Source organism: Hyalella azteca, unplaced genomic scaffold, assembly GCF_000764305.2.
Source record: "Hyalella azteca isolate HAZT.00-mixed unplaced genomic scaffold, Hazt_2.0.2 contig6413, whole genome shotgun sequence".
In the NCBI taxonomy this organism is placed as follows: Eukaryota; Metazoa; Arthropoda; class Malacostraca; order Amphipoda; family Hyalellidae; genus Hyalella; species Hyalella azteca.
This window is the reverse complement of record NW_025936576.1, coordinates 1-108288: the sequence shown is the minus strand read 5'-3', so window position 1 is coordinate 108288 and position 108288 is coordinate 1. Positions and strand designations below refer to the sequence as shown.

General features: G+C 38.9%; 3 protein-coding genes across 3 annotated transcripts; 2 read left to right on the top strand and 1 right to left on the bottom strand.

Moving 5' to 3' along the window:
* The first annotated feature begins 24146 nt into the window (after positions 1–24146).
* LOC108665112 (leucine-rich repeat and immunoglobulin-like domain containing-NOGO receptor-interacting protein 4) lies at positions 24147–38436 on the top strand. The gene is made up of 4 exons (XM_018151835.2): positions 24147–25079; positions 25450–25604; positions 25950–26079; positions 26349–38436. Exons 1-4 carry the CDS (start codon positions 24450–24452, stop codon positions 27504–27506), a joined length of 2073 nt encoding a protein of 690 aa, XP_018007324.1. The 5' UTR covers positions 24147–24449; the 3' UTR covers positions 27507–38436.
* Positions 38437–38501: 65 nt separating this feature from the next.
* LOC108665114 (galactosylgalactosylxylosylprotein 3-beta-glucuronosyltransferase 3) lies at positions 38502–48528 on the top strand. Its single transcript, XM_018151836.2, has 7 exons — positions 38502–39554; positions 39888–40018; positions 44027–44222; positions 44632–44768; positions 44970–45137; positions 45871–45981; positions 47581–48528. The coding sequence occupies exons 1-7, from the start codon at positions 39443–39445 to the stop codon at positions 47695–47697; spliced, it is 972 nt and encodes a 323-aa protein (XP_018007325.1). The 5' UTR covers positions 38502–39442; the 3' UTR covers positions 47698–48528.
* Positions 48529–52661: 4133 nt separating this feature from the next.
* LOC108665111 (regulating synaptic membrane exocytosis protein 1) lies at positions 52662–104475 on the bottom strand. Its single transcript, XM_047880829.1, has 23 exons — positions 103623–104475; positions 98923–99127; positions 95435–95543; positions 90328–91010; positions 88504–88726; positions 87820–87999; positions 86480–86625; positions 85806–85936; positions 85196–85361; positions 80028–80117; positions 79537–79718; positions 78882–79175; positions 77414–77558; positions 76754–76771; positions 75028–75152; positions 74039–74197; positions 68899–70925; positions 67485–68006; positions 65202–65387; positions 60446–60596; positions 55540–55748; positions 54611–54750; positions 52662–54000 (listed from the first exon to the last, which is right to left on the bottom strand). The coding sequence occupies exons 1-23, from the start codon at positions 103748–103750 to the stop codon at positions 53797–53799; spliced, it is 6423 nt and encodes a 2140-aa protein (XP_047736785.1). The 5' UTR covers positions 103751–104475; the 3' UTR covers positions 52662–53796.
* Positions 104476–108288: the final 3813 nt, after the last annotated feature.

The window sequence follows — 108288 nt, the reverse complement described above, 5'->3', positions numbered from 1 at the left end:
GCTTACGGAACTCGCGAGCTTCAGTTTTCACTCTTGCACGTCTGAAAGCTGCGCAAGTTGACATTGTTTGGAGGACTTCGCGGCGACGGCGAGACCGGCCTCGTGGAGTCGAGTGTGCGGTCTTCCTCGCCGCAACGATAGATAATTTTCCGGGATACGTATTCATGTATTATTCATTAAATCCGTGCATGAGTCTGACTAGGAATACGTTTTTGGGGTCAAAGCGCGTGCAGTGTAATAGGATTTACGAATAAAAATTCTGCGTACCATAAGTGTATTTTCTTTGTAGTCCGTGCCGCATTGCCGTTTCCATGCCGATGATGCACTGATCTCAAATTTCATGTTGAAATAATTCTCACGTTCGGACAGCAGGACAGGAACTGTATACCCTTCGTATGGTCTCGTTAAAATTAGGCGCGTAAGTCGTAGTTTATTATCTCAACTAAGCTTCGATCACGTCACTCCGTTAAACTGCAAGCATACGGCCGCACATGGATCTCAGTATCTTGCACAGCAGCATCCTCTTGTTCATCCTGCATGCGCTGATGAAATGTTTGTTGCGGTTTGTTATCAGCGTTTGCTTTTTGCTTTTATTGTTTACGTGCATGTGAATTTGATAGCAGCCGTTAACTTTCGTTTGCGATAGAAAGTTAACGGCTGAACGATTGCAAACTGCGATCGTTTGTTTGCTTTTCGCTCTCTGTTGTCAACATACGTTCGTCTATTATTGTTTTTTTTTGCTGTTATCGTGAGCAGGCTGCAGATGTCGTGATGCCTCGTCATTCTAACTGAGGTTACTGTGCGTCCTAAAGCTACCGTAAAACATCCGAAAGTGTCGTAAAATCCACAAATTGACCGCATCTCGACTGCTGTTGCTAAGTCGCGGTCACAACTGGCGACCGACGCCTCGGTTGTGTCAGGCTGCGCCTTCGTAAAATAATAATAACAAATATTGCAGCAGAAAATATTGTTTAATATCTTCCTTTCTTTCTTCCCGATTAAATTTTAACATTGCTTGCGGTGCTTCGTTCTATTTATGAAATAAAGATGAGCGCCTGAACAATGTTCCCTTCGACAGCGCAACGTGCCACATGGATAAGCTGCTTGAATTGCAAGTTGGTAATTGATATAACCCAAATTATACTAAATTGGAATACAATTATTTCATATCAAAAAACATTTCTTCTCTGATATTATAAAAAAGTCTTGCAATGCATCACACAAAAGACTTGGCTTTAGTGCAAGCTTGTCGTTCTATTACCATTCCTTATGGAAGAAAATGAGCTGTGATGGCTCTTGAAACAATCAATCAATACAATTGTAAAATTATCTACAGAATGAGTTCTATTTAGCATTTTTATCCTGCCGCCTTTCATCTTAAGTTAATCTTATTTGCATTTTTGCCCACTATATGTTTGAAAATATGCCGATTCTGAAACGTTTGCGTTAGAAAGCATCCAAGACACAGCCCCGTCGTATTTTCATTTCTTGTTTTCTCCACCGCTTGCATTAATGTACACTGAAGAGCATTTTTTACTGAAAATATTTGTATAAATTTGGAAGAAGGCCTAATGAATTTTCTTCTTCCCCCTCGCCCCCTCAGCCGAGAACAGCGTCTCAAATTTCGATGTCACCGTAATGTGCGCGCGAACAATGTCAGCTCCCGACACGTTTGCTCACGCGGTGGACGCCTTTGATGAAACCAGTGGAATTATTATTTGTCTGATCATTTCCTGTTACAAATTTAGAAATATCCTTTTATGTAATTTTAGAACAATGAAGCATAAAAATTACAATAATTGATGTCCATTTGATTGACAAATGCGAGTGTAGATTTCACATTCACAAAGATACGATGTGACGAATCATAGAGATACGACGAATCATAAGGCTGTAGGATGTATTGGGATATAATACTTATATAATACTACTATATATTTTTTAATTTTATTTAATTTGAACGGTGAACGTCAAACGATTGTTCATAGTGCCGCAATCAAAACGCCGAGGAACATATCTCCACTCTCCGCACTTTTTACTCGTGCTGTACAAAATTGTAGTACAATTTAAGGATATTAGATTAAGGAAATTGCACCTTATGTAATATGTTACCTATGTTGTGAATTGGAATTCCAAATCTGAAGGAACGGGCGACGGATGATATTTGACGGGTGAAGAAATGGGCGACGGATGAAATTTGGTGGGTGAAGAAATGGGCAATGGATGATATTTGACGGGTGAAGGAACGGGCGACGGATGAAATTTGGCGGGTGAAGAAATGGGCAATGGATGATATTTGACGGGTGAAGGAACGGACGACGTCTGATATTTGACGGGTGAAGAAATGGGCTGGTTGAGATGAGAAGTGAGGAGATGAGGCTTGTAGGATTTAGCGTACGTTAATGAGAGGGCCGAAATGATGGTACAGTAGAAGAGAAGCCAACATAGAAGAAAGGGGAGTGGGAGTGAGAGGGAGTTTAGAGGCAAGAGGAGGGCAGCTAGGTGATGTGTGTCACAGCTTGGACTCAAGTAGGAAGCTGGGAAGCTAGGTAGCAAGTTTAGAGACGTTGTGTGGCTTGCAGGGCAGCTAGGAGGAAAGCAAGGGACAGCTTAGACGCAAGTAAGGAGTAGCTGGGAGTCACTCAAAAACTTTTATCAAACTTCAAGTCTGAAAACTAAGCTGCACAAAATAAGAAGAAAAAATATGAAAGAAAAATATTCGAACGAGAGTTGAACGTAAAGCCGAACTCTGAGTTGGCGCCTACGTGAGACAAAACAATCTTCATCTGATTTATTTTTGAAGAGAAGCTTGGTCCTGAATATCTATTCATTATCCTTAAGACGACTTATTCTAATTTTTATACCGTTATTTTATTTATGTACGAAACATCAATTTTAAATTTCAATTTATATTCATAATTACGCGTTCCTTGGCAAAGATAAGTCGCCGAAGTGCCGTGACATTGTCTATGTATTTTCTCTAGTGCCTTGAATGGGATTATCGGGCATAACGCAGGTCGAATCGCTAGGTATGTGGCACACATGCTGCCTCCTGTACAGCTGATAATGATATGCTTCTGCACGTGCATGCGTGGTTCCGTCTATAATTAAATGAAGTTTAATGATCTTTTCACGACGTTAAACTTTTTTATCTTTTATTAGGGAAATAGAACAGTCGTTTCTTTCCTCCTGGTTTTTCAACAGTCAACAATAATTTTGATTCATGTTGATTATAGATGCACTTATCACGCCTGCAATCTCCTGCACTGCGCATATGCATGTACCACTTACAACGCGGCCGCAGAGACTTGGGAATGAGACTGTACTATGGGTTGACAGTACACCGTAAATTGCTACGCGTCTTATTCTCCGCTATGTTGCGATACTCTGTAGTTACAGCAAAGAACGCGTGTACCGGTTATTAATTAATGGTCTTCTGCCAGTCAGACCATATTATTCATTTTTAAAGATTTTTATTCGATTATAATCAATAAGTTTATTCTTTTGCTGTTCATTTATTTCATTCAAGTTTGCCGTCATATGCAATGAAGGTGGACTATAATGTGTTGCTGCATCCAATATCTTGCTATATCACAACACTGTAAGTGCTACCGGTGACGACTACTGTTATAGAAAACTGCTATCAGGAAATACAAAACATTCAGTCACTTCAATTGCTATTTCTTAAGAAAGCTTGCTCTATCTCTCCTTCTTTTGAAGCTTATCATTCGCAATTTTGGACATGCATTTGTTTTGTAGAACTGTAAATATTAGCTGAACTTACGTAGGTAGTTCTTAGCGCCTCCAACATTATATGCGCCTCCATGAACATATAATGTTGTTCTCGGGTCTCTGTCTGCATATCATCTAAGCGGTACTCTGCTTGCCGCGGTCGCAGTAGCTTCTATGTTACGGTGGCATCACTATATCTAATTTAATGGTTGTTGCAAATTATTGAGACGACCATTTTTGTTGAATCACAATACACAGTTATTTTTAGATTTTGAGCCGCTTATTTATTCCGGAACCTTCTTTAAAATACCGGTAAATTTTTTCTGTGAAGCTTTTTTTCGTGTAGCTAAACTAGATTTATCCCCATCATTGCTTCACCATACAAGGTTTGTATCATAACTACACAGTTGAAAGTTGCTGTTCAGGAAATGTGCCAATTAGAAAGCAGACGCTTTTTACGGCGAAGTACTGTCCATAATTATGTGCATGATAGAAATTATTCCTCTATATTTATAAGGTTCTTACTTTTCCTTAATGCTGCACCTGCCATGCTCTTCTGTATAATCTGTATAAGAATACATGAAGTTAAAGTTGATGGTAAACAAGTAGACATAGACGTTACACGGAGAAGGCCTCACAAGCCGCGTGCCCATCCATCGTGTGGCCCTCCGCATTATCCCGCTAACCCGACCAAATTAACACAAATTGTCCAGTGGATCTGCGTCTGAGCCGCAGCTAAACTGCACCACACTGCCCGCGAGTCCTGTGGTGTTGCCGGGCAAATTAATGGAATCATTTATAGTGTAGTTTGTATCTTAAATACAATGAATTTGAGCCGTGCGCATCGTGGCTACCTAATTTTGAATTGTGTATTAAATTGTAAAGTTTTTTTTATCGTACTGTCATCCCGTTTGTTCTATGCATTCCGAAATTATTTCGGCGAAAATAATTTCCTGTGTAATTGAATATGCGGCTCAAATATAGTTATATATTGCATATTGGAATATAAATTGAAAGTAAACGTCATTTTCACAAGAATCTCATTTCTTTTCTGGAGTTAATACCTTCATATTTCCGCCATTAGTGCGGGCTAAATATCAGGCAGACTATACCATTTTTCTCAGCCGTCTCAGTTATTGAGCTCGTGGAAATAAAGACCGAGCCTCGCAGAGAATAGGACCAGCTTTCCTACACCCTCCAGATAAAAGCCAACTTTTGCTTCGCTAGCTCCCTATTAACAAATGAGTACCCCCCTCTCGTGCCTCCATCTTGCCTTCCGTCTCTTTTGTGTGTGAAGTCAGGCGAAGTTTGTGCGGGGACTTGTCGACTGCATCCAGTCTTTGCCTATCACATTTCCAGGGCGGGCGGAGATGAAGCGAAGCCTAGCGTCCTCTATTCAGCCTACCTCTGATTATGATGTAGTGATTCCGAGAACGCTTGCTATGTCGGCCTCAAGCGTCACGATTTTTGCCTAGTCGGCTCGCTTCAAATTTGGCTCGGGATTTGCGTTGCATTTAGCATATGAACTGCTGGATTTTTTGTCTGAGTTTTGGCCAAATTCTTAATTGGGTGACGTTTTCAAGAGAGTTCTAGTGAAGCGCCGAGGGCCGCGTGTTGTTGGCCGCAGTCGTCAACATTTTTTGTTGGGCCGTAGGCCTCGCTGCGTAATTCAATTTATTGTGATGAATCCCAGGCTACGAAACGCTGGAGGCGTGCGGTAAGAGTCAAATATACCAGCTGGTGTATCGTTAACCTTCTGTATCTCTTCATTCTTACATCTTTAGTCTGTTTGGAAACCTGCGCACTCTTGTTTATGCGTATCTACATCACCTGAATATTTATTGTATCACAACTGATTTCTAGAGGTTCATCCGTTCGATACCAATGCAAAGAACAATTATAAACAATTGTGCACATTTCTCTGCACAGTTCTCCAGTGTTGGCATGGAGGTTCAATAAGGACCTGCCATAAATAATTGTGCATTAATGACACCTAGCATTGGTAACAATACAATCGTATCAATGCGTGTAACAAGCGTAACCCATCTTACAGTGAATTTATATAGCAGTAAAACCAATGATTATTATTATTGTATTTGGGTACATGCATGAAATGCAATGGATCCACGCAATTTGCACAAATATCCTTTACGTAATCATTCAACGAAAAATAACATTGCACGCAGAAGAAAGTATAACAAGCACATAGGTAGACAAAATTTGAGAAATTCAATAGAAAAAGTAGTCACAACGAAGTATGAAACGTGTATATCAGCAGGCCGAATTCCCATGCAATCGCACGTAGGGGTCAAAAACCGAATATTGCAACTGACGTCTCGGAATGTTTCGAGCAGACAACTCAGTCACCTGGATTGAATTTGGTTTAATATCTTTGCTGAAGTTAGAGATGGTATTTTCAGAACGGCGACCTCCAAATCCTAGAGATTTAGTACGTAGAACGAATGTTTTGAAGAAAGCGAGAATCGCAGCGTATACGCGATTATCATATACTGATCAACGCATAATCGCTACACCTGCTTGTAGCTATGTTTGAGCGTAAATTCCTAATTCTTGAATGCATATGGCGCATGAATTCTTCCTTTGGAAGCGTGCGGAAAATTGATCACCAGTGTGTGTAAAATGCTGATACTGCAGTGAGCCGTGGTGTCTAGATGTAATATTTTCTCTATGTGAAATACAAATAATTTTTCATCTGTGTGTAGAAGCTGTGAGGTGCTGTGTTCTGTTCTCGAAATGCTTTTAACTCTAAGCGAAAAATGAAGCAATGTTCAGTTCATCGTTGTGTTGAAGCCCGTGAGATGACGTATTTTCCAGATATTTTTATATGTAAAATATTAGGAACTGTTTATCGTTGTGTAAATGCTGTATGGTGTTGTGTTCTCGAGATGATTTCTTGACATATAAAACACTAAAAATTGTTTATAGTTTTGTAGGCGCTGTGAGGTGTCCTCAATATGAACGTTGCGCTACACAGGATCCATGGCTTTGATGTTGAAGGAAATCTTCCCTTATATCCTGCGACCGACGTCATCTTTTTCCTGGCCCCCTGGCGAAGACTTATCGCCTGGTATGGCGTTATTAAGATCTGCCGAACCTGGGAACATCGTGGATGTTACCCGCCTCACGTGCCCGCCTCACGTGTGAGATACGGCGGAGTGTCGTGCCCGAAAGTTTCCCGCCTCACGTGCTCGTGGTGTGTGATACGCAGGAGTTGTTTCGTCCCGAGAGTTGTGTTCTAGAAGACAAGACTTGTGGTGGTAAGGATGACAAGAAATCAACTATCTTCTTGAATTGCAGCGAGAAAATTTCAACCGATGAAGAGCATCGTGCGGTGATTTTTTTTTCAGATTACATAGTTATCCTTAATTATACTTCAACAAGTTTAAGTTAATTTCAATGTGTGAATTTATCGGACTAAACTTATTTCATCCTTAGACTACCGAGACGTCTCTTATAACAGATTTTCACGCAATTTTATCTCGCTCTACATGCGTGATGTCTCTTTTATATGCCCAATCGGACCTGAGTCAATACAAGTACATGGAGTGATAATATTACATTACTGCTTGCCTTGACCACCTCATCCTTGTGCGTCAGCGCTACTGCGTCAACTTAATTAAATAATCAGATAATTATTGCGTTAAATTAACTTTTTTTTACAACCACACCGCGCACCACGCCCGATGAGAGTTAAGAAAAGTGTGCCAAATTTCGAAACGCAACGCAGGATATAACATATTTTTAGAACAGGTAACACCTTCGGAGCTTATTCAGGAGAAGTGATCGCAGCGAGTGCAGGCTAAAATATTTAAATATGCATTAAATTTGTTCCGAAAGAGTCAGGAAAAAATTATTGCTCATTGCTAATGTTCGTACTATATTGACCATAATGTGTAATTTATTGTTGATATTCAGCTCATATATAATTAAACTTGACATCAAACAGCTTCGCAGGTTAGAGCGATATTCAAAGGCCTTTATAGCCGTTGCACATGTTGCAAAAATTTCAATGAAATTATCGGCTTATGACCGCGCAAAGCTTCGTTCCGTCGATGCAGTCCTGTAAGCTCTTCAGAAATTCCACGTTGAGCCAAGTTTTATGAATTTATTTCTTCAGAATTTGTTCATGGAAAAAGTTGGAGCTGAGCATAGTCTTGATGGCGTCTCAGAATGTTTGCCAACGTTTCTGGAAAAGAATGGCAACTCCCTTGTAACTTTAGACAGTAAACGCGAGCCGTGCTTGTGCATGACAACTTCTTATCAGAGTTAAGTGCTGCTTCGGGATTTTTTTGTCTTTGCTGAATTTTTCTATACTTCTTATCCTGCAATCACTTAATGACTATACACTTGATTTATCAGTTGAATTTTTCTTATTGATTTTTTTTATTCGTAAATACCAATGAGAAGTGAAACCCTGTAGGGTGCACATGCCCCACAGATGGTGAACCCTGTAGGGTGCAGATGCCTCATAGATGGTGAACCCTGTAGGGTGCACATGCCTCACAGATGGTGAACCCTGTAGGATGCACATGCCTCACAGATGGTGAACCCTGTAGGATGCACATGCCTCACAGATTGTGAACCCTATAGGGTGCGCATGCCTCACAGATGGTGAACCCTGTAGGATGAACATGCCTCACAGATGGTGAACCCTTGTGCACATGCCTCACAGATGGTGAACCCTGTAGGGTGCACATGCCTCACAGATGGTGAACCCTGTAAGGTACGCACTGCACATTCATCTCACCGCCTCATTCATCATACGAGGTGTGAGGTCTGCTTGCCTTGTGATAACAAAACTGATTTCTGCTGGTCGAGCCTTAGCCAGCCTCATCAATTCTTGACGTCCCCAGCCTAATTTGTAGACTCGTAAGAAATTTAAGAAATTGAGGTGCCATCCTGCTTAATTTTCGCACCTATGCTCCCATGTTGGCGGGGACTATATATATTTGTTACTTTACTAGGGTGTTGGCATTTAAGAGGTTCAGTTTATAAAGGTACATCAAGTTTTCAAAATATACGGTAATATATTTATAATGTACGGTAAAGCGGGTCTGTACGGTTGCGTTGTGCTTGTCCATAATCCTCACCTGCTCGTATTGTATGCAATAATACATGAATGAATCGGTTCTGGTAAACGACCAATACCATAAGTGCCTAATCTCTCAACCTGTACGGAACAGTTATTGCTAATTACGATAATAGATGATTAAATATATTCGAAACTAATCCCTAGAAAAGGCGGTCATGCTTTTTTTAGGAGTATAAATTTTAGGTGAGAGAATATAAATCACATTCATATAGTTTTATGCTACAGTTATATTTTCCTAGTCTTCAAATTCATCTCTTGAGCCCTTCATTAGTTACTAGAATCATCATGTAGCGAGTCCAAGAAATGTTCTTTCAGCTCGCCACCTGAAATATTAGGTTATCTGGAGTTCATAACAGAATAGAGCGATTGCGAATCAGGGAACGAGGCTCGTTTGTCACGAGACTTGTTTTGAACTCGGGAGGCGTGATTGAATAGCGCGGCTGTGGCCGCAGTTTTGGCCGCATCGTCCGTAGGCGCCTCATGCATATGGAAGGCTTGCAACGTTCCCTTTGTCAGCGAGCCTCTCTCTAACCCTCTATCTACGGCCCCAAAAATGAACTGAAAGCTAACTTTTTTGTGTCATCATCGAGCTGCGAATCAATGCAAATAATTGGAATTAACGGCGGCGGCGATGCAGGAAATGCGGTTATCGCTCTTTGTTCAGGCGGCCCTCGATCACTATTGTTTATTGTTGCTTTAGTGGCATCCTCGAATATGATGATGGTTTCGACTGCCGGGCACGACAATAACTTGCCGAAATTATTCCGTATTTTTAGTAGCCTCGAACAGAATTATTGTTCTACGAAGTTTTTCGTTGCTGTGCTCACTTGAAATACTCGAGCGTGATTTTTAATGAGCATACGTACGTATGAGCATACGTACCTTTAAGAAATAGAGTTCTCGATGTCGTTTAGCTTTGATGCCTTTGAACTCTCTTTACATTTCCTCCCTCACGCCAGGTCACTGCTGCCAGCTGCAAGAGATGCCCGTCATTTTTCAGAAGTCGGCACCACTTGCCTTATTTATTTGCCATCCTGATGGTATTTTCGACAATATACACGCAATACACGCACCCTCGCCAGTTTAGAATTGGTGCAACTAGCAATCACGCAACCTAAGCCTTTACTCTGCTACCGTTAAAAAGATGAGCTGTAGCGTTTACATACGCGTACACACTCCTCCTCACTCTCACACATTTCCCAACATCCGTTTCCGCACGAGTCAAACATATGTATAAGGTTTAGATCATCTTCTTACACTATCTTAGATTATCATCTTACACTATATTAGATCATCATCTTATCTCGCATGCATTAACAAGTGGCCGTATAAATTATTTTGTCGCAACTGCGGCTCAAATCTTAATCCTTAAGAAGCGGTCGTGGTTCAAGAGTACCGGTAGAGCGTAAGAATATTTATTCCTTCAGTGACATCACTGGGTTGTGCAATCCGCACTTTTCCAGTTATGGATGTATTAAATTCTGTATAGTCGTGTCGTGATTTTTCCATTTAGAAATGCATTACCGTGTTCTAAATCATGCCGACCGCTGAAGTCATTACTATTGCTGAACCTACAGTAGCGTCGTGCGGGATAAGTTGGCTAAGGAATTTAAAAGCAAAAAAAACGCCAAGAAAATTCACCATATCGATATTGAAAACGTTTGGGAGTCCAGCTCCATCATCAGTCCGACTATGACTGGACTCCGAAACGTTTTCAATATCGATATGGTGAATTTTCTTGGCGTTTTCTTTGCTTTTAAATTCCTTGTGAACTTGCGATATAAGCAAACTAATAATATAAGTACTTATATACGATCTAAATACGGTGAAGTTGGCTAAGGTTCTTTATTGGTAATTTTATAAGGTAATAGTGCATTGTTTACGTAGGTATTGCTCATTCGAAGCTAACCAATTCTAGGTCATGTTTCACTGCAGGGTAATTATGTATATACTTCGTTTGATCCTCGACTTGTATAGGTGCCCGTGGCAACGTACGTCTAGCAATATTCTATACTGATAACCTTCCAATTAATGAAATCTTTGACAGTTGGTTGCCTACAATTTGCTGCTCCTCCGGTTTTCAGTCGGTGAATGGAGATCCTGACCTAAATTACTATCGTTTATCAATAATAAAATAGGTGACTTAACTATGATACCATCAAGCACTATACACCGATATTATGCCATGCATGTAGTCGTAGTCAAGTCCTGCTGTAGTCTTTCGTTGTTCCCAACTAAATAAAAGTTGTGCACGAGATAATACCCAGAAAAAATTAAATTCCTCCTCTCTGCGTCGCATTGAGTCCTTGATAAGTCGACGGAGATGTCAGGGTTTCTTTTTTCTGATGCCCCGTGGCCGCCATAGCTACATTTGCCCCTCATCCTTTTCTTCCCCCCGGGGTGAACTGCGGTGATCGAGTATGGCGGTCCCGGCCCCCCGGGGCCCATCCATCGTGAGGCCTTCGCATTGCCAAGAAAAATCCATTATCATCCTTCCTCAGATCCTGAATCATTTTTGTTAGCGCGCCGCCTTCGCGGAAATCTTTACTTGTACTCTCGACTGCACTGGGCGCAGCTATTCTATCTTGTGCTCTTGTGTTTTGATTGCTTACTTAACTCGTCTGGATTTATTTTCTTGCTTTTGATACTCGCTGAAGCTCATCATTACACGAACAGAGTCGCCTGCTTTCAGATGAGGATAAACTTGTGTAAGTAACCGGAAATGGACCTGTGAGCTGCGAAAAACGTGCGACTGAATCTGCCGTGTTGTATGCACGATGTAAGAATTTATTTGTTTTAAATTTGAAATTGATAGAGATTTTTCCCGAAGCTGAATGATTGGTGCATAGAGAAAAATGAAGGTGCAATTTTAGGTGTATAGAAAATAATGGATTAAAGATCTTACGATATTTTTAGATAATTGAAGATAGATATCAAACTATGGTATCACCTCGCCAATTTTGAATACCGGTATGGCTCATATAAAGTAAGACTACATTCATTTCTTCCTCTTATATTCGTGGCACATTCATATTTAATTTTTTAAGGATTTGATGTTGAGGGGGAAGATAGAATTCCTCGAAGAATCCTACTTTAATCACGACGGGACCAGCAGGAACGAGTCCTCGAAGAAGATTTTGATGTTCCAGCACAGCGCTCTTATCAGTCCCGCTTTGTCTTGCCGTCCCTGGCTATTGTCTGCGCTGAAGTCGCCCTTTTCATGCTCCGCGCGTTATGAGATTTTTGAGAGAGATACCGACAGTCGCGTGACTAGATCTTCTGAGCAGTGCTTCTGCTAAACGCTGGCCTGGCTCTACGCCTTGTCTACTGCGATCGCCCTCCGCATTAAGCCTTATTGCCTCTCTGTTCTGGGTGTTACGAGATTACAGTGATGACCTTTAGGGTGGTTTTTCTTGGACGCCGAGTAGTACTGGGCCAGACGACTGTAATGTGAGCATAAATGGCCGAGGATATCATCTTCATGTAAACTTTCTACAATTTTATGTTATGAAATCATGAAAATTATTTTATGTTATGAAATTTTATGAATGAAATTATGTTATAAGCCAAACAACGTTTTGATATATTTCTCAATTTTCAATCTAACTTATTTCTTAGTGTCATAACTCGACGTCTTCCTAAAGCTGGACACTGAACTGCCGAGCGTTTCTTTTGAAGTCAGCGGCTCTTTTTCATGTCGGCGGCTTAGAACATCTGACAGATGAGAAATTATATTGCAGAGAAGGAATACACATAATATAGAGGAAAGGCGTTTTTGAAAACGTCAAACGGAATTAGGTTCATTTTCAATTTCTTTGTTGTCCCAAAATGATTTTGAATACCTCTGTTTATACACATCATACGCGTAACTTACAGTCAAGTATTTATAATTCGTTTTAGAAATTTGCAGAGCAAACATGATGATGAACCAGATTCACGTGATTCAAAAACCAGTACGTTATGTTAGGGCAAATCCCTCTTGATGTTAAAAATATTATAATCGTAGTATGATGCAGTGCGAACTACTCAACAAATTTGTTTCCAGTGCGTTTCCAGATCTACCTGATCTTAATTTCTTTCAACTGGCAAGTAGTTGTAATACCAAAGTCGCACAATTTTTTGCGCAACAGAACAAATGAGCACCATTTTCTCTGTATTAAATAAATCCACGGTGAGAGACTAACTTGAACGGCTTATTTTTGCTCGCGTCACAATGCTGAAGCGCTGGTGATATCCTGAAACAAAGCCTCGTGGGCAATTCTTTAGAGCAGGGAACTTATCGCTTGATTGCTGCTGTCGGCGTGAGTCTTCAGACGAAGAAAACATCGTCTCGCTGAATGTTGGCTACGAGAAGTTTCTCTTCGTATATAGAGTTCCGAGGCGGAGTGAGTAGCGACTTCAACATGAGGACTTTTTTTCACGTGCGTCAGGAGTGCGCACATTTGGAAAAACGCCTTCTGCGTCAAGGTGAATAGTGTAAAGTGTTCAATTACTATTTGGAAATCACTTACTTACCTTTGGGTTGAATCGAACGGATAATCATCTCATTTTCTCGATGGCTTATAACTTAAGTTTCTTTGTGGTAGCAAGGAATATCGATGGTTATGCTAGCTGCTCGAGCTTCGGTAATTTGCCAAAACTTACAGTAGTTCTGCCTCGGATATATTATATATATTCTAATTGCAAAGCTACCAGATTACAAACAAATCAAGTTCTAGTAACTTACTAAATTTTAGTAACTTTGTTTCTAAAATTTTCTCTGAAACGTCGCCGTATTTCATTTGATACTCTGGGAAACAAAAATCGCCAAAATATATTCCAGATCATGCGTCAGCATCGTACCTTGCATTTATATCGGATGTTGTTGACAACAAATTCAGTTATCGTCAGCTTAAGCAGCAAACGTCAGCTTAAACTGCTGGTAAATTTTACGAGGGGGATTGTTTTAAATGCCCTGACCATTTTGCCCTCTAAACGCTTGCGCAATACTCTGATTTATCTCATCAATATGGCGAGCCTCTTTGTGTCGAATAATCACAAGCTCTTTTTGTGTGGAATCACGCGTTCGAAGTACATATTTAATGGATTTTGATGTGTTCAATATTGAATGTATTATTAATTTCGATGATAAATTATTACGCAAATTTCAGCAAGAACCGCCTCACCTCAAGTAACACTTCATTTCGCCCAACAACTCCTGCTAATTTGTGTCGAGCTAGCCATGCATATTGCTTGAGTTCCTCGATGTTCATGGAATTATTTCTAAGAATCACGGAATGCAGCCCCGTGTAGAATTCTGGAATTTCTCTGCATTGACTTGCCAAGGCTCGGCAGCGTAAATAGCAAAATTGCAACTTAGCCGCCATTTGCCCATGTCTTGCTGGAGCACACTAAGCTTAAGTATTCCATGTTCAACGTGATATTGATCTTGGTTTGGACATGCACTAAATTAAGCGTTGAAAAATTAATTTCTAAAAATTGCAAGCAACTAAATGAAATAATGTTGAGAATTCGGACGTTATTATGCAGTTATTTTTATTTAGGAGATAGGTTTAGTTTCATGTCTGGAAGGGTAGATAAATGATATGCTTTGCCTTGCATCACAGAAGATTAAATTCTATCTGCGCCACGGAAACTTTCGTTTCTGCTCGAAAAATGTATTTTTTTTTGGTTGTATGGTTTTTACTTAGAATAAGTGATTTGGGAGTGCGAGACCGAAGATGTATCACTTTTTATGCGCTTCTTTGCTCAGAACTTCAAAATGTTGACTGTGTTGCTAGAACATCACAATTAACGACGCCAGCTTGTCACTACGATGTTCCAAAGAACCTTCCAGCGCCCTCGCAAAAAAATACCAGAAACTCTGCCATCTTTTTCCTCCCTTTTGTCCGCTGCAGAGGATCTGGTCGGAGCGTCAGTCGGAGGAAGATGTGCTCCGTGGCTACGATTTTTTTCCGCTCCAAGAAACTTAACTTCTGGTGGAATCTTTTTGTGGTCGTTGAGAAATACGACTGTCTTTATTCAGGACGATTTCCCCCCGTCTTCCGGAGCACTCTGGTCTTTGTCTGGAAGACTTAATGTCTTCTGTTCCAGATGTTCGTATATTTTAGTGTCCCTATCTTGTGGTTTCTCCGTAGATGCGAGTTGGCTTTAGTTGTTGTTTGTTTGTTACTAATAACAAAATGTCATTCTTGATTCTTTCTTTGATTATCAATTTTACACCTTGAACGTGCAGTATGTTACAATATGTTTCACTACACGTTTGCTCATGCTATGCACTGCTGTCCAAAAAATCTGTACGAGCGTTCAGGTTTAGTTTCGTTTTTATTTCGCTAAAAAATCAAAGTTGAATCTATAGTACAAATAGTTCGACATACTAAAGTAATTGATTATACCCGTCATGTTGTTTGAATTATTACTATTTGATGTACTTCTAAAGCGTCACTGAAAAAAAGTTTTTGGAGTTTGCCAAAATTCAAATATTCTAATTTATAGGGCGCGATCATACTGGGCGAACATTATTGGCAGAAGAAAGGCAGTATTTATTGAGAAAACGAGGAATAAAGTTTTCATCTTGGTATGAAAAAGATAAATACCATATATCATTCATGGCTGCATTTTTGTTCCTGAAATCAGAAAATAATGTCGAACAGCTGTAAAAATGAACGGAAAACATTGCCGAGGTTTCGGTGGTGCAGAGAACAACGTCTTCTTGCTGCATGCAGGCCTGCGATGTTTTCCTGGACGTTTCTTCCGTGCGCAGCCGCCTGCTCGCAAGAGCCTCAGGTGGCCTCAACGGCTCTGCTGAGCCTCAGGTGGCCTCAACGGCTCCGCTGAACCTCAGGAGGCCTCAACGGCTCCGCTGAGCCTCAGGTGGCGTCAACGGCTCCGCTGAGCCTCAGGAGGCCTCAACGGCTCCGCTGAGTCCCAGGTGGCCTCAACGGCTCCGCTGAGCCTCAGGTGGCCTCAACGGCTCCGCTGAGCCTGCTGCCGGCGCACGCTCGGGGCAAAGTCTTCTCCTGCTGCCGTTATTTTCATTCAATGAGGATTTTAGTTTTTTTTTCTGTTAAGCAAGTCAATTAATCAAGTAACTTGAATGATCTCTCATGAACATCTGATTGAATGGAATCACAGCTTGATTGGAAAATATAAGGACGGTGTTGATTGCTATGTTCTTGTTGAAAGATGTGTTTTAGGAGTATGTCTTATATTAGAATCTTCTTTTCCGACATTTATAAAAATATCATAATTTTAAGTAAGTTGATTTTATATTTTTCCTGGAATGTGTGCATGCATTGCCATCTGATTAAGGGACTAAGACAGACATGTTTAAGGGAACTCAAGTGATTTAAGTGAGTGTTTTTAACCAGCAAATTTCAAACAAATTGTCAACCAGAAAATTCCCCACCAGAAAATGCTTGTGTAAAAAAACAATAAAAAATTTCAGTAAATAAACTAACTGAATTCTGCACGAGAACAAGTGTTTTTGAGCGAGCAGCAACATTTTTTTGAACGTTTCGAACGAGCTGCAACATTTTTTCGAACGTTTTGAGCAAACTGCAACATTTTCTTGAACGTTTTGAACGAGCTGCAACATTTTCTTGAACGTTTTGAGTGAGCTGCANTTTGAGCGAGCAGCAACATTTTCTTGAACGTTTTGAGCGAGGAGCAACATTTTCTTGAACTTTTTGAGCGAGTTGCAACATTTTCCTAAACTTTTTGAGCGAGTTGCAACATTTTCTTAAAATTTTTGAGCGAGCAGCAACATTTTCTTGTACGTTTTGAGCGAGGAGCAACATTTTCTTGAACGTTTTGAGCGAGGAGCAACATTTTCTTGAACTTTTTGAGCGAGTTGCAACATTTTCTTGAACTTTTTGAGCGAGTTGCAACATTTTCTTTGAACATTTTGAGCGAGCTGTAACATTTTCTTTATCGTTTTGAGCGAGTTGCAACACTTTCTTTGAACGTTTTGAGCGAGTTGCAACATTTTCTTTGAACGTTTTGAGCGAGTTGCAACATTTTCTTTGAACGTTTTGAGCGAGTTGCAACATTTTCTTTGAACGTTTTGAGCGTGCTGCTACATTCAACACGATGAAGAACGAGTTCGGAACTCATAACTTGTTGATTGATCACTCATGACTGGTTGATTAGCAGTATTTTAAGCATGGGTCCAGTTTTTATTTTATTTAATTTATCTATTTTTTTAATTAAAGCAGTATTTTTTACATTTTGCTTAGTTAATTGAGCTTGCGGTTCCTGAAGATATCAATCATATCAGCTGAAATTTTACCAAAAGTGTTTCCGGGCATCACGTCACCAAAATTTCACTGTTTGAAATTAATTTTCAGCAAAAAGTTGAAAAATAACTTTTTCGCTCCACCCTGCTGCTGTCGAGGTAGAGCTTATCCCGAGTTCTTGTTAAGTGTTCATCCATTTTATGGCCGTGTTTGCGCGGTGCACGAAGCTACTTTTTCCTGGTGTTAATAGTGTCGTAGGTGACTGCCTCAGTAGTGAAGGAAATTAATATTTAGTTGATATAATATATTGTTCGTTTATATTCAGTGTAATTTGCATTCAGTTTGATCAATAATAGTACCTGCTATATTTTGATACAGTTCATCGCTCCTGTTCACAAAAGGGAAGTAAAGAAATGTTAACATAAGCAAAATAATCTCATGGGTTGGAAATATTGGGATATAATTCCTAACGCCATTGATCAACTGCTGGAATATTGCCGCAAGAGATACTAGAATCTCCCTGTGTACTGAAGCATTGCGTGTTCTCGGCAATTGCTAATTAGAAAAAATAACTTCCTCAATTAATTTATATCTATTAATGCTTTGGGACACCGCTTAAATTATGTTAGATGCGACTTTCTGTGCATTGAGTGACGCTGAATTATGATATCTATCTTTGTACATATTTGAGATAACGGAGAAAGAACTACTTTTGAGGAAGACGTGATTTTGTGACGTGCGTGTCGGTAGCGCAGCTGTTTGGTGAACATGCGAAGTTCTTTTTCTTCATGTCATTTTGAGTGGTTCTTGTTCTCGTTGATACTAATCGATATAGGTAAAAAATATAAAGTTGCAACTATAGTTGGTGTTAAAAGTAAAAAAATACCGAAATAATTAAATAAAATTATCATCATAACTTATATTAATTATAATATTCCTCTAATATTCCGGTTTCTGCCGTTGAATTGAGCGCCATAACAACCTGACAACCGTCCTATTCTGGTCAGAATTAAGTCCATCTCATAATTGCTCGGAGTGGCAGTTTTGGCCGCCGTCTGGTCCATCACTTCTGTCCTACAGAGAAAATTGGTGCGTTCAGCTCCTCTTATGTTGATTATTACATGATCACGCGCTCTCCTGGCTTCCCAAGTATATAGAAGATTAACCGTGGATTTTTAGCATTTTTATCTCCAAGTTTTGATTTCATTGAAAAATTTGGTCATCAAAGAAAGAATAAACTGAAATTATATTTTTAATAAGGGAACCAATTCCAGGAAAAATACATTCCTAAATTAATTTCAGTCAATAGAATCTGCAATAAATTTATCGATGTATCCATAATTCACGAGAACGAGGGATGGTTGAATATCAGTTCCAGAGTCCGTAGATTTATTTTTAAAAGATGTGATTAAGTTGTATCGTTTGACCCTACATTTTTTTCGTAACTAGCTTATGATTTGCCTTCCTTAAATGCAATATGAGGAAAATCTGGAAAATTTCAATGTTTTATGAAATGATACCCAACTATGAGTTTGCTTTGTAAACTTTGTAGGTCTTTACATCATGAATTTTGAACCGTTATGCACTGGGAAAATTGCCGTAACATGCATATCTAAGTGTGCAAGTGCAAGTATTTTACTTTTTTACTTTCACTTGTCAAAAGTTGTTTCTATGCACTATTTTTGCTTCGTTTCATATTTCTTAGTATTTCATGTAACCATAGAAACTTTGTCAAACATTTTCTAAACCTTTCACTCTGATGTTATTGTTGAACATTATTTTTCTGTTTGAATTGCATCAATGCGACGGAAGGAGAAGTCTTTTGTTGGTCGCGTTTGATTTTTGCGTATTTGCATTCATCCCCCAATATGGCCGAGCTGCAGGCCGGCATTACTGCTCGGACCCCTGGGAAATAGTTGCGTCTAGTTTGCGAGCGTTAGCGTAGAGTTAGCGCTACTTCCTCTGAATAACGCTCCCTGCTTCCTACTGCCTCCTCTAACCCGGCCTTAACGGCTGCATGGGCCAGCATCAGTTGCGTACATGGAGAGAATAAGTGGGAATAACGGAACACCTTGGGGCCCTACAAGTTCCTTAGGCCACAAGATGATTTTGGAAGCAAGAAAAACTCGCAAGCCGAAAAGCGGCTCTAGGTTTGTTCAACGTTCGCGCTCTGAAATAGTTCCTTAAGCGAACCGGTGCGACGGTGAAGCTACTCATTGCACTGACAGAAATTGCATCATAAAAAGTCTAGAACAAGATTTTCGTTGATGATTCCTCGTAATATCAAGACTTTATTTGGTCTTGCGTGCGTTTCTTAAGCTCATCTTCTGCTGGCCGTAAAATTGCTTGCATTGTGTCCCCGCGACTTGCCTGGAAAGAAGACAATTTATTACTGGACGCTCTAAACTGATGATTGTGATGAAGTTCGACCTGCTACCGTATAGTATCATGCCTCACTGCCGCTGCTGCTCTATCGACGCTGTTACAGTCGCTTCGACGATCTCATGAATTCTATTCTATCACTAGAGCAATTATTTTTTCATCTTGCATGCGAGACTATATATATAGGTTGAGACGCCTTCAGGATCTCTCGTTATTTTATATACTGTTTTCTTGCGGGTCTGCGAGCTTATTATATACCAGGTTTCTGCGCACTGCTTCATAATTGGTGGAATTTTCACCTTGTGCCATGAACCTCAACTGATTCATCATACAGAGTGACTGCATTTATAATAGACTACAGTGCGATAAACTCTTTGTGGCAGCAAGACTCCAGAGATTGTTCAGTAAATTTTGAAAGAAGAAGATGTGACTGTTGGTTTCAAAGATTATCTCGCATTTCACACACATTCTTAAATACGGCCGCAGACGAAGAGAATTAGTGTCAAGGATTGGTCAGACTTCTTTTGGATTTTAGGCCTACTTTTTTCATATTTTTCCAGGGCAGATTTGTGTCGATGACAACTCGACCTGCCACCAAAAATTGCGCTCATTCTCATGTGGGCGGCGATGTGAGGAGCCGAATTCTTTCTGAGGCGCAATGCCGGGGCGTCCACAAGTCAGCGTCCTTCGAAATGTTCCTCGGAAAATCTGTTGCATTTGCCTGCCATTGCGCCGTGGCTCTCAGTTTTAGTTCCAGAATTCAAGGATGCCGTGGCTTTTGACACCCTGCATGGCTCGCCTGTACAATGAAATCCGCACAGAAAGAGACGCGTCCGCGCGCAGCTTTGGCAGGGAAGCCGAAGCTGCTCCTGTGTTCCCATCTCATTTCCCGGGGGAAATGAGCCCCAATTCTGATAGCGGGAAATTTTCTCTAGACTGCCTTCTGCTATTTCGGTCTTATTATTTCTGATATGCCAGCAAAATAAGTAACGTTTTCGACATCTGAAGAAAATCCACGAGTTCTGCATTCATAAGAGAATTCTTCTTATTCAATTGGTGACTTTGTTTCGGTTCATTTATCGCTTCATTTAAACCATAAATAATGCAGATTGTTTAATTATCGATCTATTACTTGAAAAACCTCAACTGATAGAAAGTAGTCTAAAGAGAACTTCACTGGATATAAATTTTCTTAGCACAGGCTTAAGTAACGATTATTATCAGTTGTAATTACGCTGGTACTTTTCCCAAGATCGCTATGAGGACACGAATTGAGCTTCCAATGGTTTTTCTTCAGCGTAGAAATTATTTCAAAACAGCCAGAAAAGAGGGACCTCTGCGAGAAGAGTGCGGTCGCTAACATGGTAAAGTGCTCAAGTTGGGGCGGTAAAGCGACTAACGAGATCATTGCGATAATTTTGTGGGTGCTATGAATGCTAAGCCAGCTCCTCTTCCTGATACCCACGGAGTTGAGCCAGCTTGGGCACAGACATTACGGACACTTTGTATTCTTAGCCCGAGCTTTGTCCAAGCTCTTGTTGTGTTTGGTGCCCAATTGCTCCTCGTCACGCAATGTCTCGTCCATAAAGTGCCGACATTGCTTTTAGCTTGGTCATTATTCTGGCAGTTGCAGAGAGGCTGAGGAATTGTTCTGGCATTGCTCTCGAGGGCAATGAACAAACGATGACGACAAACTATTTCGTTTCTGACTTATGCCTTTAGATTGATGGGTTGTTATTACATTTATTTATCTACGTTTTATGTCAAATATGGTGCAATAGTGTTATTAAATGTTAAATGTAAGGATATGTCATGAAAACTTTTGGAATTATTTTGGAATTTTGTAATATCGTTATCACTTCAATTTTTTTGCAACGTTAAATCGAATGAAAGAATCGGTTATTCACATAAGAATGCTTAGTTCTATTTTGTACCCATAAATTCGATACGTGTTTGAAGCCTAGCGCTGTAAATGTACAGGAACTGTTCGAGCGTTTATCTACGATGTTAACCGTGTTACAACATCACCTCTGCTGGCAGTGTTATTTTGGTGGTAAAAGGTTAATTGAGGCATTGCAAAATGAGGTTCCGGTTGCAAAACTGAAATTTTATTTAATGTAAAAATTATTATTTTTTACATTGATGAGTAATAATAGCTTCTATCCAATTCAGAAGCGATAGTTGAAAGAGTGTTTGTCATCACTTTCTTCAATTTGCATTATTCAAGTTACGTTTCTAATGCTACAGCAAAGTTGCTATTAATGACTACTGTAGATAGTCTGCATAGAGAATTCACCCACCCTGGGTTGGGTTTTTAACAAAAAAGCGCTATTATGCTCATGTCCGTCTGTCCGTCCGCCTGTCCGTCTGTCCCTGACTTCACGTTTTCGTCGACGAGAAAATACGCTCTCTGTCACTCGCTGCAGTGAGTACTGAGTTATATTTTTTTTTAACTGAGCCCCGTGATATTTTTTAACCAAGCAACCTTGTGAAATTTTGTAATAATTTTAGTCAAGATTCACGGACGCGTAGAAAATATACGGGCAGAAAAAAGCTTCAACTGTTGAGAGCGCATTTTTTCGCTCGTGAATCGAGCTTAGCAGTGATGATTAAGGTAGCACTAAATATTGTTCGCTGCGGCTCACAATAATTTTTTTGTTTCGGTACACCTGTGTTCTTGTGAATTAGAGAAGAATTGCTAATGTGTATATCGATTAGCCATCCATCCACCAAGCCGTACTAAAAAAACACTCCAGTCATCGAACAAGCGCCGCCTGCTAATATTTCTGACGAGGTAACGATGCTGTGAGGTTACTGATGAGTTGGCGCTCGTCAAGATTTAGTACCCCAAATTGGGGCTCATTGTTTTGAGTGGTGTTGCTTCCCTGATGTTGAGGAATTAACCGAGTTCAACCTTGTCGCTTGGATGAGGATATGCGTGTTGCCCTGACCTCTGTGCACTACATTACAATCGACGGCAATTACGCCAAGCACCCATGATGTCTTCCCTTCAATTTGCGCGGTGTCGACGGAAAGGCTCATTTATCTTCCTTATCGCGGTTGTTTGGGAAAATGAAGGGAGTGGTTGAAAATTGCGTTTCATTTTCACTTAACTCCCTTGGCAAGTGCGGCATTCTGTGGCCTAATGGAAAATTTGCTTAGCGTTATTTACTCTGCGCTGATGACTCCCAATTGATATCGAATTGAACAAATGCAAAACCCATTAGCAGCTCTTATATACGTTTCTTGCTGTGCTCTCATTTCTCCAGTCTATTTTGTTTGCCTATTAATGTCAAAATATTGTGTCTTATTTTTAAATAATTATTTTATCAATGAATTAATTCCAATAAATTGCTTTAATTAATTCACAATGCACGATTAATTGCGTATTCCTTGAAACGTGGTGAATGATGAATGAATTGGAGCTGCTTCGTTTGAAGTCCTCGTTTGTCTAGAGGAAAACAAGTCCATGGCCGAAAATTCTTTGCTAAGTATAATCCATCTATTGAAGTTTATGAAATATGTTATGCTATTTTGGAAAATCTGTTATTAATAACAAAAGCGCATGAATATCATGCGATCGTGAATTTATCATTTTTTAGCACATAGATCATTTGGTGCCTCTTAATTTTTGACCTGAAAATTGAAAGTAGCACCTGTCTTTTGGTACGTGTGTCTTCTCAACTATTAAAACTGCCGATTTATTAAAATTTATTTGTAGATCCAATAACATGTCATCAAAAAAAAAAAAAGTGTAAGATATACTTTACGAACTGCCTCGCATTTTCCGTCTTTTTTTCACTTTTTAAACTCGTGTTCACGTCACTGCAAGTACTGTATTTCATTCTTGCTCCGCAATATGGGCTACTTATTTCTAGAAGACTGCCGCGATGTCAACCATCATAAGCCATCACATTTGGCAGAACGTTCGGCTTCCGAGACACAAGGCCGCTCTCGAGACCATATTGCCTATTTTAAATTGCCCCCTACCCATAACCCTGGTCGTTTGTTAACCCGGGCCGGACACGGAGTGCGTCTGTAGGTTTGAGAAAGCCGTTTCGTGCGGGCATAATGAAGGTTATGGTCCTGACTAAAGCGGCTTATCTCAGGCCTTCCCTTCTTGCTGCTATGGCCCAACTTGGACACTTCTGTGCCCCAGAGATGTCTGCTGCTTCTGCTGGCATGGCTGCTCTTGCCTGATGTATCATTAGCTGCCATGCCATTACGTCATTGCATAATCTGCAAATTACTGCGTTAGCGTTTATCGCATCGAGTCGATGACACGTGAGAATATATTGTTTTACATTTCATTATTGTTTGATCTTAGGAAATAATTAATGAACATGTTTCCGTTGTATTCTTATTGCACACTTGCACGTCTGCTACAATGCCAATGGTCATATCGTTCGATTATTGGGTTATTTGCAAGCTATTCATGTCGTTGGACATCATCTGAAAACCATACTTGATTTGTAAGCGTTAGAGTTTGACAAGTTGAATAAATATTTTATTTTTGCTTCAATTAACTTACTTAACTTACTTGTCCACTATACCCTAGAGTCTAGACAATGCTAAATAATGCCCTATCGCCTCACTGTCCTTAATCTCAGAATTGTTGATCATTTGTGTAATGCAAAGAAGTAAACGGCAACTCTAATTTTAGCCTCTCATTTTTCAGATGTCGCTCGGTGGGAGCTGCATCACCAGACGAGTCTCAGGGTAGTTTGCTGAGCTCTGCAGCTTCGTGGAATATCGAATCTTCTGAAGAGCTGAAGAATCTCCTCGCACTCAGCTCACGCATCACTGCTTCCCACCCAGCTTGGAGAGGACGTACATTCTGGATCTGTTCCTACATGCTATCGATGCATTCTACATGCTATTAATACATTCTACATGCTATCAATACACATTTCTTCACTGAAGCCCAATGCCGTTTTGTGGCAGTTAATAACTCAGCATTGAAAAGTATTGCTGATCGTCATACCATGTGTGAAGCAATGCAGCGCTTGAGTGCTGTCTCCTTCCGCGGCGGTGCCACCATCAGACGACGACCGCTTCACAGCTGCCAACATCCTGTCTCGATTGACAATGATCTCAGTTTTCGTTTTTCATGTTCAACCAAAGATCAAATAAGCTCACCTCAAATTTCTACGGCTCTACATGAGACCTTCATTGCTCACAGTGACTGTCCATCGTCAAGGCACGTCACATCTTCAAAATACCCCAACATTTCCTCGATGTCTTGTAGCACAGAAAGTAACTACTTTAATGATACAAACCACGTTCCAAATGCTCAAAACTTTCAAAGGAAGTCTAAAGGTAGAATTGAACACAGTATTTATTCGAGAGCGTTAAAAACGCCTGGAAATTCTTCGTATGCTAAAACCGTCGCCTCCCGTAGATCTTACGGTGACCACAGACTCAGAAGAGCGCGGCCTCAACGTGAGGGAACTACAGACTCCATAGCTTCTTCAGAGAGGGTTTTGGTGCCGCGATGCGCAGCTTCCACCAAGATCTTGTGCCTGTTTCTACCTATGTTAATGTTCATGCTGATATTGGACTGCGCCCACGCTTCCATCTGCATCGACAGATTTCAGTGTGAGACTGGTGAAGAGGTGAGCTGTGGCAGCTATATCCGTTCAGCTTGTTTATTGCAAGTTGTCCCATTATTGAGTTTGCTTCTTCGATAACATCCTTGATTGAAAATTTAACATGGCGATTATAAACTTATAAAGACGGTCATAATAAATTTAAAATACATTGTTTATCGTTATACGGCAAGTTATTGCGTTGAATTACTTACTAACTGCGGTAAATATTTTCCTTCATATTCCATATAGGTTACATCAATTCGGTCTCGTTAATGCATCATAGTTTTTCGACCGCTCACAAAACATAGCGTAATGTATTTAATAAAGCTATTGCTGAAGGATGTTTTATCCAAGTTTTCGTATGTAGCATATTAATTTATTATGTTATTTTCAGAAACGAGTTGTAAAGTGCACTGACCCATCTATCGACCTGGTGCCAATGTGTCTGAGTCCGGGGCTACTGCAGTTGTCGCTCCACCAGACCAAGATACACGCGCTCTACCTCGTGTCCTTGAGGTTCTACACCGACCTTAGACACGTCAATTTGAGGTATTATAGGACTTGAAATATTAGTTAATTTTTTAGCAGAACTTAGATTAAATAGTCTAACTATGGTTTAATTTTTAGGTTAATGGTCGCTTTCGATTCAAGGTGCACGGGGAGTCGGAGAGTGAGAGAAGCTTTGATTTTTGTTATAAAAACTTGGAGAATTTGGTGGCGAGAGCAAAGTAGCTTTGTTAACGACGTGACTTGTTGCCAACTACCGTATTTAATTCATTAGAATGTTGGGTCAAACTTTGCCACCTGAACTTGTGTTGGGTTCGGTGTTGGCAGGCGCTGTAAACAAAATAAAATATTCGTTTAGAAGTTCTTTGAATGATCAATATTTTCCAGTGACAACGAAATAAACCACATCGACGCGAAGAGTTTCGAGTGTCAGCCTAACTTGGAGGAGTTGCACTTGGCCAACAACAAACTGGCGAGACTCAACGCCGACACTTTCCTTGGCCTGCACAACCTGACGGTGAGTTAACCGCTCACAGGGGTGGTGCTAAGTCTTCACCAGCTGTCTGCATAGATAACATTATATTTTATTCATTCGAGAGGCTGGGTAACCTCACGACTATTGGAACACGGCACAATTGCTTGGTCGTTTTGGTGTCTATCCAAAGTCAATTTAATATGTTAATTTCTGAATGATCTGAGGCTTTCTTCAAATACCTCGACTTATTTGGAAATGTGAACAATTTGTTAGTAATGATCACGCAGTTTTCAGTATTTTTTGTATTGCAGGTGCTTTCCTTGCGCGGGAATCAACTGATGGAGATACCGGACACAACATTCGAGCACCTGAGTCGCCTGGAAATGCTGGACTTGTCCCACAACAGACTTCACTCCATCGGCGACCAAGCCTTTCAGCCCCTGGGCCTGCTGCGGGTGCTGCAGCTCAGCAACAACATGCTGGACGCGGTGCCGGCACAGGCTCTGTCCCAAGTGCCGTATCTTGCCGAGCTCAGTCTCGGCACCAATAATTTCTCTACTCTGCTGGCGGAGGACCTGGCGCCGCTGTCCTACCTCACCTCGCTAGATCTTTCTGGGGCGCCTCTAAGAGATGGTCTTCATGCTGGATCTTTTTCGTCCCTCAAAGACCTTAGACTTCTTCGGCTTGATGACTGTGGTCTCAAAGCTGTCCCGACTGAAGCTTTAGGTGTCCTGGATAGGCTTGAGAGTCTGTACCTCAACAGAAACGACTTCGTCGAGTTGGGGCCTCAAATTCTGGACAAAAACAGACGTCTGCAGATCATAGAAATCGTTGGCTGTCCTGAGCTCGAGAGAATGTCCAGCGAGACTTTCAAATCTAATTTAGATCTTCGTAAAGTGATCATCGCTCGTAATCCTAAGCTTTGGATAATACCTGCCGGTACATTTCGGTTCCTCACTCAAATGACTTATCTAGACCTGCATGCGAACAACTTGATGACCTTACAGCGCGACGTGGCTGTGTGGAATGACATTCCAATTTGGTTGCTGCACGAAAATCCCTTCGAATGCAATTGTTCGATCGCTTGGCTCAGAGAACAGCTTGACATCAACAGCAGTAAGCCTGCAGTGTTGTGTGTGACGCCGCAACGACTCTCTGGCAAAGCTCTCGCCACAACAGAAATCGCGGATGTTTCGTGTGGCATGGGTCCCGCCACACAAGGCCTCATGATCGGCGCCATCGTGGTAGTGTTGCTCGCCGTCCTCATCGGCGTGATTTTGGTGCTGTTGTTCCGCCATCGCCGCCCATTGTTACGCGAGATGTTTAAGAGGCCGGAGTGGAACGCGCGCAACGAGTGGAACGGTCGGTGCTCGGGCAGCACTTGCTCCAGGGACCTGCGCGCCTACCCCCCCGACTACCCTGAGTACATCATGGCCTCGCACAAGCCCGTGCCAGTGACGGAACTCTAGCAGGCAGCTCCCTCGCCCAGCAGCGGTCAGCACTGCCTCCTATGGCTTTAGGGAGGTGGAGGAGGCTGGTGAAGGTGCGAGGGGTTACTGACACTTCTTGCCTCAACACGAACTTCTCTTTGTGTTCTCTCCTTTCGTGGCCGAGGAGTTCTTCTCATTGCGTTACCATAATCCTCTTTTAGATCCAATTCTTGCGGCTCACAACGACCGGCTGTAAACGGGTGGAACTAGCGAATCAATTTTTATTCCACCCTCTGGCTTACTACGTCAGTTAAGCTGCAAAGAAAGCGATAGTTCTTAAACGGACTTTCGAATGCCGCGCGAGTGAGCCTTCACAATATCGTGTATCAAAGTAGTCGATTTTCAATGTGTACGTTCAATTAATGAAGAATTTCTCATTGGCAAATCTCTTAAGTTAGTTCTGTTTCGTTATCCGGTTTTATCCCTATTATAAATGAAGAATTTCCTAGTCGATTACGACAAAAAATTTCCAGTTTGATGACACCCTGTCCTTACTCTCGGTCTCGGCTGTTGTAAACTGCTGCTTCTCGTTGACTTGTCCAGTCCAGAAGCCGTGTTTGCATCAGCGTAACCCTGAAGATCCCAATATTTTTTAATGCAATTGCAGGCACGTTCTTGATAGTAAAGTGGATATATCTTGTGGAAGGTGAACGATTCAAGTGTTCTGGGGCATCTAATGTTTTATTGCAGACGCTGGTTCCTTCCGGCATTCATTGTTAATCACTTGTGAATGAAACACTCGACCATTGGAGCCTTAATATTTGTTTCAACTTGTTACGTCTTGAGAACCTGTCTATGTTGCGTGCGATGTGAGAGGTGACCAAGCACCTCCAGCGCACGTTAGGTGCGTCCAAGCACCTCCTGGTGTGCACATGAGGTGCATATAAGCACCTCCTGGTGCGTGAGGTGCAGCTCTTCAGCTTAAGATTCAGCCACAACCCTGAGGTCGACGGTTACCATCTTCCTGTGATGTGGTCGGCATAACTCGTTGCTTGGACGATCAATGTAGCTCTTGAATTTATGTACGGCTTCGTAGTGTGGGGTTCAGTTTTAGATTGTTACAAGTTTTAATTTTGGTCAACAATTTCGATTACTACTTTCTTTCGATAACTATGTCATGACCTGCGAGTTCAGTTCCTACCTCACTAAGCTTGTCATTAAATATATTATGGTTCTGGAATGAATCAAAGTAACTAAATTTCTGACTTTGTTTCTCAGCTTTAAACTTACGTGGACTCTTGGCAGTTGCTGGGTCTAGAGCAGCGTGCGTTAGAGCGTCTACATTTACTAGGCGGAGTCAAAAGCAGCCAGTATTAGGCATTATGTTTCTTCTTCCCGAAGAATCGTTGGAACGGAGGACTGCCAAGCCTGAATGACTCACCAAATCTGTAGCCGAAATTTTTAGACATGAAGATACTACCACATTATGGATAGGAGTGAAGGATTCTACCGTGTGGTAAACCGCAAGCTTTGCTCTGATATTAATTAAGGTGTATTGATGCATGTTGCCATAGAGAACGTGGCGGGCTTCTCGGTGGTCCTAGTAACGATTGGTTCCTCATTCTTGACAAAATGGAAAACCTTGAAACGGTGGCTTGGTATTATTCCGATTTATTTGGTTATGCTGCTGCTCATTCTCGCGACACCGTTCATGCAATAATATTAAAAGCCATTTATGCTCCCTTATAACTTGTGTAGTTTTCTTAGCTCTGATTGATAATGATAACGATAATAATAGGTGCGTAGTACTAGTCAGCTCCTGCATTAGAGGAGCGTCTTGTAGCGGTTCATATGAAGCAATGATTTTCATTGCATCAGTTGTGGGTCTGTGATGCATTGTATTTCCGGTAGCTCGTGAGGTAATGACACGTAGCCAAGTACATGTAAACGAACTTTTAGTGTGACTTAATTTGTCGATTTCTTTTATGCAGTTGATAAAATTAATTGGTATTCTTAATAGAAGCTATGTATAAAAATTGAAATGACTTCTCATCGAGTTTTTATGTCTATATGATGAACGAGGCTGTGGGACCTCATGGACTTGAACGCTCGTTGGCATCGCCGCACTCCCAAGCCTGCTCATCTTTCTAAGTAATTTTTCAGAACAAATATGAAGTTTCAAAAACTCGATGTTGTTTCCCCATTAGTTCTTGTAGGAGAGCCGAGTTTCGAATTTATTCATTCAACTTCTTAGGTAATGCTTTTGAAAATTTAATTCCGGTGTGAAGTTGTGGCGTGGCGATTCAGAATATAGCTTTCGACTTTATCTCTAGAGAATATAATGATTAGACATCGAATACTTCCGTGATAAGTTATTGATTATAGCCTAACTGCTGGAGTGGCGGCTCGACTAACAGCTATAGTTAGTTACCTAACTGCTGTAGTGGCGGCTCGACTAACAGCTATAGTTAGTTACCTAACTGCTGTAGTGGCGGCTCGACTAACAGCTATAGTTAGTTACCTAACTACTGTAGTGGCGGCTCGACTAACAGCTATAGTTAGTTACCTAACTACTGGACGGTTGGCTCGATTGTTGTTACAGTTTGAGTCCTGACTGTGCGCGGTGGTTAAAATAATGTTGCATCGCATCTTTCAATGATCGAGTTATTATTAGGAATTTCCTAGCCATTCTAGTCGCTTCGATCTAAGATTATTAATTTTTCGACTTTATTATGAGATTTAAGGCAATATAGCAAAAAGTCGATGCGATCCGACTAATTGAGATGCAGGAGGGACTGATGGCCGTGGTTGAGGTGAACTCTGCTTTACACTAAATGCTTCCCACAAGTGTTGCACCGATGCCTGCCAAACTTATGTTTGTCCGTTTTTCTGTAGATCTTGCATAACTAGCATCTACTAATTATTTCACGCTGTTTGTGTTTCAGAAACTAGTTTCAACATACTAGTCTTATATTAATTTCTTGTACAATCTCATAAGCCTTCGATCAGCTCATTATATTGAGACTGTAATTATGAATTGTGGTTCATTGTCTGTTTTCGGATACGCATTCATCAATATCCCTTACTTTCTCCCTCAATTTTATCCGGATTTGCCTCATGCGCGTTGCCAATTAACAGTAACTCGACATGAAACTGAATTTCTCTGAAGTGCCACGCCATGGCCTGAAGAACCGCGCCGCCTCACGCCGCCCTCTCGCGGGGCCTGTGATAACTCGAATAGGACGCTAGTTAAGCTATTAGCTCGAAGCTTTACACATAATTATTCTTCAGTACTCACCTTCTTGCGTCGCTATTCCATCATTTTTGCTGGCTACGAGTTGATTTTTGTTGAAATTCTGCTAGATTCTAGTTTGTGCGTAAGTTTGCTTCTTCAGGATCTTAAAAAATAGTTTAATACTATCATTAGTCGTTTTATGAGTCAATTTCATCCAAACAACTGAAAACATGAGATGATCAAATTACATTTTTGTTAGCTTTTTTCTAATAACATGGACATAATTTTCTTCAGTAGTCTTGACTGATGTCTTTTTACAATTATGATAGAAGGGCTATTAGTTTCCATCATTCATGTTAAATTTTCAATGTAAATTTACTTGTATGTAAATTTTACTCCGTTCTTGGATAGTAATTTTATTTCGACGTTTTTTCCATATTGCATAGCGTGTTTAGTTGCTGGTGATCATAATCAGCGGGTTCTGTATAAGTGCTCTGCATCAATCGTAGTTTAGACACGCTGTGACCTGGACAGCTTGCTGCCGTCTGCAGTTTAACACAAGTATTTCTTCCAATCTTCAGAATTAGTATTACGTACGTAGTATATCACGTCGACACAGACTTAGTAAGGTTTTCCAAGATATTTTTGACGTTCCTCTCATAAGTCTTTTTCAATGTTTTCTCGTATAAGCATCATTTTTAATCCTTATTCATAGGCATAGATTTTATCCCCTATCAAAATAGTTGTATAATTACGATCTTCAACAGTTGATGGATTCATAAAATTTGCTCCATTCGATCTCGGTGTTAATTATTATAGAATTCCTGAGCCTGACAGGTGCTATGCCTGCTCTAGTTCATTGTCAATAACGGCAGGACGATGTTGAAATGCACTAGCGAATATTGTTGACAAGTTTCTGCCATTTGCTGTTAGGACTGAAGAATTGACGCGTATGTCGTTCTTTTATATGCTTTTTTGATGCCTTTGCTTCCGAGACGGTTGATCATTATCAGTCCGATGTGCTATGCATCTCTTTTGTAAAGGTTACAGTTTCACTTGATATTTGTCCCGATTAATCAAATCTACATTGTCGCACTCAAATTCTGTATTTTTTGGTTTAATTGTTTACTCCTCTTCTGCGTAACAATTTTATTCCAGTTTTGGTGTTAACGCAAACTTGCTGTGCATTATGAATAGGTCATTCAATGGAGCTTCCTTCTTGATTGGAATTATTTTCCACATGCCAAGTACATAGATTCTTTCCTAAAGCCTTTAACAAATATTCTCAATACAACGAGTGGATTTTAGATGCTAGAACATTTCACTCCCGCTTAAATGTTCTAACTTATAACTTCCATGATCTTTAACTAATCAAATTCGCTGTGATCGGTGTAACGAAGAGTGTGCTTTTATTCCAGCTTGTTAGTTTTGTAGCATTAAATTATATGCCAATGATGGTAGTGCGTTTTCGTGTAGGTATGAGACTCGATTATCTGTAAAATTTAGGTATTAGAAAAATTTAATTACCTGGGACTTTGCGTTTGTTTAATATACTTAATATTATGCACATTTATTAACTAGTTTGATAACGTATGCAAATTGAAAAATGATTTTTTATCAAAATATGATAAGTTCTCATTGTCTAAACTTTAAATTGTTTGTCACTGAATATTTATTCATCTCGGTTGAACTAAGAAAAAGTCTGCAAATGTAAACTTTTCCGCATATGCTACCTTCTCCGAATACTGTAGAGACTATTCGTTGTCCGAGCGAGACTCGTATGAGTTATTGGTTCAGTTACCCCTTACCCCAAAAATATTTTTTGCCCCAAAATTATTGGATCGATGCCCCGTTGCCCCAAAAACCTCAGCAACGGATCTTCATGTCAAATCCGTCTCATTGCTACCTACCTGCCATTGCTGTCGCGTAATTTGGAGTGCACATTGCGCTTATGCTAATATTTCTACTTTCTGTAATTATCTATGCAATTTTTGATGTGTTTTCTGCCGCCTTATGAATCTTATTGCTGTTAATGAATATTTTTGCTACACTGGCACATGGCGCGGAGCTCGCAGACAGCGAACCCGATACTCGACCTCTCCTTCTGAGTTTGAATTTGATGCACTTTTGAATGCGGGAAAATATGGTACGGGAGAATTGAGAGATACGGAAAAGTATAAAACTATCATAATGTCCTTATTTTACTTACATGGATACATTTCTTATCAATTGCTATCCATAGTTATAGCAAGCGTGACTGGATGCTCAGTGCTCAAGACCTATGGTTCCTGTTGGAAACCTTCGTTGTTTGCGGCAAGAGGCTTTTGTCCATTTGAAATTTCAGGATTCAGCATCAAATCAACCGTGTTGCTTAGATATTGGGATTGCTATTGGACTCCTTATGTTTTACGGCTCACGAGAATTAATTTTTTTTTTGATACATTGGAACTGTAAAATTTTCGATACTCGTTTACATCTTTTTCGTAAATTGCATAATGGAATTTTGATACCATTTTCGCAGGTGGACTAGTTTTCTACTATCCTAAACAGAAATTTATAGATTTTTGTGATCTTAGTTAATATACCCAATTTTCTGATGAATATGCTGATTTCCTGCAAATCAGAGTTAGGTGCGTGGTCCACTTTGAGTACTGAGCACTCAAAGTACTCAAGTACTCAAGTACTGAGACCCTCTCGATTTTCAATAGGAAATTGATAGCACTGAATCCAGGTTACGATCTTGTTGCTTCAGCGATATTTTCTCACATGTATTGTGCAAATACATTTCCGGCAAATGCACAAAATCATACATTGAATTCAAAGTTTCGCCATCGGTTCGAGAAGGCACCGAACTAAACGCTGTTGTGGTGTGCAGTCTGTATATGTTCCTTATATTCTCTCATATAAAAGCTTCCAATTGGAAATATTGAAACATTTATTCGTGTAACAGGAGGCCTCTCAATTAATCATATGCGTTCTGTTATTAATGTGTGCTCGTTGATTGCTACAGGGTATAATTAGTCTATATTTCTCGTAGTATACGTTACTTCATGTAGCAAGTGTCCTGTTGAGATTTTGTATCTCGTATTTGCCTCAATTATTGCTGTATGCGTTGAAGTCCAGGGATATAGCGAGGATATTCGAAGTTCTATTTCTATGATGTCATCGCTTTATACATCCTCCTGATTATTATATTAATTTCTTTCCAATATCTTTTGTAATTTGATTCGATTGTTCAAAATTTGTGGGGGCTTTCATCTAGATAAATTTTCTTAGCTCGTCACTACTGCTGAAGTTGATCAATATGGAACGTGAAATTTTAAGGCAATTCCGGAGTACCAAATTTGAACACTTGATTTACTTGAATTAGTAAGTGTTTCGTATACTTCCTAGTTAATCGTACCATTTGTTTCATACCAACAGAAAACGGGGAATCCTTTTATGTAGCGGTCTCATCACAACTTCAACTCAGTTTTCTTTACTAAATTTGACACAGCAAGTTTCGGTTCCTTCTATAAAATGCTGGACAGAGCGATCGATTTTTATTCCGGTGACTCTTTACTTATTTATTTAGTATTCTACTTTCATTGACTAGAATGAATGAAAAGGAAACGAAAGTGCTGCTCACAAGCGATGTTCTCTCGTTCGCCACCATCACTTAACAGTATGCAATTATCGCTACGGTGACTGTGTTGTCACGTCGCGGCTCGAGCGCAGCCCACTGCCTGGCTTACGTTCTTCACCACCCATGTCTAACTTATTATATGCATGAAAACTAAGGGGCAATGTGTAGGCAACTGCATAAGAGCTGTTCATTAGTGCAGCTTTAAATTTGATAAAAATAACCTAGTGTATTGTAGGACCATACGGGAATTAGTGCTCATTTATTATTTTTTAAATGATTATACAAAAGCGGCAGGCAATTACAAAATACGGCTTTAAGTTAACATGCCGATTGCAAATATATAACATTATCGCAATATTAACGAGGTAATTTCGTCCATTGTTTTTTTTTGTGAATTTTTTGTCGGTAATCAAGATTTCATCGTTAAATATGAACGCACGCGAATTGCAAATTTGTATCGAAATTCGCCTGAAAGTTCAAGTTTAACCAATCTGCTAATTGATCTTTTTGGGGAGGCATGTAGTCTACTTGTAATTGGACTGAATAACCTTTTTTCATTTCTTCACATATAATTTCGGCTTAATTCTACCTTGCATAGCTCACAGATTTTTATGTTTTTCAATGGAATTCGAAGGGAACTAATCAAGGACATGTGGTAGAAGAAGTGACGTATGCAGAAGTGAGCGACTCGTGCTGTGACGTGACCACATCACCACCGATATCTTGAACTATTTATACGCATATATATCATAAAAGTATATTAGCTGTAACTTGTGTGCATGGTTGAGGCGCAGGAGTTGCGAGTGCTGTCGTATTGTGAAAATTATCTGGCGTGACGTCTCATTTCACTTTCATTTTCATCGCTACGAGCAATTATCTGGTCATTAAAATCGTCATACTGCGTGCAGTATTGCAAGTTTACAAATATCTTCGTCGATTTTCCTGGTCTCTATGATGAGGTGGTGGTGAAATAAAATTTTTGGGAGAATTTATTATCCGATAAGTATTTCTCTATTTGCACCGCTGCCAAATGAGACTAATTCAAAAATTTTACAATCAAGCAATTCTGAGTTCCTTAAAAAAACTTACAATTTTAGAAAGTGTGGTTATCTTCGTAATTTTGACTTTGTTGTTCAATTTTCTAGATTTAGCTGAAATTATGGAGTTGATACTTCCGAATAAATATCCAATGTTAAATTAAAATTCAGACAGAACAAAAATGACATCGACTGATGCTGAAAGGTTATTCGAGCATATTTTAATGCTCATGCGCATGAAACCTCACTGTTTCGATGCTGTTTGTAAAGCGGATTTTCACAGTAGGAAGATCGCTCGTGTATAAAATGAATTACTTAGGCATTGTTGCTGAGCAAAGTCAAACAAAAACTTGAAAAAAAGTAACTTATAGCCGCCAACAGACACTCGCGCGTCCGCGGTTTACTCCAGTCCGTTTCGAGGGGGGCGTGTTAACTATCGTTAAAATATTCGCGAAAAATCTCTCAGTATCAATTGATTCGTGTTTTATGTTTCTTATCAGCTTGTAAGTGAATACTAAATATAGTCAAAGTTATTATCCAGGATAATGTAAAAAAATTGAACACTAGAGTCAAGATTACGTTGACAGTCACAATCAGTCTTAAAAAACTCAGAAATTAGTTTGATTTTATTTAATTCAAAAATCCCATTTAGCAGCTGTACAAATGAAAATTCCGATATTACAATATTTTTTCTAATATTTTTTCCCAGAACTAAAATACTTTTCTTTTGTGACGAAAATCTTCACCAGAGAACACTAAGTTTCTGGGATTTTGTCTATCGACATAATATTATAATCGGAATTTAGATGCCTTGTGTGAATATTACTGTAGTACTGATGCCGGGAGTCCGTTGCAGATAGAAATGATTCATTTTCAGTTTATGTTTTTCTCTCTCTCGGTGTCGCCTCTCAGTCAATGCACTTCAACGTCATCGCTGTTGTGATGCGATTCATCGCTGTTATGATGCGATTTTGATGTCTTGATGCTCCGACAAATCAAATGTGATGATTTCTAGCGCCTTTTTTGATGTCTCGATGCTCAGACAAATCAAAGGTGGTCATTTGTAACGCCTTTTTTGATGTCTTGATGTTCCGGCAAATCGAAGATGCTGATTTGTAACGCTTCTTTTGATGTTTCGATGCCTCTGAAAACCTGTGGGGATGATTTTTAACGCCTATTATATAATTTTACTTGCTTGCTGAGTTGGACGTAAATAAATTTTATCGATGCAATGTCATTCTAATTTGTGGGTGTCCGATGTTACGATGAGACATGTTGTTGTCTTTTGAATTACAAGCTTGCATTTTGTCACGACTTCTCGGATAAAACAGTACACTGGGTTAGCGCCAAATGGGACATTTCTTACTTCTTGTTGCACAGCGTATTTTTAAATTAACGGTACTAAATATTTTTTTTTCAATTTGTATCATGTTCAATCGATTTCATATAAACTAACAGGCTTCGAGATGAAATAGTATTTGTTAATTCGATGATGAACTAACTTCAAAATTTGAGCGACACACTTTCGATTAGTTCTCAAATTCATTGCTTGGGGTCATTTGTGAAATTGTCTGGCACGTTATTCCTGTTGTTTAAGTGACAATAAATCGTTCAATTTTTCTTGGAAAATATTCGACATTTTACGAATATTTTTTGTCGGAATCGGTGACTTTACCCGTGAATCCAAGAATATTTTAACTTTTAAAACTTCATATGTGAATCGAACCTGTGAATCCAAGACTATTATAACTTTTAAAACTTCATATGTGAATTGGAAACACTCGTGGTCTTTGTTGAAAAATTTACCGTTAGTTCTTTAACGCATTGCGCACCACGCCCTCACGCGTTATTCCTAGGATTTTTCACTCTGAAGCAGCCATCTTTTTTCTAGGATGTTTTTATACGATGATGTTTAATTCTCGATGTCGTTTCTTAGTGCGTTTTTAATCTTTCGTCGATACAGAAATTTTTGATGGTTCTTATTATATAGGATAGGAGTAATTTTATATAGCAACCCGAGTGTATATACTTAAAGCTTTTAAACTTTTACTGTTACTTGTTTTTATAACATAATATCTAGCTTAGGTAGGTTGTAAGAACCGTATAAATGGCCTCGTTTCTCAGAGGCTCTTGTCGCAATCGTCTATGCGTGTGAGTAATGAAGCAGGAGCATATCTGTCCGTGCGCTGTTTACATACGGGACACTGGGATCAACATTCTGTTCTTACACTCTACTTGGAATGCATTTTTTCACTCTACTTTGATTGTGTTATTTTTCACTCTATCGCTGGCGCTAATTTACAAGTACATTTGCCTACTTGGTTAGTGTTCAAAAAATTTCGAAGACATGATACTCTTTTGTTTGATTGGTGCAAACTTTGTCGTGTGTTTCAGTGATGAAACGATCGCAGAGATAGAATTAATGTGTCAATGTGAACCAAAGTAAAAGAATCCATGCATGCCAGCTGGAATGGGAAATTCTGTTATCTTCGATCAATTTGTGGCATTCATTTTGCACTTTGTAAAACTGTCGAGTAATTTAATTCTTCACTTACACGTGCTTTCTTTCCTAAATTTCATTCATGCTAATATTCACATTCTATTTTTTTAATGTTCACTTTCAATCAGGTTGAGTGTCAAAAATATGCAAATTTTATTTAAATTTTCCGCCATTGACCCTTTGGTTGGAGTAGCTGGATATGAATGGAGTATGAATATATTTCAAGTGACTCTCATAACAACTCGCTATGCATTCCGTTCTCGCTTTTGTTACGTGTGCGTGTGACGGGCATCACACGCACGTTCGTTGACGCTTGCCTCTTAGTGCGTTTCTGAATATTCAATTTAATCTTGAATCAAATAATCCAGTTGCATTCCATCGTATTGTATATAAATACTTAGGAATTTTGCCTATTACAGTTATTGTATAGTTCCCATATCGGTCCTGGGGCAGAGTTGTCTGTTTGAAGTCCGTTTCAATACAATAGTCTTAAGTTTTGCTGCCCTTTGCCAAGTCTGCAATCTTATCCATTTCTTACAGTAACGTGAATCAATCCATAAATCTTATTACTATTCAGAGTTTCATTCACCTTCCTGTTTTTCAGAAGCTGTTTATCCTCTGTTTGAGGCGGCTGTTTGTCGTTGAATGTACTTCGCTGCTGCCCATGCAATTTAGCTCAGAATAATTAAAGTAATTCCATCCAGTCCTCAATATATTCTTTTATTTCAATTATCCGTATAACACCAAGTGTTTATGTGCCCAAATGCACTTGAAAAATAAAGGAATATGGCGCGTTATTTACACTTCTGCGTGGCTCGAGTGCGATAACGCTGACTGCTGATAACGTCACGTGTCTCCTAGACTAGCCCTACAAGTGCCGATGCCGCGTAGTCAGTTCCCAGATGCTGAGTGACCGACCGTGTATTGCGTGGGCCGCTTCATAAGTTGTATTCTTGGTCGACTTTTTCTTCTTAATGTAGACTAACTCAGCTGACGGTGATTGAGTGCTATCGTGTAGATGTTAGTGAGGAATAGGCATGATGGATTCGAACAAAAACGGTTGAGACATGTTCATCCTTTTTTTGTATAAACGATAATTCCTAATGTTAGTTCATACCTCGATCTAACGAATAATTACATAGTTTATAGCTTTAACTTGAAATTTTCTTGATGGTATGTGTGAAATTGATGAGTTTCTATTATCTAACGAATAATGAAAATGAATATTCGCTTATTCTTGAAGTACACGGGACAATGGACTCCTAAGCCAACAGTGAGCTTTTGCCTTTCTCAAGCAGCATCGAGGTGGAACTGGCCGGTGAAGTTGGACGTGTTGGTTCTGAGTGCAAGTGAAAACGATAAGGTTGATTTCCGGCCATTAATTGCCCCTTACAGTGAAAAGAAAATAGGGAGATTTGAATTCTTGAGTGCCTACAGGAGTTGACCTTGTCAGTCGAAATAGAGTTTAGCCTTAGTTCTGGTGGAACCTGACGTACATTTATAAATAAACTCGTTTGAAGATGCTTCACAAAAGTTTCGGACGAATTTTAACTCACTGACTGTATTTTCCTTGATATCATGTTAGGGAAATCTAGAAAACGATGTTTACGTTTATTACTTGGCTTGGCTATTTTAATCCTTCTATTAAAATATATCATCCATGAATGTCTTCATCCTTCTTACAAACGAGGTACGTTTTTCGAAGAAGTTCCTTGAGATCGGCATTAATCTAATTATAAATTGAAGTGATTTAGCCCCTCCTCTACCATAGCACGGAAAATTATTTTTGTCTCCTACTTTTATACTCTTTTCTACTTTTTCTGATTACACTCATGTTGTCCCTGCTTTTCTTTCCAATTCCAACAATAATTTATAATAATAAACAGTTCTAGAGTTTCCTGTGTATTATAGAACCTGCCTTCCTCGTAAAATTATAGTATTTATTGAAGTGCGACGAGCAATCACATACCAATCACATATCACATATACATCCAAGCCATCACATACAACAATGTGGTTGCAGAACATCACAACAGAACGGCAGAAGATGTGGCGCAGCTGGACGCGCGCCGAGCAGCGCGAGCGGCCGCAGACCAAGCGAGTTCTCTGCCATGGCTGTACGTCATCACGCCGACCGATGCTTCGCTCTTCGCGGTAACTTGTCCGGTTTAATAAATAACCATTTACATGCGATAACTTTATACAAGTTGAAATATATGTGTAATAATTGTGGGTCTCCTAATTACTTTTGATATACCACTATCTCATGGTTCACTTGACTGCCGATTTAATATGAACACAGTTATCTTATTTATATCGCTATCAGAAAATTTCCAGCGCTGCGAGTAGTCAATTAAAAAATCATAGGTATTAAAATATTGGCTAGCTGTTGAGGTGTTCACTTACAAAGATATCGAGCAAGCTTGGTAGGAAATTTGGCAATTAGTGAGAATGCCAATAAATAACTTTGCTCCCTGCATCTATTTATCTTCCCAATTTCCTGGTCGTCTTTCTTCCCCAATTTACATTCCCTTAGCTTGAAACTTAATAATTCACAATGAACTAGGCATTTCTCAGTGTATGAAGAAATTTTATCAGATTTTTGTATAAGTGTAAATTATGCTGCAATATACATTCTATCAAAACTAAATCACTTATACGTGACTTTAGGTAAGCAAAAGTTTGACATCCTACCTTGAAACCTTCTCACATACAGTCACCAAACATTCCTGTCAAGTGTTCGTGATTCTAAAAAACAAGACGTGAATATGAAAGAGAAACTGAATGTTTCTGAGATTTTGACCTCTACCGCCGGATGTCACTCTCCGCGAACATACAATTTACGTAAACTATTGAGTGTAGCAACCTGAGGACGTTTGTACGCAACAGAGAACATTTTAAAGTTGTCGTACGTGGCGGCAAATTATACGTAAACTATTGAGTGTAGCAACCTGAGGACGTTTGTACGCAACAGAGACATTTTAACATTTTAAAGTTGTCTTACGTGGCGGCAACCATCAGTGCAAGTCATATGGCGCCCTCTAGCAACGTACATTTATGCTTTTTGGTGGAAAGTAGGTAGTGCGACAATATTGTATCAGTAAGTAGTGTGACAATATTGCTTCCGGTTACTGATGTCATGCGGTAGAGGGTTAAGTAGGAACCAATTAAAAGTTGTACAAGGGTTTCAGATGAATGCTGGAATATCCCTGAAGAAGAGTATTAATACACTTGGAATTTATGTTGAAAAGTGAACGTCCGCTATTTCCCTGGTCGAATTATAATTTACTACTATCGTGTGAATTGAAAATTTAGTACAGAAATCAACAATTTAATATCAAAATATTAAAATGAATTTTCTTACTGCTGTATATTCAGTAGGGATACAAATGACAGTAAAACACCGATAACTAGCTAAACGCGAATTTAAATTTGAATTATTAGATTATTATTTATTACTCCATCAGCCATCTACCTATTTTAATGAATGGATCACGAAGGACTGACTTTAAAGCAAACCAAACAGCATTACGCTATTATTTCTTAATATGGAAATGCTACAATCTGAAATTTTTATGAAACGTTCGAAATCTTCAGTGGATGCAAGAGCTTGAAAACCAAAACAAATTCCTGCATGGGAGTGAACATTAATTAAATATATTTTAATGGCGCGGCCAATCTGGCGGGGTGAACGATACCGGCGCAATGTATTTAATTAACCAACAATATATTAACTTCACGACAATTTTATTTCCAAGTCAAGCAGTTAACTAGTCAACTAGTGAACTTAGAAAATGTGAATAAATGTTAATTAATATTCACTTATTGCTATTTAAGTCATTGTCCTATAAGCCATCAGTATTTTTGAGACGCAACAGGCCATGGGCCTCTTTCTTCAACGCCGACACTTCTATTCTATTCTATAGAACTTTTTGTTTATCTTGCATCCTTCAAGTCCAACAAATTTTCTTAAGGGGACCGTCTACTCTCCGTAAAAACTTCTAGTTATCATCCGATCATCGTGAAACTTCACATACACACGTATAATGTAAAAAAAATATCATTTTGTTCGTATGAATTTTTTGAAAAAATTGATAGAAAACGTGAAATTCATAGAAAACGGTTAAAAACGGGTACTTTAGAAAATCTATCTCCTCCTACAAATATCATCCTACAACATTGAGACACGTATCATTCTTGTAGGAATATGTAGGGTCAAATCAGAATATTTTGTTCGATCTTCTTAAAAGCAGCATAAAGACTAAGAGCAAACCGTATTGTTCGATCTGACGCGATTAGAGCGGGTTGACGATCCCGTAGCAGATAGCGAACTTGGTGCCAACTTACCGGAAGGGGTTACGAAGGGATGTGCCCGCGTAGTTCAGCATCTGCAGAGGTATGTTCTAGTGGCGTGTACTTAATTTTACTGCGTTTCCAAGTGTTGAATATTCTGTGTGTAAATCCCAAGAATTCATTTCTATTTTTAGATAAGGTGCAATTATTTAAGTTATTAAACTTATGCTAGACTTTGTTTCTTGTAGGGAGTCGACCTGAGAAGAGGCCAGTCCCAATTATTGCCGCTCCTGAGCTCTTAGCTAGTTCACCATTAAGTTAATAATAAAACTTTCATGTGGGTAAAGCTTTTTAATTAAACCTCGGCACGAAAGATTATCACAATTCTATTCGTAAAGACCATACCTATCGACTCTAACATCACTTTTCTCATTTTCCCCATAGTCTTTTTTATGCGCATTTTCCCCATTTTTCTCATTTTTTCCCCCCTCCCCCCCCCTTCTCCCCCATATATAAGACGAACCATACACAAATTCCAAAAAATGATGTGTCTTTACGAATCGAATGGTATATGTCTCATTGCTGTAGCTTGAAAACTGTAGGAGGAGATAGGTTTTCAAAAAGACAAAAAACGAAAATTTAAATAGTTCAGGGGAGCCAAATAAAGTTAAATTAATTGAAAACAGAAGAATATGCCCAAAAAAGTCTTGATATTGTAGCCCAAGCTTTCCCATTGCCAATTATTTGCATTCAAGGTACCAGCACGCATCTTTAGACCTATTTATGTCAAATTTAATGTGAATAATAAGCTATAAATTGGACTTTTTATATATAAATACAGTATATATATGAAATATTCATTTTACATAACGTTACAACTGCATTCAGCAAAAACTATTGCACGTACATCAATGGTAGTAACTTTGTTGAACGCGTCTTGTTTGTAGCTTTCAAACGAGTGCAAACACTTTGCAATTAACCTAAATAATGACATATAAATACCATTTATTAGTAAATAATGTTATAAAATGTTCATTTTATAAAAGTTTAAGACTGCATTACACAAAAAATTTTGCATGTACAGCAATGGTAGTAGCTTTGTTGAACGCGTCTCGTTTGTAGCTTTCAAACGAGTGCAAACACTTAGTAATTAACGAAAGTAATGATCTATATATACAGATTTAATTCAAATAAATCTTTGTACATATTGTTAAAAAATGTTCATTTTATATATTTTTAAAATTGTCTTACGCAGAAACTATAGCACGCACAGACATGCGGTAAACTGCGTTAGACGCGCTTTTTCAGCAGCTACAAAATGAGTCAAGAAAACGGAAAAGCAAAAATTTCCGATTTTTAGGGTAGACGGTCCCCTTAAGCTTAAACCAACGCTGATAATCAACAAAATCCTTCCTTACAAGACCGTTTGTTCAAGAATGCATATGAGAAAATATACATGTATACATCTGACGTAGAATACACGTTGAACACATAAAATGAAGTAGACATGACGTAGAATACATTCGTCACTAAAATAATTGTATGTTTTACAGATATGAGCTCCCGTTAAAAAAATAACATAGATTAGTAAAGAAAATGTAATAATATTGATGACCAATGATTGCAAAATAAATTTAGTCTGAAAGTATTTGGATAGAGAAATAACAGCGTTTATTGAAAAACTTTACTACAAATTGGCTAGCCATCGAGTTTTAACTTGCCTTTCCTCATTTGGATTTTATTGCGATCATTTCGTTATCTCAAATCAATGGCGCTAAGTACATAATATAGAAGATATATACATATATTATTAATATTTCGGTTGATTCCTGCCATTTATCAAATCTTACAATTACGGGACATGTCCAGATTCCCGAGCTGATGCGGCTGAGTCAGACTCTGTCACTCACACATCGTCTGCACTGGATCATAGTCATCACGGGGAAAATAAATAAGTTGCCTGGTCTTCCACCTGGCGAGGCGCTGCAACTTACGTCCCGAGAAGTTCCTCCGCCACTCGTCAGAATGCTGGAGTTTAGTGCTCTGCCCTACACCCTCCTAAGAGGTGAGCTCTGGCGTGAAAATTATTCGTCGAAAAGCCCATAAAGTACCGCGGAAAGTCACCAAAAATAAAAATACATGAATTTTCAAAGAAATGAATGCTCATCAGAGTTTTTCCATGATCTAAGGATTAATATACTTGATGATTGTGTCCGCGGCTGCAAGTCATCATTCCATACCGGGAATCTAACACGGGCCTCCTGGGCGATTTTCTCGAAAGGCTCCCACTAGAGACTAGACCACGAAGTTTAGATTTAAAATAATGGAAGTCAGTAAAAGATTTTTAATATTGTTCTCCTCCTCCATATAGCCATAGTGTTCATAGTCTGACTTGGACAGTAACTAGCGGTTTAAAGTAATTTTGTTTTGAATTAGCTTCCAATATCACTGTATTTATGCTGTTCATCTTCTAGGATCAGCCGAGGCTCATCAGTACCTGGAAAGCTGGAGCATGGCGCTAGATTGGCTACTTAGCAGCAACCTCCCACCGTCAGTTGTTGTAATGTTCTTGTGTCAGACAACAACTGTTGACTTTAATCTTTTTGATCGGGTGGGTGCGAAGTTATAATCTGTAATATTTGCAAGGAAATGTGAATATTCATGAAATGAATGTAAAATCAGCCTTAATTTCCATACGCTCGCTTCATATTTATGCTGTAATCGAGGAATAACTCCCGACATATAAGTTCTCATTCTAGGCCAGTGTGTGTTACGTTTGTTACCTGAAAGGCAAACGTCCGAAATTCTGCAGGTACGAAGGACGGTCGCCGTGTCGAGCTGGCCCGTGGCTCTACTGGACCGCAGCGGCAGCGTGGCACATCCGCAAGCCTGGTTGACACGAGACGAGCCCCTCCAGGCCGAGTGCGCGCGAGCAGTGCAGCTAGAAGCTATCGCTGTAGCGCTCAGACATCTTCGTGAGGTGACTTAAGGCAGTAGTTGTTTATGGTAGACAATCAGCTGATGAATGGTGATTAACAAAATACTATGATAATGGAAGCAGGAGTAGGACAATACCTATATTGGACGAGTGATCAGTCAATCGTTCGCAGGATCCGAGACGATCGCAGGTCACGAGAAGTAAGTGATGATGGGCAACAATGTCAATTATTATATGTTTTTTTTTGTCAGATCGTTGGAATTTGGTATCGTGGATTTTATAGTTGGAATTTTCATAACAATGACGAATTGATCCATTTATCCGAACTCGGGCGTTGGCTTGCATTCAATAGCTTGGGACATTGCTTGTTGCAAATTTCAATGAAGAGAAATGCCGAGTTTCATTACTACTCCGTTGCCCTGCATGCCTCGCCGGGCTTTTTGCTCCCCCAGTTTTAAGAACGACTTACCGCATACTAGCTCGAGAGCAGCGCGGAGTAAACAGTTATTACAAAGCTTGTTTAGATCATCTATTTACTTGCGTTGAGCAGAACTGGTGGCTGTCGGCAGTGGGTAAAAATTGCTGAACAATAGAAAGACCCGGTTCTTATCTAATGATTTTCTGGTAAAGCGTTTCAATTGATATTATCCATTTAAAAATAATTTTGGACTCGATAACTGAGAGGATATAGATTTTACTTGTAAAAAAATTGCACTAACAAATAATTTAGCCTCTACTTATATCAATAAATCATAATTTCTCTTTTAATTTTCAGACCGGTATTCGATTACATTATGAATCTGCGTGCCCAGCGTCAAGGTTTTTGCACGAATTGACCAAATCAGCATCCCTGGAAATCTTCAACCCTCCGCATGGCACCAACGAGGTGAGTCTTGAAAAATTCTCCGGAGATATTGTAGCATTTTTTCGTGGTTACTTGAACTCGTGGAACCTATCGTTCTAGAATCGATTAAACTTTTCAGCCACTTGGCAACCTTGCAACATTGGGATTGATCCCGTCCAAAGTCAAAGAACAAGACGGGAAACAGGTTCGCAAAATCAGGATTCTTTTTAATCTTGTGAACAATACTGGCGACAATCATAGATCTATTTGACAAGATGTACTTGTGCGTTTTTGTTATTTTGTTTGTGGCGTTGAAAATATACAGGTGAAAGGGTGCGTATCCACGATATTTCTCGTGCAAGTACATTATTAACGAATTTTATGTTTAATGTTAAAGTAAGTGAATTTGGAAAATGAACAAAGAAGTTAAATTTAAAATAAAGAAGTTAAATGACTTTTAACTTCTTTATGACTTTTATTTCTTTATGACTTTTAACTTCTTTTTCTTTAACTTTAGTTAAATTAAAATGAGACTTTTAATTTTGTTTGCGCAAAATTTGTTCATAAATAAATATTTCCAGTTCTCTTAAAATCCTTAACGATACTTTAATGGGAGTTAATTCTGTGCTAAATGCGACTTTGTACGGGGTTTTCATTATTTACGGTACATAGGTTTATAAAATTTAGAATAGAAAGGTGAAAAATCTGAAGTTATTTTTTTGCCGTATATAAAGGGTTTGTGTGAAAGGTAACATGCTTATTAGGCATATTTAATATTTTGTAAAAAAACTTTGCTGCTATCATGGCTTTCTGGAGTTTATTGCACAAAGGCTAATATCAATATTATTCATTTTTAATGTGGAAATATCAAACAAATTTGAAACCCTTATTTTATGGAATGATTTTGTGTTTCCACTGACAGATAAGCTTTTCAATACATGGAAATTGTAATTTTTTGTCGCTAAATGAGTATTTATTCCGAATACGCATGTCATTCTTGATTACCAAGTCTGCACTTATAGAAACGATCAACTATCAATGATCAACAAGATCAACAATCATGATCAACATGATTGCTGTGTATTGCATATTATTCAACCAAGAACGTAGAAGCAAAAAAGTACGCCAATTAAATTCACCATATCTTCATGCAAACATTTTGGAGACCAGCTTCTTCATCAAAAGAATACAAGTAAAATCAACGTGAAAATACAAATCTACACGAAAAAGATTTGAACCTAGTGATGAGAAAACGATAATTAAGGGAATATAAGACCTATTGATTTAGAATTTCAAGAGGATGAGAACTGTATGCGTTATTGAGACAGGATTTCAGTTTATAAATATGCAGCGATTCTAAACGGAAAGGCTGCCTAAACGCTTACAGTTCTTATCCTCTTGAAATTTTAAATTGGTAGGTTATTCATGTTCTTTTGTCGTTTTCTCGTTACTCAGGTTTAATCCTTTCACGCATATTTGGACTGCTAATTGTACTTGAATTTCTAAGGAATTTTCAAAATGATGATTTTTTTTTCATGAAGATAAGATGAATTTGATATGCGTTTTCTTTGATTATAAATTTCTGGTGAATTTGCGATTTAAGCAAACTAATGATAAAAAAACACTACTATATATTTGCAGGTATACGCTTGGAAGACCCGGCAGGCCCGAGCGAGGAAAGATAAGCTACGGCTAATTCAATCTGAAGAATACATAGGATCTAACTTGGAGGAGCTGAAACATGGTTTAATATTTTAACAAGTGCTTCAAACGCAGTAAGAAAGATGAGTGCATGTACTGCTCATCTGCCCGATCATTATTTTATTTTTCAAATGCAACAATTAAAAAAATGACGTTTCTTGAATCGTAATATAAACGTATTTGAAATTTTCAATGAATTTTTAACATATTTGAAATTTTAGATCAAGAACGCAGCATAAACAGTGGCTTCTGAGTGGACGCGTCAATGTTTGCATCAGTATTTGAATAACGGAGCTGTGTTCGATAAATTATTTACATATGCTATTGCAAAATTCATAATTATAAATGTAAGCATAAACTCGTATGTATTATATGTATATGTGCTCATAATTGTGTCCTTTTGCCTTTAATGCGCAAAAAGTTCATTAGAATTATTTTAAATATTCATCCGCTCAGACAACTTTAAAGTTAGAATAAAGTTGTACTTTTCATACGTATTCCTCGAATTCTTTTTTATTTGCCATTTGCATGCACGACAAAACTGAATAGGGCAATAAAAGGCAGCCATTAAACATCCTTTGTTCACACGTCAATGAGAAGGCGACGAGAAGACGTCGTCGTAACTTCACACCTCGTCAAGTGTTAAGCAACTCGTCGCGTCACAATAACTTATACGTATTTAATTAATTCATGATATTATTTGGAATTTTCGTTGTACTCTACCATGCAATAAAAGCTGAACAAGTTATATAGTAAAACCCTCAGGCAGCTAAATTGGTTCGATGATCTTCGTTTTGCAACGTAATTTCATTGTCTATATCATCGTCATAAATAACTATATGGACACTGCAAACAACAGTACTTTTTAATCAGTGTTAAAGATTACCAACTGAGGCAATATAGATGACAATTAATTTTCAACCAAAATATAACAAATATTTGACAAAAAATCATGAATTGTTTCCACAAATTTCATTGGGCCAAACAAAATCTTTACGTAATCACTATATATAAAGAACGTCCTCCGAGCTGGCAGTGGCGGCAAGAATCTTCAGGAGCAAAATGAAAGCATAATAAATAATCCATCGGTCTGAATGAAGAAAATATGAATGAAATTTTTGTAACATTCGAAGCTTTTTTATTATTTATTGTCAAATGGATAAAATTTTCAGCTTGTAGCTGCAAATAGTCTGTTTAATGGAGGAAAATGAAACCGTTGTTCAAAACTCCAAGTTATGAGAGAAAGTTTAAAATGAATTTATACTTGCCATGTATGTTTCACCAGAAAAGACGATTCATATTATCGAGAAAAAAAGTACGTTTTAAATTATTGATTTGCAGAACACATCATTGAAGCTTTTGAAATCATTCACCGAAAATTACAAAAATGACCTTAATTGGCATGGGTAATTCATTTTCCATTTGCTCCGTTAAGGAATAAATCTAATACACGCCTTAAATGTTTGATAATAAGCAAATTTTATCCTGTAATATATTACTAAATAAAAAAAGTCTTGGGCATGGCGTGACAATAAAGTTCTTTCTGACATTTTCCATTTCAAATATACGGACAAAATTTTGCTAGAGAATAAGTATATAGCTCTGGCAATAAATTAGATTGTTACCAACGAAAAACAAAAATTTCTCATGCTTATAGAAGTGTAGCTTGCAACTTGCTGCCCTCTTTGAGGTGAATGGGAGGGGGAGGAACTGAGCTATAGATTGATCCCAGCAATCCACCTGGTCACAAAAACTAGCAACTAATCATTACAAGTTATCTAGGAGAGAAGAAATTTGCAGTCTCGTAGCGTTTAATCATATAAGAAAGAAACTAGTAAATCTACCTTTCGTTTCCGGACGACGAAGAGTTCTAGTTTCGACGAAGTTCTAAGTTACTTTCGTTGCAATTGAAGTCATCGTTTACCTTTTCGAGGGTAAACTCTTCTCTCAGAAAATCTTACACATTAGTGGACCCTTTTGCCCAAGTAGCCGATGAAGGTTATTAGAGTATACGGCGTTCTCCGAAGACTATTGAGAACTGATTATAAAAACCTTGGGAATACGTTAATTTGCTAATTCGTTTATTTCTAACCATTAAATAATAATGAATCGAATTAAGTGATTTAGGTTAAATGTGAATTCAAGACGAAAGCGTCTTTAAGTCTTTCGTATTGTACGGCACAAAAATGGCGTTTGAAAAATATCACAATCTTGTTGAAACCTGATCGCGGTCACCGACACGCTATCACTCTCCCAAAACCTAGGGAGCCGATGAACGCAAATTGCGATGCTACGAAGTGAATTGCTACATAAACCAAATGCAAATTAAAATATCAATATAAAAAAAACGCAAAAATTACATTTCAAGTTTAAAATATGATGTTGATGAACAACCTAGGAATAAATTTTATAGATGTAACAACCGGTGGAGCATGAAGGCGGCGTTACCTACTGAGATGATGAGCACCATATCAGTAAGTATAAAATGTGAAGATTTATAGAAACATGTTGCGCAGTTTGGTGATCTGCTCAGTACTTCACTAATCACTCCGTCATAGTTGATCACTAAATGAATAATTAAAAAATAGAAGACCAATTGTCGAATTTGCTATGATATAATATTTAAAAAACAGATAAATAAAAAAATTTGCTTCTGTTACTATTTAAAAATAAAAACTTTCGAAATTCTGCATTAAACAAATCAACAACCTTCAGTTGCTTCTAATGATGTTAGAATAGGTCTGCAGTTTCACATAAACTGTCGTAGATGAAGTGTTGAAAAAGCATCCACTGCGACGTAGAAGCTTCGAGAGCACCACACCTCATCCCTACTTAGAACCGAATTATGAAGGCAAGCCTGTGTTCAGTGCATAAGTTAATTACCAAGTATCAGATTACTAAATAAATTTATAATAATTTTACCTTATAACATTGAGGTCTATATTCAGGCTTAGTAAATTTAAAGTAGATGAGTCGCTTCCCAGGCATGCAACAACATATTGATTGCTGACGATACCCGACACCAAACTTTTTTGGTTCAACCTAAAATTTTTGAATTTATTTTCCATATATTTGGCCCATTTACATGGGACAACAAGTACAGCTTATGAGAACACATCTCTTATGGAGTGGTAAATTATTCCGTATAGCTATTACCTCTATAAGTTTCTCTTAGGTCGTTACTACGACTATCATGTACATGATACACTCGGAGGAGGCATAGAGAGAACTCGGTGTCTTGCTCATTCAATAATAATTCACTGAATTAATTTGATGATCCTGTCTTTGGAGTATTCAAAGGCATGCGTACAAATATTGTGAAAGAAATAGTTTGAAAATTACGTAGTTTATTTGGCAATATGGCAAACTATCCTGATTTAAATTTAAATTATTTGGAAGTTTAAATTGCTCATATGGATCCGCGTTCCTTCGATCCAATGTTCATTTTTAGCTAAGTCAGGCGTGTCACTAATTCAGCGTTTTTACTGAAAACTACGACGTCGTCTTTAAGCGGACCAGGATACGTAATTATATATTTCAAAACTAGTTTGAGTTTATCTCTGCCTGAAGACCGCAACGACGCAACATATCACTGGCGATCATACATCAGAGAGGATAACCCCTTCTTAATGCCTCCTCGAGAAAAACAGACTCAGATATGCGCATTGTATGAATATCTTTATATAAAATGGCTATCTTTTTACACATATAAAACAGTTGCGTCTTAAAGAATATTTGTGAAAGAACTGAGAGTTAATCTACATGGTTTGTCTCGGGAGCACGCTAGTTCATTTTGCGCACATTCTCGCAATTTCTCCCGGTAAGCCACCGACGGGGCCATTGATCGCACGCACTCTGACGAGTCAGTACCGCAGCTACTAGTCCTTGAGCTTCTTCATCCTTCGTATGCATACAAAATACGGAAATGTAAGGCCTGCGATAAGGGCGAAATATATTAGGAACCAAGCATGGATTAACATTCGGAAATCATTAACATTCGGAAATCATTCGGAGACTTAGTTTTTAGTCACAACAAATTAATGGATTTCATTAAAATAGATGATGCTTGAATATTACAGTAAACAAATGAAAATCTGGTGCCAGTCTCAATTTTATGGATTCTATAAAACCCATTCATTCATTGGAATTAAGGCTTGGCTTTATTGGCAATTTTACCAGCTCTAAGCATTAGCAATAAATCTTTTTAGAAAACCATCACAGCATGGACTCATCTATCGACATTCAGTAAGCTTCAGTAAACCCTATAAAATCAGGTCTACCATATCCGGACTATTATCAACTCTCAAATGTCTTTACATTTCCTTCCACTTTCTCTAAGCTATTTTTTATTTATAAATGCCAATATGTAATCAGCATTTCATCGGCCATTCATATTAGAAAAACTTCTGAAAATTCTTCCCAATCACTTTTTGTAAAATGGAATATAACAATTTTCCGATTAAAGGGTAAATGTAGAACCTACGGCCTAAAGTTCAAACCTAAACTCTAGCGTTGGATCAGCCTTCAAAGTGAGCTGGACCGTCGGCAACATGCAAAATGTTCACATTGCTAGCTATAGATAGGTACTCCTAGCAGCATAATTCAGCTCTACAAACTGCTAATCTTTTCATAATTTTATCTCTTTCTTACATGGTTACCAGCCCATGCATCTAGCAATCACCTATCGATTATGGCACCATCTTCGGAAATAAGTACCTTGTACCTATAGAGCTAAGTGTCTAGGTATTATCTAAGGGAGGGATGGTACCAAGTAGTCACCACGAATTATCATGGTGGGTACCAACAAGTCATTTTCAGTTTGATAACGCGCATTTGGCGATAGACGGAAACAGGCAGAGAACGGTAACATTGGCTCGCTCCTCAACAGTGCATAGAAGCCATTGACAGGGTGAACGGAGCATGAGCATTGAACACTGCCCTCTTTTTATAGAATTGAACACTGCCTTGCAGGTATGCTAAATAAATAAACATTGCCTTAATGCTTGTTGTGTCAAAAATATTCAATTTCAAATTAAGTGTCTTCACGACACTTAATTTGAAATTTAAAATACGAATCAAGAGATGGTTCCTGAACTCTAACGGCTTTTTTCATCGCTGCGTTCAATTCCACATCAACAAATTTTCTAAACTTCAATGAAATCTTGAGGGTTTTGCATGTTTGAAATGATCAAAAATGATGAACAGGAAATAGCGAGAGAAATGAACCTCATCAACGAAGAAATAAATGAGATATTAAAATCCAACAGTTAATTGATGTGAAATTTTTGAAAAAGTGAGTTGGTATATAGGAGTTATCGAAATTTTCACGCAAACGTGGGTCAAGACGACCATAGAGAAAGCCGCTGGAAATCCAAGAGAAACCGTTCAATGTTCAAAGGTTAAACTTTCGTAAGTTCGAGATGAAACTAAGACTTCATTCTAGTACAATAGTCTTAATCTGCCAAGTGCATGTCGTATTTGAATTTGAATTGAAGTTGATATACAGAGTTGGTAGCGCAATAGGAAGTAAAATAACTCTTACCTTCGTTTTTTGGCACCTCGAATAGAAATCTTAAGCTTGATTTGGACCAGGCTTTCCTATCATATCTCAAAGAAAAATAAACATCATCTTTATTAATCAAGAGTCCGAAGATTCTTATTAACGTGCAATTTCCAACAAAGTTTCCCATTTCCTCTCTAAGAATTCAACGTCGTAACATCCTAGCTTTGCTGCGGATTCAAAGATCTATTAAACACATGACTGAAACACTTTTGCATGCGCCAGTAAAGCATACATAAGAAAAAAAGTGTACTTGCCAATATAACATTTCAACTCTTTTTCGGAAATGCCAACCTGAATTCAAGAAAGAAAATTCTGACAACCGAAGAATAATTTTGTAATTCATTTACAACTGCATCCCACAATCATTCGTATTTTCAGTCAAGGAAACTTTTTGTATAGGTTAATTTGCTTTAACCTCTTCTAACTATCATTTATAACCGAAATCCAATAACCATAACAAATACGATGTCTTCTAACTCGGTTGGTCTGCAGACAATGGCGATTTTAAAATTTATTCCAATAAGCCTGCGTCAACGCTCACCATTGAGCTTCATCTTGTGAAATTCGGCACGTTGGTCAATAAGCTTGGTCATTCAGGGTCTCTCTTCGAACGACTCCAGACTGACCACCGAACCTCGTCTAGTGAAGGTCGGTAGAGACACAAGCGAAGAGGTGCCGAAGAGCTTGTACCATCCGATAACAATGTTGGAAAGATCTAAATCATCGAGCAGGATTTGGGCAACGCCCATGAAGATCTTTCTGCCCTCCATGCGGCCATAGTCGCCCCACACCGTCACCTGAGAATATTGTCAAGTCCGCCTCACAGAACATGTAATTCCTCATCATAAAATATGCTATAGAATTCATTTTATATAAACATGCAATTAATGAAGTCAACTTCATAAACATGCTAGGATTTTCTGCTTCTACGTTCTCCAAGCACGGTTAGAAATTAATAGATTTAGAAAAAATTACTTAGTTAATTTTTGAGTACATCTCACAAATTATTCTCAGTAATATCTCAAGTAATAATTTTTGCCACAGCAGGTAAAATGACATGATGGCTTATTTCCGAGATTATTGTTACTAGTTTCAACAAACCTAAAATGAATGTTTTAAATTGGGTAACTGTGAGATGTAAAGAATATACAAACGAAGGTAAAAAAGTAATGTAGTCATGGATGGTGAAATATTTCATTATTTTTTTCTAAATAAATTGGAAGCACTAGATATAAAGCTTGAAATTATTGCTTGCCTATTTTCTCCTACAAACAAGCAGATGATGGATACTGTCAAGCTTCTTACATAGTTAATTTAAGTAACAAAATACTCGGCTTGATCATATTCATAAATAGGAAAGAGACTGGAGCCACCAGGTGGCCTGCGTTCTTATTAATTGCAGCTCACCTGGAGGACGCAGCCGTGGTAGCGCTCGTGGAAGATGAGCTGCTGCTGGTAGAGCGGGTCCAGCGTCCGGCGAGCCGTCGCCGTCTTGGCTTTGGCTACACACTTCTTGCCATCAACCAGGTACACTTTCACGTACGGGGCTGCTCGCGCGGTGAGACAATGGTGGCTTATAGAACGTTATTTCTCACGTACGGGGCTGTTCTCGTGGTGAGACAATTGTGGCTTATAGAACGTTATTTCTCACGTACGGGGCTGTTCTCATGGTGAGACAATTGTGGCTTATAGAACGTTATTTCTCACGTACGGGGCTGTTCTCATGGTGAGACAATTGTGGCTTATAGAAAGTTATCTCTCATCATGCTCTCGTGGTGAGGCAATTATGGTTTATAAACTGTTGTCTGTCTAAAAATTTTCATCTTTCATGCTAGACTGTCAGACGTACGACAGCAACTTATGTTTAGAATTATCACTGTAATTTTAACAGTTTAGAATGAAGAACATTTCTGGTGACTGAGGCACCAGAAATGTAAAAAGTATACGATTAGTTTTCGCTGCTGTCAAATGAAACACCAATAATTAATTCTAATGCGAATAAATCTACATCGATAGCTACTGAAATATTAAAACCTAATTAGAAAGAGGAGTTATAGAAACTGATATCAAATTCTAAGCGTCACTGGTGTAAATCTGCAGGAAAGCTTCTGCAGAGTTTGTGTTAGAACAAGCAGTTCAATGGTGGCACTCGATCGAGTACCATAATATTTTGTATGAAGAAATAAAATTTACATGAAGATATTCACATACATATGCACAGAAGTCATGCAGGGAGAGCTGCTTACCAAAACTCACTCTTTATTCAGTCCACAATATTAAAATGCAACATGTTAAGATGCTGCATAAAGGTTCACTCGGCGCGAGTCAATAACTACCTGGCAAAGTCTTGCAGCCAGACTTGCACTGTAGTCCTCGGGCGCGTATCACCTCAACTTCGAGTTTGTTCTTGCGCTCGCACATCGAGAGCTGAATGTCCCCAAGCGTTGGGGCCGCTAGCACCTGACGGCCCACGAGCTGGCCCGGCCCGAGCCCCTCTATGAACTCGGTCAATTCACCCGTGGGGGCGCGTCTGCGTGTGCCTCGGCTGGACGGTGGACGAAAAATAAAGCTGGTGTCATAGAAACTTAATTCTGAGCTTTGATTTATCAGAATTCTATGGCAATAACATTACGATGTCAGTTGCATGGCAGGTCAATATAACAAGTCAGCTAGTTTCGAAATAAATTTCAACTCGATTTATTCATGATTTCTAGAGCAGAGAAATATTACTTCTAAGATTAGCGCACGTTCACTGAACATGAAAATTTTTTGAGTCATTGCATTGCAATTTTGCTGAGTTTTTCAATTGTTATCTAAGATAAATGAGCAGCAAACAAGCACACATTATCTATTCTGATCTTTCCATCAGACTTTCAATTGTTTCCTTCATAGATTCCAACATTTTCAAAACTTCCACAATCAATTATACACCCAAGCACCGTTTCCGCTTATCGAAAGCTGCAAGAGATTACAATTAAGAGATTGGTGTCTCTTTAATGCGGAAAATAAGTTTTTATTTTCGAATACATTACATATAAAGAAATCAAAGTAGCAGGAAATATTTTATTCGGTAATGAAATTGAGTTACTTCGAATAAGTTCGAACATTTCACTTGTTTCGGATTTGGGACTCTTTTCCAGCTGAGCATTATAAAAATTGTTATTACTCTTTACTCGCGGATATGGAAGTTCAGAGATGATGAAATTCATGATGCACTTGGGTATTCCATAAATAAATCACTCTTGATTAATCAATCCCTCTTCATTCAGTTGTTGTCTCTCAATCACCACAGCATTCACAACATCAAGTATCACTCAGTGCCACCCGTTAGTTCTATTGAAACAGCATCAAGCACATGGAGGTCTACTTCGACACTACGTCACCCCACAGCTTGAAATCATGAGGCCATTTTTTCCTCTCATTTTTAAATAAGTCATAAATTATAATTTATAACTTGAAAATGTATGACTTAATTATAAATTGTAATTTTTTACTTATTTAAAAATGTTAATTAATCGATTATTATCGAACAAATAACATCGTCTGTTCATCAGTCTACATTTATATAATTGAGCTCAATGAGGATAACTATTGAAAAAACTCCAACATAGAAACGGGATATCCATTAAGGTGTTGGCACTGCAACAATGATAAGATATCAAATTTTCTCAGTTTTCGGTGAAAGAAAGTTCGAAGAGAAAAATGTACAGCCTCATAAATTCACTTGGTGTTAGTTTAGCGTTCTACTAAGTGCGAGAACACAAGACTTAACGAACGTTAGGACAGACAGGCAGCAGAGCCCGCTTAACACTTTACTTCTAGAAAGGACCTTTGTGGACAACGTGCAAGTCTACAACACGTCAAAGGACTCTTTGCCTTCACGGACTATGATTAGAAGTGCGTATAAAGAAAGACAAGATCATTCTTAAATTCCAATGAAAAGGGAAGATGTAAGATCAAAATTTTTTGAGCATTCCCTTTTTAGCGCATTTTCTCATTTTTGGAAAAAATTCACTATTGTTTTTTAACTGAAGGACTGTAATTCATAAAATTGTCCGAAGGAAGACATTTTTGACGAAATATATCGTGCCGAGTTGAAAGCAAAGGGTCCATAAGTACAAATTACTTCAAAGCACTATATGAATGCATATCAGTTTATGGACTCGGGGAAATTTTTTCTACTCACGGGAATGTGGAAGGGCAAGCGTTTTCGTGGCCATTTTGCGAAGAAGCTAGGCGCTGCTTAAAAAATAAATTATTTGCTTCGAGTGTGGGCGGTTTACTTACGGCAGATCTCGTTCACAGAAAAAGCTGGCTCGGAAAGTAATAGAAAAATTATGTTCGTTTGAGAAATACAATTTCAAATAATTTAATCTAACGAAATTCAAGTTTTCATGAGGAACATGAACTGGTGCGTAGTTTGTTTCGGTGTTGTCGCGTGATACCGCATCGAAGCAGCTATTGGAAGCAGTGGTCGCAAGGATGTCACACAAGCGGCCATTCACAAGCGGTGGCGAGGAGAGGTAAGACACTGTGTTGTAAAGTAAATGAAAGTAACGTCCACACTAATTTTTTAACCATAACTCGAAAAGAGTGTACTTGGAAAATCTTGTGTCGGAATGGTCCGGTGCTTGAAAATTGTCTTTTAAAGTTAAATTGAACCTTGACAGTTAAGTTTGATTAGAAATGTCCTCACGAAACAAAATACGAAGCTTTTTAGTGCTAAATGCAAGTGCATGTTAAATTAATAAAGTACACACGGGCTCGTGGAAGTTTACTTCTTTAATTTTTGTAAATTATTATTTATTGGAAAATTCAAAAGTAAATACTTCAAATGAATAAAATCAAATTCACATCCGGTAATATTGAGACATTAATAAATTTTTAGTTACGCAATAATTCTGAATAATTTGAATGTTGCAGCCATCAAAACACAATCACAGTTTAACTTGTAATTTTGATAAGTTTTTTTCCTTGTTGTAAAAGTTAATTGATAATTTTTAATAATTTTATGAGTTTATATCGACATAATATTTGAGTATAGTCAACCAGCGAGGATTGTTTTCTGCAATTGATTGAATTATAGGAAACTCAAGAAGCCGAAGTCATTCACGAGCTCAAAGATTAGTGAGGAAACGAGAAGGGTGTTTACAATGGACAAATTTTCATAGATCAGACTGGATAGAGTAAAAAATCCTTCTAAATGATGACAAAATATTCAAGAGTCAATAAAAAAAATTGTCTGAGAAGGACCAAGAAGAATTACAATGGAATTTATCGAAGGGAATGTTTGCTCCGATTTTTCTTTCTAATTTGAGCCGACACAAATTGCAAGGTGAAGATACCATAAGGACTTTCTGTAAGCCAAGGCAGGTGTAACGCTAAGTACAAGCCGGGTGTATGAGCGCTGTTTTAGAGGGGATGTCTGTATTGGTACTTACGCATGTCCCTCGGGACTGAGACTAGTCTTGCTACCAATCATGGCCGGAGATTGTCCGGTTGAGTGAGTGCCGGCAGTGCTCTCCGGTAGCACTTCCTCGGACCGCACAATCCAGCTACTACTAGGCTTTCTAGCATTCTCTGCGGGAGGCAAAAGGATTATCTAGGTAGAGCTTACTAGTTTTTCTCTCGGTCGGCGTAAAACGTAGGTGGGAACCTACATAAAAAGAACACCGGAAAGGATATGGGAATAAGACGGTTCGACGCCCGCTGAGAACGACAACTCGAGACAATGAAAAGAAAAGGCTCAAAGTTTGACTGTGTGAAGGATATTAGCAGTAAACAAAATCAGGTGGTTAAATTAGCAATCTTGGATGTGTAATTTCCCCCACACAGCACTAAGTGTATAGAAGCGCTACACATATCACAATACAAGGCGAAAGACAAACTCCAGAAATTCTGTGCTACTTCCAAATATAAGACAAACACGTTGCCTTAAATTCGGACGAGTTATCTGAACAAAAGTTGAATTTTGACAACAGTTCAATGCAACAAATGTTTTCATGCAGACAATGAAGCCACTACTATTCTACGCAACATAACTGTTTGTAATTTTAGTATTCATCCAAGTGTTCACGATGCACAAACCAAGCATCGACTCCACTTTTAATCTTCACAATTTCAGGGTTGGGATAAATTACTGAAGGATTTGAGGGAACATTATGGGGAACAGAAGTAGAGATTTGTGTCATAAGAGTTCTTGGTCTACAAGAATTTCTGGCGAAACAAATGGAGGAACACAGTGGATTCCACAGAGAATAAATACATTTACACATACGGATAAGGTAAGTAGGTAACCAAAATGCTCTAAACGATAACTTAAATTCTTGGAATCACCGATTAAAACCAAGGCATTATCTCGAAGAGCAGAATTTAAATAAATTTTGATACTTTCCAGAATTTTTCGATTATTTTAATAATATTGCTATTACGAATAACTGAAACAGAACTTTTAAAAGGCCAAAGAGCTTGCGAATCGATAAAAATACTGTTCTTCGAAATTGATCCCTCACTAGAATAGCTACAAAAGCACAGAAATGATCAAAAAGCCATAAAACTCAATCTAATAAGTAATCTAAAGGCAATGTAAGCTGCTAATGCGAAGACATGTTGTTGGGCATTTGGCGGCGCATCACATTCCAATCAGTTGAGTTTCCCCATCGTACACTTGTGGTCATCAGGCACGGGCAACCCACATTTTGTGACGCATCTTCCATGCTAAGTCCTATGGATGACATCGCATGAATGACACCACACATTCCGAACTTTTCAACTTCTGGACCTACAATTTTTCATTTGATAAACGGATTCGACTTTAGAACGTCAAAAGGACAGAACTTTAGAAGAAATGGGCAGAATGGATACCCGCGTGCGATTTCGATTACGAGGGTTGAGTTGACAACTCCAATCTTTATTTTGAAATGATGTGCGAGTTGATAAAATTATACGAATCACTGTTGGAGGTTTGAAACTTTTTGGGAAGCATTTATGAATTTTTAGCCGGTTGTGTAATGCTCCTGAGAATATGGTCTTTGCAGTGATCGATTAAATAATAAATTACGGATAAAAAGACTGGAGCTGATTTTATGAAGTTTAATCTTTCACAAAAAAAGACAATCTAAGCTAGTAACAAAGTCGGATGCAATAATTCATTATGTTGAGATTTTCGCAATGATCGTCGGTTGACCAGGAAGATGATAAGATCAGGAATGTTAGTTGTCAGCGGTATAGACATGACCACACCTTTCCCACAACTCTGCATCAACCTCCTCGCTGCTCTGACTAGAGCTTTGTCGCAGTAGGTGACGTGATGCGGTAGGTAGGATTTCTTCACTGCGATGTACGGTTATTGTGCTCCGGGACTTTTTCCGGAAACCTAACTTGCGTTTGCGACCTGGAGAGATCCATTGTTAGCACAAATGAAAACACTAAAACTCACAAGCAACATAAAGTTAACGGGTAAATAATGCTGCTAAATGTTTGAAGTCAGAAAGTCGTTCAGGAATAGTGAGACTGGTCCAAACTGGATTTTAAACCAAGCTTATAATTCATCTTGTAAAGAATATAGTGAGTATTTTTTACATGGTGCAACACGCAAAAAGTTATTCCGATTCACTCGGTAAGAAGAAGTATTTTTGACGCCTAAAATTTCTGTGAAAGAAAGTTTCGGCTTGACTAACTTATAAGCAGTATTACTGCTTGCAAAGCATTGCCGATGAACAGATTAGTTGCAGGAAACAATGACGTTTTTGAAATTTGCGATTTAAACTTAGCAATCCAACTTTGTCATTAAATTTATTCCAGTTTCTCAGACTCAATCGTTCCGGAATATCTCTCTTGTAAGGTCAAACCTAGAAAATAAACTTTGAAAGCATTCGTTCTCGAAGCGATTCTTAAAAATATCTTCTATACATTCTTTACATAGCACAATGGCTTCTCAGTGCCAAGAAATGCGACCGACAAATATCAGGAAGAAAAGGAAGTTGGCGAATATCAGGAATATCAGAGCTTGATGTGAAAGGGAAGCGATTTCTGAAGTTTTAATGTAGGAAACATTCATTCTGGAACGACGTATGCTACAACCAATGTATATTGCAGCTGCCGTGCAACATGTGAACCAAGAAAGCTTCGAATGTTCGAATATCAGTGCAGTTAAATAGAATATTTATCTCAATTATTCTGGCAGAAACCAACATAAGTTATAATGTAAATTCAATTGCTGCTCTGGTGTTTGGTCAGGACAAAAATATGTCAAAAAGGAAACATTTGCAAAGTACAACCAATTTCAAATAGTTAACTTGTGTCAATTTCTAGCTCAACAACAGTTCATAAACCAATTTATTACGGGGTAGATGATGAATTATTGTACTTGGGAGTGTAACATTTTATGAGTATGAATGACAATTTGCTAAAACCTTTGTTCACTGATATCTTTGAAAATTGATGGAATGCATGGTATTTTACAGGTTGCTATAGCCACTCAATTTATTTTAGTTTGGGGTTAGCCAACTGTACATTTTAAGCAGTCTTAGCTTTTAATTTTGCTTGTAGTGTTATTTTTAATAGAAAACGTACGATAAAGCTTCTCTTCACAACGCTTCTTCAACTGTTAATAATCACACGCGGTCAATGGTTCTTTGCTGTACACGACCGCCTGCCACTGATCACGTTCAATTTGCTGTTTTATTGATACTCGGGCATTTATACTGTATTATTGATACTTGGGCATATGCCGATTGATACTTTTGCATTAAGTAATTTAAGGCGTAAATATCTAGTGAACTAGACATCAACAACAGCACCACCATCCAGAAAAGCATGCGATACTCTCCTGATACGGAAAAATATGTTCAGTCTATGGAATAAAGTTGATATAGATTATTGTTTTCTCTTTACATCGACAACCGAAAATGAGGTGTCATCCACGCGCATGGAACATGCTGAGCAGTAATATAGATTCCGGTCACGAATTTGCTATAAAATTTTTGAACGAATGAAGACGAGTTGCGTCTATCTCATAAGTTTGTATTTTCATGAGGCACAAATATGAAACCTAGTTGCAGATAGTCAGCATTCAGATTTAAAGTAAATTGCAGAGCTTGTCATGCCAACGCGATGTAATCACCTTATCTTCGTTTGCATGTGTGTATCAAAAGTTCTAGCCTCTATAAAGAAGATTGACCCACCACAACACCACCGAAAATTACTAAGAAAATAACTAGCGTGAACGAGGCAACAATGTTTTCTGGTCATGGCATTAAGACATTAGATGTTCGGACAGTTATCCAGAAAACAGTCATGAAAGTGTGATGCAGTCATGCTTGATGAGAGATTAATTATTTTTCTGAAAACAAAAAGGAATGAAACTAAAACAATGAACATTTTTTTAGAAGATAAGAGGATAAATTTGACGGCTATATTATCATCTCAAATAAATTATTTGTCGAGGTTGGACATTAAACATTGAGTTTGATAATTTTGTTTGTGATAATGCTAATCTAAATCTATGGCATAAACGTGATTTCTGATTTTTTTTTATTCACTGACGTTGGATATTGTCCAATCACACATTTTAAGACGAATGGTCTGCTTGAACGCTAGATTCTTCCTGTTCGACAAGAGTGCTTTTTTGTTTGTGCTCTCATTCGTTCAATCGGACAAATGAATCCCCTTTTATTTTAGGCTGCGCTTTGATTAGGTACAAGCAAATGACCAGAATGCAATATAGTGTTTGACACTATTAAAATTAGTAGCTATAGGGTTAAATTCCTGAAACCTAATGTATAAAATTGGCTATATACATCTCTTGTGCATGACATTGTGTCCAAAAAGCTGCTGAATGATGTGACACAATATGTTGAAAAATCCATACATACTTTGGCAAGGAAAATACAGTTGTATCAAGGTAGCCTAGCAGAAGCTCGTGAGATGAAATAATTCCATGTACAGTATGTAGTGTATGAAAATAACTTCAAGATAAAGGACTACTGCATTGCAATTCATTACGAGTAATAATAATTTACGTACAACTAATTCGCTCAGTGGCTAATTATTGAATTTGGGCTAGTACGGCCAGATGCGGCGAAAGTGGACAATAATAAACAACAGTTTCGGTCATCCTAATATAGACCGATTCTATTTCTTAAGACCGCCAGTGAAATTTTCTTGAAACAATAAATACTTTTGATTGAGCCTGGCTTTGTATTGACGATAAATTCGAAAAAGAATATTTTTATAAACCCAATTATTGAAAACAGAAAAATAACAATTAAAAAAGTTATAATTAGCAAGTTATAAAAAAAAGATGAAACAAGAAGATGATAGAGCAGTGTAAAAACCGGACGTGGAGTCACTTGTGAAAATTTGAAATTTCTAAATATTCGCGGTGCGTTTAGAAATGTATCGCTTATTTCCTTTTGAAAAAAGAAACAGTTTTACTTTTAGGGAACATGGAATTTCGCATTTATATCATATTAATTTTTAATAGAGAAAAAACTGTGGAAAAATATTGGAGTCCAATTGCAAATAAGTAATTCTTCGCTGCTCGATAGAAAAAATTCTTCGAGTTTTCCAGGGAAGTTTCTTACAAAAAACTTTGACGTTAGAATTTCCGTAACAAATATCACAATGAATCTTATCAATACATTTAATAATGTTCCAATTCTTGCGGAGTGGAAAAATTTCGTGATCATAGAATCCACTTATCCGGTCTTTACACTTTGGGGGAAAGTGATAGCGACACGGAAAATGAAGCAGATCTAGGAGAGCAGCGCTAACAAACTTTCTTTTAAGATCAGAGTATTTGCTAGAAACTAGTGCCGATCAAGACGATTAATTAAGCTTTCCATTGTACGACAAATAGATATTATACATAATGAGCAGATACAGAGAGCTCTGACTATAGGACGTATCTAGTTACATGAATCCATGGAGTGGCGGAAGGGCGGTAAGAAATAACACGTTACACACCAGTCTAGATAACATCTACATGCTTCGCATTTCGTTGATGTAACTATCTTTTTTGAAAATATTTGTAGCATTTCTTGTGAATTCAGGTTATACATTTAACGATATTATAGAAAACGACAATGTATTTAAACAAGAAATTTAACGATACTATTTAGCTTATTTTCGTACGAGGTCTTATGACCTGTAACGAAAATAAACCCATGTAATGCAGTCTATATTGCAATGAGCTTTGTTAACATGTAAAATGAATTATAATTCCTAATTTCAGTTGAAGATACAATCTAGGATTGGCAACAGCTTCTAGTTTCTTCAATAACCTTATAATGAAACATTATCACATTAATTGACATTAAATGGCCATCTGAAAGCGTACGGCACAACTTGGTTATCGACTATCTTATTAATAATAGTGCATTGAGGGCAGAAATGTTCAGGTGCACACAAAAAAATAATGGCAAAATACAATCATATTGACTATAGTTCATTAATCTGACACAAATTTGATGATACCGAACTAAAGCTAAAAACAAAATGGGTGAAGCACGGAGGGCGGAATCAAAATTTCGCATTTTGTCGCTCACATGGGAGGTATGCAGGAGGCAGGAATGAATATGAATGAAGCATAATTTTTGAAATAAAAGTTCTATCCTTCAAGTCGCGCAAAATTATAAAAATTTATGAATGGAGAGAAATAAAGTTAACTAATTATTAAGCTGGCCTGAAGTTAATACGATGACTTAGTCGTAAATGTTCGAAATTCATGGCTTTTAACCCTTAAATTCATTGCAATTTGAACGAATGACGAAGTTGCTTTAAATACAGTCAATTGAGATCTATTTTACAACTGCTAGAGCCAACAAACTTTCCGAAATCTCATCCAAAATTTAGTAAGATTTTGTAAAACAACTATACGAATTGCTGGACAATGAATAAGATCTTGTCGGGCTCCCATACATAGATTACTCAATGAATATGAACTTGCAAACAAACACAAGCAAATGAATGCTTGACATTAATCGTTGTTACCCACCGGTATCAGAAAGCTTCGATGTGGATGACGATTTCTTAGCCAGACCTGCAATGCTGGAGTCGGACTTGCCAGGCGAAGAGCCTCCACCCGGAGTGCTTGCGGCAAAACTGTCGCCTGTGGCGAGACGAGTTCGCTCTTTGGGGTCCAGAGTGAAGGAACCTGCGGCGCTGTCACTTAGGCTTCCGTCTGTGGCGGGAGTGGCGGTCGGGTTACGAGATCACACACAGAGTTAAATTGCAAAGCTTCTAAGTTTGAACGTCGAAAGCTTCCAAGAGATAACTTCGTGAACATTGATTCCCGAGCTAAAGAGAAATGAGGTACATGATTCTGTTCACTGTGTTAACTTACGATATCTTCAATTGTTGGCATTATGAAATCGAGCTAACATACTAACAAAATTATCGTACTTAATTGAATGGTAATATAATAATTCAGCAATCCAACATTTTTGCTATGAAGCAAAAATTAACGATTAACGCTTCTGGAATGGCATTATTGTCGTCTGAAGATAACATCAAGTTAGCTCATTGATAACTATTCTGTACTTAAACGCGAAGAAACTCTGAATTACAAGACAAATGTTGATCATCTTTCAAATAAAATTAATTACCGCTGTAATTTTATCCATGAAACGTAGCACCTTTAGTAGCCCATCGGAATCTCAGTGAATCAAGAATTGAAAACAATGAAAAGCAATTTCAGGTAAAATTTTTTGAGAAGTTACACAACAGCAATAAAAGATTCAATACGAACTATTTACCCATAAAAAAGAGAATCGCGTTGATCTGAGTATCGGACATTGCACGCGCCATGGAGAAAATTTCTATGTATAAATTTCGTTGAAGCATATTTTGAGAATCAGGTTTTAATTTTGCTAAAAATATATTCAATGATACCTGTATTCAACAACACCGTAAAAAAATCCATTCGAAAAAACCACACAGAAATATAAAATAAAACAATCAAGCAGCATAATAATATTTATTAATAAACATTCAATTACAAGCACGAGGACAGGGAAGACATGCTTCGAATATTCACAAAAAATCAGAGCGTAAGAAAAAAATAACAAATTAAAATAATAAACTAATTATTTCATGCAAATCAAAGCAAGCCATTCATGTTTATACAATGAATACAAAAAAAAAACTCTACGAAATATTCTGTGGCATGAACGAGTCTAACACACAAAAGCCATGCAAAGACCTCAAAATCTAGCAATAAGAAGCAAATATGAGCTAACGAACGACGGGATTCTAGAATTTAAAAATGCATGCTTAACGTAAAACAAAAAATTACATTAAAGTTATCATATCTCTTCGGTTAGCGCGAGACAAGTGTAAAACTGAATTTCTGCGGTGATAAATTCCTAACCTAAAAATTAGATTGGTATAAGATCGTGTAATTCGCATCAATGCGGCAACATTTGTGTCAGGGGTCTATTTCTAATTTAGACATGTTCTACATTTCAGGGGGTGAGTACTTCGACTGACTGAATGCATCAATGTAGTTGATGAAAAATCAAACATTGTTTAGTACCCTTGTTAGAGCCAGAATAGTGGAATCGATCTTATAGTAAAATATAACTTTGGCTGCATAAAAGCTGAACTTAAAAGGAGTATACACTACAGTACATGCTGGCAGAAAGCGCACGCGGATACTCGAGCAATACTTACGATGGTGCCCCAAATGTAAAGGCCCAACCTGTATCAAATCTAGCGCAACAAAATATAGAACTCAAACAAGAGAACAAAATATTGGGTCAACAAAGGACAGTTCAGGAACAGAAGTACTTGACAATGATCTCTCGTGATCAAAGTAGTGTCTCAGGTGTGTCAATAAACTGATTGTCAATAACTGATTACACACAAAAGAATCGAACCTATTCTATGAATCATTACAAGGCTCTAACAAGGACATGTTCTGAGCTGCACAAAATTGTGGAGCAGCACCGAATAGCGAAATCTACGAAGTCGACCTAGTATTTCTTCTCATATTCAGTGGTATCTAAAAACCCGATTTAGTTATTTACATAAAATAATGTTAAATTATTAGCTGGAAAGTCTCCATTAGGTATCTTGACCAAGCGTTGAGAGAACAGAGACAGTCATACAATCAGCGAATACATCTCGCCTATTGCTATGCGCAATTATTTACATGTGCTACTTAATTCAGTTATAGAAGCATACTGATGTCGTCGGCAGGCAGAGATACAGCTGAAAAGCTTACCGAGTTCACGAGCCTTAGGGAAAGAAGTGGAAGACCAACAGAGAATAGCCTTACCGACATTGTCATGTAACTCAGATTGCTTTGTAGCTCCAAGTTCCCGCTCTGACGATGTCGACGAAGTTCCCTTTTCAGATTCTTCTTCTTGTTCAGGCAGAGAGGAACAAGCTTCTGTAGCTGGGACTCCCGCTACACCAGTTCTCAGTGTTGTTGAGCCACTGGTATGTGATTTGCCTCTTTCTTGCCCTCGGCTTTTAGAACTTTCGGGCAGCTCTAATATTTGGGTATCTGCGCTGTCGAACAGCGGAAGCCGCGGTGAAGATGAATTGGATGGAGTAGATGCAAGCTGTCCATCCGGGTCAGGTTTTGCCCCTTCTGTACTTGGCGTGTCACCCAAATTAACATGAAATTCCAGTTTTTTCATCCCGTTATTTGATGGACTCGAAACAGCGGCCGAGGAGGAACTAACAACTTTGGTAGTGGACGAGGAAGGACTGAGAGGTAATGCAGTGGGAATGCCGAGCGCCGCACCGGCCAAGGGACTCGTTGGCTTAGCCTCTGAGCGAACTCCCTTCTTAGCTGCTGATGATATCCGAGGCGTCCGTTGTATTTGCAGACCGAGCCAAAAATAAAAAGCGAAAGGAAAAGAAAATAGAATTAAATGAAAGATACTAAACCGAAAAACAGATCCTTAGAATTTTTCCGACAGCTGAGCAGACAGCACTGGGCTACCGTGCAGTGTAGCTCTTGAGGTATATTTACACTCTAAAAACATGCTATTCAAGGTCTTCTACCGAACAGGCTTGGTTTTAGCAATGATCAGCCTGCCAAATTGAAATGAATACTTGATTTGAATGCACAAAAGTTGGTAGTTATATGTCTTCACATAAATTTCATTCATTTGGAAAGAACATCGTTGTTTGAGGATGTTACGTGCAGTAATGAACATTTCATAAGTGACTTCTTTTATGCAGCTGAACAGAGCCATACCAATGCTTGTAATGTAGAAACCGTTTGTTACTAAGCAGGCAACCAAACTCTCTCATGATCTCACTAAAAGTTTCCTTATAGTATAATCTTACGCATTTAGATAATAGTATCATTCAGGTAGCAAGGGTTACTTGGTAAACGTAATTTCTTAGAAATTAACGTTTTAAAGTATGGAGTGACCAGAAGAAGCGAATTTAGAGTGGACAAGTAGGACAAGTTTAGGCGAGGTCAGGTAAGAGGAAGAAATTCAAATGCTTTTCATGAGGTTTAGTCAGTCCAGACGGAAAGAACGAGGGTTGCAGGATTTAAATTAGTGGCAGCAACAAGAACTGTAGTCTTGTTGTTTGCGATGGTAAAGTTGCAAGACAGGAAAACAGCGAAGAAGGCAGGCGGTGAAAGTAATTAGATACATGACAGCTACAGGGGAAGGCACACGAAGCAGTGCAGGTGAAATGACATCATTCGCAGGTGCTAGACCCACCTGCTTTCTCAGTTTCAGGAACTTCGCTGGTGGAAAGACTTCTTGCGAAGGTACCCCGCTTTCCTGATCCCCCAAAAGCCCCTCCTGGGGCTCCATAACCGCTCATCCGATCGCTTAATTCACTAGCAGGGTCAGAAGAAGGGGCTACATCAGCAATGACGCGATACTCTTTAGTTGGCGGACTGTTAGCATCAAATTCAAAATACTGAGGCTGTTCATTGATACTGACTGACGAGCTAGGCCGAACCCGGGTATTTACGTGTAGCTGAAAAGGTACGCTAAAGCACTCATGTGAGCTATCTGGCTTGGGTGGAATAGGCTCTCGATAGGCTCGGTCGGTAGAATGACTGAAGCAATCTGCGGTGTAAATAGTTTGGCGTTTGACTGAAGGACATGCAGAGGTATTATAAGAGAGGTTCAAGCTGTGCATGGGTGAAGCAATAGAGTCTGTGTCACGTTCACGATATGACGAAAGCTCGCCACAATGAATGGGACAATTATCGTGCTTTAACAAGTAACGCTCTTTGGACCGTCTCTCTTCACAACTGCTGCAGGTAGCATCAGAAGAATCATAACTATGGAAACTAGGTCCGTATCGATCATTGTCAATTCCACTTTTATCGTAACACGAGTCGAAGCGTGAATGAATGATTTCGTCAGGAAAGGGAGTGGTACAGTCAGAACAAAAAGAGGACTGATCAGCGTGAGCGCCTTTAGATGTTGCATTGATTAGATATTGTTGGGAATGGGGGTGGTTTCGTCTGTTGTAATCTGATCTCATTTTCGTGGAATCTAGCTCAGAATTCTGGCCGATATGCTGATTTCCTTTTACTTTGGGAGTTGGTGATGGAAACGGGAAGTTGACTTGCTTCTTCTTTTTAGAAGAGGACTCCGTGCGAGGTAAAGTATTAGAATAATCTACTTTTCCTGGAGTTTCTTGTCTTAGCCGTTGGTCTTTTCTTGCGTAGTCTATTAGTGACCCTTCGGTCTTGGCACGCACCAGTTTCCTGGGTTGGAGGAGAGGTTTTCTAGGAGGCCAATCAGGACTTATACGTTCAATTATGGGTAAGGATGAAGGAGTTTGGTTGACGATTTGAGGACACTCATCCATTGCATACATGCAGTCGCACTGAGATCCAGAATTATACGGATCTGAGTCATTCTCTTGACTAAATGATCGATCAAAGGATCGATCGGATAAGAAAACTTCCGTCTCTGCACCGCTGTACTCGGAGTCGTATCCGTAGTAAGTCCCCGCGTCGTGCCCGGCATCCCTGCATGGTCGTTGTCGAGCTGGAAGAGCATGTCGAGGCGGCGCATCCCTTCTACGTGGTCGCCGGTCGACGTACTGTCGTGCTTCATCACGCCACCTACGTTCTACGCCACTATCACTATTTCTAAAAGGCACTTGGGGTGGACTATGAGCAGACGCGCTACATCCTCTACTATTATAACCGTGTGAAGGAACCTTTTTAGAATAGTAGCGATGCAAATCTCCGGAAGATTTTGATCTCATTGCATCATTAAATCTACAGTCGATGAAAATTTCATCTGATCCATTACTACTGAGAACGTTAAATTCATCGCCAATACTACGACTCTTGAGTAACTTGACTTTCACGGGCGAAGGTGGAAAAAATGATCTTACGGTGTTACTGCGTTGCAAAGGCGGCAAATTTCTCGACTGGAAAGACCCAATAGCAGGGTTGCTTCTACTCTGAAACCTCCTTCTAAGATACTGATTATCTTCTATACTGAACGGCGGAGAAGATTCGGATGTTGAAAAGTCAGCAGCATTAAATGTTGGAACAAAACGAGATTTTTTATCTCTATCATTAGAAGAGGAAGAATGAAAAGGATTTTGATCTGTTGTTTCTCTTGGCCAGAGTCGTACTTCAGGCAAGGGAAGTTGGTCGCGCACAACACCAGAAACATCAGCAGCATACCAGTCGGGATGCGAGTAACTAGAGTCGGTGGGAAAGATACTAGGAGCACAAGTGAGACTAGAGGAGAAGTGCTGTCTACTGCTGCTTCCAATACGTTCAAAGAATTTCAATTAGTTATGCAAGTACCAAAAAGGTAGAGAGTCAACGGTAAATGGATCAGAGCCAGGAAAGAAGGTAAAAACCAGCCAATAAAATAAATAAACAAAAATACAACGCAAAACAATAAGAAGGGGAAAGAAAAGAGAAGAAAAATTAATTAGTTTTCCCAGTGATGAATCTCATACTAACATTTTAAACTACTAAAAACGTCTACAAAAATATATTTAACACTCCTGTGGGGTACCAATGACCAGAAAAATTAAGTAAATCACTTAAAAATATCGTTGCGTGAAATAACAAAAATGATGAGATGCTGATTAGTTGCGTAAAATCAAAGAATAGAACCCAAGAATTGCATCAACTTAAGTTTCCTTCATGACCAATCAACCACATCCCTTCTTCGCCCCGAATTATACTCGAAGTAATCCGTAAGTCACAAAACTGGAGTTATTTCTTGCATGAAATAAATATTGAGACAACCTAATGGTTGCACCCCGAAATATTAATCGGAGCAGAAGTTTAGTCCCTAACGGACTTAACTCCCAGCATGGAACTCCTTTTAAATAAAAAGCTTTCACTAAATTCAAAATAAAAGATTCGGCGCTTTTGAAACAAAGTCGAGTTCATGAAATCATCAACGCTGGAGCATAGAAAGTCTATGATATGACTTAGCATGCACAGTCACAGAGCCTCATATCGAATAATAAAAAAACACTTGATGAGTTGAAACTCTGGCCATTCCAGGGAGGTGGAGGACATAAATGTAGGAAGACGACTTAGGAGTTAAACTTTGAAGGTGCTGAAAGATAGAAATATTAATGAAAGAAACAGTAATAGATGATTTGCGCAATGAACAATGATTGTCTGGAAATTGAATGTGCGGTTTTCATCTACATTGTAAAATTCTGAGCATAAATTAACGTGCGAAATGAGCGTCAGGGAAAAGTCTGAACGATTATTTCGATGATCGAGCAAGCAACGTGAACCAAGTGATGCACAATGCAGGGGTGGAGTCATCGGGCAGTGGAATTCATTCGAGGGAGGAAGAATAACTCTAACATTTATGTACAGCACACAATATTAAACTGGGTTTCAATTCCCCTTTCTATAAGAATTATTAAAATTGTACAATGTCTCTCTAACAATAGAGAATGCGTTTGTAGAAACGAGCATCCAATTCTCCCTTCTTCGAAATGTATCAATTGGATCCCACTTAGCCGAAGTGAACTGAACTATACCAGGGGAAACGAGGCGGTAAAAGTGATGCAAGTGAAGCGAAAAGAAATAGGGAGTGCACACACCAACAATTTCTATTTCTTACATTTTTAGAGTCCCATAAGAGCAAATAAAAGGTATTAAATTGTCCAGAGAAATATTATGGTTATTAAGCACGGAAAAATGGATGTCAATGCAAACATGATACAGGGCTAAATATACTCGTTATTTTTGGGGACATAATAAACTTTTCAGCGTGCGTTGGACATCTTTCAACTAGAAAATACACCAGCATTCAATTAACAAAGGGCATGTATGCTTGAACCTATTTATTCAAATCACCTTTTGGAATCCTAAAGTTAGCTGGAGAGGAGCTTAGCGCTTAACAAAGAGGCACATTACTGAACGCTCTGTTACCCTGTCATGTGTAGTGGTGTCACTGAACGCTCTATTACTCTGTCATGTGTAGTGGCGTTACTGAACGCTCTGTTACTCTGTCATGTGTAGTGGTCTGTTCCTCTGTCATGTGTAGTGGCGTTACTGAACTCTCTGTTACTCTGTCATGTGTAGTGGCGTTACTGAACGCTCTGTTACTCTGTCATGTGTGGTGGTGTTACTGAACTCTCTGTTACTCTGTCATGTGTAGTGGTGTTACTGAACGCTCTGTTACTCTGTCATGTGCAGTGGTGTTACTGAACGCTCTGTTACTCTGTCATGTGCAGTGGTGTTACTGAACGCTTTGTTACTCTGTCCTCTGTCATGTGTAGTGGCGTCACTGAACGCTCTCGTATTATATGTGAGTTGACACTAATCTTGTCATCAGAAGAAATATTTTCAAATAAAAATCAAGGTCTGACAAAGTAGATCGCGTCTCGAAAAGCAGAAAAAATTTCTTGTCATCGTTAAAAATCTTCTATAGTGTCTAATTGAGTATGTAAATAATCAATTACAGAGGAGCCATTGCTGGCATGGCCTCTCATGAACTCAAGAGCAGCCGTTCTTCCAATTATTGAATTTCATCATTTGCCAAGCAAAGTATTAGCGCTATAAGCGAATAACGTAAAGCGTATTTTGGAACTCATGTTCTGAGGAATGTCATGGATATTAATATAACAGCAACTTGATAAATCTAGAAACGCAGAAAGGGGATTTGAGCAATAAACAGACGTGGTGTGAGAAGCTAAAACACCAACGTAAAATGGATGAAGATGTAAGAAGTGTAAATAAATATAAAGAGATTGAACACTTGTCGAGGGCTGTACGAGAGCAAATGACAGGGAACCTAACTTAAGCCTACTTTAACTTTGTTGTTGACATATTTAGAATGCATGATATAAAATGATCATTTTTAGGTGAAGTTACATGGAACATAAAACCATATTACAGGTTACGATTAATCTGTCATCATTAGGTTAGGAACACTCAGGTTTTTGCTAACTCAGGTCCACGTAATTCTTTCCCGTGGAAAAGGCGCTGGGAGTGCCAGCTGACTGGAGACAGATTGAGATGAAACATTTGGATCATTTCACATTTTATGTGCTGGGAATTTAGCTAACAGAAAGAAATAAAAGTTCAGGAGAATTAATTTTTTGTCAACACATTCGTTATTACCGCCCAAATGGATACATTTGACCATCAGAAATAGATATTTCCAGAACGCACACGTATTGCTTGCATTGACAAAAGAATTTTTCGGCTCCCGTCAGCAGGCTTCTCCCATGGGCAGGTGAAATACCTTGACTACACAGAGGCGAATCGTCGAATGATTTAGGCACTGGGCAGCCCACCAGAATTGGGACACAGTTATATCAAGATTTTAGAGAAAGTGTAGAAAAAGTTAGCAAAGAGTTTATTTATTTAGTACGAGACAAGACAAGCACCTGTGTTTAACGGATCCTCTGGGTCGTTCGCTCTGAGTAGAGAAGGTGCTGGCGCCGCTCACGACGCTCTCTATATCACTAGCAGAATCGCCAAGGTCTCGCTCCAACGGGTCACGCTCTGGGGAAGCTAAAGCTCCTCTCGAGGCACCTCTCGTATACCTGCAAACAGTTGCCAAGGTTCAGCCAAGAGTCGTCAAGACTTGGGCCTGAGACGATCTGTGGCGCCAACGGACAGTAAACAAAAGAAGTGGCAAGGTTTCGCACGAGTTGGAGGTTTGGCAAGAAAAAGTAGTTAATAATGGTATGCAAAAAAAAAAAAATGATAAATCCAAGCTACGCAATAGGCATCCACGAAAAAGGAAGTGATGGATGATGCACAGCGATGGAAATAGGATTAAAACAGAGGCAAGAGGTTTATTTGAGAAAAAACTCGGAATCTCATTGGAAAATATTCGGAATCACTCGGGCCAATACTTTCACTGGAGAGTTTCAAGCAAGAGAGATGCACGAAAATTCCATATAATAATCTATCAAATTCCTGTTAGACTGGCCGATTGTTACTAGGTACGGACAGTGATAGAGAACAATTGCTTTAATGTATAGCGATATAAATCAGCGTGAAAACTATTAACATCGCTTGACCGTCGACTTTTGACGACTGTTGATGATCCGCGTGATACTTCAGACGGTGGCTGATACTTCAGACAATCATGCAGTTGATAGATCTGCTCCGCAGTTATCTCACGTCAAACTAGTCGACTGCACGACCGCAACTGAACCCATCAGTATAAGTTCGATACCACAGACTTCTAACACTATCTGACGCTACGTATATTAAACTACATGTGTGACGAGGTCGACGTTATATTTTCCCTGAAGTAAATTGCACCCAGCAACCAATTAAAATTAAAATGTTATTTAAAGAATCCATTCAACTACAAAAATGTAGAAATATCAGTGAAATAGACGAAAAAGAATGTAATGTTTACCTGTCGTAGCGGCGAGCTCCGATTTCAGAGTCGCTGTAGCCGCTGTTGAGCGCAGAGCGCGAGTGTCCCTGCGGCTGCATCTGGCGCAGACGCAGCTTCATGTGTCGTGCGCGCTCCTCGAGGTCCTATAACGGCAATATTAGTAAGCCAATATGTTTAAATTATCGAATATGGTTACAAAAAGCATTTAAATATAACCATAATTAATTGCAACCGTAACAAGCAAAGAGTCATTTAACGTTGAAATTGGATGGTTCTACAATTAAAATCTTGTAAAAACTAAAATGAATTGTCAAAACCTACATGATTGAAAAATTATTAGCTAGAGCTCCAAACATAAATATTGGGATTGAAAAGACCCACGATCTGCCGACGATCTGCTCTGTTTGCACTCGATTTGTTATGTTCCAAAATTGTAAATAACCCAATTTATTTATTCAATGTGCACTAAATTAAAAGTATGAAATGCAACAAAGCTTAATATTAGAAAAAACACTATAGTGCGTGCATTTTCATAAATTTAATAGCCTGCATTTTAGAACACGATTTGAACCTGGAGGCCCCATGATATCAAATTCATTGGACATTTTTTCTTTAATTGTTCTATTTATGACTTTCATCTTAAAAGTCCGGTCCCAGTTTTTCAAGCGACAAACGTCTTATTCTGAGACATTCAGTATATTAAACATTTATAGAGCCTTTTGCTCAAAATTAAAATTGCATAGTTTTCTAACAAATGTTTTTTGTTGTTAATAAGTGAAATATCCCTCAAATAATAGAATACTCGTAATCTTTTGACATACAAATCATTTATTGACTAATGTTCTCAGTTTAGTTTAACGTGATCAATTTTTGCCTCATCATGGCAAGAATTTGGTGGCTCTGAACGTCGCGTCTAACCAAAACGTTAACAATTTAGCGAATTTATTAGCATGAGCATTGGACAAGAACTCCAAAAGACTCAAGAACAAACCGTCACAACAATTGAAATATTAGTAGCTGCTCAAATCATAAAGCAATATAAGCGGGACATGGAAGCACGATTAGCTAACACTTTATTAGGCCGGAAATTAGAGAGTAACTATGCCAATCTGCAACGAAACTTTAGGTTAGGTATGGAAATAAATTTTGATCACAATATTCTCACTTATTTGCAATGTTTATAAGCGGAAAACGTTCAATTCTTAAAGTTGATTTAATGTATATTTTAATGCTGGTAAATGATGACATATGATCGGAAAACTTATTTTTCTCTAAGCATCTATTATTGCCAAAGAAGATTTAATTTCCGTTATTTTAGCCCATTACAATTCTTTGCACTTCTTATATTGTCCTATAGACTGCAATAATGATTTCGCCCATTAAAGTGATCCACAACAACAATGGTTTTGTCCATTATAGTGATGGACCACCATAATAATTTCCTCCATTACAGTGATGGACCACAACTGTGGTTGCGCTCACTGTCGTCAGGACGAGTTGAAACACTAAGAAAGCTAGCAGGGGAAATTCCTAAACTGGACGATAAAATATTGCATCTATCCTTTGCCAGGCTTGTAGGTTTAGCTGGGATTTTCCAAATCGGGTACTTAGGAAGGGGAAAAATGTTTTTTTTTCGAGCTGTAACTTTGCGTCACTCTAAAATAGCAGGGATGGTACAAGCAATTCAGCCGCTACTCAAGCCACGAGACAAACGTCGACAATGCAAACTTTGAACTTTGTTTACCTGCGAATCTCTGTTCCTCTGCTTGCCAGAGGATAGTAGAGAGGGAAAATGAGGCATGGGTCGGCAAAATTCAAGCATTTCATTATCACCTCACTTATTTGGAATTGAACTAAAGACATGGAACGCTGTCGACTGATAGTACTCTAGGAGAACGAAGCATGAGTTCGCTGTCGTTTTTATTGAATGTCATTCCGCTATAATCTTAAGTGAATTTAAAGATATTAGCCTCGTTAAGCTATTTCAAGCTGAAATGTTCAGCGAAAATCACGGCATTAGAATTATAACATAGCACAAGCTAGTTCTTGGAAATTATTGTTGCAAGCTCTACATATGTACAGTTGTAAGCTATTGATATGTGCAGTAGCAAGCACATGACAGGTACAATTGCAAGCTTTTGACACGCGAAGTTGCAAGCTCTTGATATTTGAAGGTTTGAACATGTGCAGTAGAAATATTTTGACATACACAGTAGCGAGCTCTAGTCATGTAGATTTTTCTTCACGTACATGTTTGTAACAAGAATTGTAAAAAGAATGTAACCCTGACCCTGACCTGGATAATTCATCTAAGTCAAAACAAAATAATTGATATCATTAACTAACAGAAAATGTATTTAAAAACTTCTCATAATTCTGGCTTGACTTTATAGGTTCAAGGCACCTGCGTTATTTTGTCGCGGTTGGCGTGTTGCAAGGCAGCTGGGATCTGAGGCAGCTGACGCTTCTTGGGGGAGCTGGTAGGGGTCGCGGTCTCGCTCCGTGACGTCATTAGGGGCCGACCGCCCCCCATTCCCCCATATTCTGGCCTGCCAAAGGTGCTGGGATGAGCGAAACTAAAGATAACAAATTCCTCGAAAATGCAGCGACTAAGACTCAGAAATTGGAGCCCGGCTTGCGGGCAAGTGGCACGCTAGAAAAGATGGCGCTATTCACTGTAAAGATAAGCCCAGGGACGACACTAATGAACCGCGCGTAACTCAGATTCATGAAGATAAAAGAGGAGTCCTTTTCAATTGCATTGTATGAATTATGATTATATAGGACCATTAATTTGTTTCTTAAATATATAAATTCAAGAAATGGATATGGATTAACATATTGACGTGCGAGACACAAATGCTAGACAATTTTAACAACACTGCATGAAAAGTTTCCAAAGAGAGAGAGCTTGATCACGCATGCGAAACCTTGATTCTTTCCATTCTTAGTGAGGGAAATTATTCCCTATAGATACTGAATGTTGAATAACTTCTCGAAAGTTGGGTCTACCTTCTTTTAAAGGTATACATTAGCAGTCCACTTTGTTGCTAATAAGTAGTAGACATGATAAACAAAATAACGAATCACGCAAACAAATATTATTCGTGAAGCTCATTCCCTCCGGATAATTAAAGCAAATTTTATCGAGAAAGCAATGATGCGGCAATGTATTTATGGAAAGTTGAACCCGTAAATAAGCTTTGAAATAATAAAGATTCTGCAAAGTTATTGAGCTTTAGTTCCGATTTGTTGCTTACAATTTTATGGTATTATCCAGGAAAGGACGCCCAACACCGCATTCATCACTTCCAGGAGAACCCATAACCACCAACATGACCTTTTATCACCGTTTGGTCTCAGGGATGTGTTTGGTCTCTCTTTGATGAATTATTTTACCCTCGACTATTATTTATTACATTTGGAAAACCGTGCCACTGGAGCTCTAGTGAATTATCCTGAGAGAGAAATATTATGATGACACGATTTTAAAGTGTACACTGAAATAAGAATATTTTTCGCCAGCATGCTTGGCGTCGTCCCAAACAGTAGCAGTCGCATGCATGAATATGATGGGAACAGGGGACGGGAGTTAGAGCACAATTTACGAAGGTGAGGTAAGAACTGAAGTTTTCCATTTTTAATAAGAGGAATGTGCCCACATGATCAGTACAGAAACCACTGACACTTTTGATTCACACGTAGAAATAAATGTTTGAATATCAAGACAAATTTTTGTTTGAGTGTGGGGTGCAAAATTTCAACTCAGCAATTCAAAACTCGAGTTAGAAAAGTTATAAAATATATTCCAGTGAGAGGACAGAATTGTAAGAAGGCAAACAGAAGGAAATTCGTGAAAGCCACTTTAATACCTCGCTTCGGGTGGCGACAAAGACCGAGACGCCACGTCAGGTATACGTCTCGGTGATTTAGATCTTGACCTCGACACGTGCAGCGATGGTGAGTCAGTAGGAGCTGCTGACTGGCTTCTGCCTCTCGCTGACATTGGGATTGGTGCGGGGATGTAATCCTTGTATGGAGGCCCTACGCTTGCACCCAAACTTCCCCCAAAACCCATCATGTGTCCTGGGGAACGAAACCGTGGGTCCTCTCTCCTCGATCTGTGTTCGTATGAACCAAAACCTCTGTGGTCGTCTGGGGGCGGACTGGGGAGTCAAGGGTAGGAGAATCAAAGATGAGACGAGATTAGCACTGATGTCCACGTTTATGAATTCACTTTGCAAGCAAGTTAAGCATGATAATTGAAGCATTTTAGTTATTCTGTTTGAAAAGTTACGAATTATTCTCAAAGCTGACGATAAAATAATAACTAACTAGTAAAATAACAACAATTAAAAACACAAAATAACAACTCCCATAATATTTTTATTACTGTTGAGTCTTAAGATGTTTTAGCTTAGGGAATTTCCGCTTAAACTATTCTATTGCGCGCAATATATGTAAATTTGAACAAACACATTTGGCTGTTGACATTTGAGCGCAAAATGACGAGGTTGCGGGCCATACCTGCTGGAGGAGCCGACGCTGCTGAGGGAGGCCTGCTCCATCTTGCGCTGGTGCAGGGAGTCCTCGAGGTCCGCGTCGCTCATGTCAGACTCGCTGAGTCGGGACGCCGTGGACGGTGGGGACAAGTGGTCGATGGAGGGCAGCGTCGACGCCGACTCTGTGTCCAGGCACATCGTGCGTCTCTGGTCACGTGCAAAAAAAAAGATTCAGGGATTTGGTCAGAAAAATTGCTTAGGTATTTTTTAATTTCAGAACGGCAGGAATTAATAAAATTGCTCATATAAGAATACATGTACCGTGTACACGATATGAACGCGAATATATGTATCGCACACACGATATGAATACGATACATGTATCGTGTCCCGAGTATCGTGCAATAATTTATTCTTCATTAAAAAAATTCTACATTTAGAAAATAAGTTATTCATTGACTTTATTAAAAATTTTGGTCCTATGTGCCATATTTTGAACAATATTGGAGCATGTACCGAGTGCGAGGTGAGCATGTCGTCTGGCGGCGCGAGGCTGTACCATTCAGGCTCGTCGTCCAGCGCCGCGGCGTTGAGGTCCACCAACACCTGAGCAACAAACACCAGGTGAGCCATGTCCAGTGCCAACAATACGTGCCGATATAACGAGAAAAATAATAATAAATACATAATGTCTCCATAGACTACTTGAAAATGTTGATAATTATCAAAATTGGGAATACGAGGCAAAAGCTGATTGGGCTTTAAGTAAGCTGCATTTTAATCAAAACGAAGAAAGTTAAACACTGGAACATACTGGATAACTGGATTCGGACCCTACTAGATAAATCACGGATAACGATATCTTTTCATTCGGATTGATTGCAACATATCTAAAATTCTACGTAAAAATATTATTGAGGTACCCCGAAGAAAAATTATAATATATCTAGCAAAGTAAGTTACATAATTTTCTTCGTCGAACATCATTCATTGTGGAGAATTTCTGACCGTTTTTTTGTTGTGTGGTGGTGCGCGTTGAGATCTGTATCTATTGAGGTAATATCGAGTTCTTGTCACGTTATAAAAGCGATTGCTGGGGGATAAACTCGAGGAATAAGCGGATGTCATAGTCGGACAGCGAGCTGCACCAGGCATTGCGTCCATTGTTCTATGAGGTTGTAAAGAAGTGCTTTCTCTCGCCATTGGTGGTAGAGGGTCATAGCTACGCGTTTTCTTGTAGCTCTGCAACCTATCAAACCGCGATAGAGGTGAGCTATAGAGAACACCTCCTGTGGTACTACTCCGGGGGTATCTCGACAAGTGTCCAGGCTGCAGAGTGTGGGCAAGTTGAGCAGGAAAGTGGGTACCTCCGAACGGCAGCACGCGATTGTACTGGACACCTGGACTGGGAAGGTCGCCATAATGTGTGTTGTCCCTGAGCGAACGCGGTGGCGGGCTGACCGGATCACAGAGCGAAGAGCTGAAGGGTCTGTTTCTCATAGACGAGAAAGAGGAGAAGCTGGATGAATGTTGGCGTTGCTGAAGTAGTTGTTGTTGATTATACAGAGACTCATGACTGTGGGAACGGCGACAATTTTCAACCATAGCTAAGCAAGGCTCTGCCAACCACAGCGGCCACCGCCGGATCGGTCATTGGGATGCACTTGAGAGGCGTCGGATAAAAACTTTAGAAATTCCAGAACTATAAAGCCATCTTGCTTTGGCTAGAAGAGACGTGTATGGCTGTGTGGCTCCACATAATTACGGTCAAGGCATAAATTTTATGTGAAATGTTCTCTCATAATTTAGCACTGTATTTTTTTCACAAACGCCACAAAATTCAAGTGGAATAATTCAGTAAAGTCACACAATCGCCAGGGTTGTCGGAATTCTCAGTTATGTCCAGCCTAAAGAATTAAGTCCATGAATATATGTACTGACTATGAACAGCTTTGGCATCATTGGTTCCATATACTAAAATATCACACATTGCTAAACTTATAGGGTATTTGTAAGATTATCACAGAAAAAGGAATTTGGAAATATTCCGTTAACAGGAGACAGACCTGAAAAAGACAATGACACTGAAATTAATGTTGTTAAGAAAAAGGAGACAACAACATGATGAATTAAAATAATAGTTTTCAGACTAGACCACCGGTATTAACTGTGTAATTTTAAGGTTATGAACATTAGAATCCCTGGAGTATTTTACGCTCATAAGCGTAAAACTGCAAATTTCTATCGTACGCATCACAACAGTTTCTAAAACTCGCACCACGACGTTATTTTTTATATTTCTGTTAATCTTTCCATTTTGGGGTAATTTGAAGGTAATACATGAATTCACATCTTACCTTCAATTTAATTAAGACCATAATTTATTGCGTAGTTTTGTTCAGTTTTTGATGTAACTTGTTTAGGTATAGCAGATTCCTAGGCCCGCTCTTCAGGTTTATGAGCACCGACAGTCACAGCGAAGTTTCACCGCGACCGTTGCGGCCGCCGTGGCGTTCACGTAGGCAGCGCGCGCATCCAAGCGACAGACATCCCTAGCTGACAGCATCTTTTGTTCTGTTCACATCATGTTGGTTCATAATTTGCTCCAGCATCGCTGGGGTTCACATCATGTTGCTTCATTATTTGCTCCAGCATCGCTGGGGTTCACATCATGTTGCTTCATTATTTGCTCCAGCATCGCTGGGGTTCACATCATGTTGCTTCATTATTTGCTCCAGCATAGTCCAGCATCGCTGGGGTTCACATCATGTTGCTTCATTATTTGCTCCAGCATAGTTGAGGACGGTTCACATCATGTTGCTTCATTATTTGCTCCAGTATTGCTGGGGTTCACATCATGTTGGTTCATTATTTGCTCCAGAATAGTTGCATGAGGACGGTTCACATCATGTTACTTCATTATTTGGTCCAACATCGTTGAGGACTTTCCCTTTACATTGGTGTCTAAATTATTAATTTTAAAATCATACTTAAATAAATAAGAATTTATTAATTTGGGTCCATCATTTAGAAAAACTTTGTACAATAAGTAGAGCACTAGAATGTCCTATAAATCGCACTGAGATGACAGAATTACCTGCCCAAGCATAAATGAACAGATTCTCGCGATCAGGCAGCAGCAAATACGCCGAGTCGCCGATAAAATTGCTTCGTGAAGTTGCACTACCAAGATGTATTCATTTCCACTGAAGTAGTGCAAAAATATTACTATTGATAATTACAATTTTTAGTTAATAAATTGACAGTTGAAGTCTCGCTAAAGAACTTTTTGAAGGCTCACGTTAATCTTTTAAGAACAGGAAAAAAATAAAGTTGACTACGATTAGATGATCCCTAACTACGAAAGCCCTGAACTTGGAAGAATGAGTTAAACAATAAACGTTAATTTGGAAACTACGCGTTTCCACACAATATAAAACAGGCGAACTGTGCCTAGTTCAGTAATGGCGAATGTTCGTAACACCTGAACGTGGCAAACGATGCGTGTTATGTAACGCACGAGCGTGGCTACGATGCATGCATGTAACGCATGAGCGTGGCCACGATACATGCATGTAACGCATGAGCGTGGCCACGATACATGCTTGTAACGCATGAGCGTGGCCACGACGCATGCATGTAACGCACGAGCGTGGCCACGATGCATGCATGTAACGCATGAGCGTGGCCACGACGCATGCATGTAACGCACGAGCGTAGCCACGACGCATGCATGTAACGCATGAACGTGGCCACGACGCATGCATGTAACGCATGAGTGTAGCCACGACGCATGCATGTAATGCATGAGCGTGGCCACGATGCATGCATGTAACGCACGAGCGTGGCCACGATGCATGCATGTAACGCACGAGCGTGGCCACGGTGCATGTAACGCATGAGCGTGACGACGGTGTGTGCGCCAGCGTAGGTGTGCACAGGAGCTAAGGGTAGCACCCCTTGAACAGCCTCAAAGCTTCTCGCCGTCTCCCCTCTTCTCTTTCTCACTCTCTTGTGCAGTAACCTTGGATCAATGCCACTCATTGCAACAGAACATTCACTAAGTCACTTATTTACACTGAATTTCAGTAAGTCACAACAGCTTCAGGGCTATATTTAGCTCACTTCTACTACCAGTATTTAGGGGGTGGCTAAATATAGACGCCTTTATTGGACTGGAGTGTCGTCCTAACTTCCGAGTGGCACGAATAACTTCACAACCACGAGACCTCCGCACAACCTTACCCGACTACAACCCACGACCGACTGAAGACTTTGTTGTTCGTCCAGGTTACGGGAATGTTTCCTTCCGAGCACGTGAACTTAGTTCCTCCCTTCATCATTTGTTTATACCTCAGGACAAAAGAAAGATAACGCTAGGCAACAGTCATCTGTGTTTGAATTAACGAAATCACATTCATTTTAATTTCCAGAAATATTATCCCTCTGTGTATGATTTTTTTTGCTGATCTTACGTTGAAGGCATCTGTTTTTAAATTTTCGACCTATTTGGATTCATTAATTTTTATTTTGTGTACAAGTTGATGCGGCAGAATAAAGCAAACGGGAAATTATTTACTCTAATGCCCGTCGTTTCGACTGTTTCGCTCAACGTCAAAAATCAATGGGACTTTAAACAATCGGGTACTAAAACAGAAAATTCGCAAGCAATTTTCATAAATGGAAATAAACGTAAATGGCAATTGGTGGAACGTCATGGAAGAGAGAGACGAAACAGTCACCGAAAACCAGAGGTGACGAAACGGTGTCCGCAGCAAGAGAGTAACTTAAATCTTTGGCGTAAATACCGCAGACTAATGAGTGCCTGACACAGTTTTGCGTAATGCGGCGTTCTACTAGTGTTCGAAAGTCGTGCCACGCTAAGCATGCAGGTGATGGAAATATTGGCCACTGTACCACCAACTGGTACAAAAATGTGTATAAACGAAACACAGGACCTATAATTCAAATATGTTTGGTTAAGAAAACTAATATCAATAAACTCGAACAACTACTGAAACGACTCGAACAACTACTTTAGATCGAAGTTTGTTTGGCAGCTACAAATGCGATATCTCTTATTTCATTCGCAGAAAATTAATAAACATGAGAGAAATATTGGCGAGAAAAGCAATGAACAATAATAAAACGCTTCTTATTATTTTACTCCGAAACCGATGGACCCTCCATCCCTTTCAAGAGACCCTTTCTTGTTTCCAAAAAACCATAAACGTAAAAAATCCATAGATCAATTCTCATTCAGCATTTCTCAAATAGACAATTGTCAATTGCAGAATTTCCAAAATAAATATTACCAAATCAATTTTTCAAGCTTAATAATTTCCAAAAATAAATTTTTTCAGGACCGCTACATTGCAAGTAGATTTTTTCTGAATTGATCATTTCCGAAGCCGCCACTTTGGAGCTACCAATCCCATGTATATTCATGGGAAAGCTGAACAAGGCAAGCGATCACAGTCAAGCCCTGGGCACTTACTATCAAAACTTACTTAGGTACACGTGGCGGTCGACTAATTGTCTATTATTGATGGGTTAAGCTTGTAAAGCAATCAGTGAATGGCTGACGGAGTGAATTTTTTTATTAAATTATTATAATTGTATTAATTATTATATAAATTATATTATTATTATTTAAATTAACGCCCAAGATGTAGCGCTTTTACCTCCCCGAGGAAGTCGTTGGTGCCGAAGCGGTCGTAGTCCCAGACGGTGACCTGCAGCGAGCGCTGCCGCAGCTCCGCTACTCGCACGGGCGCGTACACGAAGGTTTGGTTCCAGCGCGGCTGGCAGGTGCCTGCTATCGTCTTCGTGCGCCGCTTCGACTTCTCACTGACAGTTAAATATGAAACGAGATAATTGCTTGTGAGAAATAATATCATGGTAATAAGATGATCAATATCATCTGATTATTATATAATCGTATTTAAAATATGAAACAAGATAATTGTCAGCGAAATAAAAGAGATCAAGCGTAATAAGATGATCAATATCGTCTGGGTAATATATCATCGTATATATAATAAGATAAAGCGTAAATAAAGATGATCAAGCGTAAAACTCAGCTTTATTAAATATTAAAAACTTATAGTTTGCACGGGAACCTGGTCATCGTATCTGTCTTGGATTGTTGATCTGAATTCGCTCTATTTTCTCAATAAGCGTATATGGGTTTCCAGAAGCTAATTATACAAAATCCGGATACCGATGTGCTATTCGGGAAAACATAAAATACCGATATTTCCCAGCAATGTGGAACGATGTTGCGGTACCAACCTTCTATCGGGCAGCAGGAAGAGCTTAGCGTAGGGGTTCCGTGGCACGCCCGTTGCTCGCAGCGGCAGTTCCGAGGCGCTGATAACCGTCACGATCAGCTGCTGAACTTGCGAGTCCAGAAATAACTTCAGCTGTGGACGGAAGGGGCGAATACAATTAGTATTATTATCGAAGAAGCTGTGATGTACGCAAGCTCATATACGTTGTCATTCGCTATTCTTAAAAAAACTCTTAGGTAAAAGGTCCATATGGTATCAAAATATTATTTCTTCAATCGATCAAGAGCAAGCTAAATTTAAATGTTCGTTAAACTTTAACAATTTGGTCTTGATCTTTAGTGAATTAATTTATTAATTAAATCTACATTTTGCAAGTGTTTCTAATCTAATCATCAAGAAACAGTTTTGCAAATGACATGCGCACACCTACTTTAAACTTAGTCTGCAGTTGAAACGTTTTACTTTCGTTTACTTTGAGTTTACAATTCATGCAGATCTTTGCTGCTACTATTCAGGTCGACTAAGCTTTTGTCATCATCGTGTATTGTACAAGCCAGGCCAGAATGTTCTCACAGCAAAGCAAGCAAGATCTTCGTCTCAAGTAAGGACAAGCCATGCAAAATCATCCCATCCAACGAGTCCCAAAGACAAATGTCGACAGCCTGGCTACCGTACCTGAAGCTTGCCGCCTATAGAGGGCGAGTGCAGTCTGGTGCGGTAGTTGTCCGGTGATCCCGGTGACGTGATGGTTACGCTGGGCCGTCGGTCGCGCCCTGGCTCCGACAACTTACGAGGGTCAAAGCCTCCGTCGTGTGAACCACCTGGCACAGGACAAGATAAAATACTATGATTAATTCTAACTCAGTCTAATGAATTACAAAATACATATAAAATAAATATACACGCTTTGTACAAAATATACACTTAGCAACAAAAGCTCGATGATAAATTAAAAATTCGTTAAATTTCTACTGATTCGTTCTACTATTGTGACATAATACAGAAGAGATTCTAATTTGAAGGCCGATAGTTTGTGAGTTATTAAAAGTACGTGAGTGTCGTCATACGGCATCAGCTGTCAAACCCAGCGTTGCTTGCGGTAGGTAATGATCCTTGAGGTGCCGAACAATTATAATATTCGATATCAGATGTCCGTGGAATGATTTTCGATATTATTATGATAAAATCTTGAAATGGGTATAAAACATGATTCGCTCATACGATTCAACCCCAGAAAAAACATTTATATTTGCAATATAACCAACGCACCCATTGTAAATTTCATCTCCTTTGGGCACATGAATGATTTTTTTCCCGCGATCAAAATAATTCTCTAATTTGAGTTGGGTGGCTAAAGAAAAACTCTCTGCAGGCCAAATTTCAAGTAAAATTCCTATCTAGCCTTCGCATAGAAATTATTGATAATTGCGTTTAGTCGATTTATGCACCATTTTTCCCGCTTTGTGAGACCGTATGTCGTTTGGTAGTGAAGAATTTTAAAAGTTTAAAATCTAAATAATCAGTCTACCTAATTTAGATTTCCCCGAGCGAGAAAATCTGCTGACGTAATGTCGACACCGATAAACCCTAGTGGTCGTCTGCACGGCACATGAATGGATTGATGCGTAGCAATATTTTCCGTGCTTTGCAAGAAAAAAAATCGAATAAAATGTGAACACCACATCAGAGCGAGCATATTCGTAGAGTAGCACTCATTAGCTGAAGCATTCGACAGTAGTAGCATTCGGCAGTAGCAGCATTCGGCAGTAGCAGCATTCGGCAGTAGCAGCATTCAGCACTAGCAGCATTCGGCAGTAGCATCACACGGCAGTAGCAGCATTCATTCATGAAGGGGCGTGAATTTAGTACAATTAAAAAAAATTTAAATCAAAATTAGGTTAAAACTTAACTTAACTTAAAAATGAAAAAAACAAATATCAGTATTTAAAAAGAGACAAAGAAGACGTAACAACAAATTAGTCAATAATTTAATTGGTTTACGATGAGAGTGTTACCTCTGGAGATGAGACCCGCATGCGTATGTCGCCGAGCAGGATGGCGGTCGATGTCGGTGAGTTGTCGCGCGACGATGAGCTCGACTTGAGCTTCATGGCAGGACTCGCTGATTACGTCGTACACTTCTTCGAACGTCAGGCCCGACAGTACCCGACCATTCCACTCGAGCACTTCGTCTCCTGAGAGCCGAGGCGAAATAGGTAAACGTGTGACAAGTCTACCATACAAGCTTCATGAATGAAATCTAGACAAATGATCTCCTAGCAAATGAAATCCCGAAAATTCAAACACTAGCGAATTGAATATTGCCGAACAAGAAAAATTATTTTCTCGATGGATTATATATTGACGAATCAAATATTATTTAATCAAAATTAGGGCCAATGAAATCTGGTGAAACGAAATGATAAAAAATATTAACCTAAAGAAAAAAAACATGTAATGTAAACACATATGATACACACAACTAAATAAAGAATTTATTTGTAAGAACAACTATTAACAAGAAACCATACTTTTCTAGCCCTGAAAATCTAGCGCCCAATGCCCTACTTTTAAAAACATATCACAGTTCAACTAGACCTTCCTGATCTCTGACATAGAAGGGAAGTCAAATAGTTTTTTTAAATCTCTCTGTGAATTTTCGCCAGAATTCCTTGTATTTCTGCTGGATGTCCACTGACCTGGCCTCAGATGTCCGACGGTGTCGGCGATGCTGCCTTTCTTCACCTTCTCGACAACGGCGCCAATTTTGCCGCTGTCGAGAATTTTGCCGCCACCGACTTTAAGACCGAGGATGGCGGCGCTGGACGACTGGCCACCGTGTTCAGGTCTCATGGCTTTGTTTAATATCATGTGACCGATCATCTTGGATCCGTCCTGACTGGGCTGCCAGCTCACTGGATGCTGCGAGTGGCATCACCAAATCGTTACGCATCACAGGCTAATTGAACACACGTATCATCGACATGTAAATTAAATTCCAATGTTGTCGATACACACAAGGGAATATTCCACTTTAAAAAATGTGCTGTATTACTTTGAACCAGGATAGTAAAAACTGAATTATTTGACAAAGGTTGTGAAAAAAAGACGTCCGAGTTCATAATACCAGAGAAATTATACATTTAATTCAAATTTAAACATCGAACACATTCTTCATTATCTAGACTCGATTGTTGGTTTGTCACATGCGTATAACTGAGACCGAATCCTGTGTAGAAGTCAAACTAACCGAATTTAATACCGTTAAACAAGTTACGAAATCAAATACAACGAGGTATTTATAACATTAAAAGCATAACGATGCAAAAGAAAAACTTCCCATGCAGTGATGAAACTTCACAAAAAACATTGAGCGTCAAAACACAATCTTCAACTCAATACTTAAAGATAATGACAGTTTAAGGGCAAATCGGACTAAACATTTATCTTCGATTACGAACATTCAAACTGTACTAATCACCTGTATGTCTTCGTAGGTAGGACATTAGTCCCACTGTTCATGATACTCATGAGAAACTTACCACATATCAGGTGTGGAAAAAGCATGCAAATGAAATTTTCAACATCCACTGGAAACCCCCTGTTGCAGGGCCGTAAACTACCGTTTACTAATGAAAAAGTTAAAAAATAAGTCTATCTACAGTACACAATGACATTTGCTGCATGCGCACGAGCTAGCATAGATGGCTGAAATGAAGCCTTTTAGCATGCGGCGTGCAGTGCTGAGGAAGGACAATACTTAGGAAGAATCTGGGTGGAAGTGGAGGTCTCACATATCGCATACTACGTTAATATCCTGGGAGAACAGGCGCAATATTTCCACGGAGTAAAATTTGGACCAATGACTTGCTATGTAAGTGTATTGGAAAATATTGGAATATAGGAAGGATAAGTGACCCTATGATTACTAGCGCTTCAGCTGCTAAGCTAGGAAGGATAAGAGATAGGATAGGATGACAGAAATATGGGATAGGATGACAGAAATAACTGGGAGAAAAGTTCGACATAATTCTGCTGATCAAAGTCATGATTTGTCGATAAGTAAATGTTTTGAAAAGATAGGAGAATAGGGAAATAGAATGGAAAGATTATTTCTTAAACTCAACGCTGTTAATTAACTCACCGAATATCAAGCTTAAGGTATCAAATTCGACTGAGGTTTTTACTTTAAATTTCGATAAATGTGCATTTTTAAATTTGTTGAGGGTAACCTGAATATTGTTTTCAGCTGTCATTAAGCTGTTTAAGAATCCACATTGAAACTTTAGCATAACAAACCAGTGATCAGGCGGAAACACAACCATTCCTGGATGATGTTCTGTCAAAGAATTGGAATGGCGAAGAGGGCAAGCGTTTTAAATAACAACGAACTAATGTGGCTTATTAATCAGCATCTACTTTGATCTAGAGACGGCGTCTCAGCTATAACCAAGCCTGCAATTAAATTTAACATGAGTGCAGCAGACTTTGGTAAGGTACCACCTACAACCAAGAATACCTACTCTGCAAGTTCGAGGCAAGTCCCCTTTAGAAGAATCTTCACTAGAGTTGAAGTTGCTGCTGGTCCCGCTGTCTATGCCGCTATCTTTGGTCTGCGAGTCTTGGGATTCTTGTCTCTCAACGTCCCAAGACTGCCTTCTCACGGCAGGTATTGGAAGCTCTCTGTTGGGTCCAGAATTTGGTCCACCCCAGCCACCCACTCGTCTAGGTAAAGGCAAGAGTTGGCTGCCATGGTCCCTCATAGGCGCGTAATTAGGATGCAAGGAAGTTGGACCTGGTCGCCCGGGAGGACAGCGTTCCTCGTCGTAATAGACGTTGTAGGCGCTCGACCAACGAGTGTCCTCTACAGCCGACGGGTCCAAATCATCTTCGATGGTGTCCCATCCTTCGGAATTGAACCTCACGGTCTTCTTTCTCCGCTCCGTGTAGCTTCGGTTATCAGTAGCCCTACTATCACAGCATTCCTCTCGTACTTGAACAGGATACGCCTTACCTAGCCTGGTGCCGTACAGGTTTTGCCTGTGTCTATATCTAGAGAAGATAGGTCTAGAGAAAGCGTCGCTGTTTCTCGATAACTCGGCTTCACTAATAGGGTCTCGAATTTCATCCTTGGGTTTTCTGTAGTCTTTGTGGTAATGCTTTTCTCTTCGTGACCCCAAATACGAATCACTGGGGAAGAGGCCGCCTGGACAACGCAGGAGTAATACACAGACAATGTGATTAGTGACAAACATGAACAGTGTCATAATAGTGGGCGGAAGTATCTAATATTTAAAAAACGTATCATCCATTTATATCAGGTTTAATTGTTCAAATATAAATCCAATAAATCCTAATTTCAAAGGTATTTAAATGGGAAAAATTATTTAAGCTTGACACTGAAAGTCATTCCCTTTTTTACTGGCTTTCTGCTCAGCATCCTCATCCGTGAACGTTCCCGTATCTTCCGCTTGAGCGGCGAACATTAGGTACTAGAACATTAAGAACATCTCTCTTCTTGATTGGACATTCCTTTCGATCTCACACCGAGGCTCTTCTTGAGAGGAGAAAGTCTTCATTCGCATTTCCAAGCTCAAAGACACAAAGTTTTTGCATTTTCATGATGCAAAAAACGATGTTTTCGAATTTTCAAGTTCAAAGACGGAAAGTTACATCATTTTCGACTTTCAAGATTCGAAGTATCAACTTTTCAAGTTCCTTGATGGTTGAAAGTCAGCTTCGTGAGATTGCTCTTACTCTTCGTGTTAGTTGCAACTTGCTTTTCGCTGGTGTGAGAGAGTATATCAAATCCATTCCTAGGGGCTGTGTTATCATGAATTACATCAAGTCCTCCGTTTCATGAAAACCTCTGTTGTCATGAATGATAGAGAAGCGAAGTTTGCTACACTGACCACAAACGTACTGTTCTTCTGCATGAGAACAGTTTTTAGTGCACCGAATGGTAATTCCCTTTTAAAACACACACACAGGCACAAATTATGTAATTTCGATGAATGGATGACACTTTGTTCCCTGCATATTTCTTAAAATAAAATGCTAACATATTTAGTTACTAAAAATAGTTCCTAGAGTATTGGCTATAGTGCGACCGGCAGACAAAGAATAATGAAAAATTTTTTCTTCATTCTCCAGACGAAAAGTTTGAAATAGAAAAGAGATGTTCAAAAAGATCAGTAATTGACGAGTGGGGTACAGTGTAGAGCCACGAGTTATGTGCACAAGTCAACGACTCGTTTAGACGTCGCGCTTTCTAGTCTATGTGGACCATACGACAAAAGATTGTCTGAGGAGTTTTTTCACAGGTTTCTTAGATCAACGACAATCACCTTGGCCAAAAATTTAACGAGCTGCATTTTTTTGTGACCCTAGTGTTGACGATCTTGCCTGATGTATCCTCTATTAGGTATTTGTTACATTTCTATCTGTTGCGGCTCGTGTGCAGAACTTACAAGGTAATATATAGATCCACGATTTCATCACTGATGGGACACTAATTTTCTTCAGGTTGTAAAGCAAAAATATGAATCCAATTGATTGACAATAAAAATTGGTGAAAATTATCATTAGAAGAACTATTGTTTGAAATTTTTTCGAGTAACATCTATAAATTACACAGAATATAAACTCAAAACGACCGTTTATTCGTGATTAAGGGTAATTTTTACGATAGTTGGTCATTTTATGATCTTGCGTTCTAATTGTTTTATTCTTGATAGACAATTCTACCGTATAAATGAGAATAGACCGGAAGAAAAATCGTACTGGTATCAAAAAGCATTCGACCAGATAAATCATATTCATCTAAGAATGAAAGAAACTGAAGAGAAAAGAACTGTCAGAAATATTTGTTAGTTCCATTGTTAGTTAGTTCCGAATGATAGTTCCGTTGAAGTATATTCAATATGCTTAATTGATTCTTACAATAAATACGAAATTAAAAATACAGTAAACAAATCGTCTATAATAAATCTTAATTTCGCTTTTCACCGGCGCCGATTAAATGCCAAAAAAAGAAGTAAGAAAATTCTGCAATATTCAGTAAGTTTATGACCTCATCCTATGACATAAACCTTCTGTACGAGAGAATATTGTTTGGTTCAGCAAAGTGGGACTTGAGCATATATGTATCCGGAAAAAGACAGGGAAATTGCACCTAACGTAACCGAATGCATGACGTTTCCTGGGTAATGGAAAACTGTTAGATGGAGCAGACAAGGGAAGATGAAGGAGGGATTTCAGTGCTGTAACAAAAATAAAAAGCCTTCCCAAGCGCAATATCAATTTTTAAAGCATGCATTCGTTTTTGAAATAAAGATGCTACGTCACATTGATTGGAAGTCAATATACAGCGGTGTCACCATTCCCGCAGTGGCTATAATTAGCCAACTGGTACCGAAGTTTGACCTGCGTATTAGAAGGCGCCAGTACAAACGTACTATGGCTGCAGAAAATAATTTTCGAAATAATGTGTTTCGCTATATTGGCAGAGCAAGGAAATCGTCAGTAAGTCAGTTAATGGTAGAAAATATTACGTCAATTGCCCCTTAGTAGTTGATAATAATTGGTAAAAACTTCCTAAACCTGCTAAAAGTAAAAAAAAGTTACATGTGAGGAAATTAAAATGATTGAACTGCATCAAGATGTGATGAACATTCGGTGCAATGCCAGTGAACGGTCCCAGTATTTCTTGCATGTGTTACCGTCAAACCGCGATATATAAATGAAGGACTGGAAAATGGGAAGAAAAAGCTGGGCCTTTTTCTATTATAAATGATATTAGCGATACATACTCATTTAATTTGAGAATAAAGTTTACAAGTTATTGCGCGTGAGAAGGATTTGTGCAAATAAGATTAACGTCAGTAAAAATTGTTCTGATGGAACCAACACAGGCTCGAGTAACAGTAAAGAAGATAGCATTGCCAAAAATTACTGAACGTTCAACTAATGAGGAAATAAAAATTTGCCGGTATCAAAAGTATAGGCGCCCGACTTGAAAAGTTTCAAACGCTCCGAGAATCGCAGGCAACGGACATTACTCCAAAAATGTAATGACGAGAACGAAATTTGGTACAAAATGTTGATTGAAGTCTTCTTTTAAATCCAAATTTGAACAGAAAATGTTAGGAATAGATCTATAACATGGAAATTCTTATCTAAATACATATAATGTATTTTTCAGGGGTTCTTTCGTCACCCGAATCGTGCTTTCCAGTAGAAGATCTTAACTTAATATTTAAAACAGCGACGATGATAAATGGGAAATGAAGAAATATCACTGAAGAAAGAGCGATAAATACGAAAAAATGAGAAGTAAAAAATTTTGCCCACAAAAAGTGAAATGGGTTTTGTTATATAAACTCATGGGACTGACCTTAATTACAGTTGCCTTAGGGTATAAGAGGAGAACGTAAATGAATGAAGACTGAATGAAAGTTCACATTCAAGAGACATGGAACACGAGCACAACGTGGTAGCGACAAGTTCTGCTTGGTAGGGCAAAGAGCCTAGGATGTGCTCAAGCGCATGGCAAAGCAATAGCATTCTCACCGCTAAGAACTCTTTAATTTGTGCTTCTACCATTTGTTCTCGCAGCCAGTTGTGGTTGGAGACGAGTTCCGAGCATCCTGTGGGTGGAGAAATACCTACAAATTAGGACCCATCAATGTTGACCAAGACGCAATGTTTCACAAGACATTCTAAACGTTAGAAAAGTTGACAAATGTTTCTTGTCGTATTTGCAGCACAAATTTAACACTGAAAAATATTATGTTTGAAGATAACAAAAGCAGGCAAAGAAAATTATATATTGTGGACGTACAACCTCACCCTTCTCTGGAATGTTCTCCGTCGGCTCGTCTCCAGACGTATACTCTGGAGTCGACCAGAGTTCCTCGTCAGACGATGAAAGAGAGCGTTGTCTTGCCCTGCGATCCCGATTTTGCCTCGTACGATGTGGACGAGGCGGTCGTGGCCTGACGCTCTCACTTTGGTCAGACGATAAGGAGTCGTTGCGGACAACCTGGTCCATTCTCTTGCGGTCCCGAGTTGTGCTAGCGACTGGCTCATTCCTCGACTCATCTGACCTGTGACTACTTCCTTCGGTGCTTCCTCTGCCAGACACGCCACTAGAGTCCATAGGACTCGCCAACCCAGTACCAGATTCACTCTGGCGCTGACCAGAATAACCAAACACCGACGAGCTTCCTACATTTTGAAAACATTTATCTGCTCGGTCGTCAGTACCTCCAGTGAAATCACTTCCTGATGACGCAAGAGCAGGTTCTGGAAGTCTAGGACTGGACTCAGCCTGGACATCAGAACCTTCAGTACCAATTCGAGCAAGCGTCCCACTTGCCTCCAGGCTCATTCTTCCAACATATTGCTCTGAAATTCCACCACTAAGAGCATTCCATGATCTTTGGGACTGAGGATGCTGAGTAGAAATAACTTGTCTATTCAACTCTGTACCACTGTGGGTAAAAATTTCCCTCAAAATTCCTTTATTCCCGCTACTTGTGAGTTTATCTAAAGCTTCTGGTTTTATGGACACGTCATGGCTACCTCTGTGTTCTGCCCGTCTGTCAGTAGATGGAGATCTGTGCGTACCTGCTCCGTAGTCGAACTCTGGGTCATCTCCTGGGCCCCCACTCATCCACGACCCCGTCTTCGTCAAGAGCTCCTGCTTTTTCCGACATAAAATGCACACCCATATCACCTGCAGGGGACAAAGAACATGTTTAATTTGTATGAGATACTATGAATAGGATTGAGGCTTGGACTAAAGTCTCCAATTCACATGGTAATAATGCCATAAATGAGTAATGAAATCGGAGAATAAGAAAACCAGAATTGGGCAGTACAAATACTGATTATAAGGAAGCAAACAAAAAGAACTCGCACCTCTAGATAATTCTAGGGAGTATATAACAGTACACAGATACAGAGCTTCACTATGCGCAATACCGAATAGATCACAGAGGGCGCTAATCGACTTCGATGCTGACACACGTTGTCATTTACGAATAGTTAGGTTCTTGACTTGCATTCGGGTTCGTTCGATAGCGCATTGCTGCCACGCTCTAATTATTAGTCTACCCGTTCCCAAGTTCACATATTATTATGCATAAATTCTATTACTCCAATCCATTTAGACATGTTTTCCTATGTGGATATTGGAGATGAGGTCATCGTGAAGACAGGAATTCGCGAGCTTTACTCGACACGACAAGAGCCTTCGATCGGCTCATGTTTCGGCAAGCAAGTGAGCAGGAGTAGCGCAGGCTGCACCTGTCTCGTGGTTTGGAATCAATTCTGGACATTTTTCACACTCATCATACAGAACATCATCCAGGAAGTAGATTACATGCATTAAGAAACGAAAAAACACGAAAAAAACTTACATGATGAGTGATGCATTCTCTTATACATTTGTAAACGGAAAAATAAATCATCAACAATCGTAAATTTAATTTTATGTAACGGCGAATTCCCGGAACGCTTAGTACGTGCACGATTGCTCTATTTTTGGACAATAAAAATAGCTAAGAAAAAACGAAGACGCTGCATCGAATGTAAAAATAATGAGCCCCATAATACTGCATCGAAGCCTTATTACACTTGTGTGCGATCCCATCTTACATAGCATCAAGAAAAAACTTGTTAGTGCTGTTCGACATTTTGCGTTCAGCGATTCGGATATCTTCATTTAAATCGATGCCGGAATCGTTCCGCAGCAACTGTTGATTTATATTAGCTGTAAAGTAAATAAGGACATCATTAAGGCTGTTCATAATAGCGAACACAGATGAATGATTACCGAAACTTCTCTTTTTAAGATGGTATTATACAGTATATCTAATGCCTCTAATCAAATGAAAACACGTCTTAGCTGTAAGATAATTATATAGGCTCCTGCCTTAAATGGTTTGATTCTCGTTCATATCAAATGTTCCATCAAATTTATATATTTATTTAAATGGTTTGAGACACTCATGTTTAACGGTTAATCAAATAAGTGCAAGAGTCTACATGGTGGATTAACAGACTTAGCTGCTAGCACGCCATGGAATAGTAGGTAGACCAGCTAGGAAGCTTGAGAAGCATCAATTTGGAAACATCAAGGGTAATTCTTTTGAATATTGGAGCAGATCACGAAGAGAGGAAGCTACAACGAATTTCATGTTGCGGAGAGAGAAGAAAATCAATGAGTGTGACGTCATTGTCCAGTAAAGCTAGACGCACGATCACTTGGTGGAGCCTGACGTACGATATCGGCGTGGAGAGGAGAGTCGAGTGTAGGTGCTTCAGTACATAAACGAAGCTGAGCTTAACACAACATATTTCATTCTTTTATTACATATAGAAGTAATTATTCAGTGACTGCAGAAAATAATGAGTTTTTTATAACGCATCAATCAAAACAAGGTATCATGGCGAGATTCACGCTGAGCGATGAATGAATCGAAATATTTTCTGAGCAAAATCTCAGTCACGTAATCCACCATGAACAAAACTGAGGACAACTGCATTGTTGCTTCCGCTGAAGGAAGCACTTCAATCTTTTTACCTCTCGTTATTTTTTGTTAGTATGACATGGTTTTAATATGAAAAGAATAGGGCTAAGCTGTATGAAATTACTGCAACAGAATAAGAATAAGAATTAAGACGATGGTAAACAAGGTCAATCAACCGTTTGTCCACACATCAAGGCAAACGGGCAAATAAAAGAAAGCAATTTTAAGAAGTTGGCAATTTTCGAAGGAAGGCCTGTTAGCTTGGCTGCCACCACTGAACTATTTAGTTGCCTAAAAGTGTCCGGTTTATGTTCGTAGGCAGTAACTTATTGATCCTAATTTTGTTGGAATTGCATTTGCATGCTTAAGAAATAGTATGCAATCTTCGCGAAATGTTTCGACCGCCAAATAATACAAACAGTCCTGGCGAAGTTTTGAAAGAAATTGCCTGATTTGGCAGCATATTGTTAAGAGGGCCCCACCTGACGCGGGGCTGGCTGCCTCCATATGCACTCCCTGCGATCCGATGTGTAGTGTCGCACGCCAATATATTAACACGTTTTTCTTTACTCAGCTTCGCGTTTGTTTGTTTGTTGTTAACATTGACAACGAAAATTAGCCCACTTCTGAATACTCTAGAGATCTGAAATTCGGCATGCAGGCTATTTTCGCCTAACAATTTCAGATACAATCATAAAAAATACTTAAAAAAACTTTTAAAAAAAACACGTTTTTCTTGTGGACTAAAAAGTAGAAAATAAATTATGGTTCGCCCCAAAAAAACGTGTGTCGGGCAGATTTTTAAATTTTGGAAATTTGATGGTGAACGTACAGCCCGACCTACGTTTTTTCGTTTTTCTTGTGGACTAAAAAGTAGAAAATAAAATACTTAAAAAAAACTTTTTAAAAAACCACGTTTTTCTTGTGGACTAAAAAGCAGAAAATAAATTATGGCTCGCCCCAAAAAACGTGGGTCGGGCTGTACGTTCACCATCAAATTTTCAAAATTCGTGTGTTGTATGCTTTTCGCTTTAATCATAAATCTACCCGACACACGTTTTTTGGGGCGAGCCATAATTTATTTTCTACTTTTTAGTCCACAAGAAAAACGTGGTTTTTTAAAAAGATTTTTTTTAAGTATTTTATTTTCAGACTGGAATCGCAATTTACTGATATTTTGTTCCAAAACACTCATCTTTTAAAAAAGTATTAAATGAAAGTTTTTTTTATATGAGCCATTCTTTCAGAAATAAGCATGATAATCAGAAATCTGATTGAGTAGGCTCTAAGTATATTCTATTCTTCATAAAATTGATTTGTAATCGAAAAGAACACAAAGTTTTGCACTAAATCAAAGAAACATTCATTCAATAGTTCCATAACGTATCAGTTGTATCTTCCGGCGATCTGTTGAAATATATTTTTAGCCTGACCCACGTTAAACGCAGTGTACTCACCTTGTTAGACCTGAGCGTGACTTTGCCCCCGCAACAAGCACATCCATAACGTATTACTTTGATGCTACTGCGATCTGATGAAAGATATTTTAAGCCTGACACACGTAACTCACAGTGTACTCACCTTGTTAGACCTGAGCGTGACTTTGCCACCACAACGAGCGCAGCAGCGTACGTTGCAGTAGTGGCAGAGGTGTCCGATACCGTCAGCGAACTTGGTCTTGACGCAGATCTGGCATGTTGCCTCCAGCTCCGCCCCGCGCCTTCTCTGCGACTCCGACCGAAGTCTGATGGTATCCTCCAACACGCGTACTTCTTCACGCTTCCTCCTGAGCGTTAAGAAAGTTTCCGGTCTATCATATTATGTTTATAGTGGACGCATTAGTTCATTTCAAAAGCTTTCAAAATTGAAAGGTTTGAAATTAAATTATAAAGCACGTGTAAATCTGTTTAGAGCGACCACAGATAAATTATTTACGTGCTTCAATAAAAGCCACGATTTAGATAAATGTTTACGAGCATTATGCTCTTATATGGACATGAGAGGAATGAATAGACGAGAATAATGCTGGCATATGTGGACATGAGTGTGATGAATATATGTAGATGAGCATAATGCCGTCATAATGACACCTGTGATATGAATTCAGACGAAAATAATATAAATGCATGTCATAAGCTATCATCATATCATGCTGTCATCTTATGGACACAAGAGCGGTGCCATGGAGCACACACACTATGCTGTCTTATCTATCGATCTCGACCCAATGAAGGCTGGCTGAGCCTTCGATGATCCTGAGTTCGTACAACCAAGAAGTGGAACGTGGGTTTGAAAATAAATAATTAGGTTAGAATTATTCACTTATTCATGATCTTACTATTAATTTATTATCTTATCACTCATTTCTTAGAAAAGCTAAGAAATAAGTGCAGCATTTGGAAATTACGTGCGCTTCTAAATATTTATGAGCTGTAGTTACAACTGTCGTGCATGCTGCCAAGCGTCGAATGATAAAATTTCATTGCAAGAGTGGAGCTAAAGAATTCTTCTTTGCACATGTTTACATTTGAAATTATTACAACAAACCATTTACAAACCTTACATTTTTACATTACAAACCTTTCGTATAAAGAAAAAATAAATAATTATTTCCTAGTGATAACTACTGAGTTCATCTGAACACGCGAAAATATTGAAATTTAGAAAAAAAACACCAATCTAGGACTCATCAAGAAGTTTGAGATGAGAACGTTCGTCTTACCTTACATAGCGGGCATATATTCCCCACACAATATCGTGGTAGTGCCGAGGGCTTATCATGGCTAAATCAAAACAGTGCGCGACAGGCTTGCGTTCAGTACTAAAACTTTGAATCGTCAAGTTCTTGAAAAGTATGTATTTCCACGACTCAAGTTGTTCATTTTCAGTAATTTGATGATGATTTGAACGAATAAAAAACTCGATGTGCACAATTTTTGGATGTCTTGGGTGGCTCGTTAGTTGAACGTCCGGTTCGAACCTAGGCAATGAAGTTGTAATATTTTTATACCTTATTCGATTATCTTCAAACTGAAACGTATACAATAAAAGACGTAATAAAATGGTATATGACTGCGGATTGGCATGGCTAGACTTCTATTAAAAGTTGTGCCATTACAACTTTGTCCATTAACTATGAATGTCGCAAAAAATACAAGTAGCAATTAAATAAAACAATAAGGTTCGAAATTCGAAACGACCATACGACTCGGTGACCAAATGTTAAAAATCATCAATCAGTTTTGTGTCTGTACACAATTTTTACGATTCTTTAGGAGTTAAATATCGATTCAGAGGACATTGCAACAACTTAGAAGGAAAGATTTGCAAGGGACGGAAGATTAATATAATTTTACAATGGAAGTTTTCATGCCCTAAATTTTACTATGCCCAGTATAAACTATGGAGATTGAAGGCGCAAGTAACGATTACTCATTAAAGTCAAACGCTGAGTTTGCGACCGGATTCAAAATCCGACTTTTCATTCGCCTAATCGACGAATGAAGAGTCCATGGCGAAATAATCAAAATTAAATTAAAAATTATTTTACGGATAGGACGATCAATATGTATGTATTTTAAACGGATAAGATAATATTTACATAATATAGATTATATACGGATAATATATATTATATATACGGATAAGAAGACCATATATATTTATTAAAAAATGTACAGAGTGTCATTGCAATGCAAATCGACTTCACAAATAGTTTTAAAGCTGCTATTTTCTAATTATCGTAATCGTTTCGTATCGTAGTTTCATCGCGTAACTGCATGATATGCATTAAAATCTGTTTTATAACTGTTTCATAACACGCGCTTTCATGCACAAATAATACGGAGAATACACAGAGAAAAGCATCAGACGTACACACACACAACACACAGGGTAAGCGGTGACTGATGGCTCCCTCATCTGTGGTTGCCTTTATGCTGCACTGAAACCTTTATATCCCGCTATGAGCAGCTGCGCTCTAGCGGGAAACACCAAAGAAATGGCTTCACTTAACGGCTCTTCTATCCAGAATAGGTCGGGTCTGCGAGGACGCTTGTGACATGCAGGAAGTGACAGTTCGTGTTGCATCATGAATGCATTATTTTATTATTATTCTATTATTGTTATTATATTATTATTCGATCCGGTGATAAATCTAACCATTTTTCCTTGGGTCAACGGTTGAGGAGAATGGTTATATTCCAACAAAGAATGGCAATTAAAACTAAACAGACATGAATGATGGCGATGTTATCGCACATGAGTTGGAGAAATGTTGACATGTTAGGAAATGGATGAGAGCGTCATAGAACTAAGTGAACACGAACTATAGTTTTGACAAGATTGTGCACGTAAATTTACTGAAATTCAAAAAATTATGGCGTTAATTCATCAGACATTTGTAAGATCACATTTTGCCTGCTATTTTGATCTATTCAACTGAAGTATGTTAAAAATAATTCATGGGACGTATTAAAAATATGTTCAAATATAAATTGTTCAATAATTCATTTAAAAATCGCGCTAAATTAGCATGGTTTATTTGCTAGCAGGCCATTGCAATGCCTGAAGCTTCTCTCCGGTCGTAGAGAACATATTATAGTAAATTTATAGTATCTAGAAATCTCTCGAATTTCCACGATTTTTTAAACAAAATTTTGAAAGATTATATATAAATATTGATGTTCTCGCGTGTTAAAACCAAGTAGTTATCACTAGGAAATAATTATTTATTTACATTTTATACAAAAGTTTATTAGGGGTCGTAAACACGCATCACGTAAAATGATGAAGCTTCTTCCAAAATTTCAAATGTAAACTTGTGCAAAGAACAATCCTTGAGCTCTACTCTTGCAATTAATGAAAATCGATCAGGCGACACTTGACAGCATGCATGGCAGATATAGATAACCATAAACAACTGCTTGCACGCAGTTGTTTCGGATCAAGGCAATTATCAGGCAATTAGCCTGTTAATTCCTGTTAATTACCAATATGATAATTTAACATAGGCAATTTGCGGAACAAGTTCTAGATTCTTGACGAGACGACATCTTGGCCGTAACGTCAGTAATGGGCAGATTGCAGAAGAGCCTTGCTTTATTTGCTAAGAAATAAAAAGATTGCTTTCGTATGTGGTATTAGACTCTCCATCCAATAAAAGAAACAACCGCTGTTCTCTTCAAAATGATTAAATGACGTTTTACTTAGCACATAAATGAGCTTCTGATATTCGAGTTATTGTTTTGATTTATTATTGCATATTTTAGTACGGCAGTAGATTTTGTTACACAATTTATTAAATATCTCTGATCACAGACATAGATCGATCATAACAACCATGCTCGGTGCATAACACGTCTGCTTGGCCAGGTTCTACAGCTCACCAGTCTTCCTGCTCTTGCTGTTCTGCTCATGCGGGTAGCTAAATGCTACCGTGACCTTCTAGCGTAAGTGTAACATGGAACTCAAACACCGCAGACTTGTGTCTGTTCGAGACCTGCAACCACAGAGTCTATTGATCTGCATGTGAATCTCTGCCAACAGATAGCAAAGCGACCATGACTTCTTCGTGCAAGCGAAGCTATAGGTACATGATGTTATAACAAATACTTTAACGACAATAATGCAGTTATATTATCATAAAATTATGCTTACGCTCTACAGGGAATCCCTGTTCAAATAAAAATGTTGTGTTCGATATAAATGTACTATGTTGGTCAAATTTCAAGCCCGTTTGTATTCGGACGTGATTTCGTGGCGCGAGTGACGAAATTGTAAATCCAAGTTATTTGAACTATAAATAAATGTGTACCGTCTTCCGAGTAAGCAATGCATAAGAGCACAGAAATAGATATGCACTTCAATGCTGGAGAAACAAGTATATTTGTTTGGCTTACAATTTGTTACATTGTGCAAACTCAAGGTCCAAGTAATTTTTTGACTGCGTAGAAGTACTCGTTATATAATCTATCTGAATTATGATTTATATGTTGAATTCAGGCAGTAAGCAAGCTACGGATATGCAAGGTAATGATACTATATCATTAAAATTAATGTAGTAACGTGGGCAATGTCTGGACATATTCTTATCCAATAGCCCTCAAATGACGACAAAAGTAATTCTAACGAACTTACTAGAGGAGAAATGTATAGTTTATTGAATTCGCTGTATTATGTTACCTGTTAATTGAAGAAATTGAACTGTTTCCATGTTGATGCTTTGAAAAAGATAGAACATAAATTTTATAAAAATGCATTGACGAAGATCTGGAACTGACCTAACGAGCTCGGACTCCTTGGCCTCCTCGAGGCGATGCCTCTGCATAACCTGTTCGATGATACGTCGCTCATGGTCGTCAAGATGCGAGAGGTCCGGCATGAGATCCTCACCTCCCTCCCCTGCCATTATAGTCCTACACAGCTCCTGCTAGGGGCCTGTTAGAGGCGTGGGGAACGACGCCCCAGCAGGAGGCGCCATGCCCACCTTCCCCCCAGCCTCGAGGCTCGAGCACCGCAACACAAGAGCTTTTGGACGAGAGCTTCGGGAACCACTTTACGCACAACACCAAAAATACACTGAAAAACTTAATAAAACACAACTGGCATACACTTTTTCTCTTGCATAAAAAGTTGAAGGGGAATACAAGAAATTAAATTATTCCAACTGAATCAGTTTCCTAATGGAAGAACCTTTGATATAATAAGTTGCTTCTTCAGCCCACATATCGAGGGGGAGTTCGGGACCATTCCTGCGCCCGAAACCAGTCTCTCGCTACAGCTACAAACACGTTAACTGATCTCTGATGATTCTTGTAACACTTATAACACTGCGAAGTGATATTAAACTAACACTTCACTTCAATCGTAGGTTATTGGGGCAATAAAATTGAAGATAAATAACTATAAAAAGTGGATAGATTTACTAGCAGCCTGCGAGCCACCGTCGCCGCCCCTATAACTCGGCCACCTGATCGATAGAAGGTTGTGAAGAGCCACGGATCACTGCAAGACAACGTCACACTCTGACAACTCTGCAACACAGTTAACGTGTTTTTTCAAAGCTGTTGTCTCTTTTTCACTTATATTGAGCATAATAGTCACGTATGGCTTAGTGACTCGCACGCTCGCCGTCTCCACATCTCCGCTCAGCTACACGTCACCAGGCCGCGATGGCTTCTGGTCGAGCAAAATTCAGTGTCCGGCGTAGTGATATCTGGCACCGAGGGTTCTCCGGTAACCAGGCGCTCAGCGAACTAGTCCCTCTCTGCTCTCATAAATAATGGGATGTTATCAGAGAGGTGGCTGGCCAATGAAAGAGCAAGCACGGAGTGACGTCATGAGTGTGAGTCCTATTGATTTTTGTCCCGTAACGTAGATGTGAATGAAAGCCACACCAGTCACCGCCATGGAATACTGAGAGGCGCGACTGAGAGGCACGTCGTCGTCTCTCACCGCAGCCAAGATAAGGCGACGCTGGCGCACGACTTCAATGTTAACCCGCACGCTTAAACAATTCCATCGCCGGCCTGTTGGAGCTAACGTAAAATTAGCCAAATAGGAGCGGAAGGTAGGGTAGGTAGCGTTGAATTATCGCGTCATCGCTTGTTGAATTATCGTGTCCTCGTTTGTTTTTGTCTCGTTTATTCGTGTACTTCCTAGTTCGCTCGTGCGATTTATCGGTTAATTGATAATCGCTCGATATTGTGATTATCTTATTACTATCAAAGACCAGAGCCCCAACGGAAAGCCAAAAAAATTGTTTGGTTGATGCGTTAATTTCTGCCAGTTTCATGAAATCTTCTGATGAGCTTTGATCGATTGTGTTAAACAATGTTTAGTGTATACTGCCAGCGCTAAGACCAACTCCATTTATCTTGAATTGGTTATTAAATTTCTTTTTAGACTAAAGTTGAAAATATCTTATGTTAATTCTGAAGGATGAGGGCAAGCAAGCATTCAATGGATTTGTCTGAAGTGGCATTTCTATGTAAAACTTGGTAAAAGTGAAAAGAAACTTAAATTACCTAGCGAATCGCCGTTGCAATGCGTTCATGCATTGCAAAATTAGAGTCGGGTGAAATAAAACTGTATTATATTAAAAAAGTTGATTTATTGGCTTTTAATTGGGGTTCGCTGAAATTCTGTTCGTTATTTTAGTCTTCTAATTATTATAGTTAGTTAGAAATTTGGTTGCCAATTTTATAATTATTAAATTTATGGCGTTTTGGAGTCCCTTGATCACGATACAAGCCGTTGCTGATCATTTAATTAATTTCGAGCGATTCGAAGCTCTTTGAGCCAGAGGAAGAAGTAGAATCTACGTGCGATGCAAACAAACTATGACTGTTCCTTGCCTGCCAGGAAAAATCCAACTCGGATACATGGGCTTCTATGTATATTATTATTACAAATAATACTGGATTTTCCTCATGCGGAGTTGAATCATCTGAACGTCAACTGTGCAGACGTTGCATAATTGGCCTGCTGGGTGGGCCAATTTCAGCGGTTGATCACAGACAATGAAGTGGATGTTAATAATTAATTGCTTCATGCGTTCAAATTTTAGAACATCATGTTAAGTTTTTTCCAACTGCATGAATTTGTTTATTGTCACAACAGTGCTAAGAAGCTGCAAAGGAAAATTTCAAGCGAAGCCCACGCATGAAGAGATTTGCACCGTAACTCGTAACGCGGGGACTGCTGATGGACGAGAGACACGGGGACTGCTGATGGACGAGAGACACGGGGACTGCTGATGGACGAGTGACACGGGGACTGCTGATGGACGAGAGAAATGAGAACTTTCTGATCGAACTGAGACTTTACATTGTACTTCAAGCATCAGTTCTTGGTCAAGACAGTGAGAGGCTTGCATAGTATTAGCAGCAATCGAACAAATAAGAATATAGTGCAATGATCCTCTAGATCAACCTTAATGTTACGTCAATTAGGAACTAGAAGAAGCCAGACGCAGTCAATTAAAAAATATTATTTAGGCATTAAATATTAATTCCGATCAGTGGGCATCCTCATTGAAGGCAAATATTCGCCTGTAAGTCCTGCCTCTCTGAGCGCTATGGCAGCTGCCGGAGGTGCTGATGAGTGACTGGGGAATTCATCAGATTCTTCTATCGAGAAGCGTTACAGTGTCATCGTTCAATCATAATTTTTTTGTGCTGCAAGAGAAGGATTTTCTGGGTAAAGGATAAGTGTTTTTTTTTTGTCTTATGCGTTGCGCGTGTTGTTTGAGGCTATTAAGCTTCACGATACCTAAATTCTTAGTGACTATTTCCTACTTCTTTAAAAATTTTTGTGCTTGTTATAGAGAAAGTGCTTCTATAAATGAGCATAAATCACCATAGATGACGACTTAACAACCTTCAAGGGGAATTTCAACATAACCTTGCGGTTTTCAGTTCCATCCATAGAACAGAAGCTCATTTACCGAAGGAATCATCGAGCTCGCTTCTTCAAAACCATTATGAATTTTTCTGCATATTTATTTAAATCCTGTCACTTGCTTTCCTTTTACCGTCTCACATTACTTTATTCAACATCATTACTTTTATATTTCATTTTATACAAAATTGTCCTCTAACTATCGCCGTATCCCTTCAGCGGCAGCGCCTCCGTCAGCCATTCACGGATCGAACATGTAAGCCTGTGACGTCATCTTGTGCGTCACGCGTGTAGGCGTGTGTTTGTGCGTGTGTACGTGCGCGACTTGAACACGTGTGTTCTAGGTTTCCGGAGTCTCGGTATCCTATAGACTTATTGCGAGCGTGTTGGTTTCATTGTAATTATTGTAGTTCAAGTGTCACTTAAGTTCAAGTGTTGCAGTGTATGTAACTCGTCATCGGAGGGCCGTTAGCTAACTAATAAAGTTGCAAAAAAGTTAATTATTGCAGATGTAAAATCATACTCGCGAAAGATTTCCATCGAAGTTTAAAGGCATGCATGTATAATTTTATCGTTAAGTCAATAAAACCGGTTTGACGTTGTTTTATTTTCGAATTTATAGCGGGATTAAGAACACGAGTAAACGTCCTGGACTGCTAAACTGTAGGAGCGAATGCAGGAGAGGTTAAAGATCTACAGGGCGGCGTTTGCCTGAAAAGTTGATACAGTTGAAGTCAGATTTTTTTGTTCAAAATGAAAAGGCAAAAAATAGCGACTATTTGTAATTTTCAAGACAATACATGAGGATTGCATCTGACTTCCTCTAGGTCAAATCGGCTCCGTTCTACCGTCTTTGCTCCTAAGCCTTCCCATATAACAAAGTTTTAATTAATTTCTGCTTGCTAGCGCTTATCGTTCATCGCACTGAATAATAAATGAATAGGGAGGCACTTGGATGCAAATTCAGCCTCCTTTTACAGCTACGAATCCCAAATATTTCTACTACTTATGATGGAAATTGATGAAAAAAAGTTTTTTATTATATTCATTTAATGACTTTGATAACCACATGAACATTGCTTCAGCAATTTTCACATAATTCATTAATATCGGCGACAATATGAATATTTTTTCGGGTCGATATTGTAGAGGGCTAGGTTAATTATTAAGGATTAATGTGTATTATCTTGATGTATGGTTTATAGGAAAAGGATGTATTTTAATTAGGATGTAAAAGTTGTAAGATTGTTTTAGAAAGAATCGTAGCTTTGTTGACTGGTGTCGTATACGAACGGATTCATTGGGATTTTAGAGAGCGGACAGTAAGGATCCCTCTATTCGGCCTGTATATATCTTGTTCCAGATTGTCTCTGCGCACTTTGTAACCTTGCCCAATTTTATATCTGTGTTGTGGTGTTGGATTTTAAGTATATCTTGACCAGAAAAGACTTTTATTCATTACAACAGTTCATGCGAACCTGGTGGTCTACAACATAATGGTGCCGTGACTCTTGAACTGTTTTTATGGTGCAAGGTATTAGTAAC

Excerpts from the sequence above, each read along its gene's own strand:
- LOC108665112 (XM_018151835.2), top strand. The coding sequence starts at position 24,450 with ATGTGTGAAGCAATGCAGCGCTTGAGTGCTGTCTCCTTCCGCGGCGGT. Across the intron at positions 25,080-25,449 it reads AGTGTGAGACTGGTGAAGAG|AAACGAGTTGTAAAGTGCAC; the intron begins GTGAGCTGTGGC and ends TGTTATTTTCAG. Across the intron at positions 25,605-25,949 it reads CTTAGACACGTCAATTTGAG|TGACAACGAAATAAACCACA; the intron begins GTATTATAGGAC and ends AATATTTTCCAG.
- LOC108665111 (XM_047880829.1), bottom strand. The coding sequence starts at position 103,750 with ATGGCAGGGGAGGGAGGTGAGGATCTCATGCCGGACCTCTCGCATCTT. Across the intron at positions 91,011-95,434 it reads AGAGTTCGACTACGGAGCAG|GCGGCCTCTTCCCCAGTGAT; the intron begins GTACGCACAGAT and ends TGCGTTGTCCAG. Across the intron at positions 70,926-74,038 it reads AGAGGATCCGTTAAACACAG|CAGTAGACAGCACTTCTCCT; the intron begins GTGCTTGTCTTG and ends TATTGGAAGCAG.
- LOC108665114 (XM_018151836.2), top strand. The coding sequence starts at position 39,443 with ATGTTAGGGAAATCTAGAAAACGATGTTTACGTTTATTACTTGGCTTG. Across the intron at positions 44,223-44,631 it reads GCCCTACACCCTCCTAAGAG|GATCAGCCGAGGCTCATCAG; the intron begins GTGAGCTCTGGC and ends TTCATCTTCTAG. Across the intron at positions 44,769-44,969 it reads ACTTTAATCTTTTTGATCGG|GTACGAAGGACGGTCGCCGT; the intron begins GTGGGTGCGAAG and ends GAAATTCTGCAG.